This window comes from Polyodon spathula, chromosome 9, assembly GCF_017654505.1.
Source record: "Polyodon spathula isolate WHYD16114869_AA chromosome 9, ASM1765450v1, whole genome shotgun sequence".
NCBI classification, from domain to species: Eukaryota; Metazoa; Chordata; class Actinopteri; order Acipenseriformes; family Polyodontidae; genus Polyodon; species Polyodon spathula.
This window is the reverse complement of record NC_054542.1, coordinates 16,820,057-16,930,194: the sequence shown is the minus strand read 5'-3', so window position 1 is coordinate 16,930,194 and position 110,138 is coordinate 16,820,057. Positions and strand designations below refer to the sequence as shown.

At 39.5% G+C, this 110,138-nt stretch overlaps 1 protein-coding gene across 3 annotated transcripts; it reads left to right on the top strand.

Annotated features, from left to right (window-relative positions):
• Positions 1 to 22,894: 22,894 nt before the first annotated feature.
• On the top strand, positions 22,895 to 81,395 carry LOC121320441 (ribosomal RNA processing protein 1 homolog A-like). Of its 3 annotated transcripts, none has more exons than XM_041258774.1 (16): positions 22,895 to 23,073; positions 24,245 to 24,327; positions 28,510 to 28,567; positions 30,208 to 30,293; positions 30,884 to 30,945; positions 36,874 to 37,003; positions 37,136 to 37,200; positions 39,222 to 39,397; positions 39,552 to 39,646; positions 48,524 to 48,621; positions 51,408 to 51,427; positions 53,126 to 53,269; positions 55,823 to 56,439; positions 75,438 to 75,599; positions 76,811 to 76,868; positions 79,426 to 81,395. In XM_041258774.1, the coding sequence occupies exons 1-16, from the start codon at positions 22,902 to 22,904 to the stop codon at positions 79,608 to 79,610; spliced, it is 2,211 nt and encodes a 736-aa protein (XP_041114708.1). In that variant the 5' UTR covers positions 22,895 to 22,901; the 3' UTR covers positions 79,611 to 81,395. The 3 variants fall into 3 exon arrangements, with proteins under 3 accessions (XP_041114708.1, XP_041114707.1, XP_041114706.1); XM_041258773.1 differs by lacking the exon at positions 51,408 to 51,427 and adding an exon at positions 52,165 to 52,184 and having other exon boundaries at positions 22,896 to 23,073; positions 76,802 to 76,868; XM_041258772.1 differs by having other exon boundaries at positions 22,896 to 23,073; positions 76,802 to 76,868.
• The last annotated feature ends 28,743 nt before the right edge of the window (positions 81,396 to 110,138 follow it).

Below are 110,138 nucleotides of genomic sequence, written 5' to 3'. Positions count from 1 at the left end.
TTGTGTGTTTGTTCGGACTCGCCGTGTTTGTTTGTCTGTTCATCCGTTGTTTGTTTAGTGTTAATCCATTTTGTTTGTCTATTTATTTTGGCCTCAAGGGCCGTGTCCTGTTTTTTTGTTTAAATCTTTTATTTGTTGCACTCAGTAAACTCACTGAGCGCCACAGGGTCTCTGTTTCCATCTCAGTATTGCTTTTCTCTGTGTACTCCTTTCTGGCCTGACGTCACCCTACAGCCAGCCTGTTCACAATAGTGTATTAATTGTGTATTTACTTTTTTATATAGTGTGAAAGAACTGTATTGTTTCCGTGTCTGAATAAACACTTTTTTCCCCACAATCACTGTTTGTGTTCTTGTGTTGTCCTTTTTTTCCCACAGTTCTTATGTGCATACAAAATACCGTCCATAACAACGAGTTCACAAGTTGTACACAATGTCATACCAATAATATTCAGCAGTGATTATACTCACCCACTGCTGTGTATTTATAATCCCCCTCACTTTACTCTACGAGTTGTAAACAAAAGGACCGCCTAAAGACAAACTCAAGCAGTAAAGACAACTCAAACTATACTTTCTTTATGCAGAAACAATAACCACCACAGCATGTAGGTTTAATACTCACAAAAAAACAATATCGCTAACAGCAACAGTTTTTCCCTCTTAATCCAAAAAGCAGGAGGGAGACAGAACAGTCCTGTTGTGTTCCCCCACAACCTCACCCTGACTGTTCTCCCCCACTTCCTTTTATACTGCCCAGCCCTGCCCTTCTCTACTGATTGTGCTGAGACTTCTGGAACATGCAGTTTCCTTTTACCAGCCATTCCTTAAGAGTCCCGTCTGCGTCAGGTGTCATCTCTGCCCCCAGGAAATATCAACAACTGTCACAGGGTCCGCGGTTTTCCTGCGGAATTGGGCTACTTCAAAAACACAGCAGCGGGAAATATTAAGGAGTTGCGGGTTGAGAATATAATTAGATTAGTGGTATAACGTTAAAAGATTAAACTGTTTTCATGTTTGCAATATTGTTTGGGATACAGTACCAGCATTAGTGTTTCAATAAAGGGATCACGCTGTAATTCCGTTGCTGTTCTGTTACGAATGTTGATTTGTCTCTTCAGAGCTTACATACGAATTTGTTGATAGTGACGTGTGGATGAGCTGTACTGGGGCTTGTAGTTTTTATCAAATTTGTACCAGGTATCTTTTCTTATGAAAGCTTTTGATAGGGTTTTTTATTTTTTTAATGCATAGGCCTATGTGTTAATTATAAGCTTGCTTTCAATTAAAACAAACAGTTGGGCTATTTTGGGGCTATTTTTGAAGTGACTTTGGGATATAAACTCTGCAGAAATCTGGCAACCCTGATCAGGGCCATTTTTCTTTCAGCCTGGCTTAAAGATGAGTGAGCTCTGAGTATTCAGTCAAAACGGGAGATAAGTTGATATTTCAACTTTTCTTTCATTTCAGTTCTGAAAAATGTTTGCTTTAACATTAAGCGTATAATTCTTCTAAGCCTAGGTTCTGATTAGGTCGCACCACGACCTTGTCTGCTGTGCGAAGCAGGCAGCGCTCCTGCCTCATCCCCATGATTCAGACCTTTTCTACAGCAGACCATAAGTACGACAGGTGCATCTACTGCCTGGGAAGGGAGCATGAAGAGGGAGTAATTAAAAACTGCAGCTGTTGTGCGTCTTGTGCTTATCTTTCTAAAAGAACGCTGGAAAGCCAACACCACCAGACCAGAGAATTTGAGCAGAGCACTGACAAAATTCCACTCATACGGTGTCCATATTAGGACATCTTCATATATCAGGCAAAAATGAGTCATTATATGCTCCCTCCTGCCTCCCACATCATTTTTTGCTGGTCTCAAGAGATCAGCCAATAGAGAACCATTTCCAAACATGAACTACTTTAAATGTGTAAATACTGACCTTAAGGCATAAGGACAGATCCCGATGGGGAGGAGGTGGGTGGGACAGGGTCAAGTTCCTCCCACTCTTTGTATTTGGGGGGGGCAGTACATGTATTTGACACCCCCCACACACAGACTTTTACGACCCCTTAAAAAAAGTATTCAAAGGTTTCATGATTCAGAATTGTTAACTTGTTTTGTTAGGGCTGTAACGCACCAGATTATACACCACTCCTTATTTTACACAATGAACTAGTCCGAGCTTGTGAACCTGACGCACCTCATTGCTTGCACACGTCATTGATGAAGTTGAAGCATACAACAATGCACAATTTGCACACAAATGATTTTGGGACCTTTAATCGGGCCGAGGAAATCAGGCGAGACCCGGCCCAATTCTGGCGACCCAGATCCGACATGATACTTGCGACTCTGATCTGGCCCGATTCTTCTGTACATTGCAAGTAATGTAACCTTGAATTATATATTGTAATACCAAAATGTCTCTCAGGGCATGCAGACCCCATGTTTGATTCTGTGAAACCTGTTTAAACTGACACCTGCATACACGAATACATGTAGTCTAAAAGTCAAACTCCACAAACCAACAATTGTGCAAAGTGATGAATTATTTGAGTTCGTAAAGTACAATATACTATACCGTAAAACTTCAAATAATCGCCTGTGTCCACAATAGGCACCGGGTCTGCTAGCACTTACTGTAAATAAACGTTGGGTCTCTGGCATTGACATGACGCTGAATCCTAAAATGAGGAGCTTGAGAATAATGCACTGCTAAGTGACAGCGGTGAAAGTGACTCTCGGGATTAATAAATAATAGTAATAGAAAACTTAATTTAAGGTAGGCCTTCATGTAATGCATATTTGTTTAATGCAGTTATTATATTATTAAAAGTTTTGATAATTTTAAGCGTGCTGAAAGTAGGTCAACTACAAGCCTCTGGTGTGTGAGCCTCTGGGCTCCCATCCCACCCCTGCCCGTGAGAAACCCCAGCCCATGAGAACCGAAAACGTTGCAATATATATAATTCAGTATTTTTGCAAAGAAAAATAAAAAAAATGTAAAAAAATCACAAGCAACCTGACAAGCCCCCTACCCCCACTCCTCTAGATTTGCTTAGCTCTACGTCCTCCCTCTCGGTCTGCTGCCAGTTGGAACCATCTTTTAATAATAGCTTCAATTTCTCCTTCTGATGCTTTTGATGTTAAAGAGTTTCGTCTGACAGCACCTGCAAAATTGTCCAAAAAACAGAATTATTTAAAAATGAAATTCGTATGTGTATAATACATAGCTAGTGATATGTTCCTCTAGAGCAGGTCCTCAATCCTGGTCCTGGATGGCCGCATTCCAGCAGATTTTTCACTCTCTTTAAATTACTAGTACCTCAGAACTGGGAAGAGTATTTAAAATGGTTCAATTAACACAATTAGCTGTCCAGACTATGCATTTAAACCACATTAGTTACCTTTAAAATGGTTTAAAGTGCTAAATACGATTCGCATCCACACTACAGAATGTTTAATACCATACTCGAGAATCAGAATTGAGACTTAATTAGGACACATCAAGTAGTGCGCTTTGTCACAAGTGTGGACGCTGTAATACCAGACTACCGTATTCAGTCCCATGTTAGAAACTGTAACCTAACTATTTTGGACACAATAGTCCCAACTAAAGAAGAAAAGATATTACAGTGTGGACGCACTGTGCTGGACTAATTAGAAAGTTTTTGAGTATGTTTCTCAAGATTGGTTATGTAGTCTGGACAACCACACATAGTTTAGTGATCAGATTGAATGAAAATCTGAAAGCCCTGTGGCCAGGAGCAGGGGCTCCTGCTCTGGAGGATTGCAACAGAACAACAGAACAATGCAGCTAATAACGAGGCAGTCTTCCCAGTGACAGCGAGTGGAAGCAACAGCGTGGGAGAAGTACAGGCTTGGAAAAGTGCAGAGCAGTTTAGAAGCAGCTTGAAAGCAGGTTGACAGCTGCAGAAGAAACTAAACTTGGTATTTGGTATTAACATGGTCTTCAAGCCAATAATCTGTGACACCTGCATGATGTGGGAAATCCGAGAAAACCCAGCAGAGCTAAACCAAGTGTGCGTAAAGTGCCGCATGATCCAGGACTTGCATAAACTAGTAAGTATGCTTGAAATGGAGCTGGAAGAAATGAGACAGCAACAGGATCTTGAGGAGCTGACACACCCACAATTCATGGAAGTCTGTACCACCCCTAACAGAATGAAAGCCATCGGGAGATAGAAGGTCAGAACATCTGGGTTCAGGTAGGCAGAAGCAGGGAAAAAAAAGAAACTTCGTCAAACACAACCACCAGAAATCAAAACATCCAACAAATTTGACACTTCAAAATTTTGATGAGCAAAACCAACAACAAGAGAATGAAAGGAACAACATCCAGGACCCTATTAACAGTGGTGACCAGACAGCAAAAAGAAGGGAGGTCATGATTGTTGGGGACTCCATATTGAGAAACACAGCAAGTTCAGTTCGCAGTTTGGACCCCCTTACTACAACAGTGTGCTGCCTTCCAGGAGCCTCTGTCACGCACATCATTGAGAACGTGGACAGGCTCCAAGAACGAACAGGAGTGCACACGATAGTAGTCGTCCACATCGGTACAAACAACATTGGAAGAGACAGACCAAAATCCCTGCAAAACAAATTCAGAGAGCTAGGAAGGAAATTAAAAGACAAGACCAAAACTGTGGTATTTTCTGGGATACTGCCGGCACCTTGCAAAGGACCATATGGACAGCTGGAAATAATTAATCAAAACGCATGGCTGAAGACGTGGTGCACACGGGAAGGCTTCACCTATCTTGATCATTGGACCACATTCTACAACGAGGACTATCTGTATAGACGGGATGGACTGCACTTAAATAAAAAGGGAACCAGTCTACTTGGAGAAAAGATCCTCGAGCAGGTTGAGAAGCATTTAAACTAGAAAGGAAGGGGGGAGAAATCAACAAAAAAACAGAAGGGAGACCGCATCAAAACAAGAACAACAACTCAGGTAAGACAACCATTAAATGTATTTATCTAAATGCTATGTAACAAAATTCTAGAACTTGAAGCTACTGCACTAACAAGTAACTATGATGTGATAGGTGTTACAGAAACTTGGTTGTCTGAGAGTGATGGGGACGAATATAATATTTGTGGGTATACACTGTATAGGAAAGACAGGTAGGACAGAAGAGGAGGAGGGATAGCGCTATACATAAGAAACAGTCTTGAAGCCCAGGTGTTAAACCTGGACAAAGAAAATAAAACCGAATCAATATGGGTCAGAATAATGGACAAAAATTCAAAGGGCATAATAATAGGAGCATGCTATAGACCGCCAGATTCAGATGGTGATCAAAATAATCTGTTATACAATGACATTAGAAATGCGTGTAGCAAAGGAGAAGCCATACTAATGGGGGATTTCAACTTCCCCCAAATAAAATGGGAAAACCCGGTGGGGAGCACGAAGGATGAAATTGAAATGGTGGAAATGACAAATGACTGCTTCCTAACACAATTTGTCAAGGCACTGACTAGAGGGGAGGCATGCCTTGATTTAGTCTTTTCAAATAACGAAGACAGAAGAACTAAAGCAAACTCAGACCACAAACATGGTCTCATTTGAAGTGCTTTTTAAAACCCCAAAAGTAATGACTAAAGCTAAGGTTTACAATTTTAGAAAATCAAAGGATAATATTTAAAAATAGTTATTAGTTTATAATATTCATTTAAAACACAATAAACACTTCAGATTTATTGGGAAACTTACTTAAAATAACTATTAAACTTGTGTCCACAAGTTATGTAATTAAAAATTATTCTTAAAGTATTTGAACTAACTTTTAACACAACAATGATACAACTGCATTGTAGCTATAGCTTGCCTTGGTAAGTTTTATGACCCCTTAGAATCAGATAACATTTTGGAAGGTGAGCTTCAAAGAGTTAACATTGTTTGTGGCCTGCCTTATCTAATCAGCTTTGTAGTAGATCTGGTTAAAAATGTTCTGGAATCGGTGTTAACAACGCAACCCCCACAGCATGTCACACAGACAACAGAATTAAATAACTGAGAAATGCTTATATTAAAATTAATTTAACCATGAAATTTCGAACACAATTTTAAAACCCAAAAAGTAATGACTAAAGCTAAGGTTTACAATTTTAGAAAAGCGAACTATGAAGGTATGAAACAGAGACTAACAGAAGTAGATCGGAGTAAAATAGAGAAAACATCTAACAAGCGTTAAAAAGGGACCAAAAACAAAGTACACAGAAAGAGTACATGGAACTGCAAACGCAAGTCAAAAAGGAAGTTAGAAAGGCCAAGAGAGAAATAGAAATGAACATTGCTAAGGGGGCTAAAACCAATTCCAAAATGTTTTTCCAATATTACAACAGCAAAAGAACATTCAATGAGAGGTTAAATGTTTAAGAGATACAAATGGCAAAATCATAGATGAAGAAAAAAATAGCAAATATATTAAATGATTACTTTTCACAAGTTTTTACAAAGGAGGATACGGACAACATGCCCCACATGTCAACCAGTTTCTATCCAGTTTTAAATAACTTTAGCATAACCGAGTCAGAAGTGATAAAGTGACTAGGAGCTCTTAAAATAAACAAATCCCCTGGTCCGGATGAGATCCTCCCAATAGTACTCAAAGAAATGAAAGAAGTAATTTACAAACCGCTAACCAAGATCATGCAGCAGTCTCTTGACACAGAGGTTGTACCGACAGACTGGAAAATTGCAAACGTAATACCAATCCACAAAAAGGGAAACAAAACTGAACCAGGTAACTACAGACCAATAAGCCTGACTTCTATTATATGCAAACTTATGTAAACTGTAATAAGATCCAAAATGGAAAATTACCTATATGGTAACAGTATCGTAGAGACAATCAGCATGTTTTTAGGAAACCTGCTTGATTTTTTTGAGGATACAACATTGATAATGGATAATCGCAAAGCATATGACATGGTTTATTTAGATTTCTAGAAAGCTTTTGACAAAGTCCCGCATAAAAGGTTAATTCTCAAACTGAACGCAGCAGGGATTCAAGGAAACACATGTACATGGATTAGGGAGTGCTTAACATGTAGAAAACAGAAAGTACTAATTAGAGGAGAAACCTCAGAATGGAGTGAGATAACCAGTGGATAATCACAGGGATCAGTATTAGGTCCTCTGCAATTCCTAATCTACATTAATGATTTAGATTCTGGTATAGTAAGCAAACTTGTTAAATTCGCAGATGACACAAAAATAGGAGGAGTGGCAAACATTGTTGCAAAGTTCATTCAAAATGATCTAGACAAGATTCAGAACTGGGCAGACGCATGGCAAATAACATTTAATAGAGAAAAGTGTAAGGTACTGCACGCAGGAAATAAAAATGTGCATTATAAATATCATATGAGAGATACTGAAATTAAAGATGAACTTTATGAAAAAGACCTAGGAGTTTTTGTTGACTCAGAAATGTCTTCATGTAGACAATGTGGGGAAGCTAAAAAGGCCAACAAGATGCTCGGATACATTGTGGAAAGTGTTGAATTTAAATCAAGGGAAGTAATGTTAAAACTGTACAATGCACTAGTAAGACCTCATCTTGAATATTGTGTGCAGTTCTGGATATTGCTGCTCTAGAAAGGGTGCAAAGAAGAGCGACCAGAATTATTCTGGGTTTAAAAGGCATGTCATATGCGGACACGCTAAAATAATTTAATCTATTCAGTCTTGAACAAAGAAGACTACGCGGCGACCTAATTCAAGCATTCAAAATTCTAAAAGGTACTGACAATGTCGACCCAAGGGACTTTTTCGACCTGAAAAAAGAAACAAGGATGTAGGGTCACAAACGAAGATTAGACAAAGGGGCATTCAGAACAGAAGATAGGAGGCACTTTTTTACACAGAGAATCGTGAGGGTCTGGAATTAACTCCCCAGTAATGTTGTTGAAGCTGACACCCTGGGATCCTTCAAGAAGCTGCTTGATGAGATTCTGGGATTAATAAGCTACTAATAACCAAACGAGCAAGATGGGCCGAATGGCCTCCTCTCATTTGTAAACTTTCTTATGTTCTTATGTTCTAATTGATAGTTGAACCCTAAAAACTAAAAACACATGCAAAAATGTTATTGCTGTTCATTGCATTAAGTTAATCACTCAATTTAAATATTAACTTGCATTTATTATCTTTATTTTACAAATGCTAATATCCATGTATTAAAATTCATAGGAATTAAATTATAAGAAAATATTCCCATCTCAGGTTTCTGTGACATTTTATGAACAACTAACCTAACGGTATCCATTGTGTACTAGCTGTTATTCTCACTTTCAGCATTTAGTACAACTGAAACAATAATTTGACCAAAGGTTATCACGTCACATCAGCTTTACTCCAATGTTTCTTTGGCAGCGATAACTGTGTCAGTGTTTCGTAAATATATTAAAATATATATACATTAAAAACAGACTTACCAAAAACCACTTCTTTTAAAATACTGTCTTTAAAGGGCATTTTGCTATTGACACCTGTCCAGTTAATTTGTTTTGCAAGGTTGTTTTTTAATGCCTTAGCTAGAACTCTCCACACCGTTTCTTTGATTTCTACACCTCCCAACTTGCCCAGATGAGAAATCTAAAAAACAGAATGCTTTAATTATCACAGATGTACTGGAAATCAGACACCAGTCACAAATCTGCAAAGGCTGATTTGTTTTGTAACAGTCATTATTTCATTTTTGTAAGAGTCATATTTTAAATAATAATAACATTCATAACAAAGTAAGTACACAGAAACAGCATTTTATTGTGTTTTGAAATTTAAAAAGGGTGAATTACCAAGATGTTTTTCAGGACACTTATCTGCCCTGAGCTGTTCTTCCAGCTCTAAAAGGAAAGTAATGTCTTCAATTGGGAGCTGAAATTCTGGTGACTCAGTTGTATTTGATTTTGAAAACAAGTGGTTTACAGTTTGATTCAGAATTATAGAATGCTGCTCCCTAATTGTCTCCTGCATCTCCAGAATCTCTTTTTTTTGTGAGTCAGAGTGGACCCCCGGCCACACTGTTCTTTCGCAGCTCCTGCGCTTATCTTGCCTCACTCAAGGCTGTTCTATACTCTGTCTCTGTTTGGGACGTGGCTACTCATGCTCAAGTCCCATACTAACCTCTATGCCTTGTTCTTATCTCAGGTCCCAGGCAGCGTAAAGTCTCGGCCAATTGGGGGTTTAACGAGTGCCCCTCTACAGAAGTCTCAGACGCTAGGTACCTCTCCCTCTCTATCTCCTTTCGTGTCCCGGTCTTCCTGGACCGTCTTCCTCTGAGGGGCGGCTCCCCGAGTCATAACCCTGTGACGGAGAGCGAATGAATCCGAATCAGCAATCTCCCTCTCGACTGGTGAGGGCACTATACAACAGGAGCTGCGGGCTTCCTACTGAATGGTTGGGCAGTTCATCCCAGGGTCAGTCGGGAGCCGGCCATTCAGGAAGAGGGCGGTGTTACAGTACCTGGAGTCATCGCCCTAGTACGGTGAGCGAAGTTTCAGTCATGAATTGGAGGAGACGTGATTGAACTAGCTATCGGAGGGGGCGGGGCTTAGGGTACTTTATGGGGACGTGACGCCGTAATCGTCTCCTTTGTTGTGGTTAATGGGATGAGACAAGGACGGAACCTTGAATGAAGTGTGGGTGCATTGAGAAGGGTTGTGTTTGTTTTGCCAGACGGCTGATACGAAGCTGGAGCTGCAGCGAGAAGCCCGGACCTGAACGCGCACGAGCACCAGCACTCAGAGCACCGCACCTGCACCAGAGCACCCAGTTTGGAGACATGTTTTCTGTGGTTATTATTTCGGGACTGCAACCCCTTTGTTTTGTAGCTGGTAATACCCATTGCTGGGTAGAACCAGCTTTATTATTTTGAGTCCAGTTTTTGCTGGCAATACCCATTGCTGGGTAGAGTCAGCTTTATTATTTGAAACCCAGTTTAAAGGGCATTAAAAGAAACCTGACCGGTAAACTTTGTGTTTGTCCTTTGTTGGAGCACCTCAAATCACCTATACACCGGAGCACTACAAACCACTTTGCCACAAACCCTCATATATGTTTTCAGTTGCTAGGTCCTTCGGCCCTAGGCTCGTGTCGGCATTGCCGCCCTCAGTCAGTGACCACTTTCTGTATCCTGTCTTCAGTTGCTGGGTCCTTTGCCCCTGGGCTCACGTCAGCATCGCCGCCCTCAGTCAGTGACCACTTTCTGTATCCTGTTTTCGGTTGCTGGGTCCTTCACCCCTGGACTCATGTCGGCATCGCCGCCCTCAGTCAGTGACCACCTTCTATCCTAGCTTCCATGTCCAGCTTCGCTGGTCTGCTACTAGAGTGGGCCTCGCCTGCTCTTCTATCCTAGGTCCGGTCCTTTCTAGCCGGCACTCTGTCCTACTTATCGCTCCCTTCTGCTTCTTGTGCCCTATCTCTACCCCCCCAGCTCACGCCTCATGAAGTGCTCAATAAAGCATTTTTACTTGGCTAAAAACCTTATGTTAAATAAAACAATTAGCAAGACCAGTCACATAATAATAATAATAATAATAATAATAATAATAATAATAATAATAATAATAATAATAATAATAATAATAAACATCTCTTTACATTGTTTTCAAAATCCATACACCTGTACTACCCCTAGTCTCTTTAATGGTTTTATTTATTCTTACATTATTTATGATTTTACCTAACTGGATTTATTTATTAATATTTATCTTTTATGTGAATCCCGTTTGTTACGTTTGCAAAAAACCGCAAACGAAAATATTACAACATTAAAACCGGCAGGAAAATTATTTGGATATATATATATATATATATATATATATATATATATATATATATATATATATATATATATATGCAGTACTGTGCAAAAGTTTTAGGCAGGTGTGAAAAAATGCTGTAAAGTAAGGATGCTTTCAAAAATAGACATGTTAATAGTTTATATTTATCAATTAACAAAATGCAAAGTGAGTGAACAGAAGAAAAATCTACATTAGATCAATATTTGGTGTGACCACCCTTTGCCTTCAAAGCAGCATCAATTCTTCTAGGTACACTTGCACACAGTTTTGGTTTTTGAAGCAGGTAGGTTGGCCCAAACATCTTGGAGAATTAACCACAGTTCTTCTGTGGATTTAGGCAGCCTCAGTTGCTTCTCTCTCTTCATGTAATCCCAGACAGACTCGATGATGTTGAGATCAGGGCTCTGTGGGGGCCATACCATCACTTCCAGGACTCCTTGTTCTTCTTTACACTGAAGATAGTTCTTAATGCCTTTTGCTGTATGTTTGGGGTCATTGTCATGCTGCAGAATAAAATTGGGGCCAATCAGATGCCTTCCTGATGGTATTGCATGATGGATAAGTATCTGCCAGTACTTCTCAGCATTGAGGAGACCATTAATTCTGACCAAATCCCCAACTCCATTTGCAGAAATGCAACCCCAAACTTGCAAGGAACCTCCACCATGCTTCACTGTTGTCTGCAGACACTCATTCGTGTACCGCTCTCCAGCCCTTTGGCGAACAAACTGCCTTCTGCTACAGCCAAATATTTAAAATTTTGACTCATCAGTCCAGAGCACCTGCTGCCATTTTTCTGCACCCCAGTTCCTGTGTTTTCGTGCATAGTTGAGTCGCTTGGCCTTGTTTCCACGTTGGAGGCATGGCTTTTTGGCCGCAAGTCTTCCATGAAGGCCACTTCTGACCAGACTTCTCCGGACAGTAGATGGGTGTACCAGGGTCCCACTGTTTTCTGCCAATTCTGAGCTGATGGCACTGTTGGACATCTTCTGATTGCGAAGGGAAGTAAGCATGATGTGTCTTTCATCTGCTGCAGTAAGTTTCCTTGGCCGACCACTGTGTCTACGGTCCTCAACGTTGCCCGTTTCTTTGTGCTTCTTCAAAAGAGCTTGGACAGCACATCTGGAAACCCCTGTCTGCCTTGAAATTTCTGCCTGGGAGAGACCTTGCTGATGCAGTATAACTACCTTGTGTCTTGTTGCTGTGCTCAGTCTTGCCATGGTGTATGACTTTTGACAGTAAACTGTCTTCAGCAACCTCACCTTGTTAGCTGAGTTTGGCTGTTCCTCACCCAGTTTTATTCCTCCTACACAGCTGTTTCTGTTTCAGTTAATGATTGTGTTTCAACCTACATATTGAATTGATGATCATTAGCACCTGTTTGGTATAATTGTTTAATCATACACCTGACTATATGCCTACAAAATCCCTGACTTTGTGCAAGTGTACCTAGAAGAACTGATGCTGTTTTGAAGGCAAAGGGTGGTCACACCAAATATGGATTTGATTTAGATTTTTCTTCTGTTCACTCACTTTGCATTTAGTTAATTGATAAATATAATCTATTAACATTTTATTTTTGAAAAATTACTAAAAAGCATTTTGAGGAAGCATCATCTTTCGTAAAAAAGTGTGAATGTTCATAAAAAACGGTGTACAGATTTAATCTATTATATATATCAATTATATATACATAATATAGATATATAGATAATATATATTATAATATAATGTATACGACTATAAAGTTGCGTGGTGAGTAGTGGTGTTGTGTTTTTATTATTGTGCTGTAAGTGTAATTCTCAGAACTGCTACCTCTTTCTTTTTTTGTATACTGGCGCTTGATTGTCATTTTGTCCATCAGTTTGTAGATCTGAAGTGACTTCTGACATCGGCAGCTTCCGGCAAGCTAAATAATAGGTATCTGTAAACTACAGCACAAATACTTTTAAACATTGTCAGGCCCTTATAAAACACATATTACAGGATCCTGCAGTACATCGTATAAACAGTATATCCTGCCAAATCTAGTACGTCCTGTTAAGTCTTGTACTTCCCTACAGTATTCTAAAGGATTCTGCCCAAATAGCTCCTGTGACAATGTGCCCGCCCCTGTGTGTATTTTCTGTATATGATGTGTGTGGTGTGTTAAATGTTGGTGTATAGGCATTGGTACACGGGATATAAACGGGTCTGTGTTTCATGTGTGTTTAAAAATGTATATTTATATTTAGGCACGAGGATTGCATAGCACTTCACGTGCAAGTAAAAAGTAATATGTGAGCACAGGGAATTGCACTTTGTTAATTCACGTGCAGTTGTACCGAGACTCCAATTGAATGATTGATTAGCAGTCGAGTCTTGGTACAGCTGCATAAAAGCAGCATGTTTTCACCCACTCGCAGTTGTGTGTTCGGTGAGTGGAGAACAGGTGTGGAGAGGAGAGAATTAAGAATGAGAAAACTTAACAAAGTAATTTGTATGACTGTTGTTTTCACTCACCTTATTTGTGTGTTAGTCCACTGTTTGTGTAAGTGTTAGTCTGTTTTGTTTGTCTGTTTATTTTGGCTTCACGTGCCGTGTGCTGTTTTTGTTACATCCTTTTTATTTACTGTTCTGTTTATTTATTAAATGCTGAGCGAGACCATTCGCTCAGCTCCACCAACCTCCACCTCTCTGTCGTTTATTTCCTGCTTCTGGTCGGACGTCCCCCCACTCCGGCCGTCTTTGTGACAGCTCCCTATTACTTAAAGGAAGAGTGGGATGATTGCTTGTACAATAAATACAACATATGTCAATGGTTAGTTTCTGTTGTATGTCAAAGAGCACAAAAGATAGTCAAACTACTTCTGTTTTTGTAATATTTATTTATTATTTTCTAATATTTATATATTTTTGTCTTATTTTTCCATAAAAAAATACTTTTGTGATAGGCATCTCCCACCAAAAATAGCAGGAAAACAGTGACATCTAATAACTGTTTCTTTACCATCTTCCCTAAGGAATTCTTATACTTTACTAAAATGATAATAAAATTAAATAATAATAATAATAATAATAATAATAATAATAATAATAAATAATAAGGAAAATTACTTATGTGGTTACTTATTGCAAATGAAACACATGTCTGTTTAGGATGTGGTACAGACAGAGAAATCCCTACTAGGATATTATAGGTATGTTTTTTGGTTATATCCTATAGGATTATAAATTCCTATTAATTATATGAAATTTTTTTTTGTTTTGTAAATGTTACATATCAGTCTCACTTTTACGTTCATTTACATCCTTGTAGGAACATGAAGTCTTATGCTGCTGTATATAGAATGCGAATGTCGTATGGAGTCCAGTAGTCGGATGGATCCTCTTGCTTTTGGACAGCTCTTAAAAGACAGTCCCTTTTTTTGTAGTGTGGCCACATGCACACTCTCATGAAGCAAGTGCCAGATCAGCTTCTGCCGTATTTGTGAATTCGATGATGAAATACATACTGTTCAAATAATCTGAGACTTCAACTAAACCAGTTGCACTGTAGTAAATTTATGACAATTAACAGGTCAAGGAAACATGCACTCATGAGGATATGTCGAATTCGTTCTATGTAACACTAAAGTTGGATACCGGTTTCACATTCTAAAGCTTATTTAGTAATGATTTTAAATGTTAATGAAGTCGGAAGTTGGTGATTTCCAGGGGGAAAAAATTCCTCAAAAAAATATAATCATTTTATTTATATAGTTATACATAAATGTATTTATGTATGTATGTATATATATATATATATATATATATATATATATATATATATATATATATATATATATATACACACACACACACACACACACACACAAACATTTTTTATTATTTATTTCTTTTTACCCTGTAAATCACGTAATTAGACTCTAGAATGTGGAAAAGTACCAGCCTTGGATCATAATGCAAATGAGGAAATTGATTTATAATTAGTGATGTTTACATTCTGTCAAAAGCATGTTTCATCCTTTTAAAGCATGTTTCCTTGACCTGATGACTAAGATAACATGAAAGAACCCTCATTACAAATATAGAAGTGGAATGGCAACATAATGATTTTGAAAAGGCAAAAGAACATACTTTTTAAAATTCTCATCCAATCTGGCATATTTTAAATGTCCTGATGGTATGGATAACAAGTATATCCCCAACTGTCTGGAATCTTTAGGGTAATCAAAAAATGCTTACTGATTTGTGAATTCTTCATACACAATGTATGTGTGACTGCAAATCAACAAGATATTCCGTACCAAACCAACACTCTAGCCAACTGAAATACAGTTATCTCCAGGTGATGTCTTAATGCAAACACGTTTTAAGAAATACCTCTTTGTACTGGTCATCACGTGTATCTAATTCTTCTGGTAAGGGCCCTTCACAGTGCTTATTTTTAATTTTATAATTAACATAGTCACTATTGCATTCTATGGATTTGGAATGGTCAATTCCAGATAATCTACGTACAACCTGGGATAAAGGGAAACGGGGTTCTCTTACTAGCTTTTTCAGCCTCCCCTAATAATTTTCAAAAACAAAAGCAGAAAACTGACCATATCTTTTAACATCTTCGGCTAGGTGTACCAAACCATGAACATTGTACATAAAGTTTACTGTAATGTTCAATAAACAAAACTGACAAACTGTGAGCATAGACACAATAATTCAGAGAGAGGTCAGGACTGCACAGGATAAAAATTGCAACAAAGAACAATATGAAGTTTTTGTAGACAGCTTGACTCAAGACACCATGGAGAGCAACATGGCCAGTGTACAGAAGAAACTCACGAAACTCAGTTGCCTTCCAACAGTCCTTTTCGGCAGGCTGTCACAAAGATGGCTGCAGTGGGTGACATCAGACCAGAAACCAGGAACCAGGAAATAAACAACAGAGGTGGAGTTTGGTGAAGCTGAGCGAATGGTCTCGCTCAGCATTTAATAATGAACAGACAGACAGAAAATAAAAGGTTGCAAGACAAACAAAACACAGGACACGGCACTTGTACCCAAAACAAAAAGGCAAACAAAATGGACTATACAGAGGAAAACACGGTGAGCTTCTATTTTAACTACTATTACAGTTACCTCAGTCTCCAATCCCATTCTCCAGTCACCGAACACAACCCCGAGTGAGTGAAAACATGCTGCTTTTATGCAGCTGAACCGGAACTCGATTGCTAATCAATCATTCAGTTGGAGTCGCTGTACAACTGAACGTGAATTAATAAAGTGCAATTCCCTGTGCTCACATATTACTACATTTTACATGCAATTGAAGTGCTGTGCAATCCTCGTGCCTAAATACAAATATACACTTTAAACACTCGTGTTACACAGACCTGTTTATATCCCGTGTACCCATGACTATACACCAACATTAACACACAACATACAACACAAAATACACACAGGGGCAGGCACTTTGCCACATAGTCCTAGGTTTCCTGGCAAACTCGAATGGAATGTTAATTCTAAAACCTGCCAGTTTTTCCGATAATACCTCAATTGAAAATCCTGAAAGCCGACACTTAAGTGGTCCCTTTATCCAGAAATTTAATAACCGATGCATCACTCCCAAACAAGCTAAATGCATGTAGTCATGTGGAAACTATGACACCATTCCAACTGAAGTTTCATGAAAAGGTGATTTTTGAACATGGTGATCTTCATCTAACATCATTCTAAACATTTCATCAGTACGAAACGAAGCACTAGTTTCTGGAAATGTCATACGATGCATACAATAAAGACCAGACTGAGTGCATCAGGCACAACCATAATACCCTGTGCAATGTTTTATACCTTTAACATATGCTCTAGCTGGCGCATCACAAATTATGGAACCAAACTTAACATACAGTGTTTTCCCATAAAACACAAAATCAGATTGCAGGTGGTTAATTTCACGAACAAGGTCCACAAAACAGTCATAAGAACATAAGAACATAAGACTTTACAAACGAGAGGAGGCCATTCGGCCAATCTTGCTCGTTTGGTTGTTAGTAGCTTATTGATTCCAGAATCTCATCAAGCAGCTTCTTGAAGGATCCCAGGGTGTCAGCTTCAACAACATTACTGTGAAGTTGATTCCAGACCCTCACAAGTCTCTGTGTAAAAAAGTGCCTCCTATTTTCTGTTCTGAATGCCCCTTTGTCTAATCTCCATTTGTGACCCCTGGTCCTTGTTTCTCTTTTCAGGCTGAAAAAGTCCCTTGGGTCGACACTGTCAATACCTTTTAGAATTTAGAATGCTTGAATTAGGTCGCCACATAGTCTTCTTTGTTCAAGACTGAACAGATTAAATTCTTTTAGCCTGTCTGCATATGACATGCCTTTTAAGCCCGGAATAATTCTGGTCGCTCTTCTTTGCACTCTTTCTAGAGCAGCAATATCTCTTTTATAGCGAGGGGACCAGAACTGCACACAATATTCAAGATGAGGTCTTGCTAGTGCATTTTACAGTTTTAACATTACTTCCCTTGATTTAAATTCAACACTTTTCACAATGTATCTGAGCATCTTGTTAGCCTTTTTCATAGCTTCCCCACATTGTCTAGATGAAGACATTTCTGAGTCAACAAAAACTCCAAGGTCTTTTTCATAGATTCCTTCTCCAATTTCAGTATCTCCCATATGATATTTATAATGTGCATTTTTATTTCCTGCGTGCAGTACCTTACACTTTTCTCTATTAAATGTCATTTGCCATGTGTCTGCCCAGTTCTGAATCTTGTCTAGATCATTTTGAATGACCTTTGCTGCTACAACAGTGTTTGCCACTCCTCCTACTTTTGTGTCGTCTGCAAATTTAACAAGTTTGCTTACTATATCAGAATCTAAATCATGAATGTAGATTAGGAATAGCAGAGGACCTAATACTGATCCCTGTGGTACACCACTGGTTACCACACTCCATTCTGAGGTTTTTCCTCTAATCAGTACTTTCTGTTTTCTACATGTTAACCACTCCCTAATCCATGTACATGTGTTTCCTTGAATTCCAACTGCGTTCAGTTTGAGAATTAATCTTTTGTGCGGGACTTTGTCAAAAGCTTTCTGGAAATCTAAATAAACCATGTCATATGCTTTGCAATTATCCATTATCGATGTTGCATCCTCAAAAAAATCAAGCAAGTTAGTTAGACACGATCTTCCTTTCCTAAAACCATGTTGACTGTCTCCCAGGACCCTGTTACCATATAAGTAATTTTCCATTTTGGATCTTATTATAGTTTCCATAAGTTTGCATATAATAGAAGTCAGGCTTACTGGTCTGTAGTTACCTGGTTCAGTTTTGTTTCCCTTTTTGTGGATCGGTATTACGGTTGCAATTTTCCAGTCTGTCGGTACCACCCCTGTGTCAAGAGACTGCTGCATGATCTTGGTTAGCGGTTTGTAAATTACTTCTTTCATTTCTTTGAGTACTACTGGGAGGATCTCATCCGGCCCAGGGGATTTGTTTATTTTAAGAGCTCCTAGTCCCTTTAACACTTCTGCCTCAGTTATACTAAATTTATTTAAAACTGGATAGGAACTGGATGACATGTGGGGCATGTTGTCAGTATCTTCCTTTGTAAAAACTTGTGAAAAGTAATCATTTAATATATTTGCTATTTTTTTTTCTTCATCTACGATTTTGCCATTTGTATCTCTTAAACATTTAATCTCCTCTTTGAATGTTCTCTTGCTGTTGTAATATTGGAAAAACATTTTGGAATTGGTTTTAGCTCCCTTAGCAATGTTTATTTCTATTTCTCTCTTGGCCTTTCTAACTTCCGTTTTGACTTGCGTTTGCAGTTCAGTGTACTCTTTCTGCGTACTTTCTTTTTGGTCCTTTTTTCGCTGAATATTTTTTTTAATTGATCTATTTAACCATTTTGGCAACTTAGTTTTACATTTAGATTTGTCTACTTTAGGGATGTAATTGTTTTGCGCCTCTAGTACTATGTTTTTGAAGAACAACCATCCTTCTTCTGTGGGTGTTTTCTCTATTTTACTCCAATCTACTTCTGTTAGTCTCTGTTTCATACCTTCATAGTTTGCTTTTCTAAAATTGTAAACCTTAGCTTTAGTCATTACTTTTGAGGTTTTAAAAAACACTTCAAATGAGACCATGTTGTGGTCTGAGTTTGCCAGTGGTTCTCTGACCTCTGTTTTAGTTATTCTATCTTCGTTATTTGAAAAGACTAAATCAAGGCATGCCTCCCCTCTAGTCGGTGCCTTGACAAATTGTGTTAGGAAGCAGTCATTTGTCATTTCCACCATTTCTATTTCATCCTTCGTGCTACCCACCGGGTTTTCCCATTTTATTTGGGGGAAGTTGAAATCCCCCATTAGTATGGCTTCTCCTTTGCTACATCCATTTCTAATGTCATTGTATAACAGATTATTGTGCTCACCGTCTGAATCTGGCGGTCTATAGCATGCTCCTATTATTATGCCCTTTGAATTTTTGTCCGTTATTCTGACCCATATTGATTCGGTTTTATTTTCTTTGTCCAGGTTTAACACCTGGGCTTCAAGACTGTTTCTTATGTATAGCGCTACCCCTCCTCCTCTTCTGTCCTGCCTGTCTTTCCTATACAGTGTATACCCACAAATATTATATTCGTCCCCATCACTCTCAGACAACCACGTTTCTGTAACACCTATCACATCATAGTTACCTGTTAGTGCAGTAGCTTCAAGTTCTAGAATTTTGTTTCTGATACTTCTAGCATTTAGATAAATACATTTAATGGTTGTCTTACCTGAGTTTTTGTTCTTGTTTTGATGCGGTCTCCCTTCTGTTTTTTTGTTGATTTCTCCCCCCTTCCTTTCTAGTTTAAATGCTTCCGAACCTGCTCGAGGATCTTTTCTCCAAGTAGACTGGTTCCCTTGTTATTTAAGTGCAGTCCGTCCCGTCTATACAGATAGTCCCCGTTGTAGAATGTGGTCCAATGATCAAGATAGGTGAAGCCTTCCCGTGTGCACCACATCTTCAGCCATGCGTTTTGATCAATTATTTCCAGCTGTCCATATGGTGTTGAATTTAAATCAAGGGAAGTAATGTTAAAACTGTACAATGCACTAGTAAGACCTCATCTTGAATATTGTGTTCAGTTCTGGTCACCTCGCTATAAAAAAGATATTGCTGCTCTAGAAAGAGTGCAAAGAAGAGCGACCAGAATTATTCCGGGCTTAAAAGGCATGTCATATGCAGACAGGCTAAAAGAATTGAATCTGTTCAGTCTTGAACAAAGAAGACTACGTGGCAACCTAATTCAAGCATTCAAAATTCTAAAAGGTATTGACAGTGTCGACCCAAGGGACTTTTTCAGCCTGAAAAAAGAAACAAGGACCAGGGGTCACAAATGGAGTTTAGAAAAAGGGGCATTCAGAACAGAAAATAGGAGACACTTTTTTACACAGAGAATTGTGAGGGTCTGGAATCAACTCCCCAGTAATGTTGTTGAAGCTGACACCCTGGGATCCTTCAAGAAGCTGCTTGATGAGATTTTGGGATCAATAAGCTACTAACAACCAAACGAGCAAGATGGGCCGAATGGCCTCCTCTCGTTTGTAAACTTTCTTATGTTCTTATGTTCTTATGGTCCTTTGCAAGGTGCCGGTAGTATACCAGAAAATACCACTGTTTTGGTTTTCTCTTTTAATTTCCTTCCTAGCTCTCTGAATTTGTTTTGCAGGGATTTTGGTCTGTCTCTTCCAATGTTGTTTGTACCGATGTGGACGACTACTACCAGGTCGTATCCTGTTCGTTCTAGGAGCCTGTCCACGTTCTCAGTGATGTGCTTGACTGAGGCTTCCGGAAGGCAGCACACTGTTGTAGTAAGGGGGTCCAAACTACGAATTGAACTTGCTGTGTTTCTCAATATGGAGTCCCCAACAATCATGACCTCCCTTCTTTTTGCTGTCTGGTCACCACTATCAGTGGGGTCCTGGATGTTGTTCCTTTTATTCTCTTGTTGTTGGTTCTGCTCATCAAAATTTTGAAGTGACTCAAATTTGTTGGTTGTTTTGATTTCTGGTGGTTGTGTTTGACAAAGTTTCTTTTTTTCCCTGCTTCTGCCTACCTGAACCCAGCTGTTCTGACTTTCTATCTCCCTGGTGGCTTTCATTCTGTTAGGGGTGATGCAGACTTCCATGAACTGTGGGTGCGCCAGTTCCTCAAGATCCTGTTGCTGTCTCACCTCTTCCAGCTCCATTTCTAGCATACTTACTAGTTTATACAAACCCTGGATCGCGTGGCACTTTACGCACACTTGGTTTAGCTCCGCTGGGTTTTCTCGGATTTCCCACATCAAGCAGGTGTCACAGATTACTGGCTTGAAGACCATGTTGAGGTTTTTTTTTTAAGTTTAGTTTCTTCTGCAGCAGTCAGCCTGCTTTCAAAATGCTTCTAAACTGCTCTGTACTTTTCCACGCCTGTACTTCTCCCACTCGCTGTCGCTACCACTCGCTGTCGCTGGGATGACTGCCTCGTTTAACTGCGTTGTTCTGCTGTGCTGTTGGTTCCTCCCACTGCCCGTGTCTCAGAACGGCGCTGAATTTGAATCAGCTGCTCCGAGTCTCAGCTTGTTTGTTATCAGAAAAACAGATGCGGCTGTTTGACTTTGAGCTGCTGCTGTGTTTCCCCAATGTCCAACCAGCTGTTTGCCTGCTATGGGTTCCGCTCTCGAGGTCAGGCCCTATCAAAGCAATGTCTAGCGCACTGGGTGGCAGATGCGAGACGCTTGCCATATGAACAGACGGACTCCCTGTTACCGGGGGACATTACGGCCCATTTTACCAGGGGCAGGCAACTTCATGGGTCTTCCTTCATGGCTCCTACTTAGATGAATTGTGCAATGCTGCTACATGGACAGGACCACCTCGATGTTGCAAACCGAGCCAGACCCTTTCTGGGTTATAGAGTGTTGCAGGCGGCTGTCATGTAGGCTCTGAGGGTATCGTTGTGGGGCTGTACTGTCGGTAATCTGTAGCCATGACAGCTTTGGTACAACTTGCCCATTCAGTAATGGTTGTCATTCGAATTGAAAGGGAACATTAACCCTGGTTCCCTGAAAAAGAATGACAACCATTACCCTTTGAGGTCGTGTCCCCATCTGACCTGATGTGCTACTGTGAGGACATCCCTCTTCAACAGGAGGTGGGAGGGACTTCCCCCACACAGCAGGGCCCTGATAGGGCAGCTTTTTTATATATATGCTCAGTGATTGACTGTCAGAGAGGCTCTTCCCATTTGGTTATGGTTGTTATTCTCTTTCAGTAAACCAGGTAATACGGTACGGTAATTACGGTAATAACCTGACGTTCTCATTGGTCACTTTTTTACACGCTGTGTCAATAAATCTATGGCCGCGATGGCTGCCATAGACCCATTTGCAAAACAATGGACGAGCGTTACCAGAGCAAGAGGGGCGTAGAGAACCGTGCAGGGTCAGTGATCGTGGTAGCGCCCCTGAGAATGAGTGTGTGCATAACACAGAAAAACTGTTTGTATAAGTTACAACTACTGTATTGTGAATGACAAATTCCGTATTTAGCTTTTGCATTTAATTTTCAAACGGGACTAGTAAAACTATGGAGGATATTCCATGCCAAACTTATAAATAAATAAATAAATAAATAAATGTATTTATTTATTTATTTATTTATTTATCTATCTATCTATCTATCTATTTATCTGCATGTATTTATTTATTTATAACTTTGGCTTAGAATATCCTGCAAAAAAACTGATGTACATAATTTTAATTGCTTTAACAGATTCCTAATAAAAGATGGTGAAAGACTTTCTAAAAAAGTCTTTGCATACTGTATTTATCAGTCTAGTTATGATGTTTACTCAGTCGACTGTGCTGGGAAATCTCCCAAAGCCTGCCTAGCTTCGTCTACGCAGACCGTAACGTCAGGCGCTGACTCCCGAGTGCAACGCAGACGAAGAGTAACGCGAACGCAGCCAATCTATCTGCACCTGGATAAACCTACACACACTAGCATGTCATCAAACTGCGCGTCGAAATGAACGTAGTCCTCGCGAGTGTTCCAAGCTATAGAGGGAAGATGGCGCCGATGTTGCAATCTCCGGAGATCCAGTTTGCACAGAAACTAGCTTCAAACGAAAAACCTATCCGGACCCGCGCCATAAAGAAACTGAGGAAATACCTCAGCATCAGATCACAGAAACCAGAAGGTAACCTAGGTTCGGAAATCTACCTTGTGATGGAATAGACTCACGAACAGTAATACAGTGCTGTACTGTACTGAAGTAGTGTGTTTTAGTAATTTTAATAGGCGTGCAGATGGTACATATTTGTATAATTGTTACAGGCATAATTGTTGTTTAAAGTGTGTTTAGAAAAGACGTTCAAACTTTGAGGCGTTCAGGTGAGACCATTAGGGTGAGTTTGGTGTTGAGTTGCACGTGTTGAATTTTTTGACGTGATCTCACACGTGCGTACTGCTGGTGGAAGTCAAGAAGTGTTTTTTGTGCCCGTGCAGACTGCGCATGTTGTGTAATGTGTATATATTCAAACACAAAATATACAATATCTAGTCTGTAGGACCCGTGTATGTAGTGATGCGGTTATGAATACATAATGGTCTGTTATTGGTATGTTTCTAATTATGTAAATGACTATCACATTTTAAGCCAACGTTTTTAAAAAAAAAAAAAAAAAAAATCCAAATATTGTACAACAGTGAATATTTAAAATAAAAACAATACACAAAGTGAATTAATGTAGGTGACTCCATCAGGCTTAGCTGACCCAAATGGCGTACCGAAAAATGTGCTCAACCGGAGGAGCATTGCTCTTATTTTTATTTTGTTGTTGATATCATCAACTGATGTAATTTTCCTTCCAATGTATTGGCTTTAGACGTGTGTTTTAGTCTGTGATAAAATTAATGATTGTATTACTTTAAGACAGCATTATCGGTGTAAAACATATCCTGTTGCATTGCAGGAGAAAGGCTGTCGCTTAACTAAAAATGTGGGCTAGCTAATTTATCTCCTTGTAAATTCAACGGGGTGAAAGCCCTGGCAACAATTTTTTTAAGGTTTTCAAATTGACAATTGTTGATTTTTCAATTGCCATTGTAGCCTATAGGATAGCAGCTATTTTTCCACGGGAGCGCCTCAGTAGAGATCAAATTGGGTTCTTTAATTAAACACCTATATATGCATTTGAGCATTGTTTTCTATATGGCAGCACTCGACATAAACCGTTTCATGCACCCCAAGTCTGACTCACAATGTATTACGCTGGTGTGGTGGCTGCTTATGGAATTGCCATTGGGCTGCATGAAAACATTTGCAGTACTGTATTTAACCTTCACCTGTATTTTCTTATTCTGTGCAGGTGGGTTTAGTAATGATGAACTGCTCAAGATATGGAAGGGCCTTTTCTACTGCATGTGGATGCAAGACAAGCCTCTTTTGCAAGTAAGGAATTCTGCATTTGTAGTGTTCCACATTTCAGTTTTATTGAGAATTTTACTGAAATTTCATGATTTTTTTTTATTTTAACTGAACCTCGGTTTACCAATTTATACCCTATTTTGTTTGTCTATTCAGTATTTTCCTGGTACTATTCTAGGAAATGCACAATATTTTGTTTAAAATTCTTTTTTTTTTTTTTTTTTTTTACTTATTGTAATAGGCAGCTTTACATTCTATCCTAGTGTACAACAGGTATGTTTAAACGTCACACATTGGTTCTATGTTCACAAGCACATTATCACCTGATTCTGTTGGCCAGTCGAAGTCTGGTTATTGTGGTTTACTATTGCTGGCTTTAGTAACTAGCATAATCAAAAACTAAATTGAAATACTTGCGTGAAAATATAATTTAAGTGGAAGAGGAATGGGGAGAAAACATAAATCAGTTTTGAATATTAAAAAGAAAGCAAATGTTTCGAAGTATACAAAAAGCGTAATAGCAGAATTGGGCCAGATGAGGCAGAAGATGCACTGAGGTACATGTTTACGCTGACAGAATAAAAGAACATATTGAAAGTAAGCGACACATTAAACTAATGCCTGTTTTCCACTGTACAACCGAGTCGTACCGAGTCCTCACAGTGTGCTCAAGGAGAGCCTGGGTTGTTTTTCCACTGCAAAGCCGAGTCGTGCTACTGACGTCACGTGCAGAAAGACAGTTCTTAATTATTGTTATTAATTAACTCAGTTTGCCAAAAGATGCACAAACAAGTTGTGTTCAAAAATTAATAGACCAACGGTACAGCTGTATCTTGTATCGCTATATTTTGTAAGTATATTGAGGAATTTCTTTTATAATCTACAAATATCGATTTATATCGACTTAATAAAGTTCTGTTGAAGGGGGAAAAAAGGTTTTAGAAATATGATTTGCCAAAGATATCCTGTTTTAAGGATAGTTTTTTTTGTGGAATTATTTTTTGTTTGGGTGCTTAAAAAAAAAAAAAAAAAAGCTGGGCGAGCGCAGCAAGAGCCGTAGTCGTATGTATGTAAACTGTGAAGCACGGAACCTATTACATTTTCACCTGACAGCTGTGTTTGCGCAAATATCCCTCTTGAAAAATTGGACAGTTAAATTTACATAAACTCTTCAGACTGAGTAGCAAATGTTGAAGTGATTCCTGCATCATCAGTATGGCTTACATATTGTATTTGTTTTGCAAGACCTGCATGGTCAACATGCACCTGACGTACTAGAACTGAAAGCTGTCCTTGCAGATACACTTTACCTACAGGCTGTTAATTACAACACCGTTTCACAAGCTATTGTAAAGTGATTGAATAACTTTGACGTTGATTTTGATGATGCCAGTGCATTTACCTCTAGTTGATGTTTAAAAAATAATAATTACCTGTATACGTAATTTATAAAAGTTCTTTGCACATTCCGCTAATACGATACTTGACCCATAACACTGCCGTGAATTTTCACAGGGCCTTATTTATAAGCAACAGCGGCCACTTCTCTCACGTTTTCTTAAAATAAATATTCATAAATAAATAATTTATTTCATTATTATGAAATAAAATGTACCAATACATTAAGTGTAAAAATGAAATAGTATTATATCCACTCATTTATTGATATTTATAAATTTTGCAAAAACATATTAAAACACATGACAGTAAATGTTCTAATATAGTAAGTCAAATACATCGGATTTACAGTGTGTCTGTTTTTTTTCTAAGGTGTAAACAAGTTATTGTTGTGTTTTGTTTCCGCTTACTTCCTGAAAATGTCTCTACTCTCAGAACCAAGCAGGCAGTGTCGTTCAATCCCTCCCCTCAGAACCAAGCAGGCAGTGTCGTGCAATCCCTCCCCTTACAATTCACGTTGAACTATTGAATGATGGATCAAATCCCTTTCTTTTTATTTACTGATTAATGCAAATGTTTGCATGTGAGTGACATTTAGTGTGATTTATAGTATTCACACATTTTCAAACAGAATTTAAAAAAAAAAAAAAAAAAAATACAGTGCGAGAATGCCACCTGACAAACCTTTTGAAGTTTGAAACTACTTTCGAATCCCTAGCTAGCGAACAAACCTTCAAACACAGCCCTACTGCCATGTTTGTTGTTTTCCTTTTCTTTCTGGAGTGTACTGACTGATGCAATGTAATGACGGAAATCCTTTACCGTCAGGCCTGTCTTGGCTTGGAGCCAGATTCAAATTTCTTGTGGAGCCAGAATTTCACGGTTTGGTTTTCACTTGGCTTGACAAATACCCAGTGGAGAACCCCCTGTACCCTTACCGTACCGAGCTCTTGTGGGTTGGATGTGCCAGTGGAGAAGGGGTGTAAAATAAGAAAGTGAACTTAGACAAGGAATTCATTTATGGCTTTTACATGTGCTTTAATGAAAGAGACCATGCAGAGTGCTTTGGAACGCATTGATGGAAATGTCCAGTGTGATTTGACACATCTCCCAATGACTTGGGCCGTCCAGTTCTGCCAATTTTTATTATTCCAAGGCGAATAAACCTGGCTTGTTTTGTGCCATTGTCATGTTCATACATTCTGCAGATACTATTTCCATCAGCACAGATTCTTCATCAGGCATGCCAGGGACATTAAACTTAATCAGAAACCAGAACTGCTATGCATCATATTCCACATGGAATGTGAATTTTTCCCCCAATTTTTACAGATGTTTCAAATTTTTGGCGTAAATTTTTTTTTTTTTTTTACAAATATAAAATAGGTATAAAAAAAATAAACAAAAATATGGACCACTATGCATTTGTTACTCTATTGCATCCCTCACATACAGTAGCTTTGCAGAATCTAATCTCAATGTGTTTTTGTGCTAGAATAATTTTGTACTTTAACCCCCAGAAAGATGGGAATGTGGGTTAGTCACAACTGGTTTACTGAACAGCTCTGATAGAAAAATGTGATGGTTTTACACATGATGTTTTTGACCATTTCTATTTAAAATGTGCACATTGGAGCATCCATTTTTTAATAATTGACCCGTACTGCTTTATTTAAAAGTACTGCGTGAAAACATAATGGTCATTTATGTATTATGTTTGACAGAAAAAGAATATTCAAGTCAACCGGTAATGATTTTCGGGAGCTGGGAAACATGGCAGAACATTCCTTTTTTTTCCACTTTCATAATGAAGCCAGAGGAAGTCTCCACTCTAAATGTTCGTCTTCATTTTTGTCATAATTACTTAATTTATGATTATTGATTTCAGCGCTTTCCTTGTGGATTTTTGGTTGCTTAGTTGTAGAAAAAACAATTTGTAAAGCTTGTCCATGTAGCAGGAGTGATTCTTATCAACACAGCTCTTTGGTAAGCAGTCTCAGATTCCGACGGTACAACACACAAAATTCAGATTAGTTCAATTACGTCGTTATTGGAGGGGGGGGTGGGGGGCGGGGATTGGTTTGTAAATTAGTTTTTGCAGCTTTTTGGCACACTGGTCCATTTCCCTCGATTTCATGAAACAGAAGCCATGTGCACTACGCTTATACTATATATTAGTTAAAAAACGTAACCAGCCCAGTCAGAACTGTGGTGCTTCATCCCTACTGGCCGCCGGGCCATGGTTAGCATCGTACCCTGATTGGAGTTCTATATAACATATTTTTTAACTACACATGGATGTTTTATTCTGTTTTATAGGATTTTCAATCAAATAGTAGCTAGTAGCTATGGTGACGATCACTAGTAAATTATGCAGATTAGTAAGTTTGAACCTTCATTTGGTAATGTGTTCCGAACCTTCAAAGATCAAAATGTACCCTTCTGCAGCCCTAGACCTAATAAATGTATCAATAATGCTAAACTGACTAAATGCAAAAGGTATTGAAAGAAAATATTAGTTGAGGTCTTGATCGTTGAGACTGGAATAAACTGTGAACCTTGTTACTCTTTCTACATTCTGTCCGTTGGTTTGAGTGCTGCACTAACACTGTATTGAACTTATTTGTCACAATCAAAAAATAAAAAAAAAAACAGTTCGGTTTTTTAGTTTTAAGCTTTGATTTCAATTTTGTCAAACAGCTGAGAGTTGATTAAAAAAAAATCATAATCATAACTTGCATGTCATTACTAGATTAATTGGTATAATATTGTCTTTAAGATCTTACCTCGGATGCTTTTTTCTTACAGGAAGAATTGGCAACTGTTATTTCTCGGCTGATACATTCCTTGCAGAAGACTGATGCCCGTAAGTGATATCTGTCTTATTTTTTTTCTTGTTTTTTGTTTGATGTTAAAAAGAAACCAAACCAAACTGTCTTTACTCAGTTTGGTTCACTTGGAAACAACCCATATGCAAAATGTCCATAAGAAGTCAAATGGAGATATTTGCTCATGGGAACACATTAGCGAGCATACAGAAGTGAGCCTGTTGTATACCTGTCATTGCTCTAAGTAAACATTTAGAAGCTTGTCCTCAAAAAGTAGAGATTAGACGGGTTTGTTTAACCTCTTATGCCCCCTATGAGCAACACCATGTTTCATCTGTGCTGTGCTGCTGTATACGGTCCCTGATCTTTACGCTGCAATACAAGTTGCAAGAAGTAATTGTTGCTTCCTGACCGTCTTTATTATTTTCACATTGATATTCATTGATTTAGATTATTGCATGGGAGTGTTTAGCAAACTTTTTTATATTTCACCTAGAGACAGTGTAGGTTTCTTAGCCTTTCAAGATAAGCTGTCTGCCTGCTCCAACAATCACTCACTCAGTTCCTTTGTTTGCCACATGTCAATCAAAGTAAAGATGAAAGGAACTGAGGTGTTTTCAGTCTGGCAGCCTGATTTGGAGCAAAAAAGGTGTCTGCAATCTATTATTATTATTATTATTATTATTATTGTAGACATTTAGCAGATTCCTTTATCCAATAATCAACATATGTTCACCTGTCAGCAGTGCGTGAATGAGTGTAACCACTTTATTTTGAAAAAAAAACTCATTATTTTGCTTCTTGACATTTACATACTTTCAAGCAAGTGAGTAACAGAAATAGTCAGGTACTGAAAATTCAGAGCTACAAAAAAAATCTCAGTAGCAACATTCTCCTGCACAAACACACAGTTATGTGAGAGCAATGTGCCTGACAGTTGTGGCAATTTGTCATGCATACTCATCATGGTTACATTTCGGCACCCCAAAGCTCTCCAAAAAGGCCACCTTTTGAATGAAATATTGGACAAATAAGTAAAAAAGAGGATTACAAAATCTAGTTGAAGTGGCAATGTACAGCATGTGAGGTGCCAGAAGGTAACCTCCCTTTTAGATCTTGCTCAAGAAACTTGTGTATGACTGGCCATAAAGATTTACACAATATTAATTTTTGGAGAGGTTTGGGGACCCTTGGGCCTAGCTTTGTAAAAACTCATATAGAATTTGATCCCTTTATTCAGTCAGTTTCAAATTTTTATCCAGTGTAGTAGACATATTGGGGAAGCACTGGAAAAAAATCTGGCTCTCCATGTGCTGTAAGGTGAAAAAAATGACGATAGAATATAAACAAATGAAATGCGTTTCTTGTTTTTTATGTGTTTTTTTTTTTTTCTGGATCTCTCCTTCCAGTATGGTACTGAGTAAGACATATCAAATCTGAGGTTTTAGTCTTAATGGCCAGGGGGTTACCTTGAATTCAAGACCTGAACCATGCCTGTGCTGTCTATACTTTGGAAGATAAAATTGGAAATTGCCTGTGGGATGCTGGGGGTTTAACAGGTTAACCCCAGATATTTATAACCGTGTTAAAACCAGTCGGTACGCCTTAACATTTGAACAGGAAAAAACAATGTTGGAGTAATGTTATGGGATGTTAACCCACACTCTTGTATTTTCAGAGTATTTATTTCTAGAGACCTTCCTTCAGACCATGAATCGGGAATGGAATGGCATAGACAGACTGCGTCTTGATAAATTTTACAAGGTACTTCTACACATGCTACTACATTTCCTCCATCCAGCCATGCACTCGCATTAATTGAAAATTGTTCAGATAACCAACAGAACGGTAATCATGTCCACATTTTCATCTCTGCCATCAACAGATACAATGTTATGTATGTTTTCTATATGCTGATGAAAGTATTGCTAACTGTCCCATAAGTTGTTACGAGTAATAAACTGGGAATATATGGAAGCGCTTGTCCATCCATCCTATTGTGATGCAATTTGGTAAACATTCTTTAGTATAAATTGTTGATTATCAAAAACTGATATTTTATCTACTTTCTTGTCTTTCTGGTAGTATTTTGTCATCACATACTGCTTTTTGTTTTATTTCATTATAGATTATAAATAAACTTCAACTGCAAACACACTTCATATACATGCACAACATACGTATTTGTTCTCTTTTTAATATAGGACTGTATTTAAATAAGTGTAGTTTTCACTTATTTAATATGAGCAATGACAGTCTTCATTTCAGTTAAAATGATTACTTGACTGAAATAAACAACAGCATTGCACTACAAATTGATATTCCAGACTTGGTTTCTTGTTTTCTTTTTCCAGCTTATCCGAATGGTTTTAAGGCAGTTTTTTGAACTGCTAAAGAGGGAAAGCTGGGATGAGAGGTAAGGGCTTATTATATTGACAGCTTGTTGTATAGATTATAGTTGGTACACTCAGTAAAATCCACTGATCTGCATTTATCTCTTGTGGGTTATGCACAGTGGAGGTGCTTGTACGTCCTTACAACTTATTTTTGATGTATCTAGAGAAGCACTAATCCGTATCTGATGAAGCTAGGGATTTAGAGGGCGGAATTTTTGTCCTGTAACAGAACAAGCTATTGGCAACACAATGAGGCAATACAAAATTATTACTTATAAAACTGAAATTAACTTTTCCATCCACTAGCCAGCAGGGCTAATGGATGGAAAAATCCACTGGTCCAACACAAATTCTAAATGGGCAGAGACTGAAGCCGCCAGTCAATTTGACTGACTGCAAAAGGTCTGTTATGGGCAGTTAGAAACATTGACTGTTGCTAACTAGTGTACCTCTAGACAACACCCTTTAAGCCTTTCCTGCATAAATAGAATAACAATATAAAAATCAGATTTCAAGTGTCTTCTACCATTGAGGAGCTAGCAGATTTTGTCTGAGCCATGGTCTGTATGACAAAACGGCCCTATCTACAGGCAGTGAGTTATTTTATGGATGTAGTCCAGACTAAGCAAAATATCACAAAGTACTTTGCCAAATCGTATGGAAAACCTTTTTTCAACACAACAAATATAAATCTAAAATTAAAGGAAAAAGGAACAGATAGGCTTTGCATCTAGAAGTAGGGATGAGGGACGTTATACAATTTCCACGGTATGATAAGCTTAAAAAAAAAATACCACGGTAATCTTAATATCACGGTATAAATCATGCAAGTTATAAAATGAAGCAAATACAAAACAGTTGCATCAAACATGGATTTTATTTTAATTATTATTTGTATTTATTTTTAACATAGACCCCTAACTCCAAAACCAAGAAATTCTTAGTCTTAATTCTGTGCACTACAGTATATTTTAGAGAATAGAAAAATATGCTCAACTCGTTTAATAATATACTATGGAGCTTATTTTTTGTCCTGTAAAGAAAAAACGTAATCTTTTTATCAGGAAAAAGATGAGGCCAAATAAGCCATTAACCTTTTAATGATGTTTTGTTATATTAAGTACAATATAAACTTGGTAGCAATTTTAGTCAAAAGTTTTGACAAACCAGTTTTTTTCAATGTTTTTCTTTGTGAACCATTGAAATTCAGTTAAAGTTTATACCCAAGTAGTGCATTAACACGAACAACACCACCAGCATTTACAGTCGATATGCCCTTGGTTTTGAATTTTCATTTTAGGTTATGGTGTAAAAACACCAACATTCAGTTTTTCTGCTTTTAAATTTGATCGAAATGGTGTTGAATTGTGACCTGCTGAACTAAAAACCCGTTCAGATGGCACACTTGTAGCAGGTATGCAGAGGATTTTCTTGGTCAAACTAGTTAACATTGGTAGATCTGCTGCATGAATTTTCAACCGCATTGGTGGATCCTTTTCAGTAGCGCATTGTGGCAGAGCTTAATAGCGAGAGATCTCACTCCTGGCTCTGGTTTCATTGGAGTCATCCACTTAAGCACATTTCCTCTGTAGCTGCTGCTGCTGTTTTCTGATAATGTTCTTCAGTAGCTGACAAAGGCTATCTGGTGCCAAGACTTCTCCTGTGCAACCTTGTGCAACATTCTCTGTTCCTGTGGGTACTTCTTGCTGGGGCAATTTAACAGTAGCAGTGACTACTGGCTCATTTGCTGTGATGGCAGTTATGTCCTCTACATTTTCAGAGAAGCTGTCCTTGAATCTGGGGTCTAGGAAACAAGCAATATCAATCAGTTTTTTGATGTCCGAGTACCTTGCAATCAGATCATCCTTTATGGTAGCCTTCATGTGCTTGGCCAACTCACTGTCATTAGTCTCTTTTGTGAGTAGATTGTTTGTCAGATGATGGATTGGCTTCAGTGCTGATAGTGATATAGCTTTCAGCAGCTAGCGAATTTGTAAAGGTGATCAACAGTCCGAGAACTTTACAGACATCTTCTAGGGTGGCAATATCTGTGTCTTTTGGCATTAAATGCCATGTACTTCTATCGCATGCCAGGGCAGCACACACAGCCCGTTGTTCAATGAACTGAGACACCATGGAATAAGTGGAACCCCATCTGGTAACTACATCATGGATAAGGGTGTGTTGAGGGATATTATGAACAGCCTGTTTTTGATTAGCTCCCTTCTCCTTTCCCAGCTTCGATTAAAGCCCTGAACAAGTTGCTCACAAGCTCTTCTTGTGTACATTTTTAAAGCCTGTCCAATGGCAAGATTCAGATTGTGGCCAAAACAGTTAAGCCACACTGCATGCATTACAAGCAGCTCTGTAAAGGCTTTTTTCATGTTTGCCCCATTGTCGGTGGTTATGCCAGCAAGGTTGCAGATGTTCAGGTTCCATTCAGAAAGGAGCTGGTCCACAGATCAGTTGTACAGGAAAACCACTCAGTTTCTGACAGCGAAGTTTCAGCTTCTTTTCGTAGTGCAGTGTACATCTTGGTATTTCCTTTGCAGAAAAATGTTTCCTGGAAGGTAGCCTATACTGTGGGTTTAACTTTGACATTAGATTTTTAAACTCTGGCTTCTCCACTGTGTGAAAAGGTATAATTTCTTTTGCAATAAAGTAAGCTGACCTGAGCCTGACTGGAGTTGTCATCTAATTTCTTTCCTTTCTCAAAAGCTGCAAGTACAACCTTCTTTTTTTAAACTAGCCTGGCCCTGACAAAAGAGAGAAACACTGTAAATTAGTGATTCTTAGTAATTCCAAATTTCAAACATAATGCAAAAAAATTAATTTTATCACACATCTCTTCACGGAATACTATAACAGGCTATTTTATATTTCAAGACCATGAAAAACAAAAAAAAGCATAGCAATTTTAAAATGTGTTTTTTTTTTTTTTTTTTTTTTTTTAAAGACAATCAGAATTTTAAAACTTGAAAGACAAGAATATGTTATATTGCCACACTGCAGCATTAGTATTCATATTTATCCTCTGCTCAGAAGAATGCTGTGCTGCTGCAGGCCTTTTCTTTTAAAGTGGTGCAGTTTTTTAAACAGATTAATTTATATACTGTAGATAAATGTACAAAACAAATAAAAAAATAAATAGTGCAGTTTATTTGCTGGTAAAAATTCAGAAATGATCAGTGATATTGCTTAAAACACAAATATTAACTAATATTAGTTATTTAATAAGAGATGGCTATAACTACTTTTTTTTTTTTTTTTATAACTTTTGAGATGTCTGCATAAATTGCAGGGTGATGGTCCCAGAGGTGTGTAAAAAGGTTAGATGTGTTTCCACCACGAGCAGAAACTGATGTTCTGCAATGTCTCCCTGATGTTCAGAGATAGCTCGTGAGTGTTAAACTTGGTATTCGGCCACATTCATTGCAACTTAATTTTTTTACTCTTTGTGGTGGACTGTCGTAACCGTTGTATACCGTAATACCGTACCGTAATCGCGGTGCAGCGCAAAAGAAACTATATACCCTAATGTATCTAAACTGCGGTAAACCTCAAAACCGGTATACTGACCCATCCCTACTTAGAAGGCCATGCGGAGAGGTCAGGGGAGAGATGAAAATCTGAGCTCTTAGTGGGATAGGAAAGGCTGCCAGGCAGATAATTTGCCACTTGCTCCGCGTTTTGTGAATTAAAATTTTCTCCAACTGGAGCATCTGCATGAGATCCGTAATCCAGTGGACATAGAGAGGAGGGCAGCTTGCTTCCAACAGGATAAAATTAGGCATCCAGCTCTTAGTTGCAAAGGCCAGAGTGTCAGACTGCATCCTAGACAGACCGGTTCCTTCAGGTGCATCTCCAAACCGTGCAGCATTTGGGTAGGGATCAAATCATGAGAAAAAGTTTAAAAACTGGAAGACCAGAACATGTGAAATAGAGGCAGGTGCTTGTTTGCATCAGTCACAGGTTGGGTCCAGTCCAGGGTAGAGAGGAAAACTGCATAACTATATTGCGTACAAAATTAGGAATTTGCAAGTATCGAAAGAAATATATTCGATGTAATCCAAATTTTTGTGAAATGAGGCAAAATTGTCTTTAAATTCATCTTTAAATGAGCTACCACCTCGCCCCTGCCAGAAAACGTTTAAAATAAAAACAATAACAAAACACATGGCGCTTCTCTGTCATATTTAAATACACTAAATAAATACAAAAACCACGGCTTTCGCCATCATAAATACAATAAATAAATCATAATAAACAAATACAAAATAACACGGGCGGAGTGGGAGACCCTGTTCTAAAAAAATAAACAAGCAAATAATGTACAGGGCTCCTCGCCCTGTCATAAATAGTAATACAATGGAAGAGGTATAAAAACTTGGGAAGAATATTCATTTTATTCAGCTTATTCTGCCAATAAGTGAAATAGGTAAGGATGACCAACAGTTGAAGTCTTGTTTTGTACGTTCTAAAGGGGGTTGAAGTTAGCACTAAAGTCACAGTTATCCCAAGGTAGGTAAACTTATGGGTGATTTTAAAAGGAAAATTATTAGTTATAATGTCTAACAGCCAAGTTGATAGGGAAAAGTTTGTTTTTGTGTAAATTAGTTTTATAGCCATATTGATTCTGATTGACTGCACCCTGTGTGTTTGTTGAAATGAAAGCATGAAGTTCAGTTTATTGTTGTGTTGTTTTTTACGTGTTCTCTAGTCTAGAAGCGAGTCTGGTCTTGTGTAACTTTGCACCCCCTCCTTTTCGGTACAAAATGTTTTAATTAGGGCTCTCACTTAGTCGCGCATTCTCCTTACTTCTTGACTTTTAAACTTGTTTTTGTATTAATACATCTAGCTTTTATCAGCATCTAGTTTGTGCTCTGTGCCTATTGCTTCCTGATGCTGACTTTCCCTGTAAGGGAGGGGCAGGGATTGGATTAGTGCATGCACAAAAAGAAGTGTCTCTTTCTGTCACAGCTGATGTAAGGCAGTGATCTGGAATGTAACAAAAGAATCATACTGAATGTAGCATCGCCTGTTTTATACAGAATATTCTTCTCATTAGTGAAATTCCACTCCTATTACATGTACGTTTTGTTAAAATACATACATATGTTTACATGTCAAGATTTCGGTACATTAATGCTGACAGTCTATACATTACCTGGACCTGAAAATTGCTGTTTAATCTCAACGTGACAAATACTGCGTCGCCAAACTAAATTTTAGTTCTGTATAATAATGTACATGTGTGTGTTTACAATACAGTTTTTAATGTGGTGTAAATTATATTAACACTGGTGTTCTATAAAAAGCCAGCAAACCAGAACAGAATGAAAGAGAGCAATGACTATGATCTGTCTAACGACTGCTATCATTTTTTATATAAAGGAAACTGATAGAAAATATACTGAATAATGTGAAGTGCATTAAGGTGAGTAATAAACTGACTTCATTGTGATTTAGCAGTTAGACGACTGAAAAGTAAATGCTCTCTTGCAGGACAATGCTTGGTGCTCTCTTGCAGGACAGTGCTTGGTGCTGATAGGCTGGAACAGTAAACGCTGCCCTCGCACGGCAATGTTTAGTGCTAATTGGCTAAGACACTAAATGCCCACAAGGCAATGCTAATTAGTTAAAACAGTTGAATCATAACATTACTGTAGGCAGTGCAGACCATGCTCATCCATAAACTAAGGTTAGCAAGAGAAAGGCTGCACCTCCAACAACCCTCCCTGCATCCTTGTGCCCAAAAAACAAGGCAATAAAAACGATTGTGCCAGACTAAATGAACCTGCATTTGGCAGATGCTAATTTCAAACCCTGCCATAGGTGTGGCTGTTGAGGCCTCAAACACCCCAAAGCCAAGTGAATGCAATAGGCTTAGACAGGCTGAGAATGGCTGTCAAAACCCTTGTCTTTTTGTGTTTTTTTCATTTTTTTAGCCTAGTTGAGCGGTTTGGGTGTATACTGAGTACCCAAGTGCTGAGTGCTGCCAGTGGTGCTCCGTCAGGAATTCAGTTCCATATCCTGGACATTTACATGGAGGAGTTGGCTACTGTTGGAGCAGAAGAGGTATAAAATCTATATTGGTAGACATGACAATAATTTTGTGTAAATAAGGAGAAGGGTAAGAAGCCATATGTTTTAAAGATAATTGAGTTTTGTGTTGAATTTTCTTGTAATGTTTTTTTTTAATTTTTTCAGCTCACAGCAGAAGAGAATTTTAAGTTAATTGATCCATTTTGTAAGATCGCTGCTAAGACAAAAGAGTAAGTAATTATTATTGTAGTTTGTTTGTTATCCTTTGACCCTGTCCACACTACATAACTGAACTCAAGAACCATACTCAAAAACGGTTTAATTAATCCAGCTCAAAGCATCCACACTGAGGCACCGTTTCATGTTTAGTTGGGCTTAATTGAATAGTCCGGTTATAGTTCCTAGCAGCGCAATGAACAGTGGAAATGAATATGATAGTATCCCACCATGCACTGTATTTTATTGTAAAAATGTGTTAAGCTTAATATTAATAGAAGTGCGTACTGCTAAAAAGAAATAAAATGTCTAGTGAACAGGATCACTTCCTTACATTTTCATGTAAAGATTTTTATCATAGCCTCCAATTGACCTTTCATTTGAATTTGCGTATAAACTGCTGATTTTATACAAATATTTAACCAATACATTTTCTTTTACATTTTTAGCACTTGCATTGAAACCTCAGCATTGTGTCTCAACTGTAATATAGTTACAACATCTCAAGAAAAAAATACTAAACTCCTCAAACAGCATGGTCATTTAGCTGCATTTACCATACTCAGTGCCAGGGCCACTCATGAAAAATAAGATATCTTGAAAAACTTTTTGGGTCTATTACAAAAATAAAACCTTACTAGGTCTTTGTTCAGCGCTCCAGATAAGCTGTGAGTGTGTGTTTTACACATTGAAAAAATACGAATTTAATGTGTAACAAATACAATTTTGCTGCACAGCTCGACATCTCAATGGTCAGTTGTGAACATATTGCACAGAAAATAGGAGACACTTTTTTACACCAGATTTTGAGGGTCTGGAATCAATTGAAGCTGACACCCTGGGAGAAGACACGTGAGATTCTGGGATACTAAAGTCCAGATTTAAAAAAAAAAAAAAAAAAAAAAAAAATATTAAAACATAAGGTTGAATCCATTTAAAAAAAAAAAAAAAAATATTAAAACATAAGGTTGAATCCACTTGCTTGCAATACATATTTTTGACTGGTGCTTAGGCATTTATTTAACACAATATATTATAACTAATATTTCCACTAAACAAATGTTTAATGCAAAAGTAAACTATTCAATAAATTCCCATTTTCACTTTTGATACAAAGTCTGTTGGCCCCGAACACGTTATTTAAAGATGAGAAGGATCATTCTGCGTCAACGCTATTGACTGGTACTGCTAAGCATCCCAGGGCAACTTCTGCAAGGGCTGGAAATCGGGGTTTAATGCTTCACCAGAACTGTAAAATGTTCCTCAGTTTTTGATTTGCTTCACAGTAAGCCTGATATTCTTTCTCTGCTGGAATGCGGTTAGTGAGATATTTTTCAAATACTGTGGTCTCACAAATGTTAAGGCGTTCAGCTTGATTTGGCTAAAATACACAGCATGCACGGAGCTAAAGGTCAGCCATTATGAGTGGCACTGCAAAAGTCACAATCACATTCTATTTACACAAGACTTGATCACTGTCTTCCTGGTAGAATTTAAATAAATGGCAAAATTCACTGATTCCTTTGTTATAACGCTTGGTTTACAATGCCATATTAAAATTAAGGGAACCATCTAATGCAGCAGAGTGTGTGATTTAGTCTCCTAAAATGTCAGTGGCTTAGTGTTGAAACTGCCAATGCTTTTTCATTGTACAAACAAATTCAGATTTGTTTGTCGGTATTGTTTTATTTGGAATTTAATGCAATTGTTTGTTTGGGAAATTCATAACTGTTGCATTCCTAGCTCGTAGTTCACTTTATCACCAGTGGGTGAATGTGTTTGTTGCTTTTGGGGAATTCTTTCTGATAACAAGTTTGCATACTTTTGTACACCCTGCACCTATCCAAATCATTCCAACAACTGCTCATGAGCTTTCATAGAAATGTGTCCATACAAGAAAGTATTAAAAAGCTTGCATACATAATTGCAAACAAAATTAAACAGACATTGTATTTTGAATGTGACTTTTATAAAAATTGACAACAGTAGAAGATCTCCAGTTAACTCTGCTCTGTTTGCTTTTCCTGTATTGTAGTCGCCTGCTCTTGCAGGCAATAGCACATAGTATATTTGATGAGATTGTGGACCAGTCTCCATTTGCCATTGAAGACTTGATGAAAGAGGTGCAGCAACAGGGACAAAATGTGTCTGATGACTCAGAAAATCAAGATCTCTCCAAATCAAAAAAATCAACAGGACGGCAACTAAATGGTGAGCACAATCTCTTTGACAGGAAATCCTGGTGGGGTCTGACTAATTGTGGAAATGGCTTGCAGTCTTCATTTGGTGGTCTTTTAATTGAAAAAAAACTGGCAGAATGTTGCTTAAAATGAAGACTTCAATCTGGTTGTATTCTGTGTGCCAGGTAAAGAAGCTGAAAAAGAGCAGAATTTTGAAGATGACTCTGAAGGTACCGTTGAAATGCCTGAAGATGATGAGGATATTGGACCTGTTCTTCAGGTAAGTGTTATTTTACTTTATTTTTTATTTTAATATATATAGAGAGAAATATATATGGGTCAGATTTTATATGTACAATATTCTTCGGCTAAGAGGAAACCCCTCAGGAAGCAAGCAGTGTTCTTATAGCTGAAGTGTTCTCTAAAACGGAGTTAGCCTCCAGGCACACTATGAATCAGTAAATAAATAGATACAGTGCCTATCGAAAGTCTACACCCCCTTGAACTTTTTCACATTTTGTTGTGTCAGTGCCTCAGAGTTTCATGCATTTAAATGAGGATTTTCTTTCACTTATCTGCACACCATACTAACTGTTAAGGGTAAATAAGTTTTTAATGAGAAAAAGGTTAAATATTAAAAATACAAAACTGAAAGATCATAGTTGGATAAGTCTCCACCCCCCTGAGTTAATACTTGGTGGAAGCACCTTTGGCAGCAATTACAGCTGTGAGTCTGTTGGATTAGGTCTCTGCCAACTTTGCACGCCTAGATTTGGCAATATTTGACCATTCTTCTTTACAAAACTGTTCAAGCTCTAACAAGTTCCTTGGGGAGCTTTGATGGACAGCAGTCTTCAAAAGTCATGCCACAAATTTTCGATTGGATTTAGGTCAGGGCTCTGACTGGGCGACACAAAGACATTTACCTTTTTGTTCCTTAGCCACTCCAGTGTAGCTTTGGCTGTGTGCTCTGGGTCATTGTCATGCTGAAAGGTGAACTTCCGTCCCAGTTTCAGCTTTCTTGCAGAGGGCAGCAGGTTTTCTATCTCTGTACTTTGCTCCATTCATTTTCTCTTCTATCCTGACATGTGCCCCAGTCCCTGCTGATGAGAAACATCCCTATAACATGATGTTGCCACCACCATGCTTCACAGTAGGAATGGTGTTCTTTGGGTTTTTTCTGTGTTGGGTTTGTGCCAAACGTAACGCTTTTTTGCCTATTTCAAATGGGATTCAAGGTGAGCTTTCATGAGTGATGGCTTCTTTCTTGCCACCCTACCATCCAGGCCAGATTTGTGGAGTGCTTAGGATATTGTTGTCACATGGACACTTTGACCAGTCTTGGCCGTGAAAGCCTGTAGCTCTTGCAAAATTGCCATAGACCTCTTGGTAGCCTCTGATCAGTCTCCTTCTTGCTCAGTCATCCAGTTTGGAGGGACGGCCTGGTCTAGGTAGGGTCTTGGTGGTGCCGTACACCTTCCACTTCTTAATAATAGTCTTGACCGTGCTCCAAGGGATATTCAAGGCCTTTGATATTTTTTTATGACCCTTCCTTCCTATACCTGTGTACTCGTGGCAAGTTTCCAAGCCTCACAAACATTTCTTTACTTCACCAACACCACACAGGCAGGCAAGCAAGGCCCCTTGCGTTCCTTTGAATCTGTTACCTCTGAGATTTTCCCATCCCCCATGCAAGCAAAGCAGAGCAGAGGACCCTTCTCTCCTTGCATTCCTTAGCTCAAAAACCCCAAACAGAAAATAAACCCCAAACTAGTTTGTAACAGAAAATAACTTACTATAAAAGAATAGTCAGTTCAAATACAAAAACAATTCCAACAGTCCTTACATGATGTTACTTATGTAATAAGTAGTACCATTTTACGATTTTATAGTTTCACAAAATGTAATTAAAATTGTATGTGATACACTTTAAACCGTACAACGACTGTGCCATAGAATAAAAGTAAACAGCAACTGTTTTTCTTACCTGGTGTCACAAATACTGCCGTGACTGTTATTTTCTGTTCGATGTACCTAATTTCTGCTAAAATTTGTGGAACATGAAAACTCTACATTATAAAATATATATTAAATGCAAAATACTTGCCTGTGGAACAGGAAATCTACGTATTAAACAGTATATACGGTTTAACCAGAGTAATTCCCCATGAAAACCCAGTGACATGCCTGTTTGGCAGGGACACGCCTCCTCAATACGTTGTAAACAGAACTCTGTTCTAACAGGATCCATTTTAAGTGGAGTGTATCTGTATAATATTAAAGTCACAGACAAACTAACATTAATAAACTGACAAACTAAATTAACACAGCACCCCTACACACGTTAAAAAATGCAGCAGCAATATACAAGACATGCACATTATTTAACAGAATCGTGAAGCAAGTTGCGTCTGATTTTCGTTTTTTTTTTCACGAGCTTGAACAATTTCTAAACTTTTTGTAGCAAGAGAAACAGTGGTACATTTTGCCGTTTTGTTTACATGCCATTTTGTAACGGTGCAGTGCACTCGTAGAAATAGGAATACAGAACAATTCAATGATATGACAGCGGTTGTGGAAAGATTAATAAACCTTTACTGGATGTGCCACTTGCAAGCCCTTAGGTTATGGAATATAATTAGGATTTTGCGGAACTGTTATAAACCTATGAATAAACCTATGAAAAAGCCTAAAATACTGGTACTTGCTCTCTTACTAAAACGGTGTGCTGTCATTTGTTAAAGACAAGCATGCAACATCCCCCCAGCAATTGCTGCTGATATTCTGTCTCTGGTGTGAAGACTTGCCCATTTAAGAATTCACATTCTGCATCCACTGAATTTGTTTGCAAGTGTAAGGCAAAGTTTTGCCAAGTTATACAGATGTAGAAATTGATTAGAAACAGTACCAAAACTTGATTAACCTCAAGGACATCTGGCATTATTTAATAAAGGCCACATATGCAGCATGTTTGTTGTCATGTTGTTTGTACCATCCAGAACTCTATTTTATTAGTACAGTCAGAAGAAAAAAAACTTGCCTTTTTCAGGTCTAAAATTCTGTCTGCGTTTTAAAAAATAAGCAGCAGGTTCCTTGAAGCGAGGTGGTTGTGCCACAGTAGATCGTATCTGTATTACAGATTTAACTTGGCTACAACCAACAGGAATACTTTGTCTGTGCTGACTTTTAAGTTTGTTTTCTGAAAGCTGTTATTTGTTTTACGTTCTGTTTAGCAGCCTCTGTATTAGCCTTTCTGAAGCTAAATAGCGATCGATCGTATTTTCTCCAGTCACATTACAAGATGTGCAAAACTATTTACGTCTATCTGAATGTAAAGTTTCTTTGGGAAATTTCTTGACCCAATCCTCAGCTGAAATGTACTTTGCTTTTTTTGCTTCGTTGTCATTTTTTGGTATTTTACCTCAATGCTGAAAACTAGATTTTTAGCAAACTGAACGAAAGTAACAATGCGACACTGACTTTATCCCACCTTCTAGTAGTACTGTAGGCTAATTTAAAACATTGCTGTCATCTGAACAGTAAACAAGAAAAAAGGCTTTGCTCCAAAGGAATATAAAAAAAGCCTATTTACAGAATTAAGGTACGTAGTTTGTGATTGCTTGCAGTGTGCAGTAGTGTTCTTTTTTTTTTTTTTTCTCTCCGTACTAGTCCAGTATGCATTGGCCCCTAAAGAGGTGAATTTCGCGAAATTGCAAATTAGCCCTGTTGTCTTTGCAGCTAATCATAGTAAGAATAAGAACTTGGAAGTGAGTTAGTTTGTATCGTAAACATGCAATTGTCTAAGCAATACACATAGCCCCTGCACCACAGAGATTACATGGACACACAGGAGATAGCTGCTTCTGCATCCAGCGTTCAAAGAATATCACAGACATTTGTAGAGCTTTTTGAGATGTTAGTAATAAAATGATGACTTGATGAATGAATTATTGAGGAGTTTGGTGATAAAACGAGTGATCAGGAGAGGATTTATCGGTATACACTTCTATAAAGAGGTATGTGAAAAATACAGCTAAGGAGGGGTGGGGCTTGGCTAGAGATGCAGTACTGAGTGTTCTTTTGCGATTCAGTGCCTTTTTAAACCCGACTCCTGATCCTCAGACTGATTCATGTGGAAGGCTGTGATCACCCTGGGGAGGAAAGCAGGATTGGTGCGCAGAGACACCCTGCTGCCATCCTCCCAAATACGCATGCAGGAGCTGTGCACAGACAGCGCCTGCAGCTCACTTACCCGCTTAGCAGAGGTGATAGCCACGAGGAAGGCTGTCTTCATAGACTGGTACTTCAACTCTATGGAGTGTGTGGGCTCAAACGGGGCCTTCGTGAGAGCCTCCAGAACAATATTAGACTCCATTTGGGGAGAACAGCTCTCCTGGGGGCCATAAAATGAGCACCCGGTTACACTGAATCTACGGGGGCATGGCAAGCAGAGAAGTTCAAAGTGGAAGGTGACCTACCAGCATCAAGCAGTTCTTGCAGAAACTAAGATGACTGGTATAGGGCAAGATATGGCGTCATCGCTGCTAGCCATACACCAAGCTTGGAAATACCTCCAGTTGTACAAGAACCTAGTGGAGTCTGCCCTAGCACTCTGCAATGTACCCACAACCCCATCTGATAGCCCTACAGCTAACAAGTGAGCCTTTTTCAGGGGCTAGACCCATAGCAGGAACCTGCCCGGTTCTGAGTGCCAAAGAGAGCCTTTCATCTGACTGAGGAGATCCATGCACAGTGGGATCTCCCAGGGCTGTCTGTGCAACAGCACAGGCTCGAGAAACAGATTCTCTTGGGTTACTTGGGGGCCACTAGGAGAACAGACATTTCCTCTAACCGAACCTTTGAGAGAGAGGCTGGGAGCAGCAGTATAGGTCATCTTTTTGGCCATTCGTGCGCTAGGGCGTCTATGCCGAGTGGACCGCCTTAGTAGTGGGATCTCCTCCACAGCTGGCCAAAGGTATGTCCTGGAGATATAGGTCCGTCTAGCAGCGCAGCTTTATCGCTAGTGATATCTCCTCCACACTGGCCAAAGGTATGTCCTGTGAGATAACCGGTCCGTCATAGCAGCGCAGCTGATATACCATAAACTTTGGCTTGTCCGTCTCGGCCACCAAGCCTAAATTCCAGGAAACCAACCAATGTCTGTGTTAGATTGACCGAAGATCTCCCGGAGACAGCTGCAGCCAATTGAAGTGACGCATCGTAGGTTACCTAATGCACACGCAGCCTCGAATCCAGAAAGTTACCGATGTAGGCAGCCAAATCTCGTTCAGCATGCCGGAGCTCGTACTCTTCATACCTCAAGGCAAGAGCTCCCGTCATAGCCGCTATGCCACCTGCTTGTCGAGCATTAGCACTATCTTCCCATCCACTCCGCTATCTCGAAGCCAGGTTCTTTTTCAGCAGGGAGCTCGTCTACCTGCATGTCAGAGGAGAAGGAGGCTCCCTCTCCATAGGCCACTATGGAAAGTGTGTCCTCTTGTGCCAGTTGAGACTCCTCTTCCCATCCACCCTGGGGGAGGGGGACGGGGGACAGGGGATGCCTGCGGGAGGCCTGCGTTTCGGGGATATCCAGCAGGGGCTGCTGGGTCAGGTCATGAAGGAGGGGCTCAGAGGCTTCGATGCTCCTGCCACAGAGGACACAGAACTCATCCTCTCTAACTAAGCTTCTTTCACCCGGGGCTGAAAAGCTGTACAGATGTTGCAGGCCACGTCGCTCTCGAGAGCCAAAGTGGCATGTTGGCCTCTTGTTGTTAATGTAGCAACACTGAATTCAGTATTCTTATCCAATTGAGTGTTCTTAGAATTTAATTGCCATAAACAGTCTGGTTTCTTGTCTGGCAGCTCTGGGTTGTTTAACTGCTAAACTCTTTTGCTGTAGCAGAGATTCTGTCTGTGTCTTTTGAAGCTGCTTGATGAGATTCTGGGATCAATAAGCTACTGACAACAAAGCCCTCATCAATGCATACAGCCGACTCGGACAAGCTGCTATTAGGGATGTGCGTTTGTACATTTTTATGAATGTTTAAATCACATCTACATACACATCACACACTCTTTACGTTACATTCTCGTACTGAAAGTGTGTTTCTTAAAGGCTCATTTAACAACAAAGAAACAGGAACCTGTTCCTTTTGTTTTTTTTGTTTTTTTAAAAGAAGTAACATTCTTCAACATTTATATGGTTTAAAAAAAATAAATAATTGAGAGATGAATATCGCCCACTGGCTACAGAAAAGTGAAAGTGAGTGTGCTTACAATTGAAAAAAGTTGGAAATACTTTCACTTCTGGAAAAGGTAATTAGCAGGGATAAAATAGTACAGTATTTTGGAATTGTACAGAGCACTGAGACTTATTAAAAAGTCTGCCGCAAGTTTAAAAGTTTGCGGTGTTTGATAGTAGGGGTGGGATTTTTGAGACGAACTACTGATAATAAATTATTAAAAGGAATGCGTTCAGTGACATTTGTCACATGAGCGGTTATACATCTAGCATATTATTCAATGTTTAACCACTTCTTTAGAGTTTATACGTTCAATTTGGCCATTATAAATCATTCCAGGAACAAAAATGCCAATATTCTTTATAAGGCGAAACAGATAACACAGCCTCCAATTATATACCCTGTCAGCCGCCTTATAACAGGGTAGCACTGTGTGTGTGTGTGTGTGTGTGTGTACACACACACACACACACACACACACACACACACACACACACACACACACACACACAGCACCAGTCAAAAGTTTGAGTACACCTGCTTGAAACCAGGTTTTTCATGATTGCTTTTAACCTGTATAAACTTGTCTATAAACACTTTATATTTCATGTGATACATATACTTATATAAGCTGATAATCATAAGTGAATTGCATTCAAAAATTTATTTTTTAAATAAAAATGTAAATCTTGTCAATTTCAAGAAATGGTCACCCAAAACAAGGGGATTTCAGTCTGAAGCCCAAGTCAGTTAAAAGTCTGAAATGTGTATAACACGATGTTAGAACACTGGCCTAAGTATAAAAGTGTCTTTTTTAGATGTTCTCTGAGTTAACTAGCATGTTACCTAATTAACCTTTTGTCGCCTATTATTGTTAACAGGTGAGGGTCCACGAATACTATAAATATAGGTAGCATAGGCACAAGTTTGTCATTCCTGACTGTAAGGGAGCAGAAAATGGCAAAATACGCTCAGTTAAGCAAAGAAAAAAGACAGTCTGTAATTACTTTAAGAAATGAAGTTCAATCTTTAAGACAAATTGCAAGAACTTTGCAAGTGTCTGTAACTGCTGTGGCCAAGACCATCAAACGATTTAAAGAAACTGGCACTCATAAGGACCGAACTAGATCAGGCAGGCCAAGGGTGACCTCAGGATCAGAGAACAAGTTCATTCGAGTCACAAGTCTGCGAAACCGGCGATTTTAACTCCCCCTGAAATAGAAGCTCAGCTAAATGCTACTAAAAGTACAGATGTTTCAACAGTCTCGGGTGTGTCGCGGTTATCATTTGCTTCTGCTATCTCTTCTTTACTTAAGTGCTTTTTTATTTCTGTTTTATATTTAATATTTTCTTTTAATTGTCTTTTTCATAACTGCGTTATTTATTGTTAGCGTTTTTACAACTTCATTATTTACTATAACGTACATTTTTCTAACGCTGATAAGCGCCTGAAAGAGAACTGTGTCGCTTTCTGTCTTTATTTGTGGGGGACTTTGATGCATGCCGCAAGAGACTGTTTGTCATTTACTTAACAACTTTAGGCTAATTTCTTTAATAATTGATACAGAATTTCAGCGATTTCATATTTAGATACCGTTCTGTCCTTTATTAAGGGTAATTTTGGATGTTGAAGTGGAACCTATCGAAGATTATAACATGGGAACCAATGGGGATTTCAGTTCTGTTATACGAGATTTTGCCTAATTATGCTTGTATAACAAGGGATTACTATTTCTTTTGTGTTTCATTTGTGGAGCGACGGGAGGAGGGTAGGGTGGTTCATCGCGGACATTGTTGACAACGCCTGTAGACCCCCCACTCTCCTGGAATAATCCATACATTAGGCATGTATAGCTCACCTTCAGATCATGAGCACAGTCTCTGCCTTTATTATAAATACTTTCCTGTTAAATATACTGATGGTATGCTTGCGTCTTATACAACAATAGCTGCCAAGTCTGCATTTGTTTATTGGTCCACATGCGTACCAGCATACCAGTTATATGAACCCCTGATTACGGATCAAGAGGGTACAAGGTGTTGGAAAGCCATATTCTCTGCAGAAAACATGCAGACATAATAAGTACTTGTCTTTATTGTACTAGTTGTACAAAGACCCTTTTTAAGTTTACACAATGTATTAAATTTACATGACATAAGCAATTAGTGTTTGTTTTTATATGCACTATATTTTCTTACATTTTTTTCCCCATGGTAACATAAAATGAAGCAGAAAATGTCAGCTTTGTGCTTTTAAAATAAACATCTACAATATGAATTGCTTTGTATTGCAAATAAGCCCAAACTAGTAGATGGTTAGCTCAGGTTCAAGAGCTCTTGCCTTGTGTGTGCCCACACTGAAAGTATTTTGTGTGGTTGTAGGTTCAATGTTTAGGCTTATTGTTGTTGAGGAAGGTGTCACGTAAATAGAAATTAACAAGAACAATTGAAAGTGTACTAGTTCTTTTTTTACCGTTACTAATTAAAAGGGAGTTACTTTTTGATGTAAACAAGTTGCATTTGGATCTCAGATTCCTGCCACTATTCAGCTAGTTTTTTCAGATAGTTCTCTTCTAGTTCTGCATACAGTATATAAAAAGTGAAAGCACTGAAAAAAAAAAAAGATTTACATTAAACTCAAATAGCTCAAAGTAAGCACTGAAAACATGAAATGAATAAAAATAGAATCCCTAATTATAACCGTGTGAAAATCTATGCAAATGATTACTTTCCTAGCTTTCTTGGGGACACATGTAAAATTGACTTGCCTGCTTCTATTAGCTGTGAATGCCAACTGTGTGGGCAGCAGTGTGTAAAGATGCTGAAATTAACCAGTACTACAGTATGTTACACAGACAGACAAATAAAATATTGTAGATAAGAAACTTCCAAGACTTTTTTTTTTTTCCCCCCAGTTTGACTACAAGGCAATTGCGGACCGTCTCTTTGAGCTTGCTAGCCGAACCAGCACACCTTCCCAGAACAGAAAGATCATCTACAGACTGGTAAAAAAGTATGTGTTTCTATCAGATGTTTTTCTAGAGTGAGATTTGATTACTGCTGTAAGGACTGGGTTTGTTATTTTTTCAGATTGGTCTTGCTGTTACTTGACACAAGATGAGGAGCATTGTATTTAAAGTCAAGAATATTGAACAAAAGACAACGGGGCATGTTTGTCTCAGAAGTTAAATATTTTTCTGTCTTTGGCCACATAGCGATGATGCTGATTTATATAGTGTATGTGTTTACAAACCATTCTGTCCATGACATGCCATTCCCCTTTATGTATGCCCACAGATGGTTTTTGTTGAAAGAACAATTACTTGTTTGTGCTGTGGTAGAGATGTCCTGGGCTTTTTGACCCCTGTTGATACGGATAAGGTGGAGGTTTATGGAGGTGAACAATTTGGAGTAAATCGTCAGTCCGTATGGTGTATACACAGTTGTAGTCAAAAGTTTATCCCAAAGGAAATGTTATAATTTCTAGAAATTTCTCAAACAAAATTATCGGAAAAATCTTTTATAGTAAAAGTTTTGCTTTTGTGGACGAGGAAAATAGATGTCTACAATTATTTATTTAAACAATTTGTTTTGCGTAAGTATTCATACCCTGACAAAGAAAATGAAGTTAATAGTTGACACACCTTTAGCAATAATAACCTCTTTTAAATGATTAGGATATTTGTCAATGAGCTTTTGGCAGGATATTTTAGTGATTTTTTTTTTGACCATTCTTCAATGCAAATTGTTCCAGTTCATTCAAATTCTGAGGACTTCTCATACCAAAGATTCTCAATCGGATTTAGATCGGGACTTTGGCTAGGCCATTTGAGAACCTTGATTTTCTTATTTAACCATTCTGAAGTAGATTTTGATGTGTGCTTTGGATTGCTGTCATGTTGGAATGCCAAGTTGGGCTTTAAACCAAGTTTTGTAGCGGAGGTTTTCAGATGATTGGCCAACATCTTTTGGTATGCTGTGGAATCCATTTTACCATGTGTTGGAACTAAATTTCCTGTGCCATTGGAGGAAAAATGGCACCATAGAAGGATATGACCACTTCCATGCTTGACAGTAGGTATGGTGTTCTTTTCTTTGTATGCCTCATCGGGTCTGACAATTTATCACCAGCAATGGTTCATCATCAGCGACAGTTCATCACAGAGGGTACATTACACCGTGTAACATTTTTTTTTTTTTATTGGTTCCTGGGTAGTAAGTGTTATTTCCTAATTGCTTATGCCTCAGAAGTGTAGAAAATGGCTATTCCCCACCAACTTTGCTTTTGTGACCAGGACAGTGATATTTTGAAATTGACCTATTTTCCAGAACATTCCAGATAGATTCAGTGCTGAGTAAACTTGGAGTAACTTCTAGAACTTTCTAGTAATATAAATAGTAGTATAAATACAGGGGCCTTAAGCCCACCAGTTCAGTTTAGTTCCAGCTGCCTAAGTGGATACAGATCTGCATTTTTCTGAGATGGCATCAAGAGGCTGCAATGGTGGCATTCCTGATGGGTCTCCAAGGCAGTTTTACCAAGTTTCCCTGCTATCTTTGCCTTTGGGACAGCAGGGACACCAAGGCGCACTACCACAGGCGGGACTGGCCACAGCGGACCGAGTTCTATGTGGGGAGGAACAACGTCAAGTGGGAGCCACTGGTTGACCCCCGGAAGGTGCTGATGCCACCACTGCACATCAAATTGGGCCTTATAAAACAATTTGTCAGAGCTCTAGATAAGGAGTCGGCAGCCTTCAAGTAAGACTTCTTCCCTAAGCTGTCTGAGGCAAAGGTCAAAGCCGGTGTCTTCGTTGGACCACAGATAAAGAAGATCCTGGAGTGTAATTAATTCCCCAAGAAGCTCACTAGTAAGGAGAAAGCGTATTGGAACAGCTTCGTCGCAGTGGTTCGTGGCTTCCTGGGCAATCACAAGGCCGAAAACTATGTGGAGCTGGTTGAGACTCTGGTGAAGAACTACGGCACAATGGGCTGTAGGATGCCCCTCAAAGTCCATATCCTTGATGCTCATCTTGATAAATTCAAGGAGAACATGGGAGCGTACTCGGAGGAGCAAGGCGAGCGCTTCCACCAGGATATACTGGTGGACTTTGAACGCCGCTACCAAGGACAGTATAACGAGAACATGATGGGAGGCTACATTTGGGGGCTGATTCGTGAAAGTGATTTACAGTATAATCGTAAATCCCGAAAAACTACTCACTTCTAAATGTTTTGTAGTCATTTGTATTACTTTAGTATAAATAATTTCATATTTATATGTTGTTTTTTTCTGACTTTATGTGAGCGAAAAGACACAAATTCGCCCGTTTTCTCATTGGAAATCTTTATTTTTTTCCATATATCACTGTCCTGGTCACAAAAGCAAAATTTGTGGGGAATAACAGCCATTTTCTATACTTTTGAGGCATAAACAATTAGGAAATAACTTTTTAAACGCTAAAGTTTAAAACGCTACATGTGAAAATGACCGGTATGTCGCTTGTAACCCTAACTTAACCCTAACTGTAATCGGTGAGTTATTGTCAGTGATTGTCGCTGGTGATTGTCGTTGGTGATGAATAGTGCGTGACAAATTGACGGGATTTTTTTTTTTCAGACTTTCAACAAACGTAATGACCGTCAGCGTGACCAGATAGCTCAGTTCACTCCACAAAACCTTTGACCAGAAATATCCATCATTCAAATGCTGTTTTGCAAACTTTAAGCGATTGTCCTTTGTTTTCTACAATTTAATGATTTGGTTAGCTCAATGTTTGTTATTTTTCTGTCTTGCAGATTCCAAGACTTAAATGATGGTAAGAATTCCAGCATTTTTTTGTAATAATAAACAAATACCTGTATATTCTTTCAGCAGAATTCACTTTGAATGTCTTTGGCAGTCAATCTTGGATTGATTTTAACCTTCCTCACAATTCTTCTACTTGTTCTTGGTGAACGAACATTGTTTCTTCCAGACTGAGGAAGTGTTGTGACAGTACCATTAATCTTGTGCTTCTTGATAACAATAGTTGAAATTGGGATACTCAAAAATTTAAAATCTTCATGTATCCTTCTCCAGCTTTATAACAATACTTTTCTAAGGTCTTCAGATAGCTCTTTATTTTTTCCCATAAATGACTTATGGTAATGACAGCAATCAGTTATGCCTAACCCTTTTATACTCTCTATGGAATGTTGACCTACAATCCAGCATTTTCCAGTCTTTACTAGAATTAGGTTCAGCATTATAATATTGAAATTTCTAGCACCTTGTTGACAATATTTCTGTAGCATCAAATGGTGTGACTACTTTTAAATTGGTATTTTTTCAAAAAAAATGCTGAAATGAATAATTGTATGTCTGTTTCTTGTGTTTTTTTTTCTATTGTGAGATTATAGGATTTTGAGATGCTAGCAAAATTATTTGTTCCTAAAATTCTTTGTTTTCAAGAAATCTGAACTATGTGATCTTCTGAGGAACAGCACTAGTTCTTTGTTTTCTACAATTTAATGATTTGGTTAGCTCAATGTTTGTTATTTTTCTGTCTTGCAGATTCCAAGACTTAAATGATGGTAAGAATTCCAGCATACCTAACTCAACCATAACATTTTTTTGTAATAATAAACAAATACCTGTATATTCTTTCACCAGAAGTTATGTAACAACTTTGTGCATCTGTTTTCCAGTTAAAATGTAAATAAAAAAAACTATACAGTTAAACTAAACTTTGTCAAAGAGATTGGGGTGGTGATCTGAAAGTGTTTCAATAAATTGGTGGTGTTTCGTCCCTTGATTTTCACTTCTTTAAAACACTTTCAACATTCTGGCTGTCCACCTTCAACCAGATTGCCGTTGTCATCTGTATGAAATCAAAAATAGTTCCACAGCAAGCTTTTTCTCTGGCATTCGCCATGACTGCTGCCGTAGTTTAATTTTCCCAGAGGGCGCAGGGTAGTTAGTCACTTCCGCTAAGCAGAAATGAGTAAGTTGAGTTTGTATTGTTTTTTTAAAGCGCACAGAGTTTTGTGTTAAAAAAAAATAAATAAATAAAAAATACTTTCTCAAAATCACAGTACTTCAATATTTGTATTTTAGGTATCATAGGATTTTGGTATCGTGATATACTGTAGGTACTACTCTTTCTCAACTAACACCTGTGAACGCCTATTTTATACACAATGTGTTTTCACAGAAAGAAATGTAAACCCTTCCCTGCCAACCTAATATTCTCCACACAAACACAAACAAACAGGGCTTTCACCCTGCCACACACCCCAGCACTAAACTTTACCTAGGTAACGTGAGTACCTGAGGGCATTCACTATACAATATCTGATAGTTGCACGAAGCTGCTGAAAATTTGGTAAAATAATAATTAACTTGCAAAGAAGTTCTTTTGGAGCTATAGATTGATGCCAGCCTTCCTTTATTGAGTAGCGGTTGAAGAAATGTTTGCATCTAATATGATCCTTCAGTATTGCCTTTGGTGACAAGCTCTTTGTTCTCCCTCCAGGCATCTTTCCCCAGGATGAGTACCCTGAGGAGGTGTCCACAGATGAGGATGATGATGAGTTATTTGGAAGTAGAAGAAGAATGAAAAAGAGAAGGAATACAGAAAGTCTGCTGGAGAAAAGCAGTGAGACAGCCAAAGGGAAAGGTATTATTCTGTATTAAAAACCACTGTGAAGTAATGAAACTTAAGGGCACCGAACACACAACCCCGAGTGAGTGAAAACATGCTGCTTTTATGCAGCTGTACAGAGATTTGATTGCTAATCAATCATTCAGTTGGAGTCTTGGTACAACTGCACGTGAATTAATAAAGTGCAATCCTCGTGCCTAAATATAAATATACATTTTAAACACTCGTGTTACACAGACCTGTTTATATCCTGTGTACCAATGACTATACACCAACATTAACACACAACAGATAACACAAAATACATACAGGAGTGGGTACTTTGCCACACCCGCACTGGGGGAGGACCCCCATACCCCCCTTACACCCGCGCTGGGGGAGGACCCCCATACCCCCTTTCACCCGTGCTGGGGATGGAACCCCATACCCCCCTTACACCTGCGCTGGGGATGGACCCCCATACCCCCCTGCACCTGCGCTGGGGGAGAAACCCAATACCCCCCTTACACCCGCGCTAGGGGTTGACCCCCCATATCCCCCTTGCACCTACGCTGGGGGAGACATCCAGTACCCCCCTGCACCTGCACCCGCGCTGGGGGAGGACCCCCATACCCCATTCCTGCAGCTTCCCACAACTTTTGCTCCAAGAAGCGGCTCGGGCCTTCAGCTATGTTTTGTTATCCCCTCACTTTTACTTATGGGGTTGCCCAGCCTTCCCCAGCTAAACTAGCAGTACCCCTCTCGGGTACATAATTAAATCAAAATGCAGCGGCTGCCTTCAGCACTGGGGCTTGCCTCCCTTTTCCCTTTCAAGACACTGTCGAGCTATGTTTAGGTTGTGTAGTCCAGCTTTTTGTAACCAGCTCCTGTGGTCGTATTTCTTAGAACAGCAAGTGCGATGGGATATCAAAGCATTACAAGTACAAAGAATTACCTGACAGCATACTAAATCGCCCAAAATGTTTATAAACAAACAAAACCATTCACTATGTGTGACAAACCAATCAAAATGTATTTCACTAAAGCCTTTGACCAATAGAGTTGAGTTTTGGGACACACATGCTGAAATGCTGCACTATGGTTGCAGTTTTCACTGGACTACTGTAGACCATGGCATCAAAACGCAATATATAAGGTTTATAAGTCATTTTGCAAGACCCGGAACATTTAATGATCCAAAAGAAATACAGTAGAAGACATTTTTATAGATGTTGATGGAAGGAAAGCCAGAAGGAGTAGAATATTCCCTGAATTATGAACTTCTTCACACTGATGTGAAGATAGTTTTCAATAATTGTTACTCATTTGAAGTAAGCCCTGGTTATAAATAGACTAATGTGTATAAGGATAGTACATTGTCCAATTGTTTAGTGTAGGCTAATCTGTTATGCTTACAATATTGCGCCAGACTTAGCTGTTAGTGTTACCCTTTTATTTATTTATTTATTTCACATTATTGGTACCTTTTTCATTTTGCCATTTATGAATTTGGTCTAATGCTGTATATTACTTTTTATAGCTATTAATTTGTTATAATTTAGTATTTTATTAATTTATTTTTTTATTTATTTAAAAAACATTAGGTTATTACCATAAAACTGGTTCTCTGAAAAAAATGACAACCATTACCGAATGGGAAGAGTCTGTCTGACTCATCAATCACTGAGCATATATAAAAAAGCTGCCCTACCAGGGCTCTGCTGTGAGGAGGAAGTCCCTCCCACCTCCTGCTGAAGAGGGTCGTCCTAACAGTAGTATATCTCCATTTTCGAAATCGAAGGTCAGCTGGGGACACAACCTCAAAGGGTAATGGTTGTCATTCTTTTCAGGGAACCAGGATTATGGTAATAAACTAACGTTACCTTTCAAGTAGAATGACAACTAACTTATGTATAAGCTAAAACCCTGCCAATCACTTCTCAAAAAGGTAAAAATGCGCACATGTCAAACAATTTTGTATAAAAGCAAGACCATACATGATATTTAAAAAATGATTCTAGTTCCTGCGAGGTGTGGCTACCTCTGATAACTTTACATATTTAAAGTAAGAGATCAGTAAATTACACTTATGAGGACATTTCTAAAGAAAAATGAATTAAGTGGACTTTTAAACTTTTTGTGTCACATTCAAACTAGGTCAGTGTGGGTATACTACAGAATGAAATCATTATTTATGTGGTAATCTGCAGAGCAACAGCTTTTTACAAATGTATAATACATACTTTAAGTAGATATTTTGTCTGATACGTGCTCTAAAGTTAAGTCATCTCAGCCTGCCCTCAATGTTAGAATTCTCACAGTCCGCAAGGGTTAAGTGTTTTGGAGCTCCAATACTTTTGTTGAGGTAATCACAAAGTAGTGTGTGTTTTTTTTTTTTTTTTTTTTTTTAAATATACAGCTGCTTCCTAGCACCTTACTGATTCTTCCTTTGCTTAAGGTCTCCCTCCATGGTCTGGCCTCGCTACCATGGTTCCAGCCTCCAGGGAAGATAGACTGAGTTTGTGACACAGGAAGCTGAAGTGTTAGCTTCACTTTAAGATGACTGATTTCTAATGTTTCTTCTGACAGATAAAAAAAAGAAAGAGGGAAAGAAGATGGAGAAGACACTGAATGGCGGAGTAGAGCAGAAGAAAGAGAACACAGAGGCTTCCCCAGCAGGGACTTCTACTGAACTGAAGCAACCCTGTGCAACAGAAGAGTCAACAGAAACCAAGGCGAAGAAGAAAAAGACGAAATTAAAGGAGTCCAGTCCCAAAAGAATTGTGGCTGACCCCAGCAGCAACAAGATAGATGGGCATACAGGAGAGAAAAGGAAAAAGAAGAAGAAAGCAAAGGAAGCTGTGGAAGACGGACATGATCAGGAGGATTGCTTGGAGCAAACAGCAGCTGCCATTCTCTCTTCCAGAGGCAAAAAAATTAAAAAGTTGCGAGTCCTGGGAGTGAACGGAGAAATACCATGTCTTGAGCAAACCACTCCACTGGAAGAAGGCCGTTCCCCCTCAGAATTACAAAAGAATACCAAGAAGACAGTTGAGCTGGTTCAGGAGGACCCAGCAGCAGAGCAGGTGGAAAGCAGCCAGACAAAAAAGATGATGAAAAAGAAAAAAAGAAAGATTGAGGCAGCTAACCCTGCAGAGGTCAATGGGCTCAGGGAATATGGTGGCAAGAAAAAGAAAAAGAGCTGTGTAAGTATTTGTACATTCTGATATGATGTCCAAAAATATTACAGGTCCAATTTATTTTCACTCACGCAGTTTATTTTACACGCACTGTTTAAAATATTTTTTTTCAGAGTAAAACAGGTTTAAAAAGCATTGAATCAGAAAAGGCCCGAGGCGATTTTTTTCTTTGGTAACTTCCATGGAGTTTGTGATAGATAGATAGATAAAAAAAAAAGTTACCAAGAGTGAATTGCTTTAAAGCGTCTACAGCCTGGCATCGAGTGCGCTACTATCGGCACCGAGCGCAGCAGCTTCACCTGCAAAACCATGTCGGTACAGTCGACTGGGTCCTCAGCTGGGTTCCGCCAGTATGACCAGTGCGCAGCGAAGCTGCCCAGGCAGGATGAGCACCAGTCCTGCACCAGATGCTTTGGGCCAGACCATGAGGCCAAAGCACTGGCAGGTGAGCTAGACTGCTCTCCGTGTAGGAAGTTTTCAAGAAGAACTAAGCACTGGAGAGCAGCCCTATCCCCAGCAGAGTCTCCCTGAGCCAAGGGAGAATGAGGTCAGTGGTCCAAGGCCGTCCGCAGAGGTCCTGTAGGACCCCCACCCACCGCTACTGTGACCAGAGAACTCTCCCGCACAACTGGGTCACCCTCCCCTTCCACACCACCGGTAGAGAGGAGCAGATATCTCTCGGGGGAGGCGAGAAGGTCACCGCCGAGGTGGTACCGCTCGAGGAAACGCTTACCAGGGGACAGGCAGTCGCCGTGCAGGCACCGCTCCCCTTCCCCACGCAGGTGCAGACGGTCCCCGTCAGTCGCCTAGGAGGCGCCCAAGCTCGGCAGAACATGCTAGAGACCCTATTAAAATCACAGGGCAGACTGACCCCTACCACCAGGCAGCCCCAGCCCCCACAGTCTCATTCCCCATCCCCTGCCTAGACCCCCTAGTCCAGACGAGCTGTCCTTCAAACCATCCAGATCGGACGCCTCGGACCCAGCCTTTGCCACATGTGTCGCAGAGGGAAGACTTCTGGGCACTAATGCAGCGTGCAGCTGCAGCCACGGATGTTCCCTGGCGGCTAGCAGAACAGGAGGGAAAGGGGAACTGCTTCCTTCAGCAGAAAGGCCACCCACAGCATGCCCTCCCTTTATACCAGGACTTCCTGGAATTGGTGTGCTCCTCCTGGACCCCAACCCAGCATCTGCACCTTCAGCCTCCAAACAGCAGAGTCTCTGCTTCTTACTGCAGGAGCCCAAGAAATGGGTCTAGGTACATTCCCTCCCATCGGGGACACGGTCACGGTGCAAGGATTTCACCAGAGGGGACAAAGACCCTACTTGCCCATCTAAACCAACCAGTTGCAGCTAGCATGGTCACGGGGGATAAAGACCCAGCCTGTCCGTCCAAGTCTTGCAGGACAACGGATGCGATGCTCAAAAAGGCGTACACATCGGCAGCGATGTCAGTCCGAGTAGTAAATGCAATGGCTATGCTGGTGCTCTACCAGAACCAGTTAGCAGAGAGGCTGCAGGAAAGGGCTACAGAAGCAGACACAGGAGAGCTCCAGGCAGTAGCAAAGGCGATGACTAACCTAACTGGGGGAGTTAGGTCAGGCATCATGGAGATTGCTGGCGGCGATGGTGGCCGCCTGCCTGCATTTGTGGCTGACACAAGTGAATGCTCCCATTTTTGGGGTGAGGTCCCACAAGGCCACAGAGGTTGCCTCCAAGTTTTCATGCCTTTCGGCTTACCGTCAGTGCCCAAGTGGCATGCGCGGCCTGCTGGGGTACAAGGGACTGAACACCGCCCTCCACCCTCCACCCCAGAGTAGACAAGCAGGCAGCGGCAGGGGATCACCGCAGGCCAGGGGTAACCGGTTCTCTGGCTGGAGACAGAGGCCGGGGCCTAAGAAAGACCCGCTCCCTCCCAAGCCCAGGGGAGACTGCCCCTGAGGGGCCCCGGCTGCCACCAAATCCCCCCACAACTGGACTCGCCAATGTATCAACAACTAGACACGGATACGCTCTACAATTCCGTATAGGTCCGCCACCCTTCAAGATTGTGCTCCTCACCACCGTCGAACCAGCAAGGGCGATACTCCTTCAACAGGAGATCGCCAGTCTTCAAAGGAAGAACGCTGTACACTTGGTAAGTCCAAGCGATGCCCTCAGCGGCCTTTTCTCCAGGTACTTCCTGGTGCCCAAAAGGGACGGCGGTTTCAGACCAATTATGGGCCTCAGGGTCTCTCAACTTTGTCCTCAAACAGAGGAAGTTCAACATGTTGACGGCACAGCGTGTCATCCAGTCCGTCCAACCGTGCGACTGGTTCACATCGATCGACCTGCAAGATGCCTACTTTCACGTTCCGATCCGTCCCGCGCACAGAAAATATCTGCGCTTCGCCTTTTCAAGGCAACGTGTACGAATTCTGAGGGCTGCCATTTGGCTTCTCGCTGGTGCCCTGCACATTTTCAAAGTGCATGGATGCAGTACTGGCTCCACTCAGGCTGCAGGATATTCGGATCCTAAACTATCTGGGCTATTGGTTAGTTTGCGCGCGTTCAAAAGAACATGCAGAGGCGCACACAAAACAGGTCATAGATCATGTGATGAAGTTAAGGCTCTCCATACATCAACAGAAGAGCAACTACTGTCTGTACCGTCTCAGTCCACAGTGTTGCTGGGGATCAAACTGAACTCTGTGAGCATGCTTGCCTCATTGTCGGAAGACAGGATTCGGTCATTGGAGGCCACACTCCCCCTATTCAGAGAGGACGCTCTCCTACAGGACAAAGTATATCAAAGGTTGTTGGGGCTGATAGTAGCCGCCTCGAGAATCCTTCCACTAGGGCTACTGAGAATGCGCCTGCTTCAGGCCTGGGTGAATATGCTCAAGGTGCACCCGGTCCGAGATCGGTACAGACAATGCCGGAAGACACTGGAGTGGTGGCTCCATCCTGGCAATCTGTGCCTCGTATCTCCCCTCGGATTCCCCCACAGAAGGGAAGTGGTCACTACAGACGCCTCCAGCCTGGGCTGGGGAGCGGTCTGGAATGGGAGAGGAATAAGAGGCCAGTGGAAGGGTCATTGGCAGCATGCGCACATAAATGCCCAAGAGCTGCAAGCAGTGAACCTGGCATTCACATTTTCCCCAGCAATTAGTGCACAAACATGTACTGGTCTGGATGGACAATACCACCGTGGTAGCCTACATAAACCACCGAGGCAGTCTGCGCTCTCCGGGCCTTCACCACGCAGTGCACAGACTCCTGTCCTGGACGCATAGAAACTTGCGTTCCATCAGTGCAGTTCACCTCCCCGGTGTGGACAGCAAGGCAGCAGACCTCCTGTCCAGAAGAGCTGCAGACAGCTCGGAGCGGAGGCTGCATCCTCAAGTGGTGAAGCAGATTTGGGAGAGGTTTCGACCTGCACGAGTCGACCTCTTTGCTACAGCCGAGTCCACTCGTTGCCCTCTGTGGTTCTCCATGGAGAGAGACGGGGGCCCCCTAGGAGTAGACGCGCTAACTCACCCCTGCCCACATGGGCTATCGTTTCCTCCACTACCATTATTATCCCTGACACTAGAGAGGAACAAGGTGGAGAGAGCACAGGTTTTGCTGGTTGCACCCAAATGGCCGAGACTCCTCTGGTTTGCTGTTCTCTCCGACTTGTTGTTGGATCAGCCGTGGCAGCTCCCGGTGCATAAGGACCTCCTGAGCCAAGCGGAAGGGCTATTATGGCACCCAAACCCAGCCCAGCTCCAACTATGGGTCTGGCCAGTACTCATATAAATGGAAAGTTTTCCAAGACTGATGCCTTGTCGAAGGTCACGATCTTGTGACCTGCCCTATTGAGACGATATTAACCTTCTTACAACACCTGTTTGATGCAGGAAAATCAGCGTCCACTTTGAAGGTATACCTGGCAGCAGTATTAGTGTGCCATGACAAAATTGACTTGGTGTCCCCTGGGACTCATTCCTGGGAGTGCAATTTCTAAAAGGGTCTCGGAGGCTTCGTCCTCCCATGAAAAGTATGGTCCCCAAGTGGGATCTAGAACTGGTACCATGGGCCCTTAAGGGTCCGCCATTTGAGCCCACGACGCCAGCAGAACTGCACCCTGTTCCATTGAATGTGGCATTTTTAGTAGCCATTACGTCTGCCAGACGAGTAAGTGAGCTTCATGCGCTGTCCATCGATGACATATGCATGGCTTTTACGGAAATTATTTGCGGGTAACTAGGAACAAATCCATCTTTTTTACCAAAGGTGGTATCCTCATTCCATATTAACCTATCAGTGGTTTTGGAAACTTTCAGACCTCCCCCTCACGAGTCAGAGGAGGACCGTAGACAACACAAGCTATGCCCAGTTCGGGCTGTGCGCTGTTGTTTGGATAGGATGCTGTCCTGGAGACAGTCCAACCAGCTGTTTGTCTGTTATGGGTTCTGCTCTAGAGGTCAGGCCCTATAGAAGCAACATCTAGCGCACTGGGTGACAGATGCGATACGCTTGGCATATGAACAGACGGACTCCCCATTACCGGGGGACATTACGGCCCATTCTGGACAGGTAGTCAGACATTTGTGTGTTTTTACCACCTTGATGTTGCAAACTGAGCAAGACCTTCTCTGGGCTCTAGAGTGTTGCAGGCGGCATGGGGGCTCTGATGCTATCGCTGTGGGGCTGTACAATATACAATTTATTCGAATTGAAAAGGAACGTTAAGTTATTACCATAACCCTGGTTCCCTGAAAGAGAATGCAACCATTACCCTTTGAGGTCGTGTCCCCAGCTGACCTCTATTTTCGAAAGAAAATGGCAATGTGCTATTGTGATGACATCCCTCTTCAACAGGAGGGCCCTGATAGGGCAGCTTTTTTATATATATATGCTCAGTGATCGATGATCAGAGAGGCTGTTCCCATTTGGTAATGGTTGTCATTCTCTTTCAGGGAACCAGGGTTATGGTAATAGCCTATCGTTATGCAAGCGTAACTCGTTCCTTGAAACCTGCCCTTTTGGCGAAATCTCGTATAATGGAAATTAAATCCTCATTGGTTCCCATGTTATAATCTTCGATTGATTCTAGAGCCCAAAAAATGTGCTCTTCACCACCCAAAATTCCCCTTAATAAAGGACACAGCAGTATCTAAATATGAAATCACTGAAATTCTGTATCAATTATTAATGAAATTAGCTTAAAGTTGTTCAGTAAATGACAAATAAACAATCTCTTGCGGCATGCATGAGTCCCTCACAAATAAAGACCGGGGCTGACAGAGTTTTCTTTCAAGCGCTTATCATAGTGTTAGAAAATGTACGTTATAGTAAATATTAATGAAGTTGTAAAAACACTAACAATAAATAACGCACAGTTATGAAAAAGAAACGCACATATACTGGTACGATATGAACATACACACACACACACACACACACACACACACACACACGTTTTTGGTCAAACATTTTAATAGTAAGCAGCAAAAATGTCTGTTCTCAAGAATTTAAACATCGAATCATCCTTTGGCTGTTACAGTACGCTATTAGTGAGAGTTCTTTCATACTTAAATATAACATTTAATTATTTTTGAAAATGTATGAAAGTGTATTTCATCACTCGTTTTATTCCAGTGCAGTTCTAAATCTCACAGAGTGAAGAATTTCACTGCTTGAAACAGGGAAACTATCTGTACAAATTAAGTGTCTGATAGCTTGACTGGCATTTCAAAACTGGCTGATAGTTTCAACACTGTCTTATGACCGCAGTAGCACATCAACATAAATCGCAAGTCTGCATAATGGTTTCTGATACAGTATGTCAACACATACAAATTATACATGTATTTATTTCACTGTCACTATATTATTTGTACGAAGAAAACCTAATATAAATATCCGCGGCGATTACAAATTTAAAATGACAAGTGTATTGAGAGTTTGCCATGCCTTTGTAAACTGGGAATTAAACTTAACACCTATGATTAAATAATAGATAATATGTTGTATTAGAAACTGTTATTACATTTTAAACACAAATATAATTTCAAACATAAAAATAAATCTCATGACAAATGATATATTATTTCTGCTAATGTCATAATCCATGTACAAAATAATGCATGTATTGTATTTATCTCTTTCGCTAATACTTGCAAATATACTGCAAGTACTTGTATGAAAAAAAACTAAAGTAGCCAGCGATTAAATGTTAACTACGTAGCCTAAAGTTGACCTATTATGAAAAACATGTTATTAATATTTCGATGACGTGTTTACACACATATACTGTAGCTTTTACTAAAGATCTTGACAACATTAAGAGTAAAACAATTTACTAGACACATTGGAAACCATCACAATGACAGTCTGTTCTGAATAAAAGTTCACAGACAGAAAGTCAACGTCTTAATCTTGCCTTTAAGCTCTAAGAATCGCGCATGTGTAGAAAGGCTCAAAAAGGTAAACGCTAACTTATTTCCTGTGACACTGGTGCCAGAGCCAATACCAGTTAATTGGTCCGTACCAGAGCCAGTGTCAGAGCCTGTACCACTGACCTGGTTTGTACCTACTTTGATACCGATCGCATTTTATTGGTACCAATTGTGGCGGCTCTTCTGATTTTGAAACATGCTCTTAATCGTATGCAGCCCTGTCTGTTGTTATCATAGATATAGACTGCTTAACTGGTGACCTGAATAAAATTGCGTTATACTACTGCATAAAACACTGGTGTCTGCACTGCCTTCAGTTGTAACCATCTTTAGGGCTACTGATTGTTCCATTCTTGAATACCAAATTCCGTTTTTTTTAAAAATGGCCAATTCCATTTGTTCCCACTTTGGGTGAGGATCCCTCATGTCCTTTCATCACCTGCAACATTAAGGCACATTTTGACAGGATGTAAGGCCATGACCAGGTGCTGCAATGTTTGGCCTTAGCATTGGAAGACAAGCGTAACCTGACAAATAAGTTGCCACCAGTTCCATCAAAGCATTACACACAAAAGACAATATTCCTCCATCCAGGAGAGCAACCACCAATAAAGGTGTTAAAACCAAGCCTCGCCCAGGACAACTGGAAGCTGCTAGAGACTGGAAGATGCTGTCAGATGTTGGTCAACGGGTGTAGGATGGGAAGAAACTTTGGTATGCTCAACCTAGCTGCTGAAGCGGAAGAGCAAGGATGGAGAGTCCGAGTTTACCCAGTGGAGGTGGGTTGTCAAGGATTTGTGACACACTCTACAACCCGGTTTCTCAGAGATGTCGGGCTCAGTGGCCAAGAGTTGCGTTGCACAGTGAGGAACTTATCTGAAGTTGTAGAAAGCAGCAACTGGCTGTGGTTGAGACGGAAAGTTTCTGGATGGGGATCTCAAGCACAATAGAAAGAAAGCAACGGGTAAGTAAGCTGGGCTGAGCTGAGAGGGGGGTGATGCTGGGACGCCAGAATCACTGTTGAGCCCTCTTGAGGAGTCGTAGGCTAGTTGATGAAACCCAGAGAACGAAAGGTGCCCACTTGAAGACCCAAGAGATTTACCCTACTTAACTCAATCCAGACGGTTGTCATTCTGATAACGCTGGGGAAACTGCACTGGGTTGATCCCCGGAGCCAGCATCACAGCTTTTGTGTGTACTGATGTGCTGGGGAGGCAAAATAAGCTGATCCCTGGAACCAGCATTACACTTCGGCAATCCAACACCAGACAGAAGGATATCTACATCATCAGATGGAAAGTAGCGCAAATGGATGGAGATGCAGATGGATCACATTAGTTTACTGTAAAGCTACGTCTTGGTTGGTGCTTATCTTGGTGAGAGCCGAGTTCAAATCAGCATGAAGTTTAACATCTACTCTCATGTAATGGAAATCATGGCATTAGAGATGTCACGTTATACCGGTTTTACGGTAAACCGTGGTATAAACGCTTTGAAACCGCAACCATTGTTGTATACCATGATTACAGAGTTCACGGTATCTGTGCTTTTTTGTATTCATAGTTTGTCCGTTGGTGAGCTGCACTAGCATTTTGGTGTTTTGTTTGTTTGTTTCCTGATAATTTTAGTTTATTAATGAGCGAGACAGTGATGCATCAACTGTTTCAGCACAATTGATGTGTGGGTGCTGGCATTTAGCATTCCAACCAATTGGCACTAAGCAATGCTATGCAAGGGCAGGCGTTCATGGTTTCAAACTGTCGCTGGTCATGTCAGCATCTGCTACGAGAGACGACATTTACTGTATTACACTTTCACTAACTGATGTCGGATGGCAAACCTTCAAAATAAATCTAACTTATAGAACGCCACATTTAAAACAATAGAGAATATGTTTTAATGGAAGCTGTGTAATTTGTCCCAGTGCTAAATGAAACAATTGCGTTATGTTTGGTTTTGCCAAGATCATACCATATTTTTACTACTAAATACTGCTGCATAAGGATTATACCTTTCTACCACAGAATATATTCTTAAATTGCACGAGAGAATTTGACATTTGACTTAAGAACAGTAAGCACACAACTTATATATATAAAAAAAATGTTGTGTACTTACTGTTATATACTTATTTAAGTAAACTGCCAAATGTCCTGGGAAAATATAAATCTGTTTTTATGTAGCATGTGTAAACTGTACTGTATTACTGTAGATACCCTACTCCCCTTTGCAACCTAGTTTTTATTTTGTCTCTTGAAAATCAGGCTGTTGGCACACAAAGCGTGTTTTCACCAAGTTTTTTTTTTTTTTTTTTAAACTTGTTTTTAGTGGACTCTCCATAATCTTTACAAGTAGAACTGTGAATTTTCTTTTATGCAGATCTAGCCAATGCTGACTGCCTAATAAACACTGCTGATTTTAAAATGTAAATCTTCGTATCTGCAACATGTCCGCCTTGCTGTTCTGTTTAACTTTAATAAAATAAGTATGGAGTGTTGCTGTTGACAGCACACTGACTTGCAGACTTCCTTCTTGTTAAAATAACTTGCTGTAAATGCATTAACATTTAGTTTATTTACATGTTCAACATTCCATTATGTATGGTAGGTGTGTGCAAATGAATTAAAATAACCCCATGCCTTTAATTTGATTTGTTGTACAATGTATAGCACCTTTTTCATTTGCAAATGGAGATTTCAAAGCCAGACCAGTTCATTAGTGTGGTATAATTAAATACAGACATTCTGCTGTAATATTTTGTTTTTCAAATTGGTGGAAACTTTTTCTTTTCTGAACTCTTTTTTTCTAAACAAGTTTTGTAGCAGAAATTTAACTACAGCAATTTAACATTAGATTTGTTTTAAAAATTTAAGTTATATTTTTTGTTAAAACTGCAGTGAATTTCTTTAAATAGCCATTTAAAAACAGATTACAAAAAATAACAGTGGTATATTTTTTGACGGTTACCATACCGTCACTTTTATACAGTCACATCCTCATTTGAACTTGAATATAATGTTGCTAATTAAAATAAGTACATTCAATAAGTATTGTTGGTGTAATACTGTGTAAAGCACCTGAAGACACTTCAAACCTGTCATAATGTTTATAGACATCACTTGGCTCGTTGCTGGCATTAAAATAAGCAGGAAAACCTAAGAATTGTATTACAGTAGTTCAGAAAACCAAATGTCCAGCTCAGTTGTGAGAATTAGATTTACGGTCTTCCACTAACACAGTAGTTAGTCTACACATAATGGTGTTTTTGAAAATACCTATTTAGTTTATTGCTGGCATTTGCAATAACAGTAAAAAATATGAAACAGTTTAGTAACAGTCCAACAGTGTCATGTGAGAGTAAAATGCTCCATAAATTAAGTTTAGTTTTACTAGCATTATGCTAATAACCAGGTTAAAATATGAAACACTGAAAGGCATGTTGACTGCTATATATTACTGATTTGTAATTTAAAAGCACCCTTTTTAGTGTAAATGCATAATTAATTGTTTCTTTCCTAACTGCAGTGTGTTTTGCAAGATTTAAAGAGGAGGCGTGTCTCCAGACAGAATGTCTTTATGAAACCAACAGTGTGTAGTCTAGTGACTTGCACAGTAAAGTGATCAATTTCCTTTAAGGATTGCGTAACTGGAAAAATAGTTTTGATCTCATTTCTTTGTCATCAGAAAATATAATTAAATTAAGTAATGGTCATGGTTTAAAATTGGAAAGAGTGGAAAGAAATAAACTAAACAATAATGAAATACGCAATTAATTTAGCTTGCTTACTTTGGGAAGCTCCGCCGCGTGAGCGCAGTGTCTTAGGTATAAGTTTTTCAGTATAGAAGAATGCAGTGCTTTGCCATTGTTGCCGTTTATTTGCTTTCTTATTCTCTGTGTGTTTACAACTGGCATTATGTTAATGGTATTGACTCGTACGTGATCATGCGAATTGCAGCAAAAGTAAGAATACTATCGTACCATCCTCATATAGGTAATTCGATTTCTTTTAGCTCTGTCTTACTGAAACATCGCTTTTCTTTTTTTTTTTTCTTCGTTGGTGCAGCCTCCATGTTGGCACACCTCCTCCATAAACCCATAAGACGGCAAAGCAATTGTGAAACAGGCACCCTCAGCCCCAGAAGCAAGTGCAGGCCCATTCAGCCCCTGCTAGGGCTAATGCACAGAACTGCTTTCAGGGTGCACTGTGCAGAGGCCTGTGCAATTACTGGCGTCCTGCTCCCAAGCAGCAGGCCCAGCCCCTGCGAGCCAGCAGTCACAGGGTTTTGCTGCCAGAGGTCCAGGGCCCATTCTATCAGGCCCGTCTAGATTATTTGCTTACCACCATCAAGGCTGACTACTCTTTAAGTTTTGTTTCGGCCCTCCTCCCTTTCAGGGTGTAATCGAAACAATGGTCATGAACCCTCAAGACATTATTTTAGTGTCTCAGGAGGTATCAGCCCTGCTGCAGAAACAGGCCAATATTCTGGCAGCTATTGTAACTTCTGCAGTAACTTCCAGACACTCATAAGAAAGTTTACAAACGAGAGGAGGCCATTCGGCCCATCTTGCTCGTTTGGTTGTTAGTAGCTTATTGATCCCAAAATCTCATCAAGCAGCTTCTTGAAGGATCCCAGGGTGTCAGCTTCAACAACATTATTCACCTTCTCAACGAGAGAAATGGGTTTTTCTCCAGGTATTTCATGGTGCCGAAATGGGATGCTCGACCTGAGACAGCACATTCTGTACTTGAGAGCACAAAGGTTCAAGATGCTGACAATGCATCATGCATTATGACCACTTCACATCCTTGTAAAACCCAGGAAAAATTTACGGTTCTCTTTTAAAGGGACAGCGTATGAGTTCCGTGTACTGCTGCTTTGACCTCTCTAGCTCCTTGCACTTTCTCAAAGTGCATGGATGTTAAACTGGCTCCTCTGAGACTCAAAGGCATCAGGGTGCTCAATTACCTGGACGACTGGCAGAGTCACCAGCACAGGCAGTGTTGCACATGGGACTGGTCACCAGCCACCTCCAACGGCTAGGCTTCACGGTGAACCATTCAAAGGATTGTCTGTCTCAGCGTTAGCCTCAATTCCGTAAACATGATTGCCACTCGCTCAGACAACAGAATCCAGAGGCTAAGTGTCTGCTTGGAGCTTTTCAGCCCAATGCAGCTGTGAGGGTACTGACCTTCCAGAGACTTCTGGGTCTGATGGCAAGTATCTCAGTTTCTTGCCACAGGCCAGACTGCCCTCATAGTTAGGAATGGCGACTTTACCCGAAGGTTGTGAACCTGGAAGAAGTTCAGGTGCGCAGAGATAGATCTCTTCGCGACCCAGGAGTCCAAGCATTGTCCCCACTGGTATTATCTAATGGAGAGCGGTCAACTGCTCAGCATAAACGCACAGGCCCACAGATGGTCCAGGACTGCTCTGTGCTTTCCCACCATTGCCACTGTTTCCACTGTGCTTGTAGAAGATCAGGCAAGAACAGGCTCTGGTGTTCTTAGTAGCCCTGAAATGGCACAGGAGGACCTGGTTCTTGGCACTGGCACAGCTCCTGTACGGTCAGCTGTGGGAGCTGCCAGTTCGTCATGACCTACTAAGACAGGTGCTCTGTGGCATCCAGACCCAACAGTTGTGCAATTTTCAGTTCTGGGTCTGGCCCCTGACTAAAGTGCTTTGCAGTATGCAGGTGTACAGTTGATGCGATGCTCAAGAGAATGATAGCAACAATGTTACTGGTGAAAGAGTTTATTTTGTAATCCAAAGTAACTTGACAACAGTAAATAATAATGTTAACTGGCAATACACATACAATGCGTATTGCTCAGTAAAACCACGGGGTTCAGTCTTAAAACAATGAACACAGTATTTAATACACACAATACACAAACATGGTCATGTTCAAAGTGAGTGCTGTGGTGCAAATACAGTTAATCGTGGAACAAGTGAAGTTTTGTCTGGGTTTTGTGCTGGCCTGTAGCGACAGCACCAGATTGTGTTAGCTGTCTAATAATAACAAACAAGTATATATTTAGACACGACAAAACAAACAAGACTTGCAATTTACAGTATGGTTCTCCTTCTGGTTTAGCGTTAACTATAACAAAGGAACAGATCACCTCGCTACGTCCCCTTAAGTACTGTCAATCATGCCCCCTTGGAAAATGATTTCAACTGCTCCTGCCACATCACTTCCCTTCCAGGTCGATGACTTGGTGTACCATAGCTCCGCCCCCTTTCTAGATTGCTGACCTCCACCTAACCCTGGGAAAGAATTGTTAGGCCATCCAGTCCAGGGCCCTCTGTTCCCTTTACGCAATGCCCTCACAGGTCGGTAAGGAGATTTGTCACCAAGAATCATTGTCTCTGTCACAGTCCATCATAAAAGATTTTATTAAAAAAAAAAGCCAAAATACTGAATGTGGTATTGCAACGTTATTCATTACACTGCACATATGTGGCGGATCACTAATACCACTGTCAGTAACATTTCATTGTCAACAACCTTTAATTTTAAATGCACACCGTGTTGCTGTATATAAACACATTATCAGTCTGAATTTCTAAAGAAATGTTAATGCTGAAATTGTAATAGAAACGCCTTTCGCTATTTGAGTGAATTTTCTACAGAGTGCTTTGCAATTTGAGTCTGGGAACATGTCTACTACAGAATTGTTGACCTAGTCACAACAAGCAATGGTCTGCGCATATGTACATATGTCCCACTGTTAAAATCAGCCCTGCATAGTTTTTCAGACGTTGCTTAGGATTATGTGAGAATATGTTTTCCAAGAAGCTTGAAATCTGCATCAATATACTTTTTTTTTTTTTTTTTTTTTTTTAAGCCGGGATCGTCGATGGTTAAGTATGTGAGGTTGCCCCGCACACTGAATGCATGCCAGCCACAGAGCTCCCCTGGGTTCTAAACCCTGCTAGGTACAGATGGAGATTGTCTAAGAGAAAGACTGTTTCGGTGCAGGCTGCTGCTGGTCTTGTGTTCACACTGACTACGCAGTCTAGCCAGTGGCTGACTTGCAGGAGGGCATCCCTGATAACGTGCCACTTGCAGTAACTGAGATTTCTCACCCCTGATCTCGCTTGAGAGTTCAAGGTTACTGCTTTGGTGCTGAATACTCTGTACCAAGTGTCGTTACCTGCGAGTGTCATTGCAGCTGTACTATCAGCCTGCACTGATAGCTGCAGGTACCCTATTAAAAATAGGTTAAACAGTATCATCCCTGGTCCAGTACCAGCTGTAACATACTGTATACCGCGCCAGCCTTGTTAAAGTAAATACTGCATACATGAGTTGCAGCTCCCACCCTGTTCCACAGCGGCATTGTTGCTTCAACAGACACGTCCAGCCTCGGCTGGGACATGGTCTAGAATGGCAAGCGGGGCATAGGGGAGGTGTAACCCCTATTGTGCACTAATGTTCATACAGTACTGTCTTTTAACAAGCTGAGGCAGCAACTGTATAATTTTTACTGTACATGGCTTGTTATTTGCATTATACTGGGGTTTTATCCCTATAACACATGCAGCCAGTCTACTTGGCTTTTACCAAGCAGGCCTTGTTGACAGTCCATTTACTGGCTCGCTCACTGAGGCAGCAACAGTACATTGTTACTATGCATTACTTGCTATTTGCATAATGCTAGGGCTTAGTAGCAAGCGGGGCTTATTGACAGTGTAATTACTGTTTTTAACAAACAACTACACACACTGTACATTGCTTGCTGTTTGCATTCTAACTGAATTTTATCTTGTGACACGTGCAAACCAGCCTGACTGTCTAGTACCAAGCAGGCTTAGTTGACAGTCCAATTACTGTTTTTAACAAACTGAGCCAGCAACTGTACATTTCTTCTGTGCAATGCTTGCTGTTTGCATTCTACCTGAATTTTATCCCTGTGACACATGCAAACCAGCCTGACTGTCTAGTAACAAGCAGGCCTTATTGACAGTCCAGTTATTGTTTATCCCGCTGAGGCAGCAATGTGAATTTTACTATACATTGCTTGCTTTTTGCATTCTGCCTGGATTTTATCCCTGTGACACATGCAAAGCCAGCCTGCCTGTCTGTTTCACAGGACCAGGCAAGGGTGCCATTAGTAGCTCCTTACTGGCCAGGAGTGTGGTTAACAGTTCTGATGCAGCTACTGAATGGCCAGCAGCAACCTGCTCAGTCAGGTGCAGGGCACCTTGTGGCACCATCGAGCCCTCAGCTCTGGGTCTGGCCCCTGAACGGCTGTATTTGAGCCGTCTGGAGCCCCTTTCACATGGGTAACCGGGTTACAGTCCTGCGTAGTGTGAAACCACCTACCTGGGTTAACCAGGGTCCTGGCGACCCACCTTAGGATGTGATTTGACATGCTTTGACCCGGGTTGACAAAATGCTAGACGGCTGCTCGTGAGCCAAGGCAGTAACAAACAGCCATGCCTGCGTGAAGGTTTCACTTCCACAAAACATTTCTGTTTAGATATATTTTTGTTGATTTTGAGACACAGCATGAGCCAGACTGTAGCAGGGATGTAGAAATATTTGCTCTAATCAACATTTGGGCTGAGGGTTCAATCCAGAGAAGCTTGGATGGAAGCGTCAGTAACAAGCTGCTTCCTGGGCATTGTTACGTATATTGTGCACTTGCGTCTGTCACCCAGGTTAACCCTGCTTTATCAAACGCAGTGTGAAATCGCGTTCCTGACCCGGGTAGACCATGCCAGTTTGAAAGGGGCTTGGGATTATCAAACCAGGGTGACTGAGGTTAAATATGTACTTGGTGTACTGACAAAACCTCCATTTGAGCCTGTGCATTCAACTAGGCTGAATTTTTTGTCTTTCAGGACAGCTTTTTTGCTTGCAATCGCCTCTGCTAAGCTGGTGAGGTGAAATGCAAGCGTTTTTAATGTCGAAAGCTTGTCTAATTTTTTTCAGAGGCCAGAATGAAGGTTGCAATTTGTACTAACCCAGCTTTTCTGCCAAAAACAATCCACATTAATCAGTCGGTGGTATTGAAGGCTTTCCATCCCCCTCCTTTCCAATCTGACAGGGAGCGTCAGCTCTATATGCTTTGCCCAGTGTGGGCATTAGTGTATTATGTGGATAGAACTAAAAGCTGGGGGCAGTCGGAACAATTTTTTGTGTTTTACGGATTTAAGTCACAGGGACAGGCTCTGTCTAAACAGCGTCTATGCAAATAGATAACAGGCGCAATACAGACTTCTTATGAACTGGCCGATCTGCCCCAGGCTGAGAAGCTCACCGGCCATTCCACCAGGGGTCTGGTGACTTCATTGGCTTTTTTCCAGAGTGCATCTATTCAGGAAATATGCAGTGCAGCGGTGTGGGCTTTGTCCCTTATGTTTGCCAGGTTCTATTGGGTGAATGTCGTGGACCCGCAGAATCCTGAATTTGGCACAAGAGTACCGAGGGTGGCTTCCCAGTCTACCCTTACGATAGAACATTAGAGGTGAGTCCATCTTAATGTGTTCGTTGGAACATTACTGTGACACAAGCGGTCCTAGCTTGCAATTGGTTTGTATGCCATGTCCTTGTGACAGCTTGGGTATACTCACCCATTTTGTAATTGTTAATATTCCCTACTTGAAAGGGAGCGTTAGGTTATTATCATAACCCTGGTTCCCTGAAATAGGAATATTAACCATTAACTTCGAGGTCGTGGCATTCATGGTTGCAATCTCTGAAGAAAATGACAATGCTAATAGGTCGCGCTGCTGTTTTGTGGTTGTGGGGCGGAGCCTCAGCAGCGCCACCCTGCTGTAGCGGGAATCTTTGGTATAAAGTTTTAAAGGGAAACACCAATTTTGTAACGGTTAATATTCACTAGAGTTCACTGTCTCTCAAACTGGCATGCGTGTAGAAACTGTTGCATCAGTCTGTCATTAGTGTTCATGTGTAGTATGTGCTGAAATATATTCCTGTATTATCGAGTTCCTATGTTATTCTCTCCTGTCTGCCTGCATGCTGCTTAATATCATTGCTAATATAATAACAAGCCGCTTTGGGCTCCTCTGCTGTGAAGGCTGCTGTAAGTCAAGTGTTTGGCAGCTACTCCATTCATTGCAGGCCACATATAAGTTCCAATTGGAGACACTGTGGGGGCCGCATTAAAGGGGTTGCCGGGCTGCACTTTGGACAGCCTTGGTCTACATGGTCCAGTATTGCTATAAATGGGGTGCCTTCCAGACGAGGTGTCAGTTGCATGCACTGGACCCCCTGACTTGCCCCATGGCAGATATACTGCGATTTTTGCAGGACCTTTTTGATGAAAGGAAATCTCCTTCCACATTTAAGGTCTACCTGGAACTAAGGTTACTCTCCTCACTAAACCTGCTTTTCTCCCTAAAAGCATTTCTGATTTCCATATCAACCAGTCAGTGGACTTGGAGCCCTTCTCTCCACATGCGCTATCCAGTTAGGGCATTGCCGTATTATGTTGACGGCAACCCAAGCAATTGTTTGTTTGCTTCAGGTCTACGGTGAAGGTGGATTGCAGACACGGTCAAGATGGCATACTATCTAGCTAACCCTCAGAAAAGGTTACTGGTCACTCCACAAGAGGCCTTGCAACCTCTTGGCCGTTATTCCAGGGCGCATCTGTCGCAGACATTTGCAATGCTACATTATGGGCCATGCCTCATACTTTAACCAGGTTCTACCGACTGAATGTCTTAGTTCAGTAGAACCCTAGTTTTGGGACCAGAGTGTTAAGGACACTGCCTTTTAACTCACTTTCATTGTGTTCCACTTCAAGTCCTGGGGTAGTTAGCCACACACCTTTTAATTGGACTTCTGGTGTTTAAATGTTAACGTTGCTCAATGTAACCTTGCAGCATACACGCTGCATGAGGGTCCTCCCACTGTACTGTGAACTATATGCCATGGACCCTCAATCGGTCTTCGGACAGAATGCTAAAGGCAGTTTATCTGCCTTTTGAGCACATGTGACGGTGCTTCAAGTCCTACACTTGCAACAGCTTGGGTATTGCATCCCATTACATTTTGTATTTGAAAGTCTCTACTGCATTTAAGTTTAAGAAAACACTTTTTTTTGTGTTGAAATAGCTTTTTTTACAATACATATTTTCCTACGTGCTCAACACAGACAAATAGATAGATACGCAGGTTTAGTTTAGATTTAACCTGATTGCAAAGTTTTATTCCATTAATTTTACAGCGTTTTTAGTTAAACTGTTAGAAACTATTCTGTTTTTCAAAAGTTCTAAATAATTGGTTCAAGTAAATTTTAAATGCACTTTCAAAATACCTCAAAAATAGATAGTGTAGCGATCCGTGCATTTGTGTTATGTACTGTATTCCTTGTCTGTTTGCATTCCCTCCCTGCCTTATTCAGTCATTGCTTGTTTACCTTTTTGTGTGTTCCCATACCATAGACAATAGCTCCAGCTTTTACAAATTTGTTGTGATGTATTCAAATTTAAAAGAAAAGTATTAAACAGTGCTGCTTGCATCAATTAAAAAAGCAAAAAAAAAAAAAAACCAATAAACTAAACAGTGCCCCATCTAATAACCAGTAAACAAAGCATCTTAGTGTTGCATATGATGCAGTACAATTGCATTACATTTCCAGCTATAAATGTAGTACTTCTGTTAGTTTTGGTGACTTTTGTGAGAAGATTGATGCATTGGCTGTTTTGGAAAACGATACATTGATGCTTAAAAAGGAGGCATCATTCCAGCCTTACTCGATATTAGTGTTGTAAATCGAACCCTGACATTGACATTGATTATCGTGCAAATTTTAATTCAATAATTACTGCAGTGGACCTTGTACAACAATGTTCCATTCTGCTGGTGGCAAACTTTTGTACAACCTGTAGTGTTTCATTGGATCACATACATCGAGCTACGATCCAGCGGCATTTAGACAGACAGCAATCAAAAACGAAAATGCTGATGGTGCATTGCTTCAAAACGAAAAGGTGAAAAAAAAAAAAATTCTGAAACAGCAGCACGTGACAGCGTAGTTTCGCTCAAGACAGACGATTACAGTTGGGACTGATTTTAAAAAATATGTAAACACATCTTCATCCTGTATTTGTTCACAGACGCATATTATCAGTAATTTTTAGAAGCAACATGGATTATTTTCTTGACAGTAATTGAATATATACAAGACACTTTTTTTTTAATTTCATGGAATATTTGATTTCATAAAAATGTCGATTTTGTTATCGTGGGGTCCCAATTATAATTAGATTATTATTGTTACAAGACTACGTGATTTTAATTAAATTCTCCATAAAGATTTGCCCACTCCCCATAGGTTCTCCATAGGCCATATTTTGTGTCGCTCATGTTTTCCATATATTATAACGCTGGTTCACATACTTGTCATGTATTGTATATGCACAAGCTCTAATGTCCTTTTTACAACATGTAATATGTTGGCTGTGAGAATATGTGCTAAGGTTACTGCACATCTTCAGCTAAAGAACGGAGGCAAAAACTGTAGGTTGTGAAGTACCTATACTGCAGCGCTTTGGCAATCTAACACTATTTTTTTTTATTTCTTTATTTTTTATATAGGAATCAAAAGAGACTGTCATCTCTGTGGCTTCCAAGAAGCCACTCCAAAAAACCAAGGCAAGCACAGAGAAGACAGAGTTTGTGAGATTTGAAAATTCCTCCTTCCCAGTGCCATTATTTTTCAAGCGTGCTAATGGTGGCAAGCCCAGAGCAGCCAAACGGGTATGGTCATTTCATTTTTGTGATTGTTTCTGTTACTATTGCTGCTGCAAAATTAATTGCCTATCTGCCAAACAGCCATCTTGTAGCGTTGCTTTTGGTAATGATATCTTCACAGTGGTTGAATGGATTACGCACAAATGTCCTTAGGGTTAACAAAGCATCAATCACACATTTGCTATAGCTTCAACATTTGTCTTGGTTATTTTATTTATTTATTTTAAATTGTTTAGCTGGAACAATTAATGTGTAATTTATGTTCCAAAGCGGTTTTGACATCACATTTTTATATCTGTAGCCAAAATTAGTTTGTTTATATCACTGCTGGACAATAAAATGGCTGTCATGTGACCATGATACAGGAAATCATACCAGGGAATGCTGATACAATATGATTATTTTATGTCCCAATTGCTGCACAGATCATTGGATCAGAACCAGCACAGGTTATTAATAAGATGCCATAATCTTGTAATCTGTGTTTCCCTTTCATCACAGATTGTTTATTATTATTATTATTATTATTATTATTATTATTATTATTCACGCTTCACGATGACACAGCAATGCCCAGTTTCAAACAGTTTTGAGACTAGCTGCAGTGCCGTAAACTTTTTGTTGTCATGTTAACTAAAACAGAACTAGGTACCAGTAATAATAAATAGCCTACACGCTTTTACATTAACTGTAGTTTAACAAAAATATATATATGACTGCTGGGAAGAAATTATTCAGAATTGTTAACGTGTTGTGTTTGTATTTTCTAAAAGGCTATGTTTCAGAAACGACTGTTTCTAACATCTACGTCTTACTGTCTTTTTTTATTATCATTAATGGTAGTTTACTAGTTTTTCATGTTAATTGTATTTTATGTTTGCAATGTTGGTAATTGCAATTAGCCCAAACAATTCCTAATTCTACTCGATTGACTGTTGTGCTTGTTGGATATAGGAGATCTAATTTAAACAAATCAGGAGTTGCTAGTCATTTACTTGTATTAAAGGAAAGCCTTTGAGGTTTTCTGACCTAAAATCAGCCAACCATTATTTTCATTGGACTTGGTGTTTTACAGTACAGTAGGTGAATAAACAATTCACACTTTTGGTAAGTACTTTTGGAAATTTAGCAATAGGGATTTCTTAGTGCTGTTAAAACTGGGTATCTTAATTAAAATAGTTTAAATTGCTGATGGGTTTTCTTCTTAGGGGCTGCAGACTCCAGAATCGGGTTCAAAGAAAGTCACCTTTGGACTGAACAACAACAAGACTGCAGGTAACAATCTGCGCTGTTTGCATCTCTCTTGTTCCTCTCTTATTTATCAAATACTTTGTACAGAAGACTGCTGTTCAGTACACAAACAGCTCTTTTATGTGAGCAATCCTGTGGCTATATATTGTTTACTCCTATGGGACGCTACCAGTAATCTATCGGTTTTGTTCTTGCTCTGTTCTTTGCTCTTCTTTGTCTAATATTATGTTTTGCCTTTCCATGTGCCTGTAGAGCTCATGTGAATGTTACACAGTAGTGTCTGCCAGTTCGTATGAAAAAGCCAGGGGAATTTAAAGGCAAAAAAAAAAATAATGCTTTTATATTATCTGAGATACTGTTGTCAGTTTTGGCTTTTTGTTCTTGAACATAACATGACTACAACGTTGATAAAACCAGCTGGGTGTGAAAAATAATCCATATTCATTCCTCTATTTATAGGCTAGCCTAAAGCAATTGCTATGATCACATTTTAAACCATTTAAAAATGGTGCTGAAGTAAAAACAAACTCCACATGTGTAAATTTACTCATCATTAACTTTGGGATTTTAATGGATTGTCTATCTTGTTTCAAAACTTATTTTGCCTACTCTTCGCGGTAGGTGATATGTTCCGTTTTTTTTTTTTTTTCATTTTGCTGGATTAACCCATCTTTAAATAGAAGGTATGTGTTTAATCTTCAAGAATTCAAAATTACTACTATATTGCTAATTTTCTCACTCGTGGTGTAATATACAGCACAGTTAATTGTACAGTGCAATACATTTCAATGAGAAACTATAAATAGTTGGCATTAGTGCTGTATTGAGTGCAGTATCTACAGTGCCTATAGGAAGTATTCACACACACACACCCCCTTTGCTATGACACTCCTAAATAAGGACAGGTGCAGCCAGTTGCCTTCAGCATTCACACAATAAGTTAAATGGAGTCCATCTGTGTGCAATAAAGGTGGTTCACATGATTTCAGATTAAATACACCTGTCTCTGCAAGGTCCCACAGTTAGGTAGTGCATTCAAAGCAAATATACTACCATGAAGACCAAGAAGCTTTCAAAACAACTCTGGGATAAAGTTGTGGAAAGGCACAGATCAGGGGAGGGATATAACGTGATTTCATAGGCTTTGAATATCCCTTGGAGCACAGTCAAGTCGATCATTAAGAATTGGAGGGTATACAGCACCACCCAGAATCTGCTTAGAGCAGGCCGTCCTCCCAAACTGAGTAGCCGGGTAGGAAGGGCATTGGTCAGAGAAGCCACCAAGAGGCCAGTGACAACTCTGAAAGACTTACAGCGTTCCATGGCTGAGACGGGAGAAACTGTCCATGTGTCAACAATAGCTGAGGTACTCCACAAATCTGGCCTGTATGGAAGAGTGGCAAAAAGGAAGCCATTTCTGGAAAAAGCCCATGTAAAATTTGATTGGAATTTTCAAAAAGGCATGTGGGAGACTCTGAAAAGATGTGGCAAAAGATTCTGTGGTCTGATGAAACAAAATTTGAACTATTTGGCCTAAATGCAAAGCGTTATGTCGGGCGCAAACCCAACACAGCACATCACCCAGGTAACACCATCCCTACTGTGAAGCATGGTGGTGGCAGCATCATGCTATGAGGATGCTTTTCATTGGCAGGGGCTGGGAAGCTTGTCAGGGTAGAGGGCAAAATGGATGGAGCTAATCCTTGAGGAAAACCTGTTTGTCTGAAAAAGACCTAAGTCTGGGACAGAGATTCACCTTTCACCAGGACAATGACCCCAAGCACACAGCCAGAATGACACTGGAGTGGTTTAAAAACAAGAAAGTGAATGTCCAAGAGTGGCCCAGTCAAAGCCCGGACTTGAAGATTGCTGTCCACCAATGATCCCCATCCAACATGACAGAGCTTGAACAATTTTGCTGAGAAGAATGGGCGAATATTGCACCAGCCAGATGTGCAAACCTGGTGGACTTGCCCAAAAAGACTCACAGCTGTAATTTCTGCCTAAGGTGGTTCTACCAAGTATTTACTCACTTCACAATAAAAAATCTCTTGCCTCTTCAAGTGGTTGCGTAAATCAAAGGAAAAAAAATCAATTTAAGTGCATCAAGTTTCATGTTGTAACACAACAAACTCTGAAAACGTCCAAGGGGGGTGAATACTTACTGTAGGCACTGTAGTATGACTTGTGTGTTTTATTACAAATTTAATTTAACTAGTAAACTTACCCACGTCTGTATGTCTGTCGCAGCCTACATGGGGAACACAGCATCTGCCTTGATTTAATTAAATATTCAATTAGTGTTCTCATACACTCCTGGCCTCCTCCTAGATGTTTTGGATTGCATTTCATTGTAATCGGAGAAACTTTTATATAAAAATAATGTACCTTTTACTTGCTGTGCGCTTATTAGGCGTAGGCCTTTGCTGTGGTGCCTGGTCTGGTTTGAAACCCTATTGGCATTATGCCTGACATACCACCCTGAGTCCCCCTCAAATATAGATATTGTTTTCCTCTATAGGTATTGCACTTTTAACTTGTATCTGTTTTTCAAGGATTTTCGTTTTTTGTTTTTAAACAGAGTTCAAAAGGACTGACAAAAGCATATTAGTGAGTCCAGAGGGAACATCGCGAGTGGCCTTTGACCCCCAGCAGAAGCCCCTTTGCGGAGTGCTCAAGTCTCCCTTGAGCGTGATGTGTTCCAGGCATAAAACCAACACCCCTGCCTCGACCAAGAAAAGAGCAACCGCTGCAGACTTTTTTTAACTTTTAGTTTTTCTTATTCTGACACTGGTATGTTTCTAATTAAGTCAATGTATTGTGGAAACAAAAAGAAACCAATACTTTATTTGTAAACAACCAATGTTATTTATAATTAGATCATTAAACCACAACTCTTATCCAGTTATTTTCTGGATGCATCATCTTATCATGCTCTTTCCAATGCCCTATTTTTAATTGTGATAGGATTATTTGTAATTCATAACTAAATAATATAACAGGGTAACTTGAAATTCTTTCTCATATGAGAAGGAATTATAATGAGTGAATGGATTAGGTTAGCGATGAGTTATTATAGCTTGTTGAACATAACTTGAAGCAACTTTGGAACTGCCCATTCAGATATACTGACAGTTGGAGCTCGACTGGCAGTCATTCCATAAAAATTCAAATATACACCATTTCACGTGTTTGAAGTGTGGAATCTTAGTTTAGGTCATGTGCTATCCACTCTGAAGCTCAGACTTGCTGTATACTTACATGTGTGGGTCAAGTTGGGTTTAACACCATTTAAGGGCACTGTTACAAACTCATTCAAAGTCTTGTTTGGACACCAAACCTGTGAACCTGGTTTATTGTTAAATGAGCCATTCTTTAATGATGTGATACTGTTTTTTTTCCCCCTGTAAATGGTGTTAGTAATGACAGTGATAAAAGGTTTTGCAGAAAATGTTTGTACTCTCTCCTCACACAGACTGGATAGAAACAAAACAAGAACTGTATTTTGTGGCATTCTAAATGCACCTAGTAACAAATATTTCTTTAAAAACAAAAGCCAAGTTAATTTAATGTACGAAGCCATCAAAATCACACTTCCTATTACCTCTAATAGGTTTGAACCTTAGACTTTATCCTTGAAATACAAAAATACTACTGACGCAACAGCTCTTCAAATATCAACATCTTTAGTCTGGTGGTCACTATAGTTATACTCCTAGTCCTAAAAAGGATGGGTGCCTTTACATTGGGAAATTAACCCTCTGAAATAGTCCAAATACATTTCAATCAAGACATTCAGATTTTGACAATGTTAATAGGCAAAGACTTTCCTGGTAAAGCAGTTGTCCGTATGAAATTTAAGGGTAAGCACTGGTTAAAGTAATTTTCTGTGTTTTTCTGAAAGATGTAAAATATTGCATCACTAAGGGTTGGGAGAGAAGTAAAATAATCTTATCTTAAGTCACAGTATATGGATGCCGAAGAAAGAGTTGCATTTTAGCCCAATTCTAAGTAAAACTGCAGTCCAAGTGTATGTGTTTTTTGGTTGGAGATAACGATTCAAAGTTTAACTTTACAGCGTTATATTCAGAACTGCGTTCTATGGCAAGCTATATATGAGTGTGTCCAAAACAAAGATCATTGTCATTTCTTGAACATGTTAGAAAGTATATTTTTAAAATGGCATCTGATCTAAGAAAAGCAAATACAATGAATTACCAAAACTAATTTACAAAACCTTTATACAGAATCATTTATATTTTGAGGACAGGATATAGAAATTAGATATTTACCATTGTAATATGGGTATGCATGTTCAAAAATTTTTGGTATGGTAAATGGTTATTATGGGTGCACACAGGATTCAAACTTTTTCTGTAAAAAAATTAGGACTTATTTCCCCAAATGATAGAACATGTAACAGTTTTCTATGCAAGATATTGCAGTATCTAAGACTACTTTTCACTACTGAATATTCAGACATGCTGTAACCAATTCCGTCCAATGCATTGCTTTTCTGATTTCAGAAGATAAAGGTTTTGTTTTTTGCTGTGTTATTGTATTGTTTCTTTTTTCTTTTTTTCAGTTTCCTCATGTTTAATGTTGACTCCAAAATGTCTTCATCTAGGCAATGTGCAAAAGCTATAAAAAAAGGCCAGTAAGATGCTCGGATATATTGTGAAAAATGTTGAAATTAAATGAAGCAATGTTAAAACTACAATGCATTAGTAAGACCCCACCTAGAATATTGTGTTCAGTTCTGGTCACCTCACTACAAAAAGGATATTGCTACTCTAGAAAGAGTGCAAATAAGAGCAACCAGAATTATTCTGAGTTTAAAAGGCATGTCATATGCAGACAGGCTAAAAGAATTGAATCTATTCAGTCTTGAACAAAGAATACTATGCAGTGATGTCATTTAAGCATTGCAAGTGTTGACCTAAGCGACTTTTTTGACCTGAAAAAAGAAACAAGGACTAGGGGTCACAAATGGAGATTGGATAAAGGGGCATTCAGAACAGAAAATGGAAGGCACAGTCTGGAACTAACTCCCCAGTGCTGTTGTTGAAGCCGATACCCTTGGATCCTTAAGAAGCTGCTTGATGAGATTCTTGGATCAGTAACCTACTAACAACCAAATGAGCAAGATGGGCCGAATGGCATGTCATTTGTAAACTTTATGTCCTTATACTTTACAACGAAGCAGGTGAAAGGTCGGAGAGGAACACAAAGGCCTGAACCATAGTGGCAACCGCTTTGAGCAACAGAACATTTTCAATTTGGAACCATTTAGAATACACTGCAAACAAGATAAATGAGGGGTGAAAACAATTTAAATGTCATTCATAATGTTCTATAGGGTTGAGCCATGGCCTTATCAGAGATTGTCCTTAATTCTGAGGGGTTAACCTTAAAGATCCCTTTTAAGTACAAAATGTAACCATTACTGTACGATTATTTAACTTCGAAAGACCAGAAACCTGAATGAGATATATCAAAGCATCTTCTAGAGCCTGTGACGCAATCATGGCCCACCTCAGAGGACATAAAAGCACTGCGGTCACAGACCTTAATGTACAAATGACAAGGGACAGAAAATCTCTTTCCCATGTAAGTCGTTATTTTGGGGGTTACCAGACGATTCCGTGTCACCAGTGAGACGCACTTCTTCCGAAGACCATATTTGACATAACACTGGAACAGACTGAGACAGTCAGGTTTACAGATTCACATCACCAATACATTTAACAGACAGGTGTGTTGTGTTTATTAATGATAAACTTCTGAAGTACTGCATTTCGTGTTTGTGTATTTGCTATGCATACAGATGGCATTTTCTGCGTTCATGTTCATAGCCTACGTGCTGCTTACCCCTTAAGAAAAAAATAAGACCTTTGCAAGTATTCTGAAAGCATTAAGTTAGTTTAATTACAGTGATGTGTGTAACTAGACTGACATTATTGTGGAAGGTAGTGTTGCCCTTTCTGTTAAGTTTTTGTACAAATGTATATTTTCAAAAAGCATGGTATGTGGCACATGGGAATGAGGATATAAATAAAAAGGACACCCCATAAACAAAATTCTAAAGACTATTCAGTCTTCGTTGCAATGCCTGTAATTGTAATTGCAATGAATGCCAGCTGATGTAGTTCCAGCTTCCAGACACTAGAGTGCGATATAGCTACTTTCACACAGTACACAATATTGGGTACACACTTCTTGGTCTAGTCATTACTAATGAAATACCGGGGTGGCTACATTGTGTTACAGAAGTGTTTGCTGCTGCAAAGTTCTTAAGAACGTTTCTATTATTGTTTTTCAGGTAGCTGTAACATCAATTTAAATTACATAATTGTGTTTCGATATTGATTGTAATTCGGTATAATAAATGCGTGACTATATATATATGTATATATATATATAGAGAGAGAGAGAGAGAGAGAGAGAGAGGCATTAGTAAACAAGTGCGACACTGAAAGTTCTCCATGTTAAGAACATAAGAAAGTTTACAAACGAGAGGAGGCCATTCGGCCCGTCTTGCTCGTTTGGTTGTTAGTAGCTTCTTGAAGGATCCCAGGGATACAGCTTCAACAACATTACTGGGGCGTTGATTCCAGACTCCCACGATTCTCTGTGTAAAAAATTGCCTCCTATTTTCTGTTCTGAATGCCTCTTTGTCTAATTTCCATTTGTGACCCCTGGTCCTTGTTTCTTTTTTCCGGTCGAAAAAGTCAATACCTTTTAGAAATTTTGAATGCTTGAATTAGGTCGCTGCGTAGTAGTCTTTGTTGAAGACTGAATAGATTCAATTCTTTTAATCTGTCTGCATATGACATGCCTTTTAATCCCGGAATAATTCTGGTTGCTCTTCTTTGCATTCTTTCTAGAGTAGCAATATTCTTTTTGTAGTTAGGTGACCAGAACTGAACACAATATTCAAGATGAGGTCTTACTAATGTATTGTACAGTTTTAACATTACTTCCCTTGATTTAACTTCAACACTTTTCACAATGTATCCGAGCATCTTGTTGGCCTTTTTTTATAGCTTCCCCACATTGTCTAGATGAAGACATTTCTGAGTCAACAAAAACTCTTTTTTATAGATTCCATCTCCAATTTCAGTATCTCCCATGTGCCTGCCCAGTTCTGAATCTTGTCTAGATCATTTTGAATGACCTTTGCTGCTGCAACAGTGTTAGCCACTCCTATTTTCTCCTCTAATCAGTACTTTCTGTTTTCTACATGTTAACCACTCCCTAATCCATGTACATGTGTTTCCTTGAATCCCAACTGCGTTCAGTTTGAGAATTAATCTTTTATCTGGGACTGTCAAAAGCTTTCTGGAAATTTAAATAAACCATGTCATATGCTTTGCAATTATCTTTTATACTTTCCATTATCGATGTTGCATCCTCAAAAAAAATCAAGCCGGTTAGTTAGACACGCTCTCTTTCCTAAAGCCAAGTTGACTGTCTCCCACTCTATTGTATGTATACAACACGGTTGAAATGTAAAATGTCAGTTTACATTTAATGTTAGTATTTGGAAAATACATGATTAAACTGCAGTGTAAGGAAGGTACATACAACAGTATTAAGAAAAACTGGAACATACGGCATGGAAGATGACTAGTGTTATATTATTTTTGTTTATTGAAATACGTGATGTTAAAGCAAAGTAAATGACATAATGTCACAAAGATAGCTGTAGTGGGGACATCAAGATAGCTGTAGTGGGGACATCAGACCAGAAGCAACACACAGCACTGAGAGCAAATGAGAAATGGATGCGCTGCTGCGCGGTTTATTTTTTCCAGAAAATAAGAGTTGTACAAAAACACTGACACAAACACAGGACATGGCACTTGTGGCCAAAATAAATAGACAAACAAAAAGAGTAGACACTAACAGAACAGGGTGGACGGACGCTACACAAAACAAGTACGGTGCTGGTCCTTCCAGCACTCGTAGATATTGATATAATTTACGTTTTTCTTCTCTCCCGTTCTCCACTCTCCGAACACACAACCCCCCCCCCCCCCCGAGTATGTGAAAACATGCTGCTTTTATGCAGCTGTACCGAGACTCAACTGCTAATCAATCATTCAATTGGAGTCGCGGTACAACTGCACGTGAATTAATAAAGTGCAATTCCCCGTGCTCACATATTACTTTTTACTTGCACACATATTACATTTTATGCACTTCCCACAGTGCTCTGTGTACCAATGACTATTACATTTTACTTTGTCACATATACTCTTCTGCTGCTGGTGGCAGCGGAAATGCCGTCAGCAGAGACATTAATAGTCCCCAGTCTGGCTCCTCCAGCCGGGGTAGTCGTGGCAGCGGAAAGGCTGCTTGGGGGGTGGTCTCCAGACCTCACCCAAGATCTCTGGCAGCGAAACTGCTGCAGGGGAAGGTGGTCTCCTGACCTCTCACCCCCTTTATAGCTGGCATCTCCCTCTGGGGGAGCTCCAGCCCCCAGAACTCCTGCAGCAAAACTGCTGCAGGGGAAGGTGGTCTCCTGACCTCTCCCCCCTTTATTGGCAGCACCTCCCTCTGGTGGGGCTCCGGCCACGCTGACCCCTGCGGCCAAGCAGAGCTGACTGCAACCCCTGGCGAAGCAGTACCAGCGACCCCAGGCAATGCCAGGCAGGCATCCTTGGGCAAAGCGAGACAGGGAGTCGGGACAAGCTGGGGTGCGGGTGTTGGCCTTCTTCTCGGCCACTGCGGCCCGTGCTTCCCTCAGCAGCCTATGCAAGGGATGCTGAGGACTGCCAGCATCTAGTCCTGGTCCTTCTGGTGAAGGGAAAGGCAGCTCCTGCTCCTCTCCCCCTGATGGTGATGGAGGCAAAGGCAGCTCCACCTCCTCTCCTTGTGATGGTGGGGGAAGTGATACCAGCAGGCATTCATCCTCTGCTGGTGGGGAAAGTGATACCAGCAGGTATTCATCCTCTGCTGGTGGACGGGAACCCAGCAGGCATTCACCCTATGCTGGTGGACATGGACCCAGCAGGCATTCACCCTCTGCTATGGACATGGACACAGCAGGCATTCACCCTCTGCTGGTGGACAGGGACCCAGCAGGCATTCATCCTCTGCTGGTGGAGGAGGCAGAGCAGGCATTCATCCTCTGCCTGCTCCGCCTGCTCATCAGAGACCGTGGAGGTGGCGGAGGCGTGTAGTCTCCTGCCTCTGAAGGTGGCGGAGACAGAGGCAGCTCCTGCCGATGGAGGTGGCGGAGGTTGGAGCGGTGTGTAGTCTCCTGGCCGCGGAGGTGGGAGTGGCGTGTAGTCTACCCTTATTACAGGGAACTGGTGCAGCTCTCCCTCACTTGCAGGAGACTGGAGCGGCTCTCCCTCACTTGCAGGGGACTGGTGCAGCTTTCCCTCACTTGCAGGGGAAGGTGATGGAGGCAGAGGAAGCACCTGCTCCTCCTCTCCAGGTGGTGATGGTAGGGGAAGTGATCCCAGCAGGCGCTCACTCTGCCGGTGGAGATGGGAACAGCTCCCTCTCGGGCTTTGGATTCCCGCGGTCCCCCCGCCTGTGCGCTGGAGACCCTGCTACCTGGGCTTCTGTTCTATTTATAGCTGCCTCCAGGTAGCAGAGGACCAAGCAGGCATCCACACCTTCCTCCAGGGAGTTTGGGGTGTGTTCCCTCTCGTACGCCTCCCATCGCTCCCTGTCCATCAGCCACAGTACCCGGATGGCTATGGGCATGGACTGTGCCTCTAGCCCAGCATTGTCCTGGATCCAGTCCCTCAATCTGATTGAGTCTTCTGACATTTGTGTTTTTTTTTTTTTTTTTAAACAAGAAATTGCTGTTCCTGCTCTGGTCCGCGTTTAGGGGGCACTGGTAATTCCACTTCTTACACCACATGTCACAAAGACGGCTGTAGTGGTGACGTCAGACCAGAAGAAACACACAGCACTGCCAGAGGAAATGATAAATGGATGCACTGCTGTGCGGTTTATTCTTTCCAGAAAATAAAACAGTTGTACAAAAACACTGACACCAAAACAGGACACGGCACTTGTGGCCAGAATAAATAGACAAACAAAATGAATAGATACTAACAAAACAGGGTGGACAAACACTACACAAAACAAGTACGGTGCTGGTCCTTTCAGCTCTCGTAGCAATTGATATAATTTACGTTTCTCCTCTTTTATGCAGCTGTACCGAGACTCGACTGCTAATCAATCATTCAATTGGAGTCACGGTACAAGTGCTGTGCAATCCTCGTGCCTAAATACAAATATACATTTTAAACACTCGTGTTACACAGACCCGTTTATATCCCGTGTACCAATGACTATACACCAATATTAAAACACCACATGCAACATATACAGAAAATACACACAGGGGCGGGCACTTTGTCACACATAACTATAAAGGGAGTTAATGGGAGTTTTCTGATTAATTGTATTAAGGGAAAAACATTGCAATTGATATTAAGAAAAGCATAAGAGACAATGGAATAGAATGTTTAAAACTGAATGTTTATACGCATGATACTATACTATATACTCTCAGTCAGGGATCAAGAGTGATAAAAGTGGTCTAAAAATGAAGGCACCTGACTTGGTCTGCTATACTCATCAATCTAGGTGTTTTTTAAAACGTTTAGGCCCTCAGGAATAAGAATCAAGAGGCCTGCTCTACCACAACTCTTGCAAAATATATAAAAAAAAAAAAAAACGCTATTTAAATGAAGTCAACATTTTTCTGAAAAAAAAATGAAAGAAAATCAAAAAAATTTAAGTGTCTTATTTTGCAGGCAGTTAAGTTTTCTTTGATTTCAACATTGTTTTAAATCACAGATATACATGGTATTTAAGACAGGAGTCAATAAAAAAATAAAATTACATTGACTTGCATAGTAAATATAACACTTTTTGGGCCTTTTCCAATGTTTACGCAAATGTTTGTTAGTTCTCTTTATAACTTAATAAATTCTTCTTTTAAACACTATATTTGTGCTTGTTTTGAATAGCAAGCATTTGTAAAGGCATTTTTAACTAGAAATGGTAGCTTTTGTGAGCAAAAAAAAAAAAAAAAAAAAGCATATCGGTAGCATGGTGACACATTGCATAAAAACTTCTGACGTGTCCTACATGCCAAGTTAACTAAACTGTAGGGTGGAATGTAAGGGTGTTTCAAACTGAACATTCTGCCTAACAGTTTAACAGCACTGATTGGTTATACTTTCATCAGCAGGTTAGTGGTCTAAGATTTTTTGTTACTATTACATTTGAGCATTACACATTTATTTTCTAACTGGGTGCCTTGAATGTATTTTTTCTCCTTATTATAATCTAAATTGTATTGCAGATAAATATACTGTTATAATCTCTAGCTCGGGAGATAGTGTTAATGCCTTTCCATAGTCCTGTGGAACATTAATGTGCATGTCACACTTAAATATTTAATCATATCTTAAGAACTGGTCATTGAATTAGAATGAAACTTGGTATGGGCATTCCTTAGCAACAAGCGTTTAATGTTGTTATAAATTAATAAAGACTTTATTTTCAGAAAGTAACATTTAATAATACCTGTTTTCTGTATATAATGGTTATTCCATTTGTAGTACTATGCATTAGCATAATATATTCAATTGAATATTCAATTGAAGCTGACACCCTGGGATCCTTCAAGAAGCTGCTTGATGAGATTTTGGGATCAATAAGCTACTAACAACCAAACGAGCAAGATGGGCCGAATGGCCTCCTCTCGTTTGTAAACTTTCTTATGTTCTTATGTTCTAATAGCGCCACAATGTGGTTTCAAAATGTAATGTATGGAACGGAAGTAACAGGGGAAGTATTTAATACCAGTTGACCTAACCATTTATTTTTTTCTACGTAGGTTTGAGTAAGTGAGGATGAATATGGAACCAGCAATTTCTTTAAATAAAAAGAGATCTAGGCCTCATACAGATTTTTTCAAAAAAAGTTGTCAACAAGGGACTGAAAACGGTTTGTTGCAGAGACTTACAATATTAGACTATCCATCCCTGCTCTCTGCAGTTGAAAAGAGAGAAGATAATGTGTCTTCCCAACTTTTTACACACATAAATATGAAGGAGGAATTAATGGCCAAAAATCCAGATTTGCATGCTAAATGTAGAAACCACTGTATGAATTCTAAAACTGTAGAGCAGAAGAGATGGAAATATTCAGAATGTTCCACTACATCCACTAGTGGTCCTGAAAAAGATCTGTCGAAGAGCGTGTTCGTAACACCATCTCCTATCCATCTAAAAGAAAACTGCTTTCTTTGTGACAGAAAGCATGACAAATCAGGTAACTGGCACCTTATAAACATTTCTCAGAAGGAACGTGAATATGTAATTTGGAAGAAAGCACAAAAACTTAAAGATGATACCATGCTGACCAAAATTCAGGGCTTTGGAGACACATGTATTGATATGGTAGCAAACAATTTTAAGTATCATCGATCCTGTCTAAACACCAGAATAAAATCTACTGTCACGGATAGAGGAGATATGTGTGAAATTGCTTTTACAGAACTTATTTCTCAGGTAATTCCCCATTTTTCAATGAAGGGAGTGTGTTGTATGTGTCAAGTTTATGCAATCAGTATCGCCATCTTCTTAATAAACACGGAGTTGCAAATGCAGATGGCTATAGAACATCCTACTTAAAAAGACGTCTTGAAAAACACTACAAAACACCAACTGGCTGTAGGGTATTGATTGTACTTCAGAAAGGTACTTCTAGTCTTCTCTTCCTCTCAACTAAATGTTGGTGAGCTTTCTGAACTGAAAAAGGTTCAACCAACATCTAATGAATTTAAATGGATGGAAGAGAATGAAAATGAAGAACCTATTCATAGTTCACAGCAGCTGACAATTATGTCGTATCTTTCAGCTAAAAATATAAGATCTGACTTGAAGGAAACAGGGAAATTACACAGGCAAAACATAAAGGCTAGAAGACAGTAGCCCACTGAAATGAATATAGACATATCAATAGAGGAAGCATCTGAACGTGTCATCAGCAGTTTATATAATCACTTTGCATGGATTTTATCCGAAGCTGATATTGCAGTTGGTGACAGTGGAAGAGTGAACCTTGAATCACTTCAGCAAGAGTTTGTTCTCAACCTTGCTCAAGATGTTTGCACTGCTGTGAGTGGTATACCAACGCCTAAGCAAGATGAAACTGCACTCCATCTGCTTAATGAAACGCGGAGCAAGGAAACAGTAACTTTGTTCAATAGGCTTGGAAACAGCATTAGCTACCAGGATGCCCAAAGGTATATTACTACTATGGCAATTTCTGTAGATGAAGAGATTAAACATGATGGGTTCTTTATACCAAAAAATCTGAGAGCTGGTCACTTTACACACTTTGCAATTGATTACTTAGACTTCCAAGAACACACAAAAGTTGGCAGTACCCTTCATGCAACCACCCATAACATCTAAAAATATCTGCATGAAGGGGAAGAGACAAAGCTTATGGGTGGTGTACCTTTGGTCAAGACACATGAGACATCCATTCAAGCTCCTGGTCCATTCCAGATTGAAAGCAGCAATTTGACACTGAAAGGTCACAGAAAGGGTTGTTCCTTAGCTGGGGTAAAACTGCTATATGACAACTCTAGAAGCAGGTATGAAACATTTGAGAATATTAGCCTTCTGTGGCATCTTTGTCCCACACAACTTATTGTAATAGATGAGAAATTGTCAGATTTCATGTCCTATATGGAGTGTATTTAATGAACATCTCATCTTGGAGGAGGCCAGAGAGACTGTTATAGGCTAGGGGTCTATATTTCCACAGTCACCCACACATCCAAATGTTGTCAAAAAGTCCACTGATTACTACATGAAACTATCCAGTAAAATTGGTCAGGAATTTACTGTTGTGACGTGTGACCAAGCAACCTATTACATAAGAACATAAGAACGTTTACAAACGAGAGGAGGCCATTCGGCCCATCTTGCTCGTTTGGTTGTTAGTAGCTTATTGATCCCAGAATCTCATCAAGCAGCTTCTTGAAGGATCCTAGGGTGTCAGCTTCAACAACATTACTTGGGAGTTGATTCCAGACCCTCACAATTCTCTGTGTAAAAAAGTGCCTCCTATTTTCTGTTCTGAATACCCCTTTGTCTAATCTCCATTTGTGATCCCTGGTCCTTGTTTCTTTTTTCAGGCTGAAAAAGTCCCTTGGGTCGACACTGTCAATACCTTTTAGAATTTTGAATGCTTGAATTAGGTCGCCACGTAGTCTTCTTTGTTCAATGCCCTGGCACTGCAGAAAAAAGAAGTAGAGAAGTATAACATGGGTGCCATTGGACATCTGATGAAAGAAACTGGTATTGAAGATATTTTGGTTGAATCAGAGATAATTTCAACGAGGAACAGCTAACAAGACTATGGCCGGAAAAGACTACTACCACATTCTTAGAGCTCACAGCTTGGTCCATGCTGCTTTTTTTTTGTTATTTTGGGAAGTGTTTGAGAAGTGGCTCCTAACAGAGAACAAGGGACTAGAGTGTTTGTCAGAACTTTCTCTTCGTGTTCAAAACATTGTCGAGACTTTGAAAGAACAAAATGGAAAATGCGCAGCAGAACTGTGCTGCAGTGTAAAGGAAAACCTGGCAGAAATCAATAAATTGTTGGCAGAATTCAAGTCATCCCAGTGCACATCACCAACCTGCCGTCTTTAGATGATGTATAGTGATATGGTCACAATCCTTAAAAGTTACATACATTCTGAGCATGCTGGTCTGTGGGAAGAACATCTATGTGAAACTGAATAAATGCTTCCATACCTGGTGGCAGCGGGATATCACAAATATGTGTCCTGTCTCCCACACTATTTGGAAGCTATGAAAAGATTACCAGATGTTGCGGAAAATGTTTACTCTGCGTTCAAAGAGGGACATTTCACTGTGCACCAAACACCTGGAAAGTTCAATGGTGTATGGAGCAACATGGCACTTGAGCAGACCTACAATTGTGATGCCAAGACCTGGATGTTTAATGGAGTTAGTCAAAACCGTGCTGCTATGGAGAAATACTTAAGAGTTGTTCCAATGATGACTGCTATCACAGGACAAATCAAAAAGATGGCACACATTGACCAACCCAGCAAAAAACATCAAGAGGATTCATTATACCTAGCTGAGAAAGAATGTGACACCATCAGGCGAATAAAAACTGATTTGTAGGAAAATGGTCTACCCATTCATTTACAGTGGTACAGACTTGCTGAACATCTCTGCAGGTCAAATTGCAGACTCTGGTTCTGGTAAGTGCCCGTGAAAAGGGTCTTGCTGCACTGGCTAAAGCACAAGAAAATGTGAGTCAAAAGTTGGAAGCAGTTAGAATCCCTAAATTTGCAACAAAAGTAAAACAAAAGTGAACATCTGCTGAAAAAGCAAAAAGGGTTGTGACAAAGTACCCTCCCCTGTGTATATTATCTATTATGTGTTGCTTGTGGTGTGTTTAAATGTTGGTGTATAGACATTGGTACACAGGATATAAACGGGTCTGTGTAACACAAGTGTTTAAAAATGTATATGTGTATTTAGGCATGAGGATTGCACAGCACTTCACGTGCAAGTAAAATGTAATAATATGTGAGCACGGGGAATTGCACTTTATTAATTCACATGCTGGGATTCAAGTGAATAATTAATTGGTAATTGAATCCCAGCACAACAGTATATATAGATGCACGTTGTCACATACTCACGGTTGGGGTGTTCGGTGAGTGGAGAACGGGATTGGAGACGGAGGAAATAATAAGTATAATAATAATAATAATAATAATAATAATAATAATAATAATAATAATAATAATAATAATAATAATAACAACATAAAGTATCTGCTCACCGTATTTTTGTTTAGTACTAGTCCGTTTTTGTTTGTCTTTTTATTTTGGCATAGAGTGTCGTGTCCTGTTGTTTTGTTTGATTAACCCTTTTATTTACAATAAACCGGCGCAAGCAAGTGCCATCATTTAATTTCACATCATCTGTCTTTGTATATTTCATTCCTTCCTGGTTCTGATGCCGCCCACTTGGCCGTCTCTGTGACAAGGGTGTACAAGCAAGAGAGTGCAGCCATCAGGAACCTTTACTTCCTTCAAGATCTGAATGAGATGCAGAAGAAACAAGCTTTAATCATGAATGGACAGCATATCCATCTTCATTATTTGAACCAGATCCTGATTATGACCGGGGATACTTTATGCAAAAAGGAAACAAACCTGATTATGTGGTTGGTCTCAAGATGTGCCTAAAAGAATTATGGAAAGAGGAGGAATATCCAATATCGAATGAATGAAGGGAATGTTTTTGTTGTTGATGCCATGGCCTTTGTTCAATGCTATCAGCAATGTGGAAGCTGTACATTCTTTGAGTTACAAAAGAACAACAGAAACAAACTGATCAGCATAAAGCCTACCATGTGTGATTCCATCCATTTTGTTGGAGATCATTATGATGTTGATCCAGTTAAATGCCTTAAGAGTGAAGAATGGGAAAGAAGTACCAAGGTTGGTAAAGGGCTTAGCAAAGAGTATGAACCAAATGATTCTGTCCTCATTCCTGACTGGAGTTTGTTTATTAAAAATCCAAAGAACAAAGCAAATCTTCTTAACTACATTGGTGTTGCATAGACTAGCCATCATGAAGAAATTCCTCTAGGTCTTCACATTACCATTGGAGGTGTCCTAAATGATCCTGGATGCGCATTGATGCTATCTCATAAGGACGTAACACATTTACCAGAACTGTCATGCAACTGTCATGAGGAGGCAGACACAAGGATGTTTGCACATATTGCATACTGTGTTAGACATCATCATTGTTACAGGGCTGTTCTTCTAGCAAATGACACAGACGTAATAATGCTGAGTAATATTACTCTATGCGCATCCCAGGACTAAAGGAAATATGGGTCCAGCAGGCAGACACAGCTTTGTCTGCTAACATCACTTCAACAGCTATAGACCAGAAGTGTAAAATGGATGTTTTAGAGATCACTGGAGTTCTCCTTAGTACTTACATCCTTAGTGGTTGTGACAAGGTTAGCTATCCATACAAGAAAGGGAAAAAAGAGCTCTTAAAAAATAACCATTGAGAATGCAGATAGACTTTCAGCTCTTGCCATGTATGGAGAACTCATACTCATGTCTGAGAGTGATGGGGATGAATATAATATTTGTGGGTATACACTGTATAGGAAAGACAGGCAGGACAGAAGAGGAGGAGGGGTAGCGCTATACATAAGAAACAGTCTTGAAGCCCAGGTGTTAAACCTGGACAAAGAAAATAAAACCGAATCAATATGGGTCAGAATAACGGACAAAAATTCCAAGGGCATAATAATAGGAGCATGCTATAGACCGCCAGATTCAGACGGTGAGCACAATAATCTGTTATACAATGACATTAGAAATGCGTGTAGCAAAGGAGAAGCCATACTAATGGGGGATTTCAACTTCCCCCATATAAAATGGGAAAACCCGGTGGGTAGCACGACGGATGAAATAGAAATGGTGGAAATGACAAATGACTGCTTCCTAACACAATTTGTCAAGGCACCGACTAGAGGGGAGGCATGCCTTGATTTAGTCTTTTCAAATAACGAAGACAGAATAACTAAAACAGAGGTCAGAGAACCACTGGCAAACTCAGACCACAACATGGTCTCATTTGAAGTGTTTTTTAAATCCCCAAAAGTAATGACTAAAGCTAAGGTTTACAATTTTAGAAAAGCAAACTATGAAGGTATGAAACAGAGACTAACAGAAGTAGATTGGAGTAAAATAGAGAAAACACCCACAGAAGAAGGATGGTTGTTCTTCAAAAATGTAGTACTAAAGGCGCAAAACAATTATATCCCTAAAGTAGACAAATCTAAATGTAAAACTAAATTGCCAAAATGGTTTAATAGATCAATTAAAAAAAATATTCAGTGAAAAAAGGCACTTTACAGAGCATTAAAAAAGGACCAAAAAGAAAGTACACAGAAAGAGTACACAGAACTGCAAACGCAAGTCAAAAAGGAAGTTAGAAAGGCCAAGAGAGAAATAGAAATGAACATTGCTAAGGGAGCTAAAACCAATTCCAAAATGTTTTTCCAATATTACAACAGCAAGAGAACATTCAAAGAGGAGATTAAATGTTTAAGAGATACAAATGGCAAAATCGTAGATGAAGAAAAAAAATAGCAAATATATTAAATGATTACTTTTCACAAGTTTTTACAAAGGAAGATACTGACAACATGCCCCACATGTCATCCAGTTCCTATCCAGTTTTAAATAACTTTAGCATAACTGAGGCAGAAGTGTTAAAGGGACTAGGAGCTCTTAAAATAAACAAATCCCCTGGGCCGGATGAGATCCTCCCAGTAGTACTCAAAGAAATGAAAGAAGTAATTTACAAACCGCTAACCAAGATCATGCAGCAGTCTCTTGACACAGGGGTGGTACCGACAGACTGGAAAATTGCAAACGTAATACCGATCCGTAAAAAAGGGAAACAAAACTGAACCAGGTAACTACAGACCAGTAAGCCTGACTTCTATTATATGCAAACTTATGGAAACTATAATAAGATCCAAAATGGAAAATTACCTATATGGTAACAGGGTCCTGGGAGACAGTCAACATGGTTTTAGGAAAGGGAGATCGTGTCTAACTAACTTGCTTGATTTTTTTGAGGATGCAACATCGATAATGGATAATTGCAAAGCATATGACATGGTTTATTTAGATTTCCAGAAAGCTTTTGACAAAGTCCCGCACAAAAGATTAATTCTCAAACTGAACGCAGTTGGGATTCAAGGAAACACATGTACATGGATTAGGGAGTGGTTAACATGTAGAAAACAGAAAGTACTGATTAGAGGAGAAACCTCAAAATGGAGTGTGGTAACCTGTAGAGTACCACAGGATCAGTATTAGGTCCTCTGCTATTCCTAATCTACATTAATGATTTAGATTCTGGTATAGTAAGCAAACTTGTTAAATTTGCAGACGACACAAAAGTAGGAGGAGTGGCAAACACTGTTGCAGCAGCAAAGGTCATTCAAAATGATCTAGACAAGATTCAGAACTGGGCAGACACATGGCAAATGACATTTAATAGAGAAAAGTGTAAGGTACTGCACGCAGGAAATAAAAATGTACATTATAAATATCATATGGGAGATACTGAAATTGGAGAAGGAATCTATGAAAAAGACCTAGGAGTTTTTGTTGACTCAGAAATGTCTTCATCTAGACAATGTGGGGAAGCTATAAAAAAGGCTAACAAGATGCTCGGATACATTGTGAAAAGTGTTGAATTTAAATCAAGGGAAGTAATGTTAAAACTGTACAATGCACTAGTAAGACGACACAAATATTGTATGCAGTTCTGGTCACCTCGCTATAAAAAAGATATTGCTGCTCTAGAAAGAGTGCAAAGAAGAGCCACCAGAATTATTCCGGCCTTAAAAGGCATGTCATATGCAGACAGTCTAAAAGAATTGAATCTGTTCAGTCTTGAACAAAGAAGACTATGTGGCGACCTAATTCAAGCATTCAAAATTCTAAAAGGTATTGACAGTGTTGACCCAAGGGACTTTTTCAGCCTGAAAAAAGAAACAAGGACCAGGGGTCACAAATGGAGTTTAGACAAAGGGGCATTCAGAACAGAAAATAGGAGGCACTTTTTTACATAGAGAATTGTGAGGGTCTGGAATCAACTCCCAAGTAATGTTGTTGAAGCTGACACCCTGGGATCCTTCAAGAAGCTGCTTGATGAGATTTTGGGATCAATAAGCTACTAACAACCAAACGAGCAAGATGGGCCGAATGGCCTCCTCTCCTTTGTAAACTTTCTTATGAGTGTCTGGAAGTTACTGCAGAAGTTACAATAGCTGCCAGAATATTCTTTGTTGCTCTATATGGCCGAGTAGGCTTTCCCGGTAACCTTGACGATCTACGAGCACATTTTTGCCACCACAAAAGGTGATCTGAGATGTCTGACATCTACTGGGGATGCATTTCGACTACATGTACTGCGTAATTTTAATCAGATAGCTGTAAGCAAACAGGCTCACAAACCATTTCCTCAATACCCTGATCCAACATCTTATGGATGAAAGATTGTCAATGGAAAACTAACCCCTGTCATGATGCTAAAAGAAGCAAAGCCAAAAGATGCAAATAAACCAAAAAGCTTTTTATGTCTAGTAAGCAAGTGCCTTACTAGCTGTGTTTGCGCAAAGGCCAAAATGAAATGCACTGTTGCATGTTTGAGCAGGAAATTCAGATATGTGTGGTCGAATCTCATTGGAGCACAATCGACAGCACAAGAAAACAACAGTGATTGAATAATCAGATTCTCATAACCTTAAAGAGAACCTGTTCCTGTCTACTGAGGCATGGAAAATAACAAATAAACCTCTTTATTTTTAAAATAAATTTATGGAAATTATCTTTCATTAATAATAATTTATAGAAAGGAACTACTTCCTATTTAGCAACCAAAATTCAGAATTGCCACACAATGTGAGGTATACAATACAAAAAATGGCCATAACTTATTAAATGACATTATACATCTATATAGAGTAGAAGTAAATTAAACTAGGTATATGAACAGTGAAATATTTCATTTTGACACGTAATTCATTTTTAAACCTACTGACTAAACCAGGATTACGCTGCTTTGGATTATGGTACCGGGTATGCATTTTTTTTTTTTTTTTTTTGTTCACAAAAGCTACCATTCTAGTTAAAAATGTCTTAACAAATGCTTACTATTCAAAATATATATTCGAATATATTAAGTTAGAAAGAGTTCTAATAAACATTTGTGAAACACATTGGAAAAGGCCCCAAAAGTGTTCTATTTACTATGCACGTCTATGTAATTTTATTTTTTTATTGACTCCTATCTTAAAAACCACGTGTACCTGTGATTTAAAACAACGTTGAAATCAAAGAAAACTTAATTGCCTGCAAAATAACACTTACATTTTTTTGGATTTTTGGTCATGTTTTTTAGAAAAAAGTTGACATCATTTGAAATAGCATTTTTTTTTTTTCATATTTTGCAAGAGTTGCGGCAGAGCAGGGCTCTTGATTCTTATAAAGTATGGGGTGACTGCATTGTTATAGAAGTGTGTGCTGCTGTAAAGTTCTTAAGAACTTTTCTATTGTTTTTCAGAATAAACCTTTCACACTGGAACAAGTGTCCATAATTCTTTCTTTTAAGTATGTAGCATATACTGACAAGCCGGAGAGTCAAAAGTATTACAGTGTTACATTGGGAGTGTTTTTTTTTTTTTTTTTTTTGTATATAATATTGTCATGTAAATAGTCCTGTTTTCACATTAGATAATTTGGCTGTACAGATTAATGTTAAATTGGCATCTATATATGTGCTACGTAAGTTTAAAAGATATATCTTTTCCGTCTGCTTAGCTTAGCTTATTCTAACAACACACTGTGTTACAGTGGCGGCTGGTGGCCAAAATGCAGAGGGCTTGGGGTCCCCTTAAGACCCTGGCAGCAGTAGAATCTTATTATTGTATTCTGACAACACTTTTAATATTACTATTATTTATTTATTTGTTTATTTATGTATGTATTTATTTGGCAGGCGTCTTTATCTAAGGTGTTTAACATAAGTTACAGGGAGGTACTGTACATGGTTACAGTGTAAGGTCATATTTAAATACAGTATAGTTTACAGTAGGTGCAAATAATACTACTAAATTACAATATTAGCTAGGTTTCAACAAGTTACATCTACAGTGACATATTAGTAGTGCAATAGTGCAAGTATAGGGCATCCGCTGAGGATCCAGTAACATGGTGCTTAGGTTGGGTAAGTCCAGGTCATCAGGATAGAGCAAGAGATTTACAAATTCAGTCTAAAATTCCGCTGTTAAACTCATTTTCTCCACTAGCCAACAGAGAAAAGAAAACAGTAGCCCATCATAGTTTATTCTAATATACTTAACTGTTACACACTGCCAGTGTATGTTTAAAAACTGTAGACAACATAAATATATAGCATTTAGATTTCCATACCACATCATTAACATACTTTTGCATATGATATTTTCTAAACAAAGTTGTAATGGCTGGAGAAAGGCTGAAAAAAAAACAGGCACATCCTTTCGACTTAATTTATATACCGTACAGGCAAAAAGAGTGAACAAATACTGCTGGGAAAGGGCTAAAATAATTTAACTAGGATTCCAACAAACACTAAGAGTAAAAAGAAAAGCAACAACTGGATTTGTTCCCAGATAAAGGAAGTGGTATAATGATATGAAACTTTGACAATATATCTCACTTTACTGACACTACCGATGTCACAATGCAAAGATCATATGGGCGCACAGTGTCTTCTAGGAATAGTAGTTATCTAGTACATGCTGAAACGTGTTTTCAATCAGCAGAAATGCAGAGGAATCAATGTCAGGAATGTCAACAAAGCTGGCTTCGATTTAACTTTGGTTTAATGGGGATTACATAGTCATATGATTCTCCACGCTGTCGAGCAGTGACAGGTTCTTGTTTTTGTCTACCGTCCAGTAGCTTTTTCTTTTTTTTTTTTACATTTTCCTACTGTTATAATTGATACTATTCGATTTTAATTTTTTTGCCAAATTGATACTTAATAGCAATGTTTATTTTAGAAAGAATTTTTTTTTCCTCTTTATTTTAAATTCAAGCAGAGAATGGGTAAAATCGACCTGTATGCTTTAAAAGAAACAGACTTTTTATGCTATTGAACATCCCATTTGCGAAACACTTTTATCATGTTCAGCATGCAACAAAACCATGGCTACCAACATTTAATTAAAATATTGTTTTGTCACAGCGGCACTATACCTTGTAATGATAAAGGTCATACACAAATAAGAGTGTCTCAAACTGTAGAAAACATAGCATATAAAAGTGTACTGCAGACTTTTATAGCATACATTTGAGTAAAAATAATATGCACAGAACAAAACATTAGACAGTTGAACAGAACTAACTTACACTTATTATTTGGAGTCTGAGCTCCACCCCTCTCCTGCTTCAACAAGGCTTAAAAAGTGGACGCTTTGAATGACGGGCGCTGTAGCTGGTAAATGAAAGTGCACAGTCGGTGCAGGTCTTGATGATTAACAGTCATTTAAACGAATGACAGCATTCTAGCGCTGCTTCAGTCAATGAGATCTGTCAGAATAGGGTGAAACTACAGGCTTTGCTTGGGTTAGATGCAGACAAAAATGTACATGCTTTATAGCGGGGGCAAGCAGGCAAGCAAGTACAACACTTTTAATGCATTCTATTTCAGAGAGCTGTCTAGTAAGACTCTCCAGCATCACCTTACGCATAGTCTGGATTCCTCTGGAGAAAGATCCCTCTCCTTGAAGTAGCTGTTTCAGAACAGTGACACAGAGAATTATGCAAGATGCACAGGAACTGGCATTGCTCATTTCAAAAGATATTTCTTTAACTACAGTCAAAGTTTCTACTAAATTTGCGACAATATCCTGCTGTCCAGCACTCAGGCATGAACATTGTTCATATTCAGTGCAGTAAACATTAAGTTTCTGTTCAAACATTCTCTAGCATGTGCAGGTTGAATTCCAGCATGTTGACAATGACTGTATTATGCTGTCTTTGGGGAGCCCTAGCTCATCCTATATGTCCTGTAAACGTTGCTGGGCTAGCACAGAGTGATTGAAATGAATGGCTGCTCGTTTTAGATTTACCAGAATGTCCACCACTGCCCTCTGACTAGAAATGTCATCATTAACAACAAGCTGTAGTTCATGTGTAATGCAGCATAGATTAGGTATTTCAATTAAATGAGTTCCTAGATGAACGTAGATGCAGGCGCTTCAAGAGAATCCGAAATATTTTCAAACACTGGGTGCCTCGTCTTGGGATATGTGTACATATAAATCTCCTCCAAAGTAATAACAAATGCAGGAGAACTTTCGACAGCAACTCCAGTCTCATGAATCCACAGTCAATAGAGTTACTATTAAAAAAAAACTTGTATTATAAATGCATATTTTAAAAGACGGTAGCAAAACCGCTAATGCATTTCGACCAACAGGTCTTCATCAGAGCACAAACAGGTTTGTCAAGAGAGGGGTCTCCTCCCTCTATATAATGTTAATTATATCTTACATGTGATCAGTGACCCACACCAATGCAAATCATCAGTCAATTACAAAGAGAATGCCAAATTATGAATTGAATCACAAAAAGGATATCCATAAAGCTTGTTATGTTGTAAGAAAAGCCACATACATACACATATATATTAGTCTTTTAAGAATCTTTGCTTGTATGCATAAATATCTATTACACAAAATAACAGTACACCCAATTAACCAATCAATCAGTAGTTCAAGCTAAATTAGTTCTATATCTTTAAACCATTGAGTGCAAATCTTTAGGTATAGAAGCATTTAATTGCATAGAACAATATTATAGCAGATAGTAAATAGTTTAACTGGTAATCCAATGATTAATAAGATTTAAATTAGAGGACATAGGTTCAATTCTTCGTTAAGTCCAAATGGTTCTAACGTTTGAAATGCAATATCCAATAGGTCTCTCGTCGCAGGAGAAGTTCAACTAGATTACCACACCGGATAGAAACAGACACTTTCCCTACTCCAATAAATCTTAATGAATGTGGAGAGGAGCCATGACCAGCTTTCTTATAGTGTTTCGCAATAGAATAGTAATAGTTATTATTTCTAATTGCCGCTTTGTGTTTCGCAATCCATAATTTTAATGCTCTCTTTGTTTGTTCCATGTAGACCTGTCCACACGGACATGTTAGCATGTAAATTACACCTGTGGTATTGCAATTAACAAAGCCTTTAATTTTTATTTTTCTACCAGATATGGGATGAACAAAATATTTAGTGTTAGTTGTATTAGAACAATGTGTACAATGTCCGCACTTGAAGTTGTCATCAGAAAGAGTTGGTAGCCACGTTATATTTTTATCAATTTTTGGACTAAATGAATGAACTAGTATATCTCTAATGTTCCTTGCGCGTTTAAATGCAAACCTTGGTCGAGTATCGTATATCATCTCCTTAAGAGAAAGATTGCTCTTCAAAATGTGCCAGTGTTTTAAAATAATCCCTCTAACATCATTAGATAGATAATTAAATTCAGTTGAAAAGCAGATTTTTTGATCCCCTTTGTTTTTAGTTGTCTTTCTGAGAAGAGTTTCGTTCTGTTTCTTTAGCGTTTTGAAGCGATACATTTAAACCATGGTCATTATATCCTCTAGATTGAAATTTACAAAACGTTTCTTTTGATTTTAGTTCAAATTGAGATTCAGTACTACAATTTCTTCTAACTTGTAAAAATTGACCCGTTGGTATGTTTTTAATCAGGTGACGTAGATGTTGGCTTTTAGCGAGTAATAAAGAGTTTCAATCAGTTACTTTTGTAAAAACCGTAGTTTGCAGTGTACTAGTTTCATCTTTGCAAATTAATAAATCTAAGAAATGTATTTATTGCATATCTGATTTACATTCACATTTAAATTGTAAATTGCTATTCACAGTGTTAATATAATTTACAAATTGTCCCAGCTGTACTTGCGTTCGCAATTCGTATAATTCGGGGCAAATCTGCCTCCGTTGCCGTCCATTTAATCTGTAAGTAATATTGACCTTCAAATAAAAAATAATTAGAGTTTAAACATACTTCCAATAAATCTATTATTAAGTCAGCTTGTGGATTAGAGTCAATTAACCTAGCACCTAGATAATGGTTTACTACCTCAATACCACCTATGTGTGGAATATTTGTATACAGACTCATCACATCAAGAGAAGCCAGAATACATATAGGATAAGCTTTGAGATTATTGATGGAATTCAGAACATCTCTTGTGTCTGATAGATAAGAGGGAAGTTTGCTAACCCAAGGGGCAAAGGGGTTCAATTAATGAACCATTACCTGATACATGGCCTCGCTGGAGGATTTAACAAGTCTTTGTGAATTTTAGGAAGGCAATAAAAAGCTAGACGTATCGGATGATCTACTTTCAAAAAATCATATTCACTTTTATTTATCCACCCTCTTTCCAAAGAACAATCCAGAATGTTCAACACTTTCTCTTGAAAAGACAATGTAGGGTCTGCTTTCAACAACGTGTAAAACTCTGTATCGTTAATTTGTGATGGTACTTGGGTTCTGTATTTCTCAGTCTGCATTACCACAATTGCTCCTCCCTTATCCGCAGGTATAATAGTAATATAATTGTTCAAATTCAATTGTCTTATAGCCAACTATTCTGCTTTTGTTAAATTAAAGTGTATAGGACAGGGTTTTTACTTTAGTAATGTCTCAATGTTCAAGTTCACCAAGTTAAGAAAATGTAACTATACTAGCATTCAAGTTCATATTTTGTAAAAATAAACACATAAATAAATAAATAAATAAATAAATAAATAAATTCATTTTGTAAGTTTGAAATAATTTTTTTAATGTAACTGACATGTGAGTTTGAAACAATCCACCTTTAAACCCAGCACACTGATGTTATTTGTCGGAACAAATGAAAGCCCCCTATTCAAAACTGATATCTGTGGGGGAGTTAAATGGTATCTGAAATATTAATTACTGCCTAGTTTTCTGTCGTTGGGAGCTCCTTAGTATCAACTGGTTCTTCTCTTCCCCCTCCAGCCCCTCCTGGTCTTTTTCAGTTGAATGGGATGTATTTCCTTTTTTCTTGAATTACTTTGTGTTTGTCTAAAAAACACAAGGCCTCCCCATCACTTTGATCAGTTTGTTCTCAATCATTCGCAGATGAAAGTAGTCCATCTTCTCTTTCCATATGTTTGTATTTCTTAAAGTGAACTTTGAATTTTTTCTGCAGTCCATTCCAATTGTAAATCATACCATCTTTGTAGTCAGTCACATCTCTTAGAAATTTCTTCAGTTTATATTGTGTCAATTCATTTTGAAAAGTGTCAATGGTATCTTTAATTTTCATTTATTTCTCTGTGAAAGCTATATCATCTTTTTTTCTCTTTTAAAATTTGTTCAAGTGTAAACACCTCTTGTGTCAACTTGTCTTTCTCTGATTTTATTTCTTCTATTGTTAATAACATAAGGTCCAGTGAGCACTTATTCAGGATCTGTTCCCATTTCTGAAGAAATTCAGTATTTTGTACTCCCAATGCAGGTGCCTTATGTAGTCTCAATCCTCTTGGCTAAATTCTGAATTGACCCCTCAGATTGGGGAATATGTAACAATCTTTCAAAATCAGTGTTTGGCAGGATTATGTTTTTTGCTTGTGCATCGGAGTAAGATAAACAAAGAGTTGATCCTATGTCCTCTAATTTAAATCTTATTAATCATTGGATTATCAGTTAAACTATGTACTATCTGCTATACTTTTGTTCTAGATTTCCATTACATGAGAGTAGATGTTGAACTTCGTGCTGATTTGAACTCGGCTCACACCAAGATAAGCATCTACTAAGACGTAGCTTTGCAGTAAACTAATGTGCACCTCCATCCATTTGCGTTGTTTTCCATCTGATGATGTAGATATCCTTCTATCTGGTGTTGATTGCTGAAGTATAATGCTGGCTCCAGGGATCAGCTCATTTTGCCTCCCCAGTGCATCAACACACACAACAGCTGCGATGCTGCCTCTGGGGATCAACCCAGTGCGGTCTCCGCAGCGCATCAGCATGACAACCGTCTGGATTGAGCTAAGTAGAGTACATCTCTGGGGTGTTCAAGTGGGCACCTTCCATCCTCGGTGTTTTGTTGACTAGCCCATGACACCTCAAGAGGGCTCAACAGTGATTCTGGCGTCCCAGCATCACCCCACTCCATCCCCCACTCCGCTCAGGTCTGTCCCTCACCTTAGTTCTGTCACACAGCAACCACTCGCTCTCTGCGTGCCTTCTCCTCCACTAGGCTCGCCCCACCCCCCCCCACTTATAGCATCGAGGGAGCGCCCACCATATGCACACACACAAGTTTTAGTGTTGTGTATTTTTGTAAACACATTTATGTAAATTTTTTTGTTACTCATTTAGATTTTTGGTTGTGCAGATGTTCTATTTGCTGCTCATGAATAAAAATAACATTTATATACGACTGTTTATTATTACATTAAATGTCTCTCAAATTAGGCCTTTTAGGTAGTTTAAAACTATTGTGTTAATACTCATATGAATTTTTCAACACTTGGGACTGAATTAAACTTACTGCATTTATTGCACACTTCTCTTTCTAGTTGGGCTGAAATAAAATGGTGCTGTTTGTTTATTTTATTTCTTTCTCTCAATGTCATGCCTACCCCAATGTATCATTGGAGTGGTACAGATGGTAGCCATACCCTTCTCAAGTGTGCAGACAAGAGTAAGAGTGCAGTATGGGAAGAAGAAGGTTGTAGAAAGAGATATTATATATATATATATATATATATATATATATATATATATATATATATATATATATATATATATATATATATAAATGTGAAATTGTTTGATGTTGTTTTCTTTATAAACTTAGAGACAATAGATTTTTGTTTATTTTTGGTACAGAAGAAAAGACGGGTTTGTTTTCTTTAAATAAGACACTGTGCAGATTAGAGAAGCAAGCTGCCGCCATTCCAGGAACGTGGAAGATAACGTTGCACAGAGCCGTGAAAAGATTACTGCCACCCAATATAACATGATGCTAAATACTATGACAAAATATAAACTGGGCTGTGAGGGTATTGCAGTTTGGAGGATAGGAATTGGTGTGTGTTAAGGAAGGGTCAATTCACGTCCCGAATAGGGCTGAGGGCCTACCACACCAAAGATACTCCAGGACAACGGTAACCTGTGTCAAAGACATTCCAGGACAACTGTAGCCTGTATCAAGACACGGTGCCCATAGTGCTCTTGGTACTCTGTGCACTCGTTGCTCAGTATGCACAGTGCACGGCCACTGCCACAGAACTAGCGCAAGAGCTCATGGTACTGCACGGTACTCGGTGCGCACAGGGCTCATTACGCAAGGTTACCCGATACGCACAGTGTACAAGGTGCTGTGCTGCCATTCGGCCTCTCCCTAGCTCCTCATACATTTTCAAAGTGTGTGAAGTACCCTGTGGCTGCAGGGTATCAGAGTAATAAACTATCTCGATGACTGGTTGATATGTTCCCAGTCGCGAGAGGCAGCAGTGGCCCACAAATAATAATATATATATATAAAATCGGAGCACTTCAAATTCAGACTGTGATCTAATTAACAATTGTTTAACTATCCCACATACTATTTGCTAGTAATAGTTGGTAGATACATTAACTATTAGTTTTATGGTGTTGGGGTAGTAATTGTTTACAGCTTAGTCCCTGATCAAAATCTTCATACACTGGGGGAGGTATAGAGGGAGATTGGGGGTGAAAGTAGCATTGGGCACGGCTGTGTAAAAAACTTCCTCAGCGGTAGAATATTAGTATATATAGTATATACTTGATAGTATTCCACTAAATAAAGTATTGCTAGCATGCCTGAAGTGGGGGCTGTCGCTCCTCCAGTACTCTCCCACAAAGGCGAAGTGTTTTCTCTCCACTGTGTATTTTGATTATTATTATATATATATATATATATATATATATATATATATATATATATATATATATATATATATATATTTGTGACAACTCTAGTAAGGTTTGGTGTGTTTGTCACTTCTCCTGACCTTTTACACTGTCCTCTAGCACAAAAGAAAGTCAAACTTCCCGTAATGCAAGTTAAACAGATGGTACCTGTGTGTTTATTATTTACAGTGCTTCAAAAAAACATTCAAAATAAACAAACAAAAGCCTAACTCCTTAACAGAGTACTAGCTATAACATCAAGTTTCCTTAACTAACAGTTCGGGCAGCTAAGCTGCTTACCAGCTCCAAATACCAGGACTCTTAAGTCCTACCTTGCAAAAAAGATTCTTTCTCAGCTCACTCGCTCACTCTCTCACTCTCTCTCCTCAAGCAACAGGTTGACCCTGCCCTTTTTAAAAGGCTCCCAATTGTTTAATTGATGGCAGCTGTTCAATCAATTACACAATCACCTTGTCCAATTATGCTGCCTAACATGGCCTCCTGGGAATTGAAGTCTTGCTGCGCCAGACGGCAGGACCACATTTCCTTAAAATGGGTACAGACTGTGCATAACCTGTGGCCCAAAATATCGGCCCTCGACCACAATGCCCCACACTTCATTACTGCTTCATTCCTCTAAGGCCGGGAAGTGAGCTTCACTTGCCCCCAAAAGAGGACCCCTGCCTCCCCACAACTGCGCCACCAATGCAAAGGGAGAAAATTGTTGGTTAGAAAAGAAAGTGAAGTTAGTGATTAATTACAAAGTTGATTTATTACTATTTTATATATAGATATACACACACACACACAAACGGAGTGGTTTGCAGAAGTATTCACTCTTTACCAATAATGTCACATTTTGTTGAATTACAAATAATCTATGTACAGTTTTTCAAACTAACTTTTTTTATTCAAAGCTGTAGTAGTTAAATTGAACACTGTTATATGAGGAGGAGGTTAAATGTCAGCAAACCTTGCAAAGAAAATGTACAAAATTAAATTTAGTGGTTGCATAAGTATTCAGCCCCTTAAGTCTGTACTTAATAGAAGCACCTTTTGCAGCAATTACTGCTATGAGTCTTTTTGGATAGGTCTCTACTAGCTTTGCACAGTAGGATGATGAAAAATTTGTCCTTTCTTCACAGGAAAATTGCTCCAGTTCTGATAAGTATGTTAGGCATCATCAATGGACTGCAATCTTCAAGCCTCTCCATAAATTTTCGATTTTATTCAAGTCAGGACTTTGACTGGGCCACTCAAGAACATTAATTCTCTTCTTGTTCAACCACTCCAGTGTGGCTGACTCAAACATGTTTTCCTCAAGGATTCACCTGTACTTTGCACTATCCATTCTCCCCTCTATCCTCCTGACAAGTTTCCCAGTCCCTGCTGAAGAGAAGCATCCCCATAACATGATGCTGTCACCACCATGCTTGACAGTTTGGATGGTGTTGACTGGGTGATGTACAGTGTTGGGCTTGCGCCAGACGTAACGCTTGGAATTTAGACCGAAAAGTTAAATTTGTTTTTTGTCTGACCACAAAACCTTTTTCCACATGTCTGCAGTATCATCTACATGCTTGAAGATGAAGCTTTTTGAGTAATGGCTTCTTTCTTGCCACCCATTCATACAGGCCAGCTTTGTGTAGGGACCGGCTTATTGTTGCTGTGTGAACACTGACTCCCATCTCAGATAAACAACTTTGCAGATCTCTTAAGGTCATTGTTGGCTTTAGAGTGACATCCCAAACCAGTCTCCTGCTTGTGTGGCTGCTCAGTTTGGGAGGGTGACCTGACCTGGGTAGTGTCTGGGGGGTATGATGCATCTTCCATGTCTCAACGATGAACTTCACTGTGCTTAGAGGGATAATCAGCGCCTTTGAAATGTTCTTGTACTCTTCTGCTATGTACCTCTCTACCACTTTATCTCTGACTTGTTTCGAAAGCTCCTTGGTCTTCATGGTTGCTTTGTTGGATCACTATGTGAGTTGCAGCTTGAAAGTCTTTATATACTGGAGGGAAATTATCTACAAGTTAAACCACTTTGAGTACACACAGGCTGAAACCATTTAATTAATTTTATGACATTTCAAACAAATCATTTTCACCTGAGCTGATTTAGAGCTGCAGTAGCAAAGGGGTTGAATACTTGTGCAACTGAGATTAATCTGTTTTTCTTTGTAAATCTTACTTATTTATATTCTATATGCATTTTTTAATTTTATCAACGTGGAGTAGTTTGTGTAGATTCTGCATGTAAAGTCTAATTTGAATTCGTACGCAGTACTCATGCAGTCCACGGTCGTTTTACACTTTTGAACGTCCCCCCACCTATGAAGACGTTTGTGATACTACTATATATATATATTTTTTAGCCTTCGTGAAGTTTAAGTCTGTGTGTATATATATATATATATATACACACAGCTCTGGAAAAAATTAAGAGACCACTGCAAATTTTTCTTAAATCAGCATCTCTACATGTATGGCAGCCATTCCATTCCAGTGTCTGTTGAATTCCAACACAGGCACACCTCATTCTACTGAATGAGGTACTGATTAGGGGATCACCTGAACCAAATCTTATTTAACGAGGAAAAGTATAAAAACCACTCCTGTGGTCATCACTATCCTCTTGCAATAGGACCAGCTGGATGGCAAAACAGTGCTAGTAGTACCTCAAAAGTAATTGGAATCAAAAAATAACTATTGACCATGCCCAAAGAGTTGAAAAGGAAAGTTTTGAGTGAGGAAAAGAAGGGTTCAATTCTGGCTTTACTGGCAGAGGGATACAGTGAGCGTCGGGTTGCTTCCATCCTTAAAATTTCAAAGACGGCGGTTCATAAGAACAAGGTCAAGCAGCACACATTGGGGACAACAAAGCTACAGACCGGCAGAGGGCAAAAACGACTCTCCACTGACCGGGATGACCGCCAACTCATTCGAATGTCACTCAGCAACCGTAGGATGACATCAAGTGACCTACAAAAAGAATGGCAAACGGCAGCTGGGGTGAAGTGCACGGCGAGGACGGTTCGAAACAGGCTCCTAGGGGCAGGGCTGAAGTCGTGCAAAGCTAGAAAAAAGCCCTTCATCAATGAGAAGCAAAGAAGAGCCAGGCTGAGGTTTGCAAAAGACCATAAGGATTGGACCGTAGAGGACTGGAGTAAGGTCATCTTCTCTGATGAGTCCAATTTTCAGCTTTGCCCAACACCTGGTCGTCTAATGGTTAGACGGAGACCTGGAGAGGCCTACAAGCCACAGTGTCTCGCACCCACTGTGAAATGTGGTGGAGGATCGGTGATGATCTGGGGGTGCTTCAGCAAGGCTGGAATCGGGCAGCTTTGGCATGAATCAAGCCAAGTACAAGGTTGTCCTGGAAGAAAACTTGCTTCCTTCTGCTCTGACAATGTTCCCCAACTCTGAGGATTGGTTTTTCCAGCAGGACAATGCTCCATGCCACACAGCCAGGTCAATCAAGGTGTGGATGGAGGACCACCAGATCAAGACCCTGTCATGGCCAGCCCAATCTCCAGACCTGAACCCCATTGAAAACCTCTGGAATGTGATCAAGAGGAAGATGGATGGTCACAAGCCATCAAACAAAGCTGAGCTGCTTGAATTTTTGCACC

Excerpts from the sequence above, each read along its gene's own strand:
- LOC121320441 (XM_041258773.1), top strand. The coding sequence starts at position 22,902 with ATGAACGTAGTCCTCGCGAGTGTTCCAAGCTATAGAGGGAAGATGGCG. Across the intron at positions 24,328-28,509 it reads AAGACAAGCCTCTTTTGCAA|GAAGAATTGGCAACTGTTAT; the intron begins GTAAGGAATTCT and ends TTTTTCTTACAG. Across the intron at positions 56,440-75,437 it reads AGAAAAAGAAAAAGAGCTGT|GAATCAAAAGAGACTGTCAT; the intron begins GTAAGTATTTGT and ends TTTTTTATATAG.